The 132,561-nt window shown below is 41.2% G+C and overlaps 4 protein-coding genes across 7 annotated transcripts; 1 reads left to right on the top strand and 3 right to left on the bottom strand.

Moving 5' to 3' along the window:
- The first annotated feature begins 19,004 nt into the window (after positions 1–19,004).
- On the top strand, positions 19,005–33,326 carry LOC136111290 (granulocyte-macrophage colony-stimulating factor receptor subunit alpha-like). The gene is made up of 11 exons (XM_065855339.2): positions 19,005–19,092; positions 19,265–19,395; positions 20,400–20,520; positions 22,561–22,690; positions 22,778–22,953; positions 24,100–24,239; positions 27,026–27,064; positions 27,998–28,127; positions 28,827–28,920; positions 29,545–29,626; positions 32,433–33,326. Exons 1-11 carry the CDS (start codon positions 19,005–19,007, stop codon positions 32,499–32,501), a joined length of 1,200 nt encoding a protein of 399 aa, XP_065711411.2. The 3' UTR covers positions 32,502–33,326.
- Positions 33,327–35,182: 1,856 nt separating this feature from the next.
- Positions 35,183–39,038, bottom strand: SLC25A6 (solute carrier family 25 member 6). Its single transcript, XM_065855328.2, has 4 exons — positions 38,858–39,038; positions 37,237–37,723; positions 36,332–36,472; positions 35,183–35,824 (listed from the first exon to the last, which is right to left on the bottom strand). Exons 1-4 carry the CDS (start codon positions 38,966–38,968, stop codon positions 35,667–35,669), a joined length of 897 nt encoding a protein of 298 aa, XP_065711400.1. The 5' UTR covers positions 38,969–39,038; the 3' UTR covers positions 35,183–35,666.
- A 3,382-nt stretch (positions 39,039–42,420) lies between these two features.
- ASMTL (acetylserotonin O-methyltransferase like) lies at positions 42,421–71,461 on the bottom strand. Of its 4 annotated transcripts, none has more exons than XM_065855411.2 (13): positions 71,292–71,461; positions 69,408–69,539; positions 67,608–67,655; positions 66,941–67,005; positions 64,341–64,402; positions 62,452–62,560; positions 56,651–57,077; positions 52,604–52,766; positions 50,633–50,817; positions 48,549–48,678; positions 47,369–47,512; positions 46,700–46,822; positions 42,421–42,744 (listed from the first exon to the last, which is right to left on the bottom strand). In XM_065855411.2, exons 1-13 carry the CDS (start codon positions 71,382–71,384, stop codon positions 42,530–42,532), a joined length of 1,896 nt encoding a protein of 631 aa, XP_065711483.1. In that variant the 5' UTR covers positions 71,385–71,461; the 3' UTR covers positions 42,421–42,529. The 4 variants fall into 4 exon arrangements, with proteins under 4 accessions (XP_065711483.1, XP_071669469.1, XP_065711474.1 ...); XM_071813368.1 differs by lacking the exon at positions 42,421–42,744 and adding an exon at positions 42,763–43,853 and having other exon boundaries at positions 71,292–71,454; XM_065855402.2 differs by lacking the exon at positions 42,421–42,744 and adding an exon at positions 43,983–45,157 and having other exon boundaries at positions 71,292–71,450.
- Positions 71,462–81,106: 9,645 nt separating this feature from the next.
- Positions 81,107–118,834, bottom strand: P2RY8 (P2Y receptor family member 8). The gene is made up of 3 exons (XM_065844670.2): positions 118,786–118,834; positions 114,900–114,998; positions 81,107–85,618 (listed from the first exon to the last, which is right to left on the bottom strand). The coding sequence occupies exon 3, from the start codon at positions 85,549–85,551 to the stop codon at positions 84,478–84,480; it is 1,074 nt and encodes a 357-aa protein (XP_065700742.1). The 5' UTR covers positions 85,552–85,618; positions 114,900–114,998; positions 118,786–118,834; the 3' UTR covers positions 81,107–84,477.
- Between the last annotated feature and the right edge of the window lie 13,727 nt (positions 118,835–132,561).

Below are 132,561 nucleotides of genomic sequence, written 5' to 3'. Positions count from 1 at the left end.
TGCAATGAGTAGTCCAAGTGTGATCAAAAGAGACTTCAGGGCCTTGGGATGGTTGGTGAGGGAATCAGGAGTAAGGGTTATTTTCTCCTCTCTCCTTCCAGTTTTGAGAAGTGACATTAGAAGAAACAGATGGACTCAGTCTATTAATACAGGGCTCTGTGGCTGGTGTCACCATCACAATTTGGGTTTTTTTGGTAATGTGGTGGTCTACATGGCACCTGATTTGTCGGCATCAGATGGAGTTCACCGCTCTCAAATGGGAAAGAGGGCCTTTGCACATGAGCCTGCAGGCCTCATTGACAGAGCTTTAAACCAGGCATGATGGGGGAGGGAGATGATATCAGGCTTTCCCATGACAATCTGTGGGATAAGACACCAAGAATAGAGGGGTGGGGTGCTAGTGAGGACCCACAGCTGATGGCCCTGAGACATGTTGGCCTCACTGGAGCACACTTGAAGTCTTAGGGAGATGAGCCAGGGCTCCTGAGGTAACATAGGCCAATGGGAAAGCATCTGTGAAATACTGTGAAGGAATTAAGGGGTGTTCCTCTAAGAAGGTGACATGGCCAACAGCCCAGCTGAAGTGTCTCTACACCAATCCACACAGCACTGGCAACAAACAGGAGGAGCTGGAAGCCACTGTGCTGCTAGAAGGCTATGACCTAGTGGCTATTACTGAAACTTGATGGGACAGATCCCATGACTGGAGTGTGGCAATCAATGGCCACAGGCTGTTCAGAAGGGACTAGCAATGCAGGAAGGGTTGAGGGGTTGCCCTCTACATGAAGAGATGAAAAGAGTGTGAAGGGCTCTCTCTGAAGAATAGCCATGAGCATCTATGAAAGCTTATCAGAGACCGAGGCAACAAAGGAAATCTTATGGTTGGTGTCTGCTACAGGATGTCAAATCAGGGGAGACTATTGATGAAGCCTTCTTACTTCAGCTACAGGAGGCATCATGCCCACAAGCTCTCGTCCCGCTGGGGGACTTCAACCACTCTGACATCTGCTAGAAAAGCAGCATGGTGAGCTGTAGGCAATCCAGAAGACTCCTGGAGTGCATTGAGGATAACTTCCTCAGCTAGGCAATAATAGACAGCCCTAGCAGGGGAGATGCAACACCAGACCTCATGATAACAAATATAAGAGAGCTAATCGGTGACGTCAAGATTGGAGGTAGCCTGAGATGCAGTGATCATGGACTTTTGGAGTTTGCAGTCTTGAGGGATGTGGGACAGGCAAAAAGTAAAGTCAGGACCCTGAATTGAAGGAAAGCCAAATTCTAGCTCTTCAAGTAATCAACAGAACTCCCTGGGAAACTGCCCTCAGGGACAAGGGAGCAGAACTGAGCTGGCAGATCTTTGAGAACACTTTCCATTGAGCAAAACAGCTCTCAATCCTCAGGTGTAAGAAGTTGGGTAAGGAGGACAAGGGGCTGGCATGGCTGAGTCGAGAACTGCTAGTCAAACTAAAAGGCAAGAAGGAAATGCATAGGCAGTGGAAGCTGGAACAAGTATCCTGGGAAGAGTATAGGGACACTGCCTGGTTGTGCAGGATGGGGTTAGCAAGGTCAAGGCACAGCTGGACCTGAACTATAACAAGAAGGGCTTCTACAGGTTATGTCAACAAGAAAAGGAAGGTCGAAGAAAGTGTACCCCTCCTGAAGAAGAAGACTGGTAAACTGGTTAGAACAGATGAGGAGAAGGCTGAGGTATTCAACAGCTTCTTTGCCTCTGTCTTCACTGGCAAGCTCTCTTCCCACACTCCTCAAGTGAATGAACTGCAAGAAAGGGGATGGGGGAGCAAAATCCCTCCCACTGTAAGTGAGGATCAGGTTCCTGACCACTTAAGGACCTTGAACATACATGAGTCAATGGGACCTGATGAGATACATTCCAGAATCCTAAGGGAATTGGCTCATGGAGTTGCCAAGCCACTTTCCATGATATTTGAGAAGTCATGACAGTCTAGTGAAGTCCCTGGTGACTAGAAAAAGGGAAACATTACACCAGTAACAAGTGATGTCCCTCAAGGGTCCATACTGGAGCCAGTACTGTTTAATATCTTCATCAATGACATACATAGACAGTGGGATCAAGTGCACCCTCAAAGAGTTTGTGGATGACACCAAGCTGAGTGGTGCAGCTGACATGCCTGACAGACGGGATGGCATCCAGAGGGACCTGGACAAGCTTGAGAACCTCATGAGGTTCAACAAGCCCAAGTGCAAGGTCCTGCACCTAAGTTTGGGCAACCCCCAGTATCAGTACAGGCAGGGGGATGAAGGGATTGAGAGCAGCCCTGTGGAGAAGGACCTGGGGGCACGAGGGGGTGAAAGATTGGACATGAGTTGTCAATATGCGCTTGCAACCCAGAAGGCCAATTGTATCTTGGGCTGCATCAAAAGAAGCGTAGCCAGCAGGCTAAGGGGGGCGATTCTGCCCCAGTGGTCCATTCTGGTGAGACCCCACCTGGAGTACTGCATCCAGCTCTGGGGTCATCAGTACAATGAAGAGGTGGACCTGTTGGCGTGAGTCCACAGGAGAGCCACAAAAGTCATCAGAGGGATGGAACACCTCACCTATGAGGACAGGCTGAGAGAGTTGGGGTTGTACAGCCTGGAGAAGAGAGGCTCCAGGGACACCTTATTGCGTCCATTCAGTACTTAGAAGGAGCCTATAAGAAACATGGGGACAGGCTTTTTAGGAGCGTCTGTTGTGACAGGACAAGGAATAGTAGTTTCAAACTAAGAGAGAGAAGATTCATGCAAGAAATGAAGAAGAAATTGTTTACGATGAGAGTGGTAAAACACTGGAACACTCTGGCCAGAGAGGTGGTATATTGCCCCATCCCTGGAGACATTCCAGGCCAGGCTGGACAAGGCTTTGAGCAAGCTGATCTAGTTGAAGATGTCACAGTTCATTGCTGGGGAGTTGGACTAGATGACCTTCAAAGGTCTGTAGCAAGCAGAACCCTAAATTACTCCCCCAAGACACCAACCCAAATTGTTCTATGGTTATATGAACAGTCTGTATGGTTTTACCAAAGGTAAATGCCTGTGACAAGTGGTGTATCACAGGGGTCTGTCCTGGGACCTATCCTGTTTAATGTTTTTGTCAATGAACTGGAGGAAGTGATGGAGCACACTGTCATCACGTTTTCAGATGACACCAAATTGGGGTGACCAGCTGACTTGGTCAAGACAAGGGCTACCATCCAGGGGGATCCATACAGGCTGAAGCAACAGTCCAAAAGGAACCTTGAAATCATTCACTACTCACTTGAACTTACATTGTCCAGAAGAGGAAAACGTAAACAATATATAAAATTATTTGAAAATGTTCAAAACAGTGCTTTGAAAAATCATGCTGTGTGTTTCCTAAAACTGTGCATTACAGTAGCCCTTGTTAATCTCTTATGAAACAGGTTCATACAATATTTGGTAACTTCTTGAAGAATATGAACACAATTGTTCCATTTACTCCTTTCTTATGAAAAGCTGGTAACATTTATGAAGACGTTATTAGTCCAGCATTTTTGTTAGAGCTTCTCCTAACACTGTAAATGTTAATGTTATACAGAGACATTATTATTAACAGAATTGACAGAATATACAGATTGATTTTTCTGTCTTTCATTTATGACAAGCTCTTCATGAATTGGCTAGAAATATCTACATCAAGAGTGCGGAACACCACCTGCAAGATATCCCAGCAGACCACCCTTCACCTGTGGACCAAGATCTCTGGTGCTGAAAGGAGCTGTCTTGGGAGAACTGGAGAGAACTCTGCCCAACCCTGACTACTCTTGAGGGAGTCTCAGCTGCTCATGTTACCAATACTGAACTGGAATAAACCACAGAAAAGCACATTAAACAAACCCAAAATTATTGCTAGTTTATCAGAAACACCAGGCTGTAGACTGGAAGTTCACAAGTTGTTGATATGACTGTTCCCAGAAGAAGGTGGGTCCTGTTGAAAGGGAACACAAAAAATGTCATATGTCCTGAAAAAAGCTGATGTCCAGGAGAGTCAGAGTCCTGGGCTTGTTCAGGACCTGAGGGGAGCCACAGAGCCAGCAGGGCCATGCCTTCTCTGACCAGGGCCCATCCTACACCATCCAGCAAGGGAGCACAGGCTGCCAGACCCCAAGAAGAAGGGAAGAATGGCTATGTCAGTTGGTGCACACAGAGACCTAATGAATTAATATGGACTAGAGTTCAAAGCGGATCAGTCAAAACTAATTCAATCACTGTTTGGGCAGACTGGAGGTACTGGTCGGATGACACTCTAAGACCACCCTTAGATTACCCAGAACCTGACCAAACCTGCCACAAGAAGCAAATCCCTTCATCAACATTAACTGGGCATACTGACACACACTTTGCATAATAAGTACGTATGTCATGAGAGGATGGTGCTATAGAAAAGTTAAGCAAGGTGGTAGTTGTCACTGAAAGAGCTAGCGGTATCCAAGTAGAGCATATTTGACAAACCAGCAATTCCAGACCACAATGAGCCATGTACTAGCTGTGTTCTTTTTAGGCTACATAAAATAAGCTAATTAAATCTTTTAGTGGCTAGAAAATTTTGAACATGCCAGTCCTGCTCCCAAGGTATGGAAAGAGCTGGCAAGGACTCAGTCAATGCAAGGTATTAGGTTCCAGAGACCAAATCCTGCAGTTGGTCCACTGTCTCACATAAGCTCTGCCTTCAGTAGCACTTGCTTAACTTATCTATGTTTTTTTTTTTGCATCTGTAACCTCAGGATTTTAAAATGGAAAGTATTAATAACATGCCCTTCTGGTGAGAATCACTGGTTATGATGGGCAAGACTGAGCAGTGTGGACTGAAAAACAAAAACATTATAGATTTGTAATGCCCGTGAGGTAACTTGCTATTGGTGGATCTGAGCACAAAAACTAGGGAAAAAAAAAAAAAAAGTAAGCAGGGTTAAGAATAGTTCTTCCTCTAACAGACTAACTACAAAGGGTCCTGCCTCTCTCCTTAGAAGCCTGGGGAATTCTTCACCTTCCTGCTATTGTGCCTTTGTGGAAGGTAGGGGGTAATTAGAATGACTCTAGCTACAAACGTTTGAGAAAAGCAAGAAATAAGAATCTATTACGTGAAGATTACATATCTGCATGCCAGATAGCATGTACAACAAACTGGGAAGTGGCTAACACAGCATGACCCATCTAAAGTTGCTGCAAGTTGAAGTAAGCATTGTGGCTTAGACTGTCAAATTTATATGACTGCAAAGTCTTTTGTGAATTTGGCATTACTGAATTCAGTAAAGGCTTTGGATATTTTCTTTTAATTTGAATATTCAGACACTTTTGCACATAACCCATGATATTGTAGTCTAAGGTGAACCAAACAAAACCAACCTATAATCAGGCAGTAAATAAGTTCAGAAATTTGGATCTGATATTTTCCTTGCCACTTATTTGCCTACAAATATGCGAGACAGAATTTTACTGGCTATTTGCAAATGCATGCTAATGATTGATCTTCCTCAAAGGAGAACCTGGGCTGGTACAGGGATCTTAAAAAATGTATACAGCCATGTAGGTCCTGACAGAAACAAGTGGTCATGTTGTAAGCACTTTAAACATGGACTAGCCACACAAAAGTGCTGTTAGTTCCAGAATGTATTATTTATGAAAATGTATTTATTTCTAGGAGGGGTATTTCTATGATCATATGCATGTACAATTACTACTGAGTGTTTATGTATTTTTGCATAATGATTTTGCATATTATGACTATTAATGTTTAGTTCGTCCAACATGACAGGAAGGAAGAGTTAATTGCGTGATCATTTTGTGTTAACATCTGCAAATTAGGACATTTAAGGAAGTTTGAGAGCAGTAAGGGAAATGATAAACTGAGTCACTTCTGACTTGCAGCATTTGCTACTTAGTACCAGCATGCAGAAAAAAAAGTTAACTGGCAGACCAAAATACTCACTCATGTCTGCATGACCACAGCTACAAGTTCAAGTGCCCTTGCTGCTGTAATCCAAAATCAAACTAGATAAAGGAGGAGGGTTTTTTCAAGAAAAGGTATGTCTCTCTCTGATCTCTATTGATTTTCTTGTGCCACTGAAGATTTTGTGCAGAATACAAATGTTTGCCAAGGATTAAGTTAGGCATAGTGATACTAGCAAATGTATAAAATTTGGATTAGCTTCCTGCTTAAGAAAGTCTAGGAAAAATTTTGGTAATGCTTTAGCTTATTTGATAAATAATGTAAATTTGTGTATATATAAAATTTCCAAAGATTTCCGTGAAATTCAAGGAAGACTATAAAATGTCTCTGATGTCTGTTGCACTATTTCACATTTGTTATCCAACATCTATTTTTCAATAACTGAAGGAAATGCTACTTTCTGTATCCTTTCTATAAATTATCTAACCAGAAATATTTGGATTTCTATATATTGGGGGAAATTAAAAAAAAGTAAATCACAAAATTTTGGGGTGGTCGAGGCTGGAAGGCACTTCTGGAGGTTGTCTGTCCCACCCCTTGCTCAGACCAGGGTCAGCTACATCAGATTGCTCAGGGCTTTGTCCAGTCAGGTTTAAGTATCTCCAACATCGGAGACTCCACAATCTCCCTGGAAAACCTGTTCCAGTGGCTGGCTAAACTCACAGTAAAAAGAGCTTTTCTTATGTTTAAACTGGATTCCCATTATTTTAGTTTTTGCCCATTGCCACTTGCCCAGTCTGAATCCACCTTCCTCACTTCCCACAGTGAATATTCATACACATGGATAAGATCCCCCTGAGCCTTCATCTCTCCAGATTGAACAGCCAGATTGAACAGCCCCAGCTTTCTCTGCCTCTTCTCATATGTCAGAACATCTAAACATCTTTCTGGCTCTTTGCTGGACTCTCTCCAGTAGCTCTATATCTTTCTTGTACTGAGGATCCAAGAACTGGACCCAGCATTCCAGGTCTGGCTTCACAGATGCTGAGCAAGGGAAGGATCACCTCCCTTGATCTGCTGGCAACGCTCTGCCTAGTGCAGCCCAGGATGCCTTTGGTCTTCTTTTCTGCAAGGGTACATTGCCGGCTCATCATCAGCTTGTTGTACACTAGGAACCCCAGGACCTTCTCTGAAAATCTGCTTTCCAGCGGCTTGCTCTCAGCCCATGCTCATGCTGGGTGTTGTTCATCCCCAGGTGCAGGATTCGGCACTTCCGTTTGCTGAATTTCATGAGACTCTTGTCAGCCCATTTCTCCAGCATGTGCAGGTCCCTCTGAAGTGAACTAGTCATATATCAACCACTTTTCCTAGGTTTGTGTCATCTACAGAAATCAAAATACTGATATAAAGACTGAACTGGTTCTGGGAAAGTTGCATTTAGGCAGCAGTCTGAGAGAAATGTTTCATTGCCTGGTATGCATTGTGAGGTGTTTATTTCTATTTCTATGCCTCTTAGTTCACTTGGCAAGTGTATGGTACTCTCCATATGTCTGCAATGTATAATCATAAGTTTATCCTCACATCGCCCTATGAGTAAAATTCAAATTTTCATTTCTGGAAGTGTGTCATGGACAGGAGTAAGCTTCCCAGAGCCACTCAAGAAAATAAAGTCACTGGTAAAGCTGGGAATTAGAACCAAGGAACGTTGGTGTCAGGTGACATTTTCTAATATCATCCTGCACTCACAGTCTAAAAACAAAGACAATAGACTGTACAGACTATGAGGGTAAGAACTGAAAATGTTTAGGTCAGTATTTATTGGATGCTTGTTGTAAAATCTACTATAGGCATATCATAGCTTTTAAACGTGACTGTGATTTCCTTCTGACACGTTGATACTGAGACCATTCTAGAGCAGACTGAATTTGACCATGCCTTGCTACAAAAGACCAAACGGACTCATGTTTGTTAGCACCCAGCTTACCCAGGATATGATCACTACTTCTGAGTAAGACACATCATGCAACTTGTAATACTTGATAATAAGTTTTGCAATGTTTTCCTTGATAAGATTTTGCTAGCGGAAAAAATTAAACATACAGGCTATGCACATACCTCTAAATAAAATAAAGCTCCAAGTATCATTGACTGGGTCATATTCACATAGTTTATGTGGATAAGTTAGGTTTATAGCAAACCTGGCCCGGAGAGAGCCAGGGCATGAGCTAAGAATTGAGGAGTGTGGAAATCAGGTGCTTGAGTCCTCTCTGGAGCCCTCCTCTGTGTAGCAGGGTAGACGTTGAGAGATCTAGGTATTTGTGAGGGTGACCAGGAGAGAAAAAGGAAAGAAGCAAAGCAAAAACAGTCATGGAGTTAAAGATGGGGTTTTCATCCTAACAGATTCTGTATTATCTCTTGTATTAATGAAATATGAGGAAATACCACTTACACAAGAATATATTTGTTTCTTCTGGTTTGATCCTTCAAATAACATTTTCAACCAGTTTGACATGTGTTCCTTCTGACACCTTCAATACTTGGGTCTGTTTAGAGCAGAGGGAGTTTTGCCACACCTGTCTGCAAAAGACCACTCTGGGAGAGGGTGCAAGTTCTGGTGCAAAAAGCTCCTACAGGTGTGGTGCTGGAGACATTTCCTTGTCCACTGATCAGATGGTATGGATGGGTCAGGAAAATGGCTTAGGGCTCACCACAGCTCCTATATGTCTTATCCTGCCAGTAAGCCAGAGAAAAGCCAGAGGACCTGGCTGTGTGTTGGCACCTTCAGCTGGGAAAATAGAACATAGGCACAACACAACACTAATCCTCTCTTGTGTAATTTGTTTTAAAGTCAGGCAACCGTGGAACACAAATCCTTTGAGAAGCAAACCCCCTTAGTGCTGTGGTCAGTGAAAACAGTCATTTCTTATGACGAAAGACAACACTTATAGGCGTTGCTATTCCCACTGCAAGTCCAATGACACGTCCAGAGCATGGAGGGAATGGTGTCAAACAAGCACTCTTTGAAGCAGGTAGGGCTGCAGACTCCTTTGGCAGTGCTCCAGGCAAGCCTTTCCATGAGAAAATGTGGAGAATACTTGCAGCATGGAGCTGCTGTCATGTGCAGGAAACCTGAGGGAGACTTTGAAAGCAGAAGAGTCATGAGAGCAGACAGAGGGAGGTGACAAGAAGAATGAAGCAAAAACTATAAAGGAATGAAGTTAAAACTATGAAGGAAAAGTGAGCAGAAAGTTGCTAGAGAATAAGAAATGCCTAAAAAGGAACATAGCCTGAAGAAAGTAAGGAGAAAATATTAAGAGTGACTGTACAGATGGCACCAAAAGGAGAAAAATATGGTTGTATGAAAAGAGGCAGACTAGAAGGACAAGAGGTCTCAAGGTTCTTATAAGCATTAATGGAGAGATCACTGAGAGCATGGGAAAGTAGAAATTACTGTTTAAGACCAACATCTCACAGAACATTTCATGGTCAGTCCTCCACACTGTTTGTACTTAAGATTCTTCAGTATCACCTCCCAGCAGCTGTGGCCACATCCTTACTGTAGCATGATGATATACAAAAAAAACAGATTGATGCTGCAAGAGATAATCAAAGAAGAATCAGGCTGCAGTGAAGAGTCTGTCTCTGTTGCAACCTCAACATGGTGTCCTATCCTTGCTTGTTTCTTGAGGACCATGATGAACGGGTCATATCAAGCCAATTTCCATTAAATGTGAGGTGCTTCCTGGAAACATTCAACAGTCCAGCTTGCTTGGAGGGTCTGGCTGGGTTTTGTTTTCACAAAATGGAGTTAGTCTAGAATCAGTACTCTGAAATTACCACAAAAATTAATACAGAAGGACAGACAAGTAACAAAACATTACCATGTTTCTCTTTTTCCTAAGCTTGTAAGAATTTACCTCATAGTCTTAGAATTAACCTTAGAAATACCTTCATTCAAGAAAATTGATACTAGGAAGTTACACTACTAGGAAAAAATAAAAACTAAAAAAAAAAAATCTAAAAAAAAACCACAACAGTGTTGCTTCTTTATGTAGAAAACAAACAAAGCACAAAAACAAAGAAAAAAGGAAAAGAAGGAGGAAGAAGAGGAGAGGGAGAGGGATAGCGAGAGGGATAGCGAGAGGGATAGCGAGAGGGATAGCGAGAGGGAGAGGGAGAGGGAGAGGGAGAGGGAGAGGGAGAGGGAGAGGGAGGGGAGAGGGAGGGGAGAGGGAGGGGAGAGGGAGGGGAGAGAGAGAGGAGAGGAGAGGAGAGGAGAGGAGAGGAGAGGAGAGGAGAGGAGAGGAGAGGAGAGGAGAGGAGAGGAGAGGAGAGGAGAGGAGAGGAGAGGAGAGGAGAGGAGAGGAGAGGAGAGGAGAGGAGAGGAGAGGAGAGGAGAGGAGAGGAGAGGAGAGGAGAGGAGAAGAGAAGAGAAGAGAAGAGAAGAGAAGAGAAGAGAAGAGAAGAGAAGAGAAGAGAAGAGAAGAGAAGAGAAGAGAAGAGAAGAGAAGAGAAGAGAAGAGAAGAGAAGAGAAGAGAAGAGAAGAGAAGAGAAGAGAAGAGAAGAGAAGAGAAGAGAAGAGAAGAGAAGAGAAGAGAAGAGAAGAGAAGAGAAGAGAAAGAAGAGAAGAGAAGAGAAGAGAAGAGAAGAGAAGAGAAGAGAAGAGAAGAGAAGAGAAGAGAAGAGAAGAGAAGAGAAGAGAAGAGAAGAGAAGAGAAGAGAAGAGAAGAGAAGAGAAGAGAAGAGAAGAGAAGAGAAGAGACGAGAAGAGAAGGGAAGGGAAGGGAAGGGAAGGGAAGAGAAGAGAAGAGAAGAGAAAGAAGAGAAGAGAAGAGAAGAGAAGAGAAGAGAAGAGAAGAGAAGAGAAGAGAAGAGAAGAGAAGAGAAGAGAAGAGAAGAGAAGAGAAGAGAAGAGAAGAGAAGAGAAGAGAAGAGAAGAGAAGAGAAGAGAAGAGAAGAGAAGAGAAGAGAAGACCAAATGCTGATAATACAGAAGTCCCTTCCAAAGCGTTTTAACTTCCTCTGAGAAAAGGAAAATTGTACCTAGCATACAGATAGGCTTGACGAGCAGATGCCAGTGTTCGACTAGCTCTACTCAGACCTCCACACCACATGAATGAATAAGGAGTCACCCTTTTTAGGTTCTCACACTTCTTTAGTAATTTAAATTTCCTGCAGTGATCTGTAAGACCTGACTCCTCAGTTTCTGAAACTGCAAGAAGCAAGAATTTGAAGTAAACTGTTCTGGGGTGAGGGTTGTAAACCTCTAAGAACAGAGGGAGTTAATCCAGTTTGAAAAGTGGAGAGCTATTTGTGATAGCAAACAGGAAAAAAATACTGTGGTGGTTTGTCCTTGGCAGGCTGCCAGGTGCCGACCAAGACTCTTTCTTACTCCTCCCTTTCTCTATTCTCCACTTCCCATCAGCAGGTGATATCCAGATACTCACTGGGAAGGAGGGCCTCAGCATGCACAGCATTTGTTTCAGAAGACAAATGCCTTAATAACAAATGCCTCCATAACAAATGGCTCCTCCCACCCCGTCCTCGTTTCTCCCAGATTTTAATGCTGAGCATTATGTTATATGGTGTGTCGTTCTTGCCCATTCCAGACTACTGCTTTGTGGGGTGAGGTAGGGTGGGAGAGACAGCCTTGATGCCATGCAAGCACTGCTCAGCAACAGTTGAAACACTAGTGTGTTATCAACACCATTCTAGCTACAAATACAAGGCACAGCAGTATACAAGCAGCTCTGGGGAAAGTTAACTCCATCCCAGTTGGACTCAATGCAATCTCTCCCCCTTATTCCACACCATTTGTGTCATGTTCAGGTCCCTCATATTTTGATACATCTACATGTCTTCTGACTATCCCATTGTACCTGTTTCTCATTCCTGAAATCCCCTCTTACCAACACTTACAACTTATACTAAATACTTAAAGCATCTTTATATCCAACGTGCAGATTTATACGTTCTCATTAATATCCCCTGTCCCTTAATAAACACATATTATTTCCTCAGTCAATGGGCCTCTGTCACTCCCCAAAATGTCTGTAAGAACAGGACATGACTTTGGCCCGTCTGTCAAGGTCATCACTCAGGACAGGAGAAGCAGCATGTTTGATTGTTGGGTGTCAACACCAACTTGGTTTGGGTCATTACTGCACTCACTGGTTCTTCGTGAAGCTCATTCTTTCTCATTTCAGCTAGTTCCTGCTACATTACTTCCTACAGCATACAATTTACATCATGGAACATGTTTCTCCAAGGTTAAATCTCCCAGAATCACAGAATGGTTGGGGTTGGAAGGAACTTCTGGAGATCACCTAGTCCAGCCCACCTGCTATAGCAGGTACACCTAGAGGAGACCACAGGAATGCATCCAGACAGGTTTTGAATGCCTCCAGAGAAAGAGACTCCAAAATCTCTCTGGGAAGCCTGTTGCAGTGGTCTGGCACTCTCAGAGTGAAATTTCTTCTCATGTTTAGATGGAACCTCCTGTGCTTCACTTTGTGTCCATTGCCCCTCATCCTATTGTTGGGCACCACTGGAAAGAGTCTGGTCCCATCCTCTTGACACCCACATTTGAGGTATTTATTATAAGTATTGATGAGATCCCCTTTCAGCCTTCTCTTCTTCAGGCTGAACAGACCCAGTACTCTCAGCCTTTCCTCATAAGAAAGATACTGCAGATCCTGTTCATCTTTGTAGCCTTCTGCTGGACTCCTTCCAGTAGTTCCTTGTCCTCCTTAAAGTGGGGAGCCCAGAACTGGATGCAGTACTCCAGGTGCAGCCTTACCAGGGCAGAGTAGAAGGGAAGGATAACCTCCCTCAAACTGCTGGTCACATTTCCACTAATGCACTCCAGGCCTTCTTGGCCACAAGGGCACATTGCTGATTCATGGTAAATGTGTTGTCAGTCAGAACTCTCAGGTCCCTCTCCGCAACGCTGCTTTCCAGCAGGTCAACCCTTAACCTGGACTGGTGCCTGGGGTTATTCCTCCCAAGGTGTAGGACCCTCCACTTGCCCTTGTTGAATTTCACCAGCCTGTCCATGTCCCACTGAAGGGCAACACAGTCCTCTGGTGTGTCAACCCTTCCTCCCAGTTTGGTATCATCAGCAAGCTTGCTGAGGGTGCACTCAGTCTCTTCATCCTGCTTTCTCTCACATTTATTTTCCTTTTATTTTAGCATCCTAAAGCTTCAACTCTTGGACCAACAGGTTGAACAAGACTGGACCCAGTACTGACCCCTGGGGAACACCACTAACTACAGGCCTCCAAATCAGACTCTGCACCATTGCTCACAAGCCTCTCAGCTCTGCCATCCAGTCAGTTCTTGATCCATCTCACTGTGCACTCATTCAGTCCTCAGTTCCTGAGTTTTCCTCTGAGGGTGTTGTGAGAGACAGTATCAACAGCCTTGCTGAAGTCAAGGTAAACACTGCTCTCCCCTCATCTACCCAGCCAGTCATATCATCATAGAAGGCTGTCAGGTTGGTCAAACATGATTTCCCCTCGATGAAGCCATGCTGACTATTCCTGATAACCTTCTTTTCTTCCACATGCTTGGAGATGATGTCTGGAATAAGTTGTTCCATCACCTTTCCAGAGATGGAGGTGAGGGTGACTGGTCTGTAACTTCCTGAATCATCCTTCTTGCCTTTTTTGAAGACTGGAGTGACGTTGGCTTTCTTCCAGTTCTCAGGCACCTCTCCTGTAAGTTATTTATAAAGATGATGGAGAGCAGCTTAGCAATAGCATCTGTCAGTTCTCTCAGCACTTGTCAGTGCATCTCATTGGGGACCATGGTCTTGTGAATGTCCAGTTTGCCTAAACAATTTTTAACCTGATCCTCTCCAACCAAGGGAAAGTCTTCATTTTGCCATACTTTCTCTCTCACCTCTAGGTTCTGGGATTCCTGAGGGTTGATATTAGCAGTAGAGACAGAAGCAAAGAAGGCATTCAGTAACTCTGCTTTGTCTGTATCTTCCATCACCGAGGCACCCACCTCATTCAGCAGCAGAACTACATTTTTTCTAATCTTCCTTTTGCTGTTAATGTACTTGCAGAAGCCCTTCTTGGTGTCCTTGATATTCCTGGCCAGATTTAATTTCAAGTAGAGCTTGGCCTTCCTCACCACATTCCTGCATACGGTAACAGCCACCCTATATTCCTCCATGGTGGTCTGTCCCTTTTTCCACATTACATAAACATCCTTCTTCCATCTGAGTTTTGACTGCAGTTCCTTACTCATCTATACTGGCCTCCTATGTCCTTTACTTGATTTCTTGCTCATAGAGATGCACTGGTCTTGAGCTTGAAGGAAGTGAGGTTTGTACATTAGCCAGCGCTCTTGGACTGCCTTACCTTCTAGAGCCCTAACCCATGGGATTCTTCCAAGTAGGACCTTAAAGAGGCCAAAGTTCACCCTGCTAAAATTCATTATTTTAGTCCTACTTATTTTCCTGCTTCTTCCACACAGGATCCTAAACTCCACCATCTCCTGGTTGCTGCAGCTGAGACTGCCCCCAGCTATGACATCTCCAACCAATTCTTCTTGGTTTGTTAGGACAAGGTCCAGTGTCCTGGTTTTGCCTCTTCTCATTAGCTCCTCTACCATCCATGTTCAAAAAATTGTCACCAATGATCTGCAGGAATCTCTTGAACTGTGCATGCTTAGCTGTGTTGCCCACCCAGCAGATGTCAGGGTGACTGAAGTCTCCCATGAGAACCAGAGCATGTGATTGTGAGGCTACTTCCAGTTGTCTGTAGAACACTTCATCAACTTCCTCTTCCTGATAAGATGATCTGTAGCAAACACCCACAATAGTGTCTCCCGTGTTAGCTTTTCTCTTAATTTTTTTACCCATAAGGTTCTTCATCTCCCCTAAGGAAAAGTTTGATACATTCAAGTTGGTCTCTCACATAAAGTGCAACTCCTCCACCTCACCTTGCTGGCCTGTCTTTCCTAAAAGGTACATAGCCTTCCATTACAACATTCCAGTCATGTGAGCTGTCCCACCACATCTCTGTAATAGCAATGAGATCATGGCTCTGTGAAATCACATAGATCTCTAATTCTTCCTGTTTATTCCCCATGCTATGTGCATTGGTGTATAAACACTGCAGAGAAGGAATCAAGCACGTGGGTTTCTTATGAAGGGTGCAGAAGGATCCTCCACAGCCATATGTACCCTTGAGTTGGTTGGCCTTCTGGTTCTCACCTTGGGAGGCAGCTAAGGAACTGTCGCTACTCTGGTTGGCCTGGCTTATTCCCTGGTTGGATGTGATGGCATAAGCATTGCTAGTTTGGACCCCACCCTCTAAGCTCATCAGTTTAAAGCCTGCCTCTTCCAGTCCCTCTATCCTTGGTGTCTCACCCCACAGCGTGTCATGGGCAAGCCTGGTTCCATTCCCCTCCCCCTTCATATCTGCTTTAAAGCTCTATCCATCAGCTCTGCTAGCTCATGTGCAAAAACCCTCTTCCCCCTTTGAGAAAGGTGAACTCCCTCCAACGCCAGCAAACCTGGTGCCATGTAGGCCACCACATTATCAAAAAAGCCAAAATTGTGGTGATGACACCAAGCACAGAGCCATGTATTAATAGAGTGTTCCCATCTGTTACTTCTAATGTCACTGTCTGCAACTGGAAGGAGAGAGTAGAAAGTAACCTGTGCTACTAATTCGCTCACCAACCATCCCAAGGCCCTGAAGTTTCTTTTAATCACCCTTAGACTATGTGTTGTAACTTCATTGCCACCCACATGGAAAAACAGGAATGGGTAGTAGTACGAGGGCCGTACCAGACTAGGAAGTTTCCTGGTGATGTCCTTAACCCAGGCCCCTGGTAGGCAGCAGATCTCCCTAAGAGGAGGGTCTGTCCAGCATATTGGCCCCTCTGTACCCCCCAGAAGGGAAACACCTACAAATATAGCCCTTCTTTTCCTCCTTTTGGTGGTGGTCATAATATAGCGGATAACCCTTTCCAATCCTGTCAGCACCTGTGCTATAGACGGAGCTTTGTTTTCCTCAGCCATTGTCTGGCCTTCCACATCCAGAGCCTCGTACCTGTTGTAGAGAGGCACCTGGGATGATTAGGTGAGCAAGGAGGGGTTTCGCCTGTCACCTTGGGTATGGACTTGTTTCCATTCATCCCTTTCCTTTGATCTACTGTCTTCGGTCAGGTCAGGGGAGGATACAGGACTCCCTTGGTTTTGGTTTCTTAGTGGTGACCTTTCCTGTCTCAGGGAGGCCAGAGCTTGATCCCACCAGTCCATTTCCTTCTCCAATTCCCTGATGCTTTTCAACTTTTCTGCCTCCTCTTTCAGTTCTACCATGAGGCTGAGCATGTCATCCATTTAGTCACACCTCACGCAGCTGTTCTCTCTCCTGCCATACCATACCAGTGAGAGGCTCTGGCACTCCCTGCACCCTGAGGCCTGGACAGCTGCATGTTTCCATGGCAGTCTCCTTGAGGTACGCACTGGATCTCCCCATCCTGCCTCATTGTCCACCAAGTAAACCCAGGTCTTTGAGAAAAGACAATGTCACAAATGGGCTTATCGTTTCTTAAGGAGGAAGAACACACACTGCTTTCCCCAATAACTACCCTATCTGCACTATGGGCACTTTATCTCTTCGCACAGTATGCAAGGGGTTTGTTTGTGCAGGACCAGGATTGGTAGCAGATCCTCTGTTGTCTTCTGCTAAATTTAAATCCCAGTACTTTCCTGCCCCAGTGCCCAAAGTTTTCAGCATGGCTTTTAACAGCCTGTTATATCACACAATATTTCCAGAGGCTTGTGGGTGATAGGGGTTGTGATACACCCAATCAGTGCTGTGTTTCTTGACCAATGAGTCTATGAGATTATTTCAGAGCTGAGCCCCATCGTCTGACTCAATTCTTTTTGGGGTACCATATTGCCACAGAACTTGCCTTTCAAGGCCCAAGATGGCGTTTCAGGCAGTGGCATCATTTACAAGTATGTTTCTAGCCATCTAGTTGTTTCCACCATGGTGAGTTTGTTACACTTACCTCGGCAGGTTCGTGGCAGCTGCCCAACATGGTCCATTTGCCAGGCCTTGCCATATCAAAACCCCAGCCACTGCCCTCTGTTCCATGAAGACTTTACTCACATGGCTCACCTGATGGTGGCAAATTTTTCACATTCATGGCTGATCTGCATGATGACCATAATGGCCAGGTCCACCCCTCGATCACAAGCCCATCTGTATGTTGCAGCTTTCCCTAGACATTCCAATGTTTGATGTGCCCATCAAGCTACAAATATTAATAGCTCACCATTATGTTCCCTGTCCACTTTCCTTGTTCACCAGTCTCTAGGGCCAGTTGGATGGCTTTCACTTCTGCAAACTCATTTGACTCACCTTCTCCTTCAACAACTTGTTTTGTGAGACTCCACACAGCAGCTTTCCACTTCCAACAGTTCCTTACAAGAGTATAGGATCCATCGGTAAACAGAGCATAATGCCTTTCATCTTCTGGTAACTTATTATATGGTGGTGTTTGTTGGACACGAGTCACCTCCTCAGGCAGTGCTCCAAAATCTCTGCTTTCTGGACAGTCCATGATGTCTTCCAGGATTCCTGAGCGGTTGAGGTTCTCCATCTGAGCCCATTGCATGATCAATACTAGCCACTTACTTCATGTTACATTGATTGTGTGATGTGTAGATGGAAAGTTTCTTTTAAATATCCAGTGTAGTACAGGCAATTGTGGTGCCAAGAGGAGCTGTACTTCTGTACCAACAACTTCTGAAGCAGCTCAAACCCCTCATACGCTGCTGGTATCTCTTTTTTAGTCAGAGTGTAGTGGGTTTCCAATCCTTGACAATCCGAGCTCCAAAACCCTAGAGGTCAACCTCAAGTTTCACCTGTTTTTTTTCTGCCAGAGGCTCCAGGCAATGCCATGCTTTCCAGCTGCAGTGGACAGCACATTTTGCACAGCAGGTTCTGTACAGACTGGCCCAAAAGCTACTGCACGAGCTCTCTCCTGTTTGATCTGCTCAAAGGCTTCCTGTTGCTAAAAACCCTACTCCAAATAGCTCTTCTTCCAAGTCATTCAATACAGAGGGCTCACAAGCTGACTATAATGTACAATATGCATTCTCCAGAATCCCACAAGGCTTGAGTTTCTTTCTTCTTACCTGCTGGGGACATATCTGTTATCTTATAGATCACATCCGTAGGGATGTGGCAGCATTCATCCTGCCATTTTAATCCCAAGAAATGGATCTCCTGTGCAGGTCCTTTGACCTTGCCTCTTTTGATGGCAAAACCAGCTTTCAGAGGATCTGAATTACTCTTTTCCCTTCTCAAACAGTTATTCTGCTTTATTGTCTCACAAAGTGATATTGTCAGTGTATTACAGATGTTCCAATGCAGTTTGAAGCAGTCCATGACAACTGGTTGGACTGTGCTTCCACTCCTGGGGCAGTTGATTCCAGCTGTATTGTACACTCCTCCATGTGAAAGCAAACTGTGGCCTGTTCTTTGCTGCCAAAGGAACTGTGAAAAACACACTGGCAATATCAGTTGTAGCATTCCTCTTGGCTGCCTTTAACTCTGGTTTATATTGGAGTTCCAACATGTCTGGTATGGCAGCGCTCAGATAGATATGTGGGACAACACTAATCCTAAATCATAGTTCTGCACCAAATAGAGTGAGTGTATGTATCATAACGAGAGTCTGTGGCTTCTGTCTCAAACCGCTGTATTGTAATAGGCAATAGTGAGACTACTCGGTCCTCACAAAGAAGAGGTACCTGCCAGAAGTCGTGAAGCACACACTTCCCTTGCCTTTTCTAAAGATTACTTTCTAGGGGTGAATTAGACAGGATATTTGACTCTTCCCATGAAAAAAAAGATAAAGCTTTGCAGAAACAAAAGTATACTCAGACATAATTTTTTCTTCTTCTTCTTCAGTTTTTTTGTGGTTTGTTTTTTGTTTGTTTGTTTTGTTTTGTGGTTTTTTTTTGTTGTTGTTGTTGGTTTTTTTTTTTTTTGCTTTTTCCTGAAGGCTTCATTGTCTCTTTCCAGAGAAGAAAATATGTTAGATACTCTTGGACTCATTTGCATCATTTGGTGGTGTATGATGCTGTTTCAACCCTTGCGTGCTGACATCCAGTGTATGGGATGTAAGTATGTTTTTGCAGATGTAAACTGAGAAACAGGGTTTAATTCTTCATTTACTGGAGATATATGCAATTAACCTTGCAATTTTAATCTTAAGCCTGGCAGATAACTACTCTCTGCATTCAACAAAAACAACAGCATTTCTTTACTGAGCTGATTCTGTAACACTTTCAGCAGAAGCACAAGAATCACCTATTACAAATGTGAAAATGAACTGGAGAAAAATGGAACTGTCCTGGGAGAGCAGCAGGAATTTTTCTGACTACAAATGCACCATCGTGGACATGACAGATGTAGATTCAGAGGTAAACTTGCTATTTGTTGAGACAAACAATTGCATCTTGCTCTTTATCTGTTATTGATTTCACTTACTCTGAAAACATGAATCAGTTGCAGGTTAAATCTGATCATTGATTGTTGTCTAGAGCTTGATCTGCCAGGGGCTGTGAAAAGCCATCACCAATGTCAGGGTGCATTTGCTGCAGGAGAAGTATCCCATGCATACCACAGAACTGAAGTTCTGGCACTGAAGTGGAAAGGAGACAACAGCCTGAACTGTACCTGTGTTCAATCATGAATAGGGGTGCAGCTACTGAAAAAAGGGAGCAGCTGTGAGACTAAACGTGAGACCCTGAGAGAATTTAGAGAGAAAAAGCGCTTCAAATAAAAAGTTAATTCCCCAAACATTGCCATGGATTTTCATTTCCTCAAATTCTCCACTTGTTTCCCAGTAAATGAAATTATGCTGGTAGCACGGGTTATGTCATAAACCTATATTATCCAAACATAAAAGTAGGAAGCTTGACAGACAGAAGCTTGACTTTAGTCTAGCAAAACAGATGTTTTAAATTAGAAATACGTATTACAAAAACACATCACATACTTATTGAAAGTTATGAATATAATGCCATAGATACCTTTCTGAGCCCTGGGGAGGTCAGATGAGGACTTCTATTATATTTTATTTTATCCTTTCACTAAATTCCATCGTGGTTCCCCCATTTATTAACTATCTACTGTTATGCCACTATTTGTACTATTTGTCCTCTCTAATAGTTGCACACTAGAGTAGCATCCAATTTCTGAACTGTAAAGAATTTTGTGTAGTTATGCTTTTGATTACTCAGTTCCATTCTACATCACCCTCAAGTGGCAAGGAAGAGAGTTAGCTCTTGAACCTAAAACACATAAACATACACAGAGGATTTTGGTCCTATAAACTGAGTTTCTGGGTTGCACATAGCCAGCATCATCAAGCACTAGCAGAGAAAAAAACAGAGAAATAAAACATCAATATGTTCTTTTTCAGGGGAACAGTCCACTATGCAGTTTTCCAGTGGAACTATACATGCCTCGACACAAAGGCGTATTCTTTATAATTGAAGTGGCAAACACAAACATCTCAAAAGACTGCAGGTTTATCCCTGGAGGTAATGTCTACGGTCTGGGTAAGGTTTTCTCCATTTGCAATCTTTTAAAGGTGTTGCCTTAGAAAGCAATTACCTACACCATAGCTAACTGCTCTATTTACTATTAAAAATGATTTTTTGCAGATCTGCTATAATTATTTTCCCTGAAATGAATGTTTCCACAATTCTGCAAGAGATGCATTATTACAAATATATCAATAATTGCATTATTCTCTTTCATACTAGGGCTCCAAAGTGCTGCTAAATTACAGTGGTTTGAGAGTGGATTCAAATAACTGTTCCGGTTATTGCAAATTAAGATTTTAGCACTCATTTCTTTATTAAATGCTTTTTTGCTGGGCTGTTGATGAGTTTGCAAAGAACAGACCACAGACCTAGCTAGAGGCACAGTCTGCGGATCAGTGAAAGCAAAAAAATTGAAGGAGGAGAGGAAAGGAAATACCACAGAACCACAGAATGGTTAGGGTTGGAAGGGACCTCTAGAGATCATCTAGTCCAACCCACCTGCTAAAGCAGGTTCACCTAGAGGACATCACGCAGGAATGCATCTAGGTGGGTTCTGAATGTCTCCAGAGAAGGAGACTCCAAAATCTCTCTGGGCAGCCTGTTCCAGTGCTCTGTCACTCTCAGAGTAAAAAAGTTTCTCCTCGTATTCAGATGGAACCTCCTATGTTTCAGTTGCTGCCTGTTGCCCTTCATCCTATCGTTGGGCACCACTGAAAAGAGTCTGGTTCCATTCTCTTGACACCCACACTTGAAATATTGATAAATATTAATGAGATTCCCTCTCAGCCTTCTCTTCTCCAGGCTGAACAGACCCAGCTCCCCTCAAAAGAAAGTTGCTTTAGGCCCCTCATCATCTTCGTAGCCTGCCACTGGACTCCCTCCAGTAATTCCTTGTCCTTCTTAAAGTGGGGCCCAGAACTGGACACAGTACTCCAGATGTGGCCTCACCAGGTCAGAGTAGAGAGGATAATCTCCGGTGATAAGCAGGTAGGAGCAAATTGAATGTAGCAATCTCCTAATTTTGCCCTGGTGTGCATGTACACACACACACACACACACAAAACTGCTGTGCACACATTGAGCTGAGGCAACTGTTTACAAAGACATTTTGAGTTAGTCAAAGTGGGTTTCAGGGAAACCCTAGGTTCATAATTCCATACCTGAAGTTTTTACAGCACTTTTCCCCCTTCCTTCTGAACTTAGACCTCTCCACTAAAATTGCCCATTCACCAGTGCTCCTGCAGCTGTACGTAACTGGGGTATTTCAGGTTTGACAGAGGTGATTTGATCAGGAGCTTGCTCATAGCTGAGCAGAGAAAATACTCCCTGCTCTTCCTGGCAACTTGAGAGAGCAAATGCTCTCATGGTGACCCTCAAAATACAAGCCAGGGCACACCTAAGCCCTCTTGCTTTTGATGTTCCTCCCAGCTAGCCCCAATATTGCAGGCTGGAGGTACCAGGAGAGGGAGCTTCCACCCTTTCACTGAAGTTACCACACAAAGAAGCAGAAAATTGGCTGAAGAAGGCAGAGTGAGGCTGAACATGTCTGCATTGCCCAGCAATGAGGGAGTTTCCAAAGAAACAAGGTTCCCACTTCAGTGTGCTCCACCAAAGGAAGAGATCAAGTCACTGTTGCCCACATAAGGCTGGAAAGTTCTATCCAGGAGGCTCTTTGATCGAAGTAGAAAAAAGCCCCACCTCACTTTTAAAAGCCCCAGTTTTTTAAATGCTGTCTGTAAATACTTCAGTAGAGGATTCCTGGGCATTTTTTGCAAAAGGAGAAATACTTCCCTCTGTAGTACCAAGGATGATATTAAAAGGTAATGTGCTTCCCTTTACCTCTGTGAATGCTCTACTCATTCCTGGGTTTCACAGTTCAGAGTCAGTCAAAACAGGGTGAGAGTCCAGCTTTCTCTCAGTTGTCATTTCTAACCCTTGAAATAATCAGCTGGAGTTGCAGGTGTGTAACACACCTAAGCATGTGCCAGGATCCTCCAGTGTGGAGCAGTCACATGATTTTTCCTGTGTTTGCAGGCATGAACAGATCGGCCATTGAAAACTTCTCCTGTGTGATTTATAACGTTTCCCTCATGAACTGCACTTGGCAAGCAGGCAGGGATGCTCCAGGAGATACACAATATTTTCTGTACTGGCAGAACTCAAGGTAAGTAAGTCTACTTGAGTCTAGGGAAGTCTGAATTCTCATTAACACATCACACTGCCCAAATTTAACTAAAATAACTATACACAGAGATGACAACGAGATGGAATGTGAGCTTTACATTAAAGATGAAAATGGCAGAAACATGGGATGTCGATTCAAAAATGTGAGCATAGTGACTGAAAAATCTTACTTCCTGGTGAATGGGTCTAGCAAAGACTCTCGGATCCAGTTCTACGATGAGTATATTCAACTGTATAAAATTGGTAAGTAAGGAAACACTTTTATTATTGTTTTACAAAATAAGGAAGTGGGGAATTTTTCTCTGAAAAGAAGCATAAAACAAAGTATGCAGCCATCACAGGATGCTGCACTGCAGAACAGACTTCTGTCCTGACAGCTGACAGGATAGAGTTCTAAAAATTACCTAAAAGACTAAAGGCAGAAGCAGCTTGAAATGGCAGCTCAGAGAAGTAGTGTGAACATATCCATGTAATTCGAGAAATGCGATGCAATGGTTAGACTTTCAAGGCCACCTTTCTGATGGACTCGTTCTGCCAACCCTTAATTCCATACCTCTCCAAGAGCCACAGGAGCTACATGTCATAAAACCAGAGGAAGAGTTCAATTTGCGATTTCAGACTGCATTAGTTAAATACATGGGTACCTATGTGTGAGCTAAGAGTCTAAGATCCGTTAGAGATCTGGGACAGGATTCAGTTGCCTAAAAACATGCCACTAGTGCTGTTTGAGACACCCTCTGACACTTGAGGTGTCCACAAGGCTTGCAGATGTGGTCTGGCACCTGTGAGAGCCCAGGGTCCTCCTGGGTGTCCTGTGTGGTCTGAAATGCACCTGACCACTGCCTGCAGCCAATGCCGGCTGCAAAGCCCAGAGCTATTCAGCCGAGCAAGTCTGATCCATGGTACATTAAACAGCTTTGCAGTTTGGCACTACTAATGAGATCCCCACTGACTATAGCAGTGAGACACCTAGGTCACACCTAGTCAGCTATATTGTAGGCACTCAAATTCTGATCACTTGATCTTGCAACTGAATACTATCACACATGCAAAAACCTCCATCTTTTATCCTACAGAGACTCGCATTGTCAATGTGAAATTTAGATGTAGAATGAAATGGCACTGTGCTGACTGTCCTGCTGAATTACACAAAATTCTTCATGCTTTTTTTACATGAACTTCAGTTACTACAGATGTCCATCAACAGAAGTGTCATATTCCTGAGTTTCGCTACTGTGTTTTACTCCTGTTTAACAGAGAACATTTGTGAATGTCAGTAGCACACAGCTGTACATCAGTTGCCTCAAGTTCACATGTATTTTGCTATGAACACATGAGTTGTAGCTGATTATTGATCATGTCTACATTAACGATTTCACTTCTTTCCAGAAATACTCGCTCCACCATCAAAAGTCGCTGTCAATTGCACTAAAGATCCAGCGGGTTGCATAATTACATGGCAACCACCCTTTACAAGTCATGTGGAAAACAAAAACTGTTTTCAGTATGAAATTAACATACAAAATAAGGTAAAACCAATGTCTTTGTATTTGACATCATACCTATTAATATGCAGATCTATAATGTGCATACTTCTATTTCCTTCATTGATTAACTTCTGTGGTGTCCTCCTGCTCCAGCCTTTCTGGTCTCACATCCCCACTGCTCATGACCTTATTTCAAACTAACAAGAGATGCAAAGCAGAAAGACAGTGGAAAGCAGGGAAATGCTATGAAGGATGTGTGTCCAAAGACCAGGAGAGCACCTGACATGCTCTCCTGCACAAGCATGTCCCACAGGAGATGACTGTGGGATGGCAGCCTGTGATCTGCAGCAAGGGCACTGCCTGGGTGACAGCCTCCAGCCCAGGCCAGGGCTTCTCAGGCTCAGGGCACCTCAGCTTCAGCTGCCCTGACGGCATTTTTCAGATGCTGGAAAGTTCACAGCTGCCCCCCAGTTTCAACATGCGGGACTGTTTTGCCTTCGCTCAGCATCCACACCTCTCCTGCCATTTGTTGCCCTTTGGCAGCCTTCCCTCAGACACCATCCTTCTCCTGGGGCCTGGTTGAGCTAACCTGACCCCCACCTGTCTACACAGTGTCTCCCAAAACCTCACGTTTTGAAACCACAGCTAAAATAGAAAACACTTTTCTGAAAAATTAGATACCGGCAACTCAGGGAAAAGTTCACACAGGCCCAGGGTAGGGGTCTGCAATAGATGTGTTCGTTTTTCAGTGAGTTACCCTCTTGCTTTCTCTGCAGTCAGATGTGGTGTTAACCCTCCTTCTTCCAAGGTAGATGACATACGAATCATGCCCTTATTCCATTGGCTGTAAGAGGGGAACCCAAGATGGCTATCTCAAATGGAAACACATATGTACCAAAAGTGAGCTGGAACTTCTCCTACGCTATAGGCAGAGCACTACCAATCTACCATAGCGATCACAGGAGCATGTCATTATCATAGCTGAGGTATGTCTGGTTTCTACCAAGTATGACAGAGAGGCTGAGGTGTTAAATCCTCTTCCACAAATCTCATTGCCTAAAGGACCTGATTTTAACACACCTAAGGACAAAGGGAAGGAAAATTTATTGAGCCTGTGAATTTGATAAGGAGGCGAGAAATAACACTCTACCTCCCCATCCCTGGAACACCTGTTTCACCACTACATGATTTCCATACATGGATAATATCTGCGCTGTGACAAATTAGGGCTGCCTACCTACTCCATTTCCTAGTCACAGCTCAGAAGCTTACCATAGTGGCAATTCTTCAGGCATTTGTAACACAAAACCACTAGAGGAATGATCAGCTAAAGGTTAAACATAGATATAGAACTGCAATAAAGCAATACGTCATTAAAACTCATTAATACATTCAAAACAACGCTTGCAGCTTGCATGCTGTTCGGATTGTCTGGATTTTCTATCTTGCATACATTAATAGTATCTATCTTCGTAGCTACTTCAAGGAGTAATTGCAGTACATGTAGCTTTCCAGCTGGCTGGTAGAATTCACCAGTAAGATCTTGCGTGAAATACTTGGAATGTTTTACATAAAGATACAGGTTACCACATACGACTAAGACAATATTATCAAAATGTTTGTTTTAAAGAAAAACACATTACTACTTCTTTCCCATGCTGCACTCAGAATGGGTGAGGTTCTGTAGATTCCTACACATGGCTGTGAAATTCATCTCTCAGATGGAAACACCTTAATGTAGGTATCTGCAGAGGAGCACGGATATCCTCCAACAGTCAATGCACATCTAGGGCTCTGTGCAGCTGAGCAGTAGGTGTCTCACACCCTTTAAGGTCCCATAGGTACTGGAGGTACCGGAGCTACCTACATGAAGATGGCAGATGTAACTCACACGTTTCAGGAGGGGTCATCAGCGGCAAGGCAGGATACCCCATAGCAGCTGGAATGGGACTGTACATCCAAGTTTAGGCAACTCAGTTGCACCCTCCCTGCTCACAGAAAAGGCTGATGATTTCCGTCATGTCCTAAATTGAAAGAGCTCAGCTGACAATGAGTAATGGGGTAATACTAGTCTCCTTTGTAACTCAACATACATGGCAGGTGTATTATCTGAATCAACATTCCTCCCAATTACATCCTTCTGACATTACACAGGATAGAGGTTTCCAGGACCTCAGTTTTTCAATGTTTTCTGGGATCATTCCTAAAGCTACTGCTGTTGATTTTGTTCACTCATTTTTTAACCTAACCATTTTTCAAAATTTTCAGATTCTTTTACCTAGGTCAGTGTCTGATTCTAGTTAGTAAAATTTTAATTATATGGGATGTATAAGTAGCCCTTCACAGTACTTCAGGGAAAGCCCCCCGAGTATGGATCACTCAGATGTCTAACAGAGATTTTGACTGGAAGGAGGGTAAATTTGCTGTTCACATTAATTTTCTGCCTCATGTTATTAAACTATTGCAAAATCACGGCTTCCAAATCTGGTATGTTTGGATGATGAATTGATTGCTTGCATAATTTGAATACACTTCTGCTGGATGAGAATGCACAGTATAAATATGCCCGCAGAGGCAAATACAGCTTCTCACAGCCACTGATAAATAATTCATGTTTCCTTCCTTTTCAAAGATGAAATGGAAGAAGCCAAAACTCTGAGTAAAGTGCTACCTTCTGGGACATTACTAGAGCAGAATATCCCATTGATTTTTTAAATTTTAATTTATTTATGATCATTATAAGCAAGAAAATGAGAACGAAAGAGGGAGAAATATTTGATTATTTGACAGGAAAAGAATAAAAATGAAGAATTGGTTTTGGTTTGCAGGATAAGCCCACAGAAGGGAAAAAGGATACTCCTGTAACAGTAAGTATTCTTGTCTTATACAAATTTGTGTTTTTTCCCCCTTAAATATTTAAGTACCTCTATACAGAATATAGTTGCTTCCATAGTATAGAACTATAGTTTCTGTATCAAAATAGCAATAAGAATCCAGGAAGATATGTAGCTGTGCTATCTTTATGTAGAAATTCCTTAACATATCCATTTTAGATGATGTAGCTCATGCTAGGCAAATTTTTCCATGAATTTTACAAAACTTCATACTTTCTATTTATCACACAAACAGATTTTGATTAAGACAGATGTGACATTTTGCTTAATACAAAATGGAAATATTGTCTTTCCTGTAACTGTGAAAAATGCCTCTGTGGTTCAGGACAGCCAGACAGTGGTAGAAACCTTCAAAATCTGTCAGTCATCCCCTGACACAGAACTGGTCTTTTCAGCCCTGGAAGCTCCTTGGGTTTGGCAGATTCCAGACTTCATATAAAGTATCATGGAGCAAGATGATACATATCTGTTATTGGACTGTCCCAAAAATCTTGAGTCTGTTTAACAAAGACAGACACCATTCAGGGCATATTTGCATGATTAATCCCCGTAAAGGTTGAGAGGTGAATTTACAGGGTGCTTCCACATTCTCAGCTTTTCGTTCTTCTGTTATTTTAGGATCAATAAACAGGGATAGGGAAAAAAGTGCACTTAGAGCATAACAAATTAAAGACCAAATAAACTTCAAAATCCAACTATAAACTTCAAAAAAACAGTAAGATTCAGTGGCAGGATTAACTAACTTATCGCAACTTTAAATTTGGGGAGAAGAACATGTAACTACTACATACTTACAAAATCATATTAAATAGTTTTTTATAGAAACTGTATCAGGAAATTAAACCCAAAATTTTATTAATATTTGCCTATGAGGCGAAATGTACAGTCTGATTGCTTTGATTTTAGGTTAACAACACCACATACGAATTCCAAAATTACAATGAGAAAAATGAATACATTCTGAAAATCAGAGCACGTGGCAAAAACTGTCTTGTAAACTCAAGTTGGGGAGAATGGAGTGAACCCATTGAGTTTGGTAAGACTGTGAAATATTATTTTGATATTGTTTTGTGGGGTTTTTTTTTGTTTGTTTGGTTTTGTTTTGTTTTCAGTATTTTTTATTCAGTATGTTTGCCTCCTTTTCTCCCTCACATTCAAAGACACAAATAAAAACTCCATTCTTACCCAATTGCATGGAAGGAATTGAGTGGAAATTCTTAAAGCAGAGGAGATGCTTAAGTACCATGGCAACAGAGGCTGATACCAGCTTTTGGTTGTTCAGGACTGTGAAGGTAGCAGTATCTCAGATACCAGAGCTACAGGAACAGTCAGAGACAAACCCAAGTCTTGTCTTCAGTCCAGGGTGCTGAGGCTGCCTTTCAGTTCTTCAAGTTTTTGCCAGGAATTTCATCCTCTTCCTTCCACATCTTCCTTCTCATGATTTCCTCAACACTCCTTTTACAGTTCCACCACTTTTGCTGTATTTTTCATTCTGTGACACTTTTTCTTCATCTCCTTTTCTGGATTTTCTTCTTTAACTCTCTACAATTGAAACGTTCAAAATGGTTTAAAATGTGTCAAGCACACCTGAAATTTTTCAACAAGGTTCTGTAAGAAGTCAAGCTGAAGTCCTTCAGATTATGTAAAAAATTGAGTTAAATTTGCATTCATTATTGACAGTCATAAACCCAGCTTTTTGGAATGCTAAAATATTTCCCTCTCTTGGATGTTCCAGGTCAAGGGAAAGATTACTTCATTTCTGTGACTTTATTTCTGATAGCACTTGGAACGATCGCAGTGATATTGCTCCCATATTGTCTTTTCAAAAGGTAAGTCAACCGTATTGATGTAGAAACTATTGACATAGTATAATTTCTACGAAACACATTCCTCCTGTCTCCTGCCTTCAAACTTATATCATCTGATTATCAATGTAATGAAGTAGTATTACCAGTATTGTTGTTTATGGCACTGTGGCATGCAAAATCACGACAAGTGAAAAAGGGAGAAAGGATGTTAAAGCTAGTGACTGATTCCACCAGATCCTGCAAAAGATTTTTGTTCTTAAGCATTTAACATCCACATTGCTTTGAAGCCATTGGGTTCATACAGTACCAGATAAGAGTGAACCAGGATAAATGAGCCTGTCATTATTTTGATAAAACTTCTCAGCAGTAGAAGAAAGTTATGTCATGTGATTTACTGAAAGTCATTGTTTAATAAAGTATTTACTGTGACTCTCAACACAAAGTAAATTTTAGTTACCCCAGTGATTAGTGTAATAAGTTACCCACCAGTCAACACTCAAAATATTTTCCTTCTCACTCAGCAATAGAGCAATAGCTATTCAATCTTGAAAGTAAAAAATGTCCTTAAGGTACAACACAAAATGTTCATGTAAGCTATATTACCAGTATCCTTAATTTCTTCACAATCCTATTTTCTACCCAAAGGTATTGCAGTTTCAAAAGTTTATTTTCTCCCATTCCACAACCAAGAGACAAATTTAATGCATCAACTGATGAAGACACGCAGGTATGCTTTCTTTTCAATTCAGTTAAATTTGTTAACTGTAAACCACAATCGGCTTGAATAGAATAACAGGCATATAAGAATGAGTATTAAATTTGGTCCATTAAAAACTAATTTGTTCCCATGCGAAGTATGCTGTTTTGAAACTAGAAATGCTCTATGCCAGTGCTGAGACTAGTGATTTTCCTGTATTTGGAGCCATATTTTAAAACCAGAGTTATAATTTTTAATGAGACCAGTAACTTCTGCATGTATCAGTTGCTCTAGGTTGCTGTTCATGAGTTGAAAATAACCTGAGAAAGCATTTGATGTTAGCGTTTTCAAATATCCATGGTCATAATACAATGTGAAAATACTTTTTATAAATCTGCCTATCCACATTAAAAAAACAAAACAACTGTTGCACTGAATCATGAAAAGCATGACTGGAAAATCTTCACATCTTAACTACCCTTCCTCTGTGCTTCAGCATAGGATTAGTTATGACAACTTTGATGTTTTGTGCAAATTGTGTTCAACCAATATTCTGTAGTATCCCTATGCAGTCTGTTTAATTATCCTTACTTTTAGAAAGCTTTTTAAACAGCCTGTTTTACTGCACTTAAAATCCACTGCATCTTATACTTATTCCTTTCCTGTTTACAGCATCTTACAAACTTGCACACTGCCAACAGCAACTAACTCTTCCAATCTTTCTTCACGTGTCATGACAATCAGGGTCCAAACCATTCAGGTTTCTCTTCCAATTTGTTAGAAGAGTGGTCTGCACAACATCTGCATAGTGAGAGAATGCTTTGTATCAGCTAGATAAAACAAGGATGTTCTTAAAGTCAATGAACCATGCTAGTTGTTCATTAGCAACCATGTTTCAGAGAGCAACACCAACCACTCTTTTCAAAGTGGCTTTCTTCCAAAAGTGACACAGAAAGTTTTTTTTCAATCCTTTAGAAAAGAATCCACAAAGCCATTGCTACTTAAACTCTTCAGTTTTGGTAACTATATACCAGCACATTGTCCTAACTTACTTGGCTTTGGTCCTGCCATCTTTGGCTTTAATGGAAGAGAGGCAGTGATGTAACTTGGATGAGTTTCCTCATATGCATTAAGTCATAAATACTCAACATCTCGCTTCAAATCAGGCTGCCAGAGCTAACGCTACAGCACAGCAGTCCATAGTCTACCAAGTTATTAAATAGTAATTCATAGCAAAATAACAAGCAATACTTCAAAAATTGCAGACCCTCTGGATTGCTTGTTTTTGCTAAACTGTATATCCTGTATTTACACTATCAGAAATACTCAAAATCACTCCACACAACCCAGAAGCTTTTGTGGATGTGGTTTTGTAAACGGTGACACAGGCACTTTCACACAGGCAGCACCTTATCAGTAGTTGTCAGAGTTCAAGCGCAGCCCTCAGCTCATGTTACCTCATGTGCACCATGAAAGTAATTTGTAAGTTGTCTCCAAACAGTTTTTAGACTCTTCTTTCCCTATTTTAATCTAGTCTTAAAGCCTAATTTTATTTTATCTTTTCTCTCCATACTCAGATATCTTTTAACACTGATTGAATGCTGTAATTCTTCAGAGCAGATAATAAAGCATAGATAGGTTATGTATGGAGAGCTCTCCTCCTCCATTGCACACTAGAACTCTCTCTTCCTTGCATTTAGTGCTAATATATTTAGGAGCCATTTTGAAACCTGTAATGTCCCTTGCTAATCACACAATCTTAAAACTTGTATTTCCTCATTTTGTCTCTACTTACCCAACAATCTTTCACATTTTGTCATTATTTGTCCTGTTTCACAATACTTTTCCTTAGATCACTGAAAAAAAACCTCATTATTTACAACCCTAACCTTTCTGCACTGAGTTTGCACTTTTATCCTTAACACTCGTGTTAAAGGACTGTCAGTTTTCCTATCTGCCATGGGGAAGATCCAACCAACCAATTCACCCAGTGCAGACACCTTGCATTCCTCTAACCCTTTTTATTAATCTTCCTTCACTTTTTGGCCATTCTCACCCCAGATACTTTCCTCACCTTCACTCAGAACAATACTGTTTTCCTCTTTTCCTGAATTCCAAGGACTCGCAAGACACACTGTGTGCAGATGCATTGCTTTCCTAAATGAAAGGCCAAGTAGCATAAAACACCATGATTATGAAGCCCTGCAGCACTTGCCAGTTCCAGATTTCCTAGACAAAATTCCTCGCCAAGTCATCCTGGTTTGATGCTTTGTAACATACTCTTAACGTGACAGCCAGCTTGCTTTTTCCCTTCTTTCTCCCAACAATACTGCCTGCCCTTCCCCCCACTATCCCTCTATTTTTTAGTAAAAAATCAAATGTATCTCTCCTCAACATTTTAAGCCTCAAGCCCTGTTTCAGTGCTATGATCTTGCCCAGCAACTTCCACTCTTGTAGAACTCCTGGTTAACCAACGTAAAACCCATAAGATAGCAACTGAAACGTTTTCTCTCTTAGTGTCTATACATGGAAAACTCGGCAATACTCACCGAGTAAATTTCTTCTCTTGTCTCAGTTAAGGTCATCCAGCCTTTAAATCAACTTTTATTTTTTTTCCTTCAGCTGACAATAGGTAGCACTGATCATACACATTAAAAGTATAACAATCCTTAACTGTCCTCAAAACTGTTTTCTCCTCCTTTGCAAGCATTTCCTATGTATTAAAATACCAAGAGGAGGTGCCCCTAGTACAGGCGTACCCAACGTTTAGAAATGTTCTCTGATCAACAGTGACTCTGTGGCTTACTGCATGTTACAGAATTTTCTTTCTCTTTAGACAGAACATGTACATCAACCCAAAAAAAGCTGTACTGAGGAAATAACTATGGTTGAAGAGATGACTTAACTTTCAAAACATAAAGATCACTTGGATTCCCCAGCGTGAAAGAAAATCACGGATCCTCCTAACAAAGAACTATTTCACAGCAGACTAGAAATGAGTATCATTACCTATAAAACTATTTGTCCCACCTAAAATGGGATGGGGGAAAAAAAGGAGAAAAATTGCTAAAATTTACTCTTTTCCCTTTGTTCAAAAACACAATGCCTGACAGCTGAGCTTTTCTGCAAACACCTACTGTGAAGACTTCCTTAAAACTTGCTGAGATTTTCTTCACAGTGGTGAAGAAAAGGTCTCTCACCCACAATGCAGAAGAAGCTTCTGATTTCCAGTCTTCATTGCTATGATGCTTCTTTCCTCCAAATATGATTTCCTGTAGAATGCTAGGACTGCTTAAGAATGCCACAGTAGTTAATTCTACCAGCTTATATTTATATAACCAGAGTACTTTCGGAAGCAGAAACTCAGCTATTGAAAATGTTTAAAAATGCTCTTCAACATCACAACCAGCAATACCAAACTGTCACAGTGTATCCAATAAACTTTATGCAAAACAGAAAAGTAGGAAAAAAACTTGCACTTGTCAAAAATAACTAATACTGGGCTGCCAGTCAGCCATTTCATGGGCTCAGTACTTCCAATGCAAACGTGAATCTCTGCAATATAGATTCAACTCACATGGATAGTATTTGAGTCTTCAAAAATCCAGTGTAACATTTGTGAGAACTGAAATAAAACCTGTAACAGGACCTAACTGGATTTTAAATGTAAATACTTCCCGACACCAATGCATTTTATTATTCCCTTCAAAGGGTGCAAGCCTTATTTCCAATGCCTTTTAAAACTACAGGCTTAGATGCCACTATTTTCTTTTACAAATTCCAGATGTTTTCCTATTTAAAACATTTTTTTTTCAAAATAAATACATTAATGTTTCAATAAGGCAGAAAACAAATGCTTTCTTTAAAAGTCTCATTTATTGTTTGCCTCTTATGTTCCCACACTGCGTAATCACACACTGAAGACTGCTGCTGCATGACCAAGGGAAGCCATATACCAAAAAAAAAATAAAAGAACACCAAGTAGTACATGCTGAACGCACAGCATAGGTAAATTGCAGTTCCACTTAAAAAAAAAAAACCAAATACCCACAATTGCATTGATTTCTTTTCCTATTTCTTCTGATTAAAATCTAGTTCTGAAGGTGAAGAGGGAAGGTGGGATGAAAGATCTCCTCGCCCTTTGAAGGGTTGCTCAAGTAATTGCCATGTTTGGTTCTTCCTCACAAACCCAGGGCCACCATACACTAACACTGAGGTTATGGGGAATATCCTATCATTATCTCCACCTCCCAAGCCACTGATAGAGAAAGTTACTCCTAAGTATTCTATTTATATAGACAAAAACTCTTCCCCTGCCCCCAAAGATCAGTATAATTCCAACTGAAACAGCAGGTTGGTTGGCAAGGTCAACATGAAGGGACCTGCCTGTACCACAAGGAAGCCACCATGACCAAACAGGATAAACACTTGCAGAAGGTACAATGCAGCTGTGTTATGCACTTACATTCACATGCAGATGCTGAAAGCAGTGCTTGTGCAACAGTGAAAGGAAAAAGGTAAATTATATGTTGGAGAGGAAGGTAATAATCAGCCAAAGCCATGTAGTTAATTTAAATACTTCATCTTGAACAGCAACCTCAGAAGGCACACAAAAGAACTTAAGACAGCTCAGTCAGCCTTCATTGACTCATTATACAACGACACACACTGTTTCATCCTCATGATTTAGGGAGAGTTCTTACAAACATGACTGGAAGATGAACACCTTGTTTTCATTTACTGGTCCCCCTACCATGTCTTTGCAGATTATGAAGTACAAAAGCAAGATTATATACATATGGAGAACGGCACATTGGTATTACATTATTTTAAATAGCAGTAAGAGAAACTACTCAATCCGATTTTGGTCTTCTGACAATCCTCAGAACTCGACATTAATCCGTTAATATTGAAGGCTGACCTATCTTGATCTATATTTTACAGCTACACAGAAGCACACATATTCCCTCTCACACAGCCCATCAACTTCACCTCTTAGAATGAACCTCATTTCAGATTCAGTTCACCTTGCCCAGAGGTATTGATCACTGCTACACATCAGGCCAAACTGTATCTTGAACAGCACAATCAGCATTTCCAAATAGCAGCAATAACACAATACATGGGTTACTCAGAAGACGAAGGCATTTACTAGGTTCCTGGATTTTTGCATGAATGCCATGTTGCTTTCCATGTTGTTTTAATTTTAAGCTGTTTTACCAAGGGCAAGAGCATTACTTTTTGACTGTCCTTGGAACTTTGGGTTCTCCTAGCACTACAACAGAAAACCCTCCGTTTAAAATATGAAAAGTTGCAAATCAGTTTCTAAGAATCATGCAAAAAGCCACTTGCAGCAGCTCATAATACACTACCAGGCACAAAGAATGGGAGTGGTTTCTATTAGTATAACCCATGCTTCCCCACCCAGTCCCCCCGAAGTTCTCACATTCAATTATTTCTTTTTTTAAATCAAGCTTATTCTGTTACAGAGTGCAGTGTAAGTGTATCATAGGGACCATCATCTGAAACAAGTTTTCAAAGAAAAGAGGCTTTTCCAAAGCTTTTATGTAATAATTTCAACACAGGTAGAGTAAGTATGTTTATTGTTCTACACCAGAATGCCCCAATTTAAGAACAAAATTGCTAGATGTTCAGCTGTGCAAAATGGTACATAGTGCTTCAGTACAAGTGGAAAAAAACCATGATTTGTTAGCAAGTATTTTCAAATATAATTTTATGGTCCTAGAAGATAGGACTTGAAACTGGAGACTGATCCACAGGCAAACAATTTTTTTTCTGCCTAAATTGGACCCAGAACCAATGCCACTGATTCCTCATTGCTGGAAAAAAAAATTAAATAAAGTCGCCACACTGAACTGCCAGATTCAGTGTCTTCATGCATGTTACTGAGAAATGGATCAGTCCTCTGTGTCAGTTTCTAGCCCCATCTACAAATATCATCTGGCTCCGATAAATAAGACTCACAGGAATTTCTCGAAGGTCAATGGTCCATAATGGTAGTTATTCTACATGATCTGCTCAACTTGATTTCCAATTCTAGTTAGGCTGTTTAAATGACTTTCTTGAATTCATCGTACAGCACAAGCACAAAAGCACCCCCCATGCCTCTGAGAACATTGGACCATGCACCCTTGAAGAAGGCCTTTCCTCCCTCATCCCTTGCAATCTTCCGCCAGCAGTCAATTGTTCCAGAGTACATGATATCAGCTGTAGAAAAAAAGAAAAAAAGCAAACAGTCATTTTAAACTCCTATAATTCTACCAAACTTTTTTTTTTTTGAAACAACTGCCCTGCTTCACTTTCCTAGCTACTTTGTGATGTCTCAAACCAGTTTTAAGACAGTAACACAATACCTAGTTCAGGTAAAAGAAAAGCTTCCTGTCTGTTTGCCTAGTTATTAAAAGCCAAATCACAAAATAAAAATGTTAAGTGCTCTTTTCAGCAATTATACTATCCCCTAGCCACCTTCATTTAAGTTGTCACTGCAAACAAGCATTTCATTTCCCCATTTCATATTCTATAAAGAAAAGTCCTCAGAGTAATTCCTGACAAACACCACGAGTTATGAGTGTTACTGCATTTACTCATGTTGTTTAAATATAACTTAAATCATTTATGGAACAGGAAACTGCAAGTGCTGAGAGATGACTGTTTGGAAAAAAGAACCCTGTCTTGTTGATGCTGTTTAAAGAACTGTACAAATAAACAGCCCACCTCCTTTGCGTCCTGACTGCATCATCATCCTACGCCGCACTGTATCAAAAGGATAGGAGACCACACCAGCCACAGCAGTCACTGTCTGGGCAATCATCCAACTGATAACGATGTGAGTATTTCTGGGATCAGGGAGCATGCCTGCAATCAGAAAAAAAGTAATTAGGTTTTTTATCTTGCACATGCTCCTCCAGTTCACTCACCGCATGACAGCTACTTTACTAGAACTATTATGAAACACTGTAAGGTCATCTCTGAAGCTGCAACAAAACAGCTGATAAACTTTAAACATGCTGATACAATATAAAAATATTAAGGAAATGCAGAGGATTTTCTTCTCAGTAACCAAAACAGGTAACATTGGAACACCAGGATTCTTTTCAAAATGGCATGAGAAGAGTTTTCACTATTCCCTGCTCTTTCTGGAAATAAATGCCACCAAATCAAGTCATCGTCCTTGTGAATTACATTAAACTATAAGCTAGTATCAATGACCTTTACGCCCAAATGTCAAGACTAACAAACAAGTGCCTTGTAAAAGCACCATTCAATCCCACTCTGTTAAATACACCTTAATTGCTCTAGCAGAACTACAGTAAAGCACTGAAGAAAAAAAGGCTTGTAATTGTGTATAGTTACCAACATGCTTTGATGGCATTTGGAAGAACTCCTTTAAGAACAAGAACAAAACCAGGAATATTTGAAAGTAGTGTGCAGCCACCTACACATGCCCAACTGTGGCCTTCAACACTGCAGCATCAACGATGTTGGCAGCAATATTTCCCCTCCCTTTCTACCTCCACACTCACAGTTACTACTGACAGACAGTTTAACACCCAGAAACAGACATAAAAAGACAATACAACTCTGACAATAGGTTTGTCAGATCCCCTCTGAACTTTTACCTTTTGCGGTATCATAGATCCCAAAGTAGGCAGCTCTATAGATGATGATGCCTTGGACAGAGACATTGAACCCTTGATACAAGCCACGCAGACCATCAGACTTGGTAATTTTGACTAGACAGTCCCCTAGACCAGAGAATTCTCTGTCTGCGCCAGCTTTTCCAACATCAGCAGCCAAACGGGTTCTTGCAAAATCCAAGGGGTAGACAAAGCAGAGGGAAGTGGCTCCAGCAGCACCACCAGAAGCCAGGTTACCAGCAAAATACCTCCAGAATTGAGTGTGCTTGTCTACACCTCCCAAGAACACCTGCTTATACTTATCCTTGAAGGCAAAGTTGAGAGCTTGAGTTGGGAAGTATCTGATGACATTTGCCAAATTTCCTCGCCAGAAAGACAGCACCCCTTGTTCCTTTGGAATGCGCACTACACAATCGATGATACCCTTGTACTGCTTATCGGCGGCAATTTGTTTACTTGCATGTTGTACCTGCAAATAAAAACATGCAGTTTGATCGTATGCCCTTGCAGGCCTGACATACAACTGGGGTTAAGCCTGCTTATACCATGAAACAAAGAGCTGTTAAGCCTGAATGCCTGATGGCGGCTGCACACAGAGATTAAGCCTTTGTTAACCATGATAGCAAACTCCCAAGCAAAAGCTACTGGTCAGTCTGAGTCTTAAGACCAAGGAGAACTGTCATTTACTCATATTTTGAAGACTGAAGAACTTAATTCTCAAGAACTACAAGCCTGGGTTTTACACACACACGTGAAGCCAGAGGACGTTTGTGAAGGACGAGTCAAAAATATGGGAGATCTCACACAATGCTAAGAAGCAGAAAAAGGCATTGCTTCCCAGTTTCTCCAGAAGCGGAGAAGGGCCAGCTGCGAGGACCAAGGGCAGCCACACGACAAGTACGTGAAGGCCTGACCGAACTGGAGCTGACAGGTGGCGGCCTGCGGTAGGGAAGGGCGCCAGAGAACCGCCTGACGCCGAGGGCTCCCAGCCAGTGAGGTGGGAGGAGACGGTGGAGCAGCGACCGCCACTCCCGGCGAGGTCGAGACCGCCGCGAAGGTCACGAGAGTCACCTTGGGGCGCCGGGCGGCCCCGCCCCGCCCGCAGAGGTCACACGGGGCCCCGCGCGCCGAACCGGCCCGGCCCCGCCGCGGGGCCAATGCGGTGCCCGGCCGCGCCGTCACGTGAAGGTCACCAAGATGGCGGCGCGCTGCCGCCCTCCCCCCTTCGCCCTCTGCGCGCCCGGCGCCAGCAGCGGGACGGCAGGAAGTGACACCGGCAGCCGCCCCCTCGCCCCTCCCTCCGGCCCCCCCTCCCCCGGCCCGCCCCTGCCGCAGCGCCGCGCCCCGCATAGCGGAACCGGCTTCTCCGCCGCGAGCGCCCACCGCCCACGTGACCCCCCTCTCGTTTCTCCTCCCCACCCCCCACCAAGCAGTAGCAGCCGCCGCCGCCTCGCGCGCGGCTTCCATTCCGCGTGGGCGGCGCGCGCCCGCCCGCTCGCCCTCCTCCCTGCCCCCCCCCACCTCCCGCCCGGCCTCGGCGGGCGCCCGCGGCGGAACGCGACGGGCTGACCCCGCTCCCGCCGGGCTCGGCCGCGCCGCTGACCTGCAGCAAGAGTTTGACCCGCTCGATGGGGGCCACCGCCGTCTTGCTGATGGCAGCGGCGACGCCGCCCGCCAGAAAGTCCTTGAGGAAGGAGATGGCCTGGTCCGCCATGTTCGCGCCGCACCGAAGCCGCCGGGAAAGAAACGCCGCTGCCGCTCAGGCTGAAAGGGCGGGATTGTCTCCGCGCATGACATAAATGCCGGCCCCTGCTGGCCCCGCCCGCCGGTCCCCCATTGGGCGCACCGCCCCAGAGGCGGGGCCTCACCTCCCCGGGTGGGAGGGGCCGGGCCGGCTCAAGGAGGCGGTTACGGGGGATGGTGGGGTTCGCCGCTCCCTCCCCCCGCCCCTGCGGCGCCAGTGGCGCAGCGCCGCGTCGCCCAGGGCGCCTCGGGCCGGTGGGGCGGCCGCCACCACCTGTGAAGGGCGAGAGGCCTAGCCTCCGCCCCGGCCCGGCGTCGCCCAGGCCGCAGGGCAGTGTGTAGGTTACCGCTCCTCACACAGATTTTTCCACAACGACCGCTGTCTGGAGCGTTTCGGTGGAGCTCACAGGAACCCGCGCAACCTTAGCGGGGCACATCTCGCCGACACGCTGCGCCTCACACGACCGCCCAGGAAGCGGAGTGCGAGGCGGCAGAGCACCGGGTTTGGGGTGCGGGTCAGCGAGCCTGGCCGGTCGGTGAGCGGGACAGCCGGGCGAACCGGGAAGATGCTTTGGTGACGGCTGCTGGAAGCCAGCGCAGGACGGGGGCACTGCTCCGACACCGCATAAGCAGCCGCTGGGAGGAGAGGCGCAGATGTGGGGCACTGTCAGGGTATCAGAGGGTTTTGCTCGGTGCTCACCATCCTCAGGATAATGCCGATTCCCGTGTTTCCAGGTTCTGTTCCCACCTGCTCCTGCTCACCATTGAGGTGCCAAGCATCACATCACCAGGCTTCTCTGCCTGTCACTGAACCGATCCGGAAAAATGAAATGCCAGAGAATGTACCCACGATTTCCTAAAGGGATGATCATAGAATGGTTTGGGTTGGAAGGGACCTTTAAAGGTTATCTAGTCCAACCCCCTGCAATGAGCAGGGACATTTTCAACTAGATCAGGTTGCTCAGAGCCCCGTCCAGCCTGGCCTGGAATGTCTCCAAGGATGGGGCATCTACCACCTCTCTGGGCAAACTGGGCCAGTGTTTCACCACCCTCAGTGTAAACAATTTCTTCCTCATGTCTTGCCTGCATCTCCCCTCCCTTCATTTAAAACCATTGCCCCTTGTCCTGTCACAACAGGCCTTGCTAAAAAGTCTGTCCCCATCTCTTTTATAGGCCCCTTTTAAGTACTGAAAGGCCACAATAAGGTTTCCTCAGAGCCTTCTCCAGGCTGAACAACCCCAACTCTCTCAGCCTGTCCTCACAGCAGAGCTGTTCCAGCCCTCTGATCATTTTCATGTTGCTCCTCTGGCCCCTCTCCAACAGGTCTATGTCTTTCCTGTGCTGAGGACTCCAGAGCTGGATGCAGGGCTCCAGGTGGGGTCTCACCAGAGCAGAGCAGAGGGGCAGAATCACCTCCCTCAGTCTGCTGGCCATGCTCCTTTTGATGCAGCCCAAGATATGATTTGCCTTCTCGGCTGCAAGTGCACATTGCCAGCTCACGTCCAGTCTTTCATCCCCTCCAAGTCCTCCTCCGCAGGTCTGCTCTCAATCCCTTCATCCACCTGCCCGCATTGATACTGGGGGTTGCCCTGACCCAGGTGCAGGACATGGTACTTGGCCTGGTTGAACCTCATGAAGTTTGCATGGGCCCTCTTCTTGAGTTTGTCCAGGTCCCTCTGGATGGCATCCCCTCCCTCAGGTGTGTCAACTGAACCACTCAGCTTGGTGTCAGTGATGGGCAAGTGTGCTCCTGGCTTCTTGTTTGGGTGCTCAAAGTTATATGCTGTGAAAAGCTTTTCTGCAGGTTGCCCAAGTAGGCAATCATGGCAGGGCCCCCTACATACTCAGGCCTGGTCTCCATCAGTAATTTCTGCTAATTTTGTTGTATGCTGAGAGTGAAATTTTACAACTAATGGCCAAAATTCTGTTGGAAATGATACCTATTCTTTCTAAAGCTAAGTCTTGAAATAGTTCTAGCTGGAGGGCATTAATTCACACATACCTTTTATTATTGCTTTCACTTTTAATGGATGATTCTTGCAAAAGTAAATAAAGCCAAACATTATTTTCTTAAAATAGATGACTGGTGAACCACAAAGTTGCAATAGCTGAGGTGTCTGAAACTACTGCTTACACATGTATGTACTTTGCAGGATTTCAAAATGAGAGCGTGTCTCCCAGAGGGCATGTTGTGAGAACAGGATGTGCCAGGTGCAGCCTTTGTCTTTACTGTAGTAGGATATACCATATATTTTGTCACTACACCTTTTTTTTTTGCACATCAAAAGATACAAAGTAAATTGTGTGCTATTTTGTATGGTAAATCATGATACAGATACAGTGAAGTGACTCCTATGCCCACACAGGTTCAGGCACATAGTGTTACAGGCCTGCATTTTGGATGTAATTAATGAAAGGCTGTAGGTACATATTCTCAGGCATATGCACACAGCTTAGTGTGGTGTTTTTCTTTTCAATAAAAAGCTCATAACTGCATGTTAATATTCTCATAGCACAACAAAATGTGCGTGAGGCTGGGAATTTTTTCCCCATAACTTTTTCTACTGAGTAAAAAAGAACATACTCTGGGACTCTGAAATGTCAACTTGAAAAATTAAGGCAAAACATACATAACTTTTGTTATAGGAGACTATTCAGTCAATACTTGTCCTGTCCCATTCACCCTGGGAGCTCAGATTTGACTGGGGAAATGGTTCTCCCTTTAGCACTGTGCTTTTCCTTCTGTTTCTGCACTTTTTTTCTTTCCTGTTCTTTATCTAATCTCATATTCTGCTATCCACTTTCCCAAGAGCTCACAAATTAAGTGGGCTAAAAAGAAGGATGATGTTCTTGAACCAAATGTGGTACCCCCACATTTCATCTCCAATTATAATCACAAATGAAACTTCTGCTTTTATACAACTGCCTTTTTCCAGAAGCCCCATATAGAGCAGAGGAGTCCGTCTTGACTCTCTCAAGAACCTGTTGCTCCAGTTCTCCTGTTTCCAATCTTGACTACGCCATTGCAGTAGCAGCTTCCAGGCTTCATTAGAGAATATTTCCTTATTTACAGTAGAGAGTGTAACATAAAATGATATTAAAATAAATGGTGATGGAGTATTGAAATGATATTTGCAGTAACTTCCTGAAACAGGGGCAAAGCAATGTGTACTGGTCTAAAACCCAGACTATTCAAATTGCACCAAGTATGAAGAAACTGTGATTTCTCAGCAACGTGGATACTGGTGGAGGGCTGTGTACACCATTTGCAACTGGAGACTTGTTTCTGAGGGCACTACAGGTGTTGGGCAGCCACAGTATCACTGCTGTCAAATGATGCTGGAATGTTCTGGCACCATTTCATTCAAATTCAAAATAAATGCAAACAATCTCTTCCCCTTTTTAAAAGTAACTTCAGAAAGCTGACAGAGCATTTATTCTTTATGAAACTGATAGGAAACTGAGAATATGTTTGCATAATTACAAAACATGACTATAGACATCCAGATTTTACTAAATAATCCATTTTTTTCTAGGTCTTAACACAGAGAATGACATCTAACAAATTTCCTGTCAATCTGATTTTGACATTTGTGAATCCATGTTGTTCCAGTAAGCCTCGATATTCAGAGCCACTTCTCTCCTTTCCCTCTGTCTGCACAAGCATGTTCAAAGACTGCAGCAGAGCTGTGCTCCTGTTCTTCTTCTCATCATCCAATACCATTTCAGCCAGCAAAATCCCACAGCCTAATTTCAAAACAAACAATGCAACAACACTGATCTATTATCAGGGCAAGAGAATTTCTGCTACCATATATAAATGTGCAAAGTAAAAGACACAGGTGATTTAATTTATCATGTATGTATTTGCTCTCCTATTAAATGACTAATCCACTATTAAATGTATAACCCACTCCTCTCACAAACTCAGGAAATTCCCTTCCACACTAGAGAGGGATCAAACACTCACAAGCCAAGTCACATCCCTGCATTTAGGGGAAGAAGGGCTGACTTCGGTAGAATTGGCTTGAAGGTTATAGAAAACAGTTAAGATAGGAATAAAAGTTGCATCTCTTTGGGATACATTGTGGCTTCACATTCATGTTGAAATGGTGCCAAGCAGACAAGAGTGGATAGTGAGCATTACAGAAAGAGTGCAGAAGTCAACACTGTACATTATTTCTGTAGGAATTGAGGTCTTTGTGGTGGGACTGACCTAGAGATGCAAGCAGAACTTAAATGATCCTGTTTACACACAGTCTCTTCCTTCATCTTCAGACTCATGAGGGGAATGGGAAGCCAAGTGAGGGGTACTGACAAAACAAGCACTGTTTTACTCATCGTCTTTTGGCCTTGCATCTTATGTGGTGGTTTGTCTTGACACAGGGCAGGTAGGAGGCCACCATCCTCCAAGGACAGAGATTCCACAACCTCTCTGGGCAACCTGCTCCAATGTTTAATTATCCTGCGAGTGCAAAGCTTCAGGGCATTACCACAGACACCATGCCCACAGGACTAATGCTTAGTGTGTATATAGTGTTGTGCTTTAATCACAGAGTATGCTGAGGTTGTGTGGTAGCTAAGCACATTCTATTCAAATTTTAGTCTCATACATAGTACTTAAAGGCATAATTTTAAAGTCCATGACAGTTACAGGTGTGCCAACTGTTGTCTCCCTAAATGTCTATACAAATGAGATCAATCAAATTTCCATTCATAAAAACCTTCTGCTAAGAATTAAAGTCCCTAACGTGGCTGAAGTCTGGCATTTCCCTGATTTCGTGCAGCTGCAATGCTGTGTAGTAAACACGTTTCTCATGATGAATTGTATCACTGTGGCACTTCTGCTTTACTCCCTGTTCAAAGAGCAAAGTAACTTCTGATTAAGTAAAATAAGACACAGTTTACCAGGCAGATGCAACTCTTGACCCTGCTCATCAACTCCCCTTAATTTCCTGAGGTGAGTGATTCAGCATAGGCACATCTTCTTTTACATTGTTTTATTCGGATTATTGCTGTAGAAGCATGACAGGCAAGAAACTCACAACTGATAGATAAGAAAGTGAGTTTGAAAGTGCAAGTTTAATCTCCAGGAAGGCTTGCACTATAAAGTATACTTTAAAGAGAAAAAATAAGATCAATGAAGTATCAGGAAAAAATAAACATTAGGAAAGATGACATCAGTGATAAATTACTTGAAGATATGGGATATATATATATATATATATGTGTATACACACATGTATGACAGAAAGCATCTATGGCCATTTAACCATATTCAGAAAAACCCGAAACTGAACTGCAGCCTGTGTGGGAACATTCTGTGGCTGGAAGGCAGAGGCTGGTGAAGTTTCTCTGTGACATTATAGCTGCTGTAGGAAGATGTTGGAGGTTTGTCCTATTTTCACTTTTGCCTGTGAAAAATGTACTTTAAAAAGGGTATCCTTGAGATGTTTTTCATTAAAGCCCCATAAAAACATGAAAAAAGAGGGCTAGCATCCTCAAATTCAGACAGATGGTACTTTTTTTTTTCCTTCTTCATTTCTGATAAAAATGAGCAGTAACCATTGAATACACTGCAGAGGGACAATTCTCTTTAATTTTAAAGTTCAAGAAAACAAAGATAGTAATGTGGCTCATAAAAGCCTGTACTTTTAACTCGCCATCCTATACATCTATGTCAAGTCTGAGCTTAATATGGTCTCTAAACTAGCCAAAATAACTGGACATGTAAGTATTTAATACATAGGAGTTTCAGCCTGCCCCACTTTTTAAATGCATAGAACTGAATTCACTCCTGCTGAAGCTGCAGTCCAACTATTATTCAAGGCTTTCTGATAAAGGGTCAAAATGATCCTAAAGTGACAATATGCGGTGGTTGATGATAGGTAAATTGCACAAATGTTGTAAAAATTCAGCATCCCAGTTTGGTTCTGGGCACACTATGATGACAGATTCTTCTTGAAGCACAAAAGAGCATCTAGTAAGTTTCCTGTGATCTTAATTTCTACATTTGTGAATCCATATTTCTCCAGTAGCTGCTTATATTCTGAGCCACTTCTCTGCTTGCCTTCAGTCATACTGAGGGACTGTAGTACAGCTCTAGGAGGGTGTGTCTTCTGTTCATCGAGCACAATTTCTGCCAATAGCAAGGCATTTCCTGCATTTCCAAAACAACCAAAAGTGGTTCAGTAAAGTATTTCTAGTTTCAAGTTTCTAATGTTTTGTTCAGTTACAGTGGTCCCTCAGATTAGTGTTTTAATGGGCTTTCCTATAAGCATCTGCCATAGCTCACAGTTTTCTTTCATAATTTATAAACAGGATAATGCTTTATGGCCTAGATCTAATTTTGAGTGGTCTCCTATTAAAAAAAAACCTTCATAACTACAGTTAATTCTGTTGGATTAAGAAAACAGTTGATTTTAGCAGTCAGGCTTTTCTGTTTTTAGTCTGCTCCTTTGATCTTTAATACTGTCCAAATATGAGTCAGCAGCATGCCCCGGCAGCCAAAAGGGACAGCCATGTCCTGGGGCACATCAAGCACAGCATTGCTACCTGGTTGAGGGAGGCAACTGTCCCACACTACTCTGCACTGACACAGCCCCATCTGGAGCACTGTGTGCAGTTTTGGGTTCTTTTACATAAGGAAGACAAATTATTACAGTGTGTCAAGAGGAGGGCAACCAAGAAGGTGAAAGGTCTTGAGGGCAAGACTTACAAGGAGCAGCTGCAGTCACTTGGTTTGTTTAGCCTGGAGAAGGCTGAGGGGTGACCTTATTGCCATCTACAGCTTCCTTGAGGGGGTCAGCAGAGTGGGAGGCGCTGGTCTCCTCTCTCTGGTGACAGTGACAGGACACAAGGAAATGGCATGAAGCTGCATCAGGGCAAGTTCAGATTGGATATTACGAAAAGGTTCTTCACTGAGAGGGCAGTCAGTCACTGCAACAAGGTCCCCAAGGAAGTGGCCACAGCACCAAGCCTGTCAGTTCAAGGAGTGTCTGAGCAACAGTCTTAGTCTCACACTTTAGCTTTAGGTAGTCCTGTGAGGAGCAGGGAGTTGGATTTGATTATCCTTATGGGTCTCTGTCAACTTAAGAGATTCTATGATTCAAATGTAGGAGAAAACAGAAGAGGCAACCTATCTCTCACAAAATCTGTGCATAAAGTAGTGATGAACTCCAGTTTACCATATTCTGGGCACTATTGAGATAGCAAAACAATAGCAAAATAAACTACTGCTTCTTGATTAACTTAAAGGAACTTCAGTTTGACTACTTGAATATATAGAAATAAGCACATACACAGTTATTTTATGAGATAAAGCTTAGTAAGAAAGACTGGGCATGGCACAGATAGGAGAGATAACATGATTGTATGTAAAATCTGCAACTATAGTAAGAGCTTGTTTTATATAGCTTTATTAGCAGCTTTGTTTCCTTTTTTCTTAGTAGGTATTACCATAATGCAAGCATAGACATTCAAAAGCTACTATAACTGGCAAGAAAAATATGTGGGGTTTTTTTTGTGGTTTTGTTTTGGTTTTTGTTTGTTTTTGTTTGTGTGTGTGTGTGTGTGTGTGTGTGTGTTTGGTTGGTTGGCTGGTTTGGGGTGTTTTTTTGTTTTGTTTTTATGAACTTAAGATTGCTCGTTATGTTTATGCATTAACATGTACCTTTAAGCCCACAAGATGAAAAAAACTTACCTGGTTTGCAAACAGCTGATATCTTGCTTAACAGCACATGTATCTTTTCATCAGACCAGTCATGAAGAACACGTGAAAGGATGTAAAGATCTGCTTCTGGAAGATTATCCTTGAAAAAGTCACCTGTTCGAAAGCAGAGTTAATACATTCCTACAGAAAACACAGAGTACTTTCCTACAAAATGAAATTAATACATTGCAGACGAACTTGGAGCTTTGGCAGGGGTAAAAAAAGAAACAAGAAAGAACAGGCATAGGATGCACTGATTTGCAGACAGTTTAGTTAAACAGAAGAGCAGATCACAGGTGAGAATTCTGTAACACAAACTGGAGAGAAAGCCTAAAGCAAAGAAGGAGGCAAAGTCCTTTGAAGCTACCATGTTGATTTTACCTAAAAAAGCCTGAGAGGACACACAGCCTCTACTCTCAGCGGTACTCAGAGATTACTAATTCATACTTATTTATCCACATTCTCCAACTGTAGCCAGTTTCTTTTTATCCCCACAGATTTGAAAAATACTATGTCCCCATTCAGCATGGATGAGCCTACACTGCCTGGTATAAGGACATGTTTGGGGTTGGAGCAGCGTGGCACACTATCTTCTGCAACACAAGAGCCTGTTCTGTGCTCCAAAATAACAGAAGACAAAAATTCATGTGTTATGTTTACCTGATACAAATGTCACTGGTGCTGTGCATTGTCCTGAAGGCTGAAAGTAAGAGATGTTTGCAATGACTTCTGGAAGATCAAACACTGTGACCTTGAGATTTGGGTATATTTGTACTAATTCATGAGCCAGAGCTCCAGTGCAACCTGTTGAAAATTTAAATAAAGTCAAACCAAGTCTTTCCTCGTAGCATTTGCAGACATTTTTAAAGACAAGGCTGTATATAGCATGAAAAGAGAGACACCAAAACAGAATTAGAGACAGAAAGTCAGCTCCACAATTAACGTTAGCAATAGCACTTCTTGGTGGACAGAGCAGTCCTTTAGAGCTTGGGGAAGGCAGACATGACTCCTTACTGTCATAGAACTGCTAATATGACCTTTGATACCAGTACCTCAGTTTTTTTTTTTTTTCGGGGGTAGAAGAACATTAATGAAAGAGTGGATGAAGAACACTAGAACTATTTACCAAGCACTGATATCTGAAGTTTGACAAATACTGTCTGGCACAGTGAAGGACAAGGATGGTAAAGTCTTGGAGTCTCTGCACAAGTGGCAAAGGTCATACCCGTATTGTGTTAATTCCTCTGATGTGCTGTCAACCTCCCCAGACACTAAATAAAGTGTTCTTCCTTCAGTGGATCTTTCCCTATGTAATAACACTCCCTCTGTGCAACTCCAAGCACAGGGTGAAAAAGGACACTAACAAGAGGAGTTCTGCAGGTGTATAATTGGTCTTTGACATTCTGGTGGTCATCTTAGATATTAATTATTAAAACAACACACAAAACAAACCAATTCTAAAAGAATCAAAACCTTTTGTTCTAGCAGTGCAGTGTTTCAAGTTTGACACCCCAAAACAGAAGGGTTCAGAAATCAATCCTTCATTACTTTGGAAAATCTTGGACATACCAAAGCACAGTTGAAAGTGGAGCTGACAGTGACAAAGAGTCACTTATTTCAAACTACTCAAATACCATCTAAGTAAATCTGCATTCGGTTAACTGCCCTCAGCCCTCTTATTCTGACATTACAATACCATAAAAGTAACAGTAGATAATATTAACCAGTTCTAGTAAAAAAGAAAAAAAAAAAAGAAAATGTATGTTTTAAGTAATAAAATATGGAACTGAAATCAAGCTTTTCCCTCTAATTTGTATACAAGTTCCATTACAGTCAATACCTCCTAAATCACAAGCGGATTTAAACTGTGAAAGATCAAATGCTGTAGCCACATCTCTTGCTGTCAGGTGGGCAATGCTGTGCATGGCAGCCATAAAACGTTGTTTCACCTCCCAGCTGTGATAATAGTCCTAAAAAGCGGGGGAAAAAAAGCTCATTACCTGAAAACTGTTTTTGTTACTTAACCAAAACTACGTACAACCAAGGCAGCAGGTGCACACCATTAAGATTAGTTCAGTAAAAAGTACCATTGACTAATTGCTCATCGAAGTCCTTTGCTGTTTCACTGTAATGATAAGCAGATTTTGCATCCTCTCCAAAATTTTCATCACATAGACATCTTTTGCACTGCATCTCAAATGACATACACTTGGCGGGTTTGAACCTGTCTGGGTTCAAATTAAAATTAAATTTGACATTTCTGCCCATTGAAGCTGGGCAGCATAACAGAGAGAAGGGGTAATCTGAAAAGTTCTTTTTAAAGAAATATTGTGCCTTTGATATAGATTTACTAACACATTTGCTCCACAGTAAGATGTCTCCAGACTTTACACTGTGTGAAAGGACAGAATGAGTTGTTTTTTTTTTCTTTCAGTCTCCTAAAGTGTTCCTCCTCCTTCTTCTTGATCTACTCACAAATTGCTTTCATTTAATTCTGATGTTTATTCTCCCATGATGGGAAAATAACTAGATTATTGGACCACAACTTAAACTAGAAACATTAAAGTTCATACTGTTTTTTTTTTATTAGATGAGAAGAAAGCATTCAATACCAGAACTCAATGCCTTTACCTTTAAAATGATACATAAGCATGAACCCCTTTATGTCTCACTTTCATACAGATTTTATCAGTTATGTCTGGCTTTACAGCTACCACTAAGTGAAAGTATCTCCAGGCTGTGGCACGCATAGTGCCCCAGGCAGACCTCATATTCTACTTGGACATACTATGCTGTACACGTGTGGAGCGCAAGCCTGAACTGGTAGTGACTCCTGCCACAAGCACCACCCAAGCAAACTCAGGTTGCTAATCCAGATGTTTAATAAAGGACAAGATCAAGCTCAACTATGTTAAAACACTTAATTCCCACATAAATTTAACCATCCACTGCAGCAGCTATCCTAAAGCAAAGTATCTAAACTTCCTTTAACACAGCCTTTGAAGGATTCCTAAAGAAGGTTCTGTCCACCAGTAATCCAGGTACTAACATTAGCCTAACAGGACCTTCTTAAGTCTCCAAACCCCCTTATTTCCTTCCATCAACTATATATGAAGGATGCAGACATCTCCTTTAGGAGACAGACTTCATCAGCATCTAAAAGTACAAATTAAGAACCTCAGTATGTAGTCTGTACACTTTAAGCCAGCACTGCCGTTAGAGATGGAATCCTGACATATTCTCCTGCCCTCTCCTTAAACAGGCACAAATATTTATGCCCCTCAACCTGCTTCATCAAGTGGATAACTGATAAATTAGGCTAATTATAACCCCAAGTGATTCTCCATTCTGAACACATCCACCTGGGCCAGCATTAGAAAAGGAGTGCTACAGAGATATAAGCCAATCATCATCAAAATTTACTAGCTTGAGGCACATACAAAACTACAAACCTTCATTAAAAGAGAATGGATCCCTTCTCCACTGCATCAATACAAAGCAACTTTGAAAACAGATTTGATTACACAGTCAGCACAGACTGAACCGGATGCATATCAGTAACAAGTGATTGGCATCCAATACGGAAGGAGTGCATGTGTGATAAAGTACTACCTTGTGTTATAAAAAGGCCACAAAAATGTAAATTAAAAAGGCCCAACGGTTGTTCTGAGAGCATGTTAGCTGGATGGACAAACTTCAGCCACAGAATTTTCATTAGCACTTGAATTTCCCAGTACATTCTGTGATTGCTTCAGCACTTTAGAACCTGAAGTTGAAGGGAACAGAAATCTGAGGCTAGCAAGTTCCATTTTGTTTCTACAGTTTTTTAAACTGAGCCACTTTCTCAGACAGCTCAGTCTCCATTTGACCCTAGATCAGATCTGGACTCCTCACAGTGAGTTTTGATACTAATAAAGAGTTTACCTTAAATAAATCCTCTGCTTTCCTTCCAAAGGCCCGATGGTTCTGCCTGCTGCCTTCTTTGACAGCAGACTCCAAGTTTGTAAAGAGAGGCCAAACGTGGTCATTAGAGTGGATAATGTAGCCATGAAGTGAGTATTCACCATCTGAGGTTAGGTAGGTATTCGCTGAATCTGTATTTCTGTAACCTTATAGGAAGAAAACAATTGCAACCAGCTTTGTTTCAGTACAACTGTCATTTAAAATCTGAAAGCATGTTTTCCTGTGTAGCTGTTAAAGAGCTAGCGAGTCCTGATCTTAGGATCACATTTTTTTGTGCAAAGATTTATATGAAATAATTCTAAAGGTCTGCTCATTCTTAAAGGAGTAGGTACTTCTTCTGTAAAAATAATTTAGATGCCACAGGATATAGTTGGGAATTTTTTTTTTTTTAACCACAATACATCAGTTATACATCTGATATTCAAGGAAGAATACTGGAAGTTCTTCATTCTTGACTGCATTTTTCTTTAGATCATAGCTTTTCATTCCCTTAAATTCCAACTTTCTCCAGTTTGCTTTGCCTTCAGCATTTTCTTCTTGGTCTTGTCCTCTAACAGAGTTGAAAGCCTCCTTTATTTCCTCTTCTTGGCACTTGACCATTTCAAGTCTTACAATGTAAATTATGCGTATGGAAATTTATAACTACACAGTGCAGACTGAAAAATTTAATCATAATACTGACTCCCTCACTTACATATACCTTCAAGCACTGTTACAGTTAAGAGCACTAGGATTTAAGCTGTTGTCTGTGAAGCAGGACATGTTGCAGAGCAATCCTCATTAAAACCTTGATTCTCTGCTGAAGGCTGTGACTCTGCATTGCTGCAGCAGGGAATGGAATTTGGTTCTTATTTTAGATAGAATCATAGCATCATTCAGGTTGGAAAAGACCCTTAAGATCAAGTCCAATCAGTAATCTAGTACTGCCAAGTCCAACACTAAACCATGTGCCTGAGCACCACATCTACACATCTTTTAAACACCTCCAGGGATGATGACTCAACCACTTCCCTGGACAGCCTGTTCCAATGCCTGACAACCCTTTCCATTCAGAATTTTTTCCTAATATCCAATCTAAACCTCTCCTGGAAAAATCTGAGGCTGTTTCATCTTGTCCTACCACTTGCTTATTGGGAGAAGAGAGACCAACACCCAACTTGCTACAACCTCCTTTAAGGTAGTAGTGGAGAGTAATTAGGTCTCCCTTCAGCCTCCTTTTCTCTGGGCTAAATAGGCCCAGTTCCCTCAGCAGCTCCTCAGACTTTGGCTCCAGACCCTTTACCAGCTTCGTTGCCCTTCTCTGCACTCTCTCTAGCACCTCAGTGTCTTTCTTGTAGTGAGGGGCCCAAAACTGAACACAGGATTCGAGTTGCAGCCCTACCAGTGCTGAGTACAGAGGGACGATCACTGCCCTGGTCCTGCTGGCCACACTGTTTCGCATACAAGCAGGGATGCTGTTGGCCTTCTTGGCCACCTGGGCACACTGCTGGCTCATGTTCAGCCAGCTGTCAATCAACACCCCCAGGTCCTTTTCTGCCAGGCAGCTTTCCAGCCACTCTTCCCCAAGCCTGTAGTGCTGCATGGGGTTGTTGTGACCCAAGTGCAGATGACACATCGGAGCTATTACACTGCTACCTGGGACTGTCCACATAATACTGACCAAGTTTATAAAAAGTTATGTCCAGAGAACAAAAGCAACCTAAGGATTCTGCAAAGGAGGTCTGAATGTGTTCATTAGATTAAACCTTCCCCCAAATTAAGTAATTCTGGCTACTAATACTGAAAGCAAAGAAACAACAATCCATTCCCCTTTTCTCCAAATCCAAACTACCCACAATATCAAGTCAGACCCTGCGACCTTCAAAGCATCTCTTCCAGTCCTGCGTGTCTTTCAATACTATATGCAGTTGGGTGGGAGGAGAAATTAGTCACCTTGTGATGTTTTCTCCAATAACCCAAGAGCAGCACATGCATCAAGGAGTCTTTCTGTTCCACACACAGAGGTTCCAATCTCATTTGCAATATCCACAGCTTTCAGTGGACCTTTATCTTTCAGATGATCAAATATCTTCAGCTTACAGGCTACAAACAGTGCCTAAATGTAGGAAAAAATGGTTAGCATGCTGTGTTTAAAACAGTGAAATCAAGAAACGAAAGATCTATACCTTTTGCCTAGAATTATTCTACACAATTACTGTTCTTTAAGAAATGCAACACAATTTAACAAAACTACTACCAATTGCTATATTTCCTTCTTTCTCAGAGGGTTTCATTATCTTAGCCAAGTAACAGACTTTTGAACAGAGGTGTTTGGGAGAGAAGTGAACTCAAAATAATCTTGAATGCAGCCTACAGCTTTTGTATTAAGACCATCTTTTTATTCAGATATTGAGAATATCCTTATATATAAGCTTGTTCTATAAGGTCAAACATTCTTAAGCATCTGAACCAATGCCAAAAGATAAAACAAAACTTGATATATCCAAAAAGTAAGGAGCTGGGAAACTTCATTAATGCAGTGTAACAACTTCAGTTGCTATGTTGGTCTGTTTAATAAAAGGAAAAAAACACCACACAACTTCAGAGCACAACTGTGCTACATGCACACCTTAACAGGACATGTACATGTGGAATGAGGGAGAGAGATCAGCTGCTGCCTGACAGTGAAGAAAAACCCATGGGCAATGCAGGTGAATAAGCTGAAAAACTTAACTGAACTTGTAGAGGTGAGACAATCAAATCAGAGAGGAACATCAACAATACGTGATGATATATGCCTTTCCATTGGAAATTAATTTGCAATTCTGCTGTTTCAGTATCGTGAGACAGTTAAAACACCTAAACCCAAGGAACTTATGTAGAGCACAAGAGTAGAAGCACACACAGCAACACAGATTCCATTCCTTTGCAACTGCAAGCAGCTCAGGCAGTTGGACAATATGATCACTGTATGTCTGTCCTAGTTTTGTTAAAAAACAAGTTTCTCTTTTAGTGAATTTTGCCTGTCAGCTAAAGCCTTCGTATTAGCTGCATTTTCCTGGAGAACCAGACATGTTTTGGTTAAACCTAGCAATGGAATGCAAACTTATTGATAAGCACGGATGGACATCTCGCAAAAGGGGCAACGAGAAACTGATGACCGAGAGACTGACCAATGGTGTATAACATTCCATTCATGTGAATACTTCATATAAAAGTGGGAGATCACAAGGATCTCATCCCTTTTTCCCTTTTCCTTCCCTTCTGCTTATGGCCAACATTAGGAGAGGACCTTGCTGGTTGTCCCTGCAAACTGAGGCCTAGTGAGAGACTGAATCCAGCTCCGGTTGGCTACAGAGTCTAATCCAGGACTTTGGGTGCTGGCTCTGCAGTTGCTGAGACTTTCAAGATTGGTTTTGTATATTTTGTATTATTTTCTCTATTCTTATTAGTAGCATTAGTAAAACATCTTTAACTTTTCCAACTCTCTTCTCTCTGTCCTTCTTTCCTTCCCGATCGCCTGTCCTGAGTGGGAAGGGGGGAGAGGGAGGGGCAAAAAGGGGGAAGTGGGGGGGAGAGGAGGTTAACAATACATCTGCCAGGGTTGGTTTGTCACCCCGCAATCTTAACCCTCGACAATGTCCCTTCCAGCTGAAAGTCTATTCTATTCTAAAAATCCAAGGCAGTCAAGGAAAAACTAGTGGATTGACATTCTGTTTAATAAAACTCAAATGTAAAAAAAATTAACTTTGAGAAAGGTCTGCTACTGCGCATCTATGTATATTATAATCTTCATCCTTTTTTTCACAGTTTCCTCTGATATTCTGACAAAGATATATAGCTGGGATTTATTGTAATCCAGGGTTTCACAATATTGAGCCAACTGCACCTGGTCTACAACCACCTGACTTTCAAGATCTGTCCAGTCTTTGGACCGATACCACCTGGAAACTATAAGAACAAAAAAGAAAAAGTGAGAAGATAAGTGTCATAAACTTGGCTGATCCAAATCACTCTTTCTACCATTCTGTAATTCTCAGTTCAAGGAGGGAGGAGGGTGGGGAACCCACAAAGAAGAAAAAATAGTACCAAAGATCTGAGTATGGATCAGACTATGGAAATTCAGAACATACTTAGTTTGAGAAAGTATGATTTAATCCTGATCCTCTCCTGTTCTGCAACAGCAGCAGTTCAGAGTAAAACAAGTGGCAACATCTTCATATGGCAGAGATTTATTTCTGTTTTATGAAGACCTTGAAACAACACTCAAGGATCAAAATGAAATAGAACTTGAGAACTTTTGTGAAATTAATGTTTCTTTTGTGCTCTTATCTCTATTCTCGAAGTGGAGACATGAGGAGTTCTGTCAAATCACAGAAGTCCTCATTGCAATTGGTAATTCATTTTACAAAGATCCAAGCCTTGAAGAAAAAAATTTTCCTGCTACTTCCACATGAAACTTGGTGCTTCATACTATGACTCTACACTGGAATAGTGGGAAAGCTTCTGCTTCTCTTTACAGCCTCTACTGTCTCACTACACAAACCCCAATTTGGCATCACATCACTGTAAACAGTGTATATAACATGCAACAAAATGCTGATGATTCTGCATATCTTTTCTGCTTAAACTGAAGAAATGTGAAGCATCATGTCACTCATTCAAGTACATCAAAACTCACTCCTGTGAGTACACAAGCAAGTTCACAAACACAGCAGTCTGAAGGCTGCTTTATTCCAAAACTCTCAGTACAGTTTTGCATCCCTGCAAGCAGCACACCCACAAATCTACAGTGAACAAACTATGTTTTTCCTTCAGATCCGAGTACAACTTCCTGCTGTTTCAGCAAAAACATTCACCATCTTGCATGTTTCCCTCCACGGCCCCTCAAATTTTTTATATCGTTAGTTCCAGGTTTGTAATTTCACTGCCACTTTAACAGCTTTTTCATTTCTTCCTACAATATCAATGACTTGATGAAGACCAGTGATCTATTAGAATGATTAATGCTCATTTCTCCATCACCTTCTTCACTACTGTCTTCACCACACTGGAGCTGCGAGTAGAAATTTGGCAGAAGTTAAAATGTCCAGCTACTCATTTCTCATCACACTTGGCTGCTACACAGAGCACGTGACCTTCTGTTTGTAAGCTGTTACGTGTGCATCTCCATCAGATACTGCATGGAGATTATCAGCTAAACACACTTGGAACATGAAACAGGATATAAAAATAATCTCCTTAATAGGGAATAAAAAAGAAATCTTCCACAGAATGTAACACTAAGCATTAGAAGTTAGAAGGGAAATAGAATAGATACAATTTTTGTCGCAGTTTTAAGTCAGATAAGCTAACCATATTAAATGCTTTCTTTAGACAGTATACACAGGTAACTTCCTGTTTGATCATGCTCTTGTGATTGGGGAAAAAAAAATACATCTAACACAATATTAGTGAGAAATGTATTAAAAACATTTTGAAGTTTCCCTACAATATTCCACTTAACTTGCAGAGTTAAATGTTCTACTTCTGAAGTCATTCTGTTATTCTGAATCCTCCCAATTACACCAAAATCACTGATGTAGCTAATGAAAGATACATTATAAACTGCATTTAATTAGATGACAAAAGGCATATATGGGAGGCAAGAGTGTACTCTTTCCAAACACCCTGGAAGCACAATTACACTGTTCATACCTGAAGTCAATCATGCAAGTACAAAAAAGTTCTGAAGACTTTCTTGCCCTCTCAAGAGACTTTTTTTTTTCCTTGAATGGGTAACTGAATTGTCATAGAACAGATAAAACCAAATACCAAAAAAACAAAAACAGTGTTTGCGCTGCCCCAGAAGTTTCAGCTATCTTGAGTGGTGTTTTTACACTAATTGCTAATACATTCTTAGCCCATCTCAAGAATTTACCATTACCTGCTATATACTGAAGTCCAATGAAACAATCACAGAGTCAGCAATGCCATAAGTAGTTTTATTTCTTCCCTTACCTTTGAAGCTCTAAAACCATCCATCAGCTCTAGAATTTTAGATGGAAGTTTTGCTGCACTTTCCGACACTCCACTCTGATTTTCCAAAGGTACCATAAAACCAGTTCTGACACTAGAACTGTTTTCGTAATTGTAAATAGCTCCTGAGGAACACATCCCACTGTTGTCCAACTTACTAGCAGCTTTATGCTCTGTGAAATTTGAAGATTCACTTTCTCCATCACTTAGGTTCTCAAAAGTGTCCACGGAAGGGATAGAGTCATACTTTTTATGTTGTATATTATGTTTAGGGGGCGGATAGTACAATTCTGCTAGCTTTTTGCAGAAGTGATTCAGAGGAAATCCCACCACGTTCAAGAAGTCTCCATGGACATACTCAACTAACATTCCACCGAGTGCCTGGATTCCATATCCACCAGCCTTGTCCCTGGGAGAGAGAAAGCAAAACCAATGTATTTCTAATTAAGGCTAAGAGTAAAGATATCTATATCTATATATATATATATGTATGTATATATAAATACACCAGTACTGCAGACTATACAATAAAGACTAGTGTACTCAAGTTAGAGGTAGATTACATCTACTAATGAAGCTAAACACTTAACTTACAAATCACAAGATAAATACAAGATCATTATTGCTACCAAGGGCAAGTACCCTATACTTCAGACAATCCAAGTGCCACAGTCAAGTAAGAAGGTGGTACACCTGCTGACTGCAGTCAGATTCTGTTGCCATAGGTTACCCAGCATTCTCCAAGTCCTGGCTACCAGAAAGGTAACAGCAAATGTCACTGAGAACAACATTACCATGGGGTCACCCAGCTGCATACTGACCCTAGCTCTACTCCACAAGAAGCTGAAGGGTCTTCAGGAACACACAAAAGGAGCTCACAATGAACAGGATATCTCAGAACCCCAAGGATTGGAGTATACGTCTTGTGGATCTCAGTCACAGGAATATCTACAATGAGGATAAGGAAGAGGACTTCCTCGGGGAGGAGCAACTTATTAAAATACCAAATCCACTACTATCCCAATCAACCCCATCAAATTCTTCTGTAACCCTCTGAGACAGAGTCATGGTAATACTAGTAATTTGGCACAGGAATGTATTTTCACAAAAGTAACCTTGTATTTTCAAAAAAGTAACCTTGGAAATCTGATTTGTCTTTAGGTGTAATTATGCAAATTCCACTGCGTGGAATGGAAATACAGATAATGCAGATAAGCTGCATTAGAAACACCAGTTTCACTCTTCATATTTAAAGAACAAAGCAGTTAGAAGTATGCTTACTACCTGATAACACCAGAATCTGAAAACCTAAGTCAGCAAGCTTTGACACCAAAGGTCACTCAGTCTCAGATGTATTAACTCAGATAGTATGGAATTACACGAACTACTATACTTGTGAAAGAGGGTTACTACACAAAGATGATTGCAGATTTTTATCTTAGATTTGAGTAGAACCAGCTCTTTACACTTCTAGAACTTATTTTTGGATTCCCTTTCCAATAGCCTCCTAAGAAAAACAGAGGAATCAGCATCCCAGCAAATGGAATTTGTCAGTTGCTATTGACTGGGGAACGGGGCTTTTCCTTTAATCTTGCATTTTAAGCACCACTGTATAGCTCTAAAATTTTTTAAGTTATTCCTTCTTTTATAAAATACTTTAGACTTACACCACCTAAATCAGGAATATTCTAATGACTAAAAAGTCTTTGCATTTTGAAGTAAAGCAGCAGTCCAGTAACATGAAGTCATTCTGGTATATGCTGACAGGGAGGCAAAACACATTGTGACCATCAAAAGTACTGTTATCATACTGCCAGCAAGGACATTAAAACAATTCACCACAACATTTTTACGCAGAACTTCACATTCTGGCATTGGATCCTCAGTAGGATTCTCTATTACAGCTATAGCTTCTAGTCCAAAACCATGAGGCTATATAGTTAGTAACAGTTCCACTGATTTTTCAACAAGTGTTTTCCATGCTAAAACCCAGAATATATCAGTATTTGCACAGTTGTCACAACCAGTGCTGGCTAACCTGACTGGCTTTTGTAACTGGGTACTTTTATTAGCACGGCACTAACTTTAAGGCTTCATTTATAACACTATGCACAATATCAGTTAATTTGCATTATAATAAAAAATAGAACTGACTTTAAAGACCTTTTGACAAACAGTAAGACCACTGCTGCAACCAAAACATTTTTCAGTAACTGACTGTTTTGAGGGATACATAATTTCAGTAGGAATGTGTGAAACATCCACTGATTTAAAATCAAACAAAACCCAAACACCAGCAAAACCCACAAACAACAAACCCACACACAACACAACATGAATCTGTACAACATCCACTCTTTTTTTTTTAAACACAATCAAACCCACACACAATACAATGGAGGAACAACATTAAGAAAGAGGTAGAATAGAGGTAACTCTTGAAAATGCAACATTAAATCACATTTCCTTTAGTTCCTATAGAACTTTAACTTCTGTCATGCCCCAAAAGAGTGTATCTATGTATACAGTGTCTGAATTGTCCAACATAGAGCCAATGATCAAAGAAATCACTGTTGAAATCACTACTCCTACAGATGAAAGGAGATGCTTGGTTGGGTTTTAGGTGGGTTTCTTAAGAGAAGAACATATGTATGGCAGTTACATGTGTCTTGGCCCACAGTCACATTTGTAGAAATACAGACAATTTTTTTGGCACAGTATACAGAGGCCATCTGAGCTACTGACTGGGCTTCACTAATAGTCAGAAAGATATAGGTGCATCACTGACAAAATTAACCATTACTGAAGCAAGCATTCAAAATTTGTTAGAACTGTAAACTAATTTCTTGCATCTCTATCAACTGTAAGTTGACTAGATACCAAGCTTAGTTATCTTCACATATCTACAAATTAGACAATTCCCACCTTCACTTCCTTTAACTATGAAATTAATGGTTTTGTAGGGCAGAGACAAAAACTACTAGCATGACAGAGGTCAGGAGAAGCAGAATGTGGCCTCCTATCTCTTGGGTGAAGCAACAGCTAGATGTTCAGCCAGAGTTGCATTTCCATTTGCAAAAGAACTTGCAAAAAGAGCAGAAGTAGCAGGTACAAGAAAAAATATTCACTAGTAAGTTTTGGTGAATGTAGAATAACTCTTTCATAAAGAGGAGTCAACTGTAGCAACATGATGAAAAACGAGATTCAAAGCTAATTGTAGTATAAGAACGGCACAGCTCCCGTTACTTCCGTAATTCTACACCTGGAAGATTTTTGCTCTTATGCTATAAGGGCTGATAACCTCAAGCAATCCATGAGCTAATTTGTGCTGTGAGACTGCACTTATTTGCAAAATCCAAAAGATATTATACATTTGCTATAGCTTTGAAGGAAATAACTCTAAAGAGAAATCATACAAGGGAAGAAAATTTGACATTTACATTCTGCATTTTGTTAGTCCATAGCCAAGTCTGAAACTGTGGAGCTCCAGCCTCTGTAATCACCTTTCCCAGAGTGCAGTCGGGTCCTTGGGTTTCACTGCCATCATTCAGAGCAAAGCTACCAAAAACCACATAGCACCTTCAGACTGGAAGTCATGAGCAGAGACAGAGGAAGTTGTTCACATCGGAAAGATTACAAAACAAAAAGCTGGGTCAAAGAGGTGAGCAGAAACTCAGTCTACTCATTGCATAAACCCAAAACAGTTTGGATTGCTATGGTCCAGTCCTCTTTCTACAGAGATCCAGAAAATAAGAGAGCCCCAGCCAGCTGGCAAAAAATCATTGGTTGGAAAGTGGAACAGGAATAAAACAGGAAGAAAAAGGTCATTTTTCTGAAGCCAGAATTTTTGAGGGGTTTTATAGGCTCATCACAGTCTACCTTGAGATAATGCTTTTCTCTCCTCCTTTATTCATACTCAGCTACATATTTTCAGAATTAGTCCCTGTGTCACCAGTGACTGACTTCTAAAATATCATATGCCAATTTCGTCCTTGCTGAAAAGAAAACTCAATCTAATCCTCAACAGCACAAACAAGTCAATTTTCTTTTAATTTTTCATCTGATCATTAAGTCTAGTATGATTTCACAAGATTAATTTGCTATTAAAAAATAAACCGATGGTCACTTAAACTGCAACAGTGTTTAGAAAAACCTGTACGCACATAAATGTGCAACCAGTATGGGTGGCCATGGAGAAGGGGACAGAAAAAAAATGACCAAACAAAAAAAACCCCATGAGATACTTCTTACAGTTTTGCAAAATTTATAGGACACTGTACTTAGTGTCCTCGTTTTTTGCAAGGCCAGACCAAATGCTTCCTATCCTCTTGATTACATGAATTGAGATTGGTTGGCTTCTGCTCCAGAGAGTAATGAAATACATTCTCTGAACCTTTGTACCCTGAGAAACCCTTGCTGTCACACACCCTGCTTAGTAGAATAAACAGAATTACACAGTGCTGCTTATGAGTCATTTTGCTGCAGCACAGCACTGCTAAAGCATATTTTCTTCCAGAGGGAAAAAATTAAAAAAAAAAAAAAAAAAAAAAAAATCAAGAAAATCAGAGTATTCCAAAATATTTTTCAACCTGAAATCCTTCCTAAAAGTCCACAGCCATTTCTCCTTCAACCTGCAACTTTCTGATCAGCTGCATACTAAAGATCACCTTCCATAAAAGCTAAATAGGAATTTCTGTTACAAATTGTATTCTTGCCAAATGATTTTTCTCTGTAGAACCCAATTTAGCTTCAGTCTCTTTAATAAACTGAGGACCTTACATGTGGAGAAAGCATGCCTCATTTACACATAAGCACTTAAATAAATCCAAAGTCTACAGTGGTTCCACTTTCTCCAGTAAAACACCACTGTATTGTTTTATAGCACAAATGAGTGTAAAAAGCATCACAACTGATATTCTTACACAGTCAGAATTGAAGTCACAGAGCCCCAGATCATCAGATATGCTGTCTATAGTCCTAACTATGGCCTGATTTGCCTTCACTAAGCTTCAGCTAACACAAAGGAAAGGCAAATTCTGTAAGTCACAAACATTCCCCTGTTGTCTCCAACTAAGTACTTAAAAAAAAACAAACAAAAAAAACCCAAACCAAAAAACAAACCAAAAAAAACCCAACAATATAGTCAACTTTATCTCAGGAGTAGGCAGGCATTCTGTTCTCATCCTGTTTCTTCTGTGGAATCAATGTTGTCAGTAAGTAATTAGTATATCACAAAGGTAGAGGAAGCACATAAGCTGAGAGACAATTACTGTATAAGAACACGTATAAACTGGCCACAAGAATAAGTAAAAATTAAGTTCGTATTTCTTGCATCAGAGCAGTGTCATTTTGATAAACTAAATAAACCAAGTTCTAGTTTCTTTCAGTGAAGTTCTTCAATATCCTGCTTACCAATACTCACTCTATTCACCTGTTTTATGATGAAAACTATTTATTGTCTCAGGCATCCAAGCTCCCTTAATGTCCCTGTTAACAGAGGGGTAATGATATACTGCATGAGTGCTTGCTCTAATCCAGACTATTTCAACAGTCTTAACTTTTCAGATTTGTTAGGTTAATAAAATGTAGCTCACTTTTCCTGAAGCAATGATAGTTCGAGACAAGAAGAGAACACCCACCTTGCATCACCCATGCTATCATTTATCATATATACACAGCAAAAGTTCAGAGAACACAGGACAAAATGTTTTATGCTGGTGGCTAATAATGTACCATAAAGCCTATTCTCAAGTACTGTGTGTTAGCTTCAGGGTCTTACTTACATTGGTTCCCCGCTATGAATGTACTCCCATAAAAGCTCCTCAGACAGGTCAGAAAATTTTACTTTAGTCTCTTCATAGAAGTTAGTGACATCTGTCTCTAGCTGGTTATCTGCAGAAAGGAAGAGGTCTTATAGAAACCAAAATTGTCGTTTAGAGAGCAAAACATCTCAGTTTTATTTCAAGGGACAGTGGACTCGTAACTTCCCCATAAAATCAAAAACTTGCATTTTCAACCTCTGCAGTCCTGTCTTGGGGCTAACAAGTTGCTCTCCCTGTGTGGGACGCACTCTTTAATGACGCTTACACAGAGCTACTTGTGACTGCTAGCACACACATCCAGCATGGAGTACAATGGCTACAAACACCCTTCTAACTTTATGACTGTTATCAAAGAACACAGTTACACATACGGCTGTTATAAACGCTTAAATGTGAATGTGCAGCTGCATCCGTACTGCAGACTCAAGCATCCCGTAGTCCCATTGGTAACCATCGGTGTCATTTTCATGTCATCTCTCAAGAAATAGTAAGACCATTTGAGCATCTCCTGTTACTGCCGTTTCTGATAGCAGTGGAAATTCTCAAGGAGGAGTAAAAAAGACCCACAGTACAGACTAAGAGAAGAATACTAACCACATGCTAATCCTGTGTTGAAAAAAAAATAATTAGTGACCCAGATGAAACAAAAAAGTTGCTGCATAAGAAGACAGATTACCACATCTTCCAGTACTCATAAAAAAGCCCAACCAGCTCAAGATGAAAATTCCATCTGTGACATATATATGGTAGCTAACAACATCATTGTAATTATAAACCAAAGCTAAAGGTGTATTCGTGAAAATTCTTCCACTGATTGCATCACTTGGGGAATATGCAGATTTGTGGTATTTTTATTCATCTAAATATGATGTGACTTAAATCTGTAAGCTTGAAACAAGACATGCTGTCATACCATAAGTACTGCAGTTGTGTGCGCTTTTACTGTCTTCCTAAACAATGAAAGGCATTATTATTGTTGCTGGATTGTTCACAGGAACCCTTTGATAACATATTTTATTTCTTTTGCAGCAGCTCTCTTTCTACTGTACTAACATATTAGTAAGGGTACTGGATCACTAACGGTTCTGTTACAGGAGCTAAGAGCAATCATTCTAGTAGAGATTAAAAGTTATGAATAATTTGTCTACCAAAAGGCTACGTCCAGTGAAATTTCAGAGAAATGATCCTTGCAAAAGTTCCACTAAAAGAATATTGGCATAGTTATCAGAAGAAGTTCCACAAACCAAACACTCCTCGAATTATATTAATGGTATATTTGTCATAAAAAACACTGGCTTACTATATAAATTATGTGATAAAGAACATTGATGTATTGCTCCCTACAGTTCATTAACAGTCTGAGGCATTAAGCCATTACTTTACTCATCCCCTAAAAATGAGCTCTAAAGTGTTCCTTATTTACTGAAAAATTAAGTAACTACAGATACAGCTTGTATTCATCAGTTAGTGTAAACAGAACAAAAGAATAAAGTTAATTTGCATCAGATTCTGCTTAGTCCCACAGTTTGTAGTGCCTCACTTGAATTTCATTTAGAATATTCCCACAATTTACACTGGTCTTTTAATTAGTCCCATAGCTTTCAGAGACAGTACTTCTAAAAGTCTATTGCATTTTGTCATCCTCCTTTCTGTGTAAAAACTGAATACAGTAAGAAGGCCACCTTTGCTGGGGAGTTTTTAATTAATTTATTGATAAGGTAATTCTCATCTTGAGTAAGAAGCCAATTCAGACTGTACATGAAAATTTTCCATCCCGTTTCTTCACTTGTACAAGTCCTTATAAGAATAATTTAATGAAAATACCAAGCTTTAAAAAAAGACACATGTACCTTTACTGCTGCAATGTATAATAGCCACTCCTGTGAAAACACTGTGCTCCTTCCCACTCAACCTGTCAGAGAAAATATGTGCATTACACAACAGTTTTATGAACTCTATCATGTGCAAAAATGTTCCACATTATTATGTTACTGCAGCCTGAGAAACCGACAATTATATTCATATATCACTTAACGGCTCTGATACTTATCCTAAATATTTTTTAAAATTTCAATATAGGCGAAAACACATCTGCAAAACAAAACAAGTTATCAAAAGATTCAGTCATTTCAAGTATCCAAAACCTTTCACTTGTACTGCTGTCCACAATTGGAAAAGCAGTCTGTGGTATCAGTCTATTTACTGTACATAAGGAGAAGTGACTATTTCAAGCATGTCAGAAAAAGCCAATCAACACAAACACTACCATTACAGTCACCTTCACTGAAAGTCGGCAATGAATAGCTAGGTGATGCAACTTAGAAGTGAGAGGCAACCAGAGCTTAGGTAGTCATTTCATCCAGACTGGCCCCCAGGGACCCCATGGCAAACCAGAGTAACAGAAGTAGAGCGTACAGAGCTTGTATGCACCTAACCCAGAGAGCCATGTGCTCCCTCTTGTAGTAGCTCCAGGGCGCCACAATGTGGCTGATTAATTTTGAGGGCTTTAAGTTTAGCTATCTCACATGTAAGCAATGGAAGTGTAATAAATAGCATGAGAACTTCAATATTATCTTTGAAGAGACTAATTGAGGAATAGTCTCCTAGAGGTTATCTAGGCTATTATTTTATGTGATCAGAAGCATCTCTTCTTACTGTCCCCCACAAGATTCCACATAAGCCACACCTTGAATACTATGTTCAGTTTTGGGCCCCTCATCATAAGGAGGACACTGAGGTACTGGAGACAGTTCAGAGAAGGGCAACGAAGCTGGTGAGTGGCCTGGAGCACAAGTCTGATGAGGAGTGGCTGAGAACTGGGGCTGTTTCGCCTTGAGAAAAGGGAGCTGAGAGGAGACCTTATCGCTGCCTACAGCTACCCGAAAGGAGGTTGTAGCATGGAGGGGGTCGGTCTCTTCTCCCAAGTAGCAAGTGATAGGACACGTGGAAATGGCCTCAAGTTGTGCCAGGGGAGGTTTAGATTGGATATCAGAAAAAAATTATTCACAGAAAAGGTTGTCAGGCATTGGAACAGGCTGCCCAGGGAAGTGGTGGAATCACCATCCCTGGAGGTGTTTAAAAGGCTTTTAGATGAGGTTCTTGGGGAGACGGTTTAGTGCTAGAATTAGGTTAGGTTATGGTTGGACTTGATGATACTGAGGGTCTTTTCCAACTGAAATGATTTTATGATTCTGTGAAACAGTACATGAAAATTTTAATCTGACACCTTCAATATATGTCAATATTTATCTAGTCAGCATTTTTTCCTGTTCATATAGAATAAAATTAAGTGCACTTCACATCCATGGTTAAGAGGCTGACCTACCAAACTTAAACAAAAACAAAACAAAAAAAACCACACACAAAACCCCACAAACAAACAAATGGGCATGTGTCAGAAGTAGACTAAGCTCTGTAATAATAAAAAAAACCAAAACAGCACAACTTTTGAACAAACCAAACTTGGCATGATTTCAAACAAAAATAGTTGTGAGAAATCTCTTGCCAGACAGGCTCCTTTGGGAATCGCCTATTAATAGAACATATGCTGCTCTTTTGGTTTTTTTTCTTCTGAAGACTACTACTTTTAAATTAGTAAGATTCCACAAAGCCACAAAGGATAAAAAAATCAGACTAAGTCATCAATGAAAAAAATAAAAATCTAAAACAGACTTACAGAACAAAACTGCAAAAACTACCAAATCACTTGTGTTCTCTCTTTAGGAGGTACCTGAGTTAGACTGTAAACTTGCAGGGGCACATTTTCCGTATTCCCCCCATAAAACAGAAGCATGGCTAGTAGATTCATCACACCATCCTTCAGAAAGGAGGTGACTAAAGTTACTTAGTTGGGGTGTCTTAAAAAAAAATGAAGTGCTGGATGATAACATTAAGTTTGTAGGGAAAAGTATCCTCTAGGAAAAAAGCAGAAGGCTCAAAAAACATCAGCCCACAATCCATGGAGAACACTGATGGAAACATACTTTCCTTCCTCAACTAAACTGCAGAATTTAAAGCAATTGTCCACAAACATATACAACCATGTACTTTCTTGTACATGCAATAACCTTCCACTAAATGTCAAGCCCCAAACCACTTCTATGATGGTTCTGTCCTCTTTCCCATCTTGATTCTTCTCTGTATCTCCCCCTTCTGTACCAGCAGAAGCATACACACAGTCTTGTGGTAAGTGGTTCTGAAAATTAATTCAAGTGAAAACAAAATGGTTCATTACGTCACTGATCAGCTTCCTAAGGTGAAGGGGCAAGAGCAAGCAGCTGTGCGTAACATAAAAGCAGCTCTAACTTTTTCAGTGGCAGAATTGGCTTACCCTATTTAAAAATGATGGAAAAATTTGTGTCCACAGGATTCTTCATATATATCAAGGAATCTGTACATATTTTAAAACATCTTAATACATACATTTGGAACCTTACTTAAAACTACAGACCTTGATAGCATTCTATACGCATCTTGCTTATCAACTGGTTTCTCCAGGATCTGCTCATCCACAGTCTAAAACAGAAAGAGAGAGTGAGCTGCTTTATCTTTTCAGAAACTGAAGTCAGAAATTACATTTAAACCATGGTCTCAGCCAGGGCTTCAGACAGGAGCCATATACTGAATAGAGCAAGAAGCACAGATACTTTGTCAAGCATGAGTCCAACATTCTACCCTTCAGTGTCTGCAGCTCTCAAACAAAAGGATAATTCAACTTCTGTCCTCAACTGTTCACTGTCTCTGTGGACGTGACAGCTATAAAGTGATGTCTACTACAAGGCACAACACTGAACAGCTCATGTGATCTAGACTTCTTGGTAGTCAACAGTTGCCTAAAACCAAAATTTCCATTACATACCAAAGGATCCAAAGCACTATTTACACACTACTAGTCTATCTGCAAAATCATCCCCAAGGCTTCTACCACTCAAGATACCAAAAATTTCCTTGTTGGGAAAAAAACCCTTAAAACCCACACTCACAAAAACCAAAACACACATCATACTGCAGGTATAACTTATCAGTGAAAACAGTTTTCAACTTTAAACCTAAAGATACAAGTATTTTCTACACTTGTAATAACTTAAAATGATGCTAAATGACATAAGACTACTTACCACAATAGTGTCTGCTCCTATAACAACATCAGGTGTTCTCAGGTGTTTCTGCAAAGGCGTAAATAAAGAAGGTGTTTCTCAAAAGAGGCAGAAAGAACGAAAACTTTTAAAACTTAAGGTAAACAAATGTTTAGTTCACTGGTTTGCAGCTAAGGCCCTACACTGATCTGAAAACAAGTCACCATTTCTCTTTTTGCACTGTTTACAGAATAATAATCACTTATATCACCATAAAAGTGAGGAAAACAGGAGGCTTGAGCAGACCATTCTCAAGTCATGATTTTGCCCAAGTATGCTACTGATGAACAAATGCATTCAGTAAAGAACTAACTGCATTCTCAAAGGTCAACCTGATCTTCAAGGTGGCAGACAGAATTCTTTTGAAGGAAATGCCCTGTGTATGGAAGCCAGTGAGTACAATATTGAAGACCCCTAAGATCATTTTTCCAAGCAAAGTTCTGCTGAAAAAAAAAACCCAAATCAACACCTTTCTTTAGCTACACATTACTTATCTCTCAAAACGAAACATCTAGTCCATTTTGTGGAACTGAAAGGTAGGGTGACATAAAGATTCCTCATAGTCTTTTCTTGGCTTTTAACTATAATCTGTCCTTAGAGCTGACTTTTGATTTACTTGCATGTTATGAGATACATAGTTATTAACACAGCAAGACAGGAAACTTGTCTGTAACTATGATTGTTATATTAAAATCCTTGTAGGGAGGTGATTCTTCTATAGAAAGGCTGTTGATGTGCTTTAAATAACAGAATTAATTACAGCTATCATTAAAAAAATTCCTGTATGAAGAAGCATTTTGAAATCCACTGAAGTAGCATTTTCACCACTATGGTGTTTTGCAACAAAAGCCCAATGTAAGTCAGTTAGCGAGGCTGGGTTTAAAATCCACTCTCCTCATGTCATATGATTCTCTGAAAAGAAGTTGACTGAAGCCTGGATAACGATTTACATTGGAGTTCATGCAATATTTGCTTTGAAGAATGGTGACATCTGGCAACATTGCTGGTTTAAAGTGTTCAATATTCCTTTTCTGCCATCAGTATAGGTTTGACAAACATACGCCTCTATTTCAGAGCTATAGTATTAAGAAATTATTATGGTACATGTGGTCAAACATAATGAACACAGCCAAGGGCTACTGGTAGTCTAAGACAGACCACTGGTTTTGATAATATTCAGGATACAAAATAGATGCCTTGACTACAGAACTTGAAATCACACTCCCTTCTTCAAACGTAATTGCCGGTTTCTTTGTCCACAACGCTTTAGTACAGAATGTGTCTTCTTGTTCTGCTTCCCTCCAGCACCTCTATACTCACAAATTCTGAGCTATCGTCTTGTTCAATGAAATCTTGTTCAATGAAAGCTACAGCAATGCACTAGATTGACATCACCATGTTCTTCCATAGGGTCTGCCTTCACAGTCAATAAATACCTGGAATAAGCAGGTATGATCCTATGTGAGGATAAGGCCCAGTCAAACACCTGACCACTGGAAGGAACTACCAAGTGTATAGCCCGACCGAGTAGGTGCGCTACTGGTGAGAGACGCAGACCACTCCTGTTTGTGGAAAGCCCAAACTGCAGGCACAAGACCTTCTTTTAACAAGATGAGTTAATTTCAGGAAGTTGTCTTTCACAGATGACAGAAAACTTACATTTCCCTTTAGGGGGATAAGGCACTCAGAGACCAGCTAAGAAGTACATGTAAATTAAGTCACAATAGCACACATCACATCAGTTAAACAAAAATCTCATTGTCAAAATAGCTAGTAACTTACTACATGCATTCTGTTTGCTACTTCAAGAGCTTTCTGTTTTGCTGTTTCCATAGCATACTCATAAGGGGCTGCAAACAATGACTTTTCAAGTGTCTCCTTAAACCAGGATGGAACTACCTCAAATCGCAGGCCCTGTAACAAAGGAAAACAAAGTCAACCTAATGTTGTTATCAAAGGTTGTTCCCAAAACATATTAAACAGGCGGCAAATTTGATTTTTGTTCTTTCCACTTTAACACACCCTCTACCAGAAACACACAGGGGAAAAAACAGTGCTTCTGTTACAGTGTTTGGTGTATACATATAATTTGCAAGCAATCCAAAAGAAAAAACTCAGAACTTTTAAACTAATGTGCTATTACTAGAAATCAATCACATTAGTAATTTCACCATTCTACACAAATCTGTGTAAAATTTACGCACTTTATGAGCAGACGATTATAATACCTTTTTTTTTTATACTGAATCCAACCATAACACTTGTGCACCAGTAGCACACATTCTTGCAGGAGCTTTACCACTCACACTTTAGGTGGTATACATGTGGTCAACAAAATCAGAAGAGCCAGTTTCTGTATGGTTTTGTCAAAAAAAACCACCCTATACATCCTACTTCTTGCTTCCAAATTATACCTGTAAATTTACTACACCCAGCAGGCACATGACGTTTCTAATAATTCAGCACATGCTTGAACGTCGGTGGTTCTCCACATCTCTTTATTTTGAAAAGAACAGACCTTTTTCCCATTTAAGTTCAGCTTCTCCATGAAGAGTAAAACCACTAAACAATCTCAATCAGATGCATTATGTTACTCAAGCATCATTCAGCAGCCTCCTGAAGCCTGCCCAGTGAGGTTGGCATGTTCTTCCAAAGGAGCCAAATGGTCTGGATGCATGGTTACAGTTTCCTCTGTGCTCCACAAGTGCTTTACAGAAAGATACAGATACCTTATTCCCCTGATTCCTCTTCCCTGCTCAGAATACTAATCCCATGAAGTTTTCACTCATTTCAGAAGCCCAAGTCAAATTTTCAGAACTTTAAGTATTAAGTATCTAAAGTAAAGGCAACTGAAGTACATTTTTAACTACTCCAGTGCATTGTAAGACCCTCCAAACCTTCCTGTTATATGCTAGAAGTAATTACATTGGCATTTTTCAGTCAGAAAAAGTCTTTTATTTGATTAAAGAATCACAGAATGTTAAGGATCAGAAGGGACCTTGAAAGATCATCTAGTCCAATTCCCCCACCAGAACAGGAACACCTAGATGAGGTTGCACGAAGTGTCCAGGCGGGTTTTGAATGTCTCCAGTGGTGATTACACCACTTCCCTGTCAGCAGGATACTTCAATGCACTCTCATATTAATCTGATGAGACACAAAACTGACACAGATGTACTTGCTTACAGAGAAAACCTGACCAAGAATCGGGATTAAAAAAAAAAAAAAAACGAAAACAAAAAAACCCATCCATAAGCCGCCGTGCAGCTCAGGGGGCAAGAACCGCGACGGCAGCCGGGGCGGGCCTGGCGGTGTGGAAGCTCCAAAGGCCCCGACTCTGCATGCCGCTGCCCAGGCTGGCAGGCGGGCACCGGGAAGCCCAGCGGCTGCGGCGCCGCGATCGCCCTCAGACATCATAAAACAGGCTGCTGCAGGACGCACGGCTCGGGCTGCTGCCCGCCCTGTGCCACCAGCCCCCGGCAGCTGACGAGCGGGAGAGTCGGGAGGCGGCGAACCCTACAGGCCCAGCACCAGGCGGCCCCTGGGCAGCCGTTAAACGGCCGCTTCGCGCGCCCGGCGCCTGCGCAACCTCGCTCCCCGCCGCGGCCCCGGTGGCGGCAGAGCCCTACCCGGGCGAGGGGAGGCGAGCGGGCCGCCCGCACTCACCACGTTGGTGAGGATCTCCTGTCGGCGCGGCGAGGCGCTGGCCAGCACCACCCGCTTGCCGACCAGCTTCCCCAGCACCGGGTTCAGCAGCATGGCAGCAGGGCACCCTTCCCCTTCCGCTCCGCACGGCTCAGGCTGGGCGCCGGCGAGAAGGTTTATATGGCGCCGAGGCCGCGGGGCGGGGCCGGGTGGGACCGCCACAGCAACTCGCGGAGGCTCTAGCGGAGCGAAGGCGGGCGGGGAGTCTCCAGGTCCGGGGAGGGAAGGAGGTTCGGTCGCGGCAATCGGCGCTCGGCGCCAGTGGGCTCGGCGTGTGGGAAACGCGCCTCGGCAGCCGCCCCTCGGTGAGGGGTGAGGGTGGTTCCGTGGGGAGTTGTAGCTTTACCAGTAATTAGCTGTACAGCACCTAACGGCAGGCTTAAGTGAAGAGGGCTGGGTGGACAGGCAGACTTCCTGCCATAGGAGCCACGTTTAACAGCTCCCCCGCTTCTCCCTCTCTTCCACTCCCCCCTGCTTTAATGAAGTGAGCATCTGGCAAAAAAGTGATTTTTTTTTTTTTTTTTTTCGGTGAGAAGGAGCCATTCTCACCATCTGTTTTGATGCAAATCTTAGTGGATGGGATGTCCACTACTTGGCCTTTTAAGCAAGTAGGAAAAGTTTAACACAGAAGCTTGGATTCATTCCAAATAACCTACAAATAGTGTTATCACAGAATCACGGAACGTTAGGGTTTGGAAAAGACCTCAAAAGATCATCTAGTCCAATCCCCCTGCCAGAGCAGGAACACCTAGATGAGGTTACACAGGAAGGTGTCCAGGCGGGTTTTGAATGTCTCCAGAGGAGACTCCACGGCCCCCCTGGGCATCCTGTTCCAGTGCTCTGTTACCCTTACTGAGAAGAAGTTTCTTCTCAAATTTAAGTGGAACCTCTTGTGTTCCAGTTTGAACCCATTACCCCTTGTCCTACCGTTGGTTGTCACCAAGAAGAGCCTGGCTCCAGCCTCCTGACACTCACCCTTTATATATTTGTAAACATTAATAAGGTCACCCCTCAGTCTCCTCTTCTCCAAACTGAAGAGACCCAGCTCCCTCAGCCTTTCCTCATAAGGGAGATGCTCCACTCCCTTAATCATCTTTGTGGCTCTGCGCTGGACTCTCTCCAGCAGTTCCCTGTCCTTCTTGAACTGAGAGGCCCAGAGCTGGACACAATATTCCAGGTGTGGTCTCACCAGGGCAGAGTAGAGGGGAAGGAGAACCTCTCTCGACCTACTAACCACACCCTTTCTAATGCTGTATATTTTCTCAGCTAGTTAGTAAGGAAGTGAAATATGTACTCTAGCATTAAAAAGATACATCCAGTCATTACAATAGCAGTTTGCATTGAATAATCCACTCTCTTGACATCTGTTTAATGGACCATATCTGTCATAGGTTGTGTTAGGGGTTGTCAAATCCAGTAGCCCAATGGAGGTGAGACTGTGAGCTCTGTGCCCACAGTGTCCCGTTGCTGAGCGTGGGTTGCCTGCCGGCACACAGGCACACACTGTGCAACACGTATACATGGATGCATGGCAAACCACACAGAGCAACAGCACTGACATGGACACAGCACCAAAGGTCCTTTCCTGTCCCCTTTGCTGGCTGCTCAGAATGAAGGTCTGTTAGCAGGAAATACATCTATAAACACATACACATAAATATGTACCTATGTGCAATATGAACCCCTTCAGTAGCAGACCTTAGACAGGGCTCCTGTTCCTCCCATCCTTGGTGTCCTACTCCTGTCATGGTGCATAGGGATCAGCCTTTTGTCACCATAACCTAACAGGTTGTACTTTATCCTAATATCAGAATTTAAATTTCTAAGTTAGATATTTTTTCAATGGGTGCAAGTGACCTGAGAGAATTGAGAATTTATCTTTTAAGACATTTTTTCTCAACTAATTAAAAAATACTAAGAACCTAGGGAATTATATGAAATTGAAAATCAGTCTAAAATGCTTAGATTAAATGCAACTGTGAATGTAGATGGTTGTCCTCAGAAAATCCATAATACTGAAAATAGTTCTGGGATAGGTCGCGAGACAACTAGAAGGAAAGGTCTTGTGTGAAACAGAGAGGAATAGGCCGTGATTGTCATAGAGCTTGTCAGAACAAATTCCTTGCTCCTTTTCAGGGCTGTGAACTATGACACTGCTTTTTGCAAACAAGGAGGTTTGAAAGATACTACAGAAATGGAAACCAGAGTGTATTTCTTATGATACTGATATAATTTTTGACTGAATAAAAGGACAAGGATCTCATCAACTAACAGAAACATGTTTCCTGGCACACATAGGATAAAGATGTGGAGTTATTCCACTTGGAAAAATATTACATCCCTACCCCTAATGTCTGCAAGCTCAACATAACTGTGAATACTAATATGTGTACATCTTCAACATGACTGCAATACTGATCAAAGAAAAGGAAACTACAATTGTATGGATGCTCCTAGAATTTGGGACACACTTCTTATCCAGAGTCATCTTTCTATACTATGCCCTGCTTTGTGTGGTATATAAGCAAGCTTAATAAATTTAGACACTCCAGAGGAGTAAGACAATAATGCAAAATTTTCCATCTCAAACCAAAGAGCCTGATTTTCTTCTTTTTCTCATTTTATTCAGTCTTCCAGTATAGTTTCACTGGCACAGAAACAAGGCAATAAAGTTGTGACTCTAGCCCAACATATAAAGGCGACTTGCTAGGAGAAAACACATTCTGTTCCTGACAGCTTGTTTTGATAGACAATAATGGAAGACAGATCTGTCTGTAGTCATCTGTAGAGATGCATGCAGCATAGCTCATCTTTCTTATGTGTGGCATTGTATTAACAGTGTGACAAGCATGACATCTGCCTTGGCTGAATTCAGCTTGTATGCTGCTTCTCTGATTTGCACAACAGACTTTCTGAAGGTAAAATAAGTAAATAAATAAGTGGAACTTTTATAGATTATTTCCAGTCAAAGTTCAGACAATGTTCAAAAATGGAGATCACAAAAAAATTTTTGTGTGAAGAAAATGAGGTGCATTTTTTTATTATTATTTTTAGGGAGTCATAATTAGTAAATTTGCTATTCAGATAAAATTACATGACGAAGAGTGATGTAGTTTATTTAAAAGACAAAACCATAGAAATGCGTGTTTTCATTTACCTTTATTTTATTTATACTGATCTAAATGTAAGTCCAAAGAACCCTATGAGAAAAGCTAAACCACATGACATAAGCTACTATGGTTGGGAGAGGTTTGACAAGTAATCGTCATTAACTGCTCCACTGCAGCCTAGCAAGCATCAGGCAGAACAAGTGTGAGGCTGCAGTGAGCTGACTGAGGTGAAAATCAATGACACCAGTAGTTATCACAAAAGTTTCTGTCTTGGCTGACTATGCTAGTCAAAGATTAGCCTGTCCAAAGTTGGTTATGAAACTGTTGACTTTTTCAAATACCCAGGGTATTTTGAACAAAAGCAAAATAGGAGTTGGAGCTTTGAACTGCAGAGACCTTTCCTCGATATTTTTGCTCTGGACTTCTCTGCTTTTCTACCTACTTATTTATGCTACAGCCGTCACAGTAATACCTTTAAGAATGTAAAGAACACTATGATAATCAAATAGTTGTGCCTACTTTTATGTGTATCACAGTGAGTGTATCTGTTTCCACCTGAATGTATTATTTGGTTGAGTCACTTGTGCAAGCACAAGGTCAGCTTGTTTGGAGAACAATGCACTTCCATTGTGAAGAAGTTAGAGAATCCTAGGGACATCACTATGAATGGAATGAACATTTCGCTTTCCACAAGGCAGCTTGGCTTTTCTAAAATAACCTCATTAATTCAGCGAGCTCAGACTTAAGTGTTTCAAAGAGCCTCTTTCTGACGTTGAAATCCATGCCATAGTCCAATGTGTCTGCACAGTTAATGATGTAATTAACATATCTTGATTCTGTTACTATAGATGAAAGAACATTAGGGGTTTAAGGATAGCTTCTATTTCACCATCAGGGACTTTCCTCTTTAAAAATGTCTTTGGATCATTAAATATTACCTGTGTTATGTTTTGTTTTTGTTTGGTTTTTACCTTTTTGTGTACAACTGATACTTAGCTAGCATGGCCCCAGTCTCACTCCTGTTAACACAGAATCTCTAGAGAAAAACAGGTAGTGTACCAGGTTATAAGGACCACTGTTTCTGAATTGTCAATGTTTGAAAAGCACATAAACAAGCTCATAAAATATTTTCAGAAAATAAGTGTGTGTACATAATGTATATATTATATATACGACATGCACATGCTAAATATGTGTCATGTATTTATATAAAACACATGAATACATATATAAAATACAAAATGTATTGCCTATGTATGAAGAACAAGTCTTCATTCTAGTTGTACAGTATAATAGTTACTTCAAAGACAACAGTATAAAGTTAGGGAAAATGAAGGTAAGATGCAGAGGAGAGAGGGTTTGACGGCTTCAGCTGGAACCACAGCTCTTCCAGAAAATGACTTCTGAGGCTCCAAGGTGAGTATATGTGGAGCTCTTATCAAGTTCGTTATTTAAATTTCCACAAGAGGGCAGTGCATCACATAATTTTTCTGGGTATTTGCTGACAGACTTTCAAATAGCTGTAGAAAGCTGTAACTTGTAAGTATTTAAGACCATGAACCACAAACATTTGATCTCCTGGTTTTAAGTATTATGATCTTTTAATATAACTGGGTATGCATGCATGTATATACATATAGGAACAATCAGAGCTAATGGGACATCATAAACACATTAATAGATGCTAAGATATGTTTGTAACAGAGCTTAAAGCTTCTCCAGCAAATTTGCATGGTTGTAAGAACAGGAATAATTCCACCCTGTGACCCAAATAACTTTATTGAGTATTAAACTGAAAACGTACACTAAATATTGTCAGAGTAAAGACTTTATATTTGTCTTTTATCATCTCAATCTGATAATATTTATCAATTGAAGAAAAGTTATTTGCTGTATTTTATTTTTGTACTCCTTTGAAGTTTTAGTTTTAGCAGCAATACGTAGGAACACTTGCCTTGTTAAAAAAGCTCAAATGTATTCATATTTTAGGTAAAAATGTACAGAGTGATTTGCATTATTCATCAGAATGGGGTGAGATACTGATGTGTTCTGCCTATACTGTGGAAAACAAAGTGAAACAGGGAAAGAGAAAATATCTGGCTGTGGACAATAATGAGGAACTGAGGAAACAGAACCATTAGTGTTATAGTGCTGAAACTTTTTGAAGGAGAAAAAGCCATTGATTTCTAATTGAGAAGGTGGTACCTTCTCTTTGTAGAGGTAAAACATGGGAAGAGGCTTCCAGTAATTTAACTTTTGTATTTGTCTTCATTTTCTGAAGCCATATGGGTTTGGGGAGGTGAGAAAGACCTGCAGCCTATGTAAGTGTTTGCTGAGGTTCCCAGAAATATTATTTCCCAGGTCATGAGCCAACATTGCTTTCCATCAGGTGGACAGGCTGCTGTTACAAGCATGAAGATGACAAAAACCAAACACAACTGTCAAGAAGAAGGTGGTAAGAGTCTTGGGATACCAACATTGATTTGTGGTGTGAGTCTAATGTAATGTGGAAGTCTACCAACATCTGGATCTCTGAGTGCAACTAAGAGCCAAAGCAGGAGTTGTGTAGGTTTTGGAAACAGAGAAGGCAGTCAACATGAATGTTGCCAAGCAGTAAGATGCTTAGCACAATACATGATATATCAACTTTTGATCAGATAAGTTGCATCTTTTGTGCCTGGCAAGCCCACATTTCCGAGATCTGAGCTCCTGTGTGAGATGTTTGCTCGGTATCTAGGTAGTGGTTTGTTTGTCTGTTAATCACATTCCTTTCCTTACAGCAGAGATGTGGAGATTTGGTGCTGCTTCCAACTTTCACCCTGAAAGGGCTCCATGTTTCTAAAACGAAACTGTGTGTTTATGAAGAAAACTATTTACAGACATTCTCTAACTGTAGTTACCCTCTTGCAGAGACTAGCTTTCTGGATCTTTTTCCAAACTCTCAGTCTATTTCTCCTTTCCACTGCCACAGAGGTTACTCCTTCAACCTGTCTCCCATCTCTATTTTGAAACTGTTTATACCTCCCTTAAGTCTGTTGTCCTTTCTCCTTTGACAAGGCTGCTCAGGTATACAGCAGAAGAGCCAAACTTTTGAGTTTCCTCAGATTTAAGGCACTCAACAAAACACTTCCCTGTTATTTTGGTACCTCTCTGTATCCAACAACAGCAATTAAGAGTGTGGAAGATATTGGGGAAAGCTTCAAAGGACAGCTAGCCTTGGCAGCTCCCAGCAGGACAAGATGCACACTTGACTTTCTGCATAGGAGTGATCGTGGCATGCCAGAGTCAGGTCACATGGGCAGTGGTGAAGAAACTGAGGAAAGAGGACCATCAGTGGCCCAGTGCTAAAAATTTCTGCAGAAGAAAAAGAAAAATACTGACTGCAGGACATCATCATGAGCCAAAACAACCAAGCAGTGTGTTGAGTTGTTTATTTACGCTAAAAGCTAGAAAGGTATTCTGGCTGGCAGCTGGAGGCCTGAGAGTCTCCTTGTCTGATAACAAATGCCAGCTGTTTAGACTTTAAGGAAAAATACCAGAAGTCATAATACTTGCAACCAAGTCTTGAAAGAGAAGATGTTCAGGAGGAGTCCATACAGGCAGAGGTGTTTATGTTTCTGTTTGGTTTTGTTGTTGTTTGATTTGGCTTGTTTTTTTATCAAATAAAAAAAGAAAGCTTAAAAAAATATTTCAAATAAAGAATATGCCCTACTCTATTGTACTCTCCATACTTGCACTTCATATTTTTGATAAAAGAACACTTACTTGCAAATAATTAATCCAGAACAAATGTAGTCCAAATATATCAAGTCGAATAATATGTTTGAAATTTTGCTCTCAATAATTCCTTTTAAGACTATGAACTGCACCATAAATAAAGAAATACAGTACAGATTTATTCCAATAAATCTTTTTTTTTTTTTTTTTCCAAGGTGGAATTAATTACTAAGTACAAAAACCAAGGCTTGTGTCCTAATCATTCTTGTGAGAGTCATTTTCATTTTGGGCACTTACCTGCAGCTTTAGCTAAATCTGAAATATTTGCCAATAAAACTGATTCCCCTAATGCAGTTTACTAGGACAAGATACTGTCAGAGTATCTTAAATCACCTTCTCTGGAGGAACTTGTCAGGTCATTGAAAAAGAAACCAGTGTTACATGCTTTTTCAGCAAAGAAACACTAGAGGTCTTGCTAACATTTTTGTGACAGCTGAGGCCAGGAAATCATGCTCTTGGCTAATGCAACAGTGACAGTTTTAATTTAAGAGTATACTAGGCTGCTGCCTGAGAAGCTGAAAGCAAGACAGCAACTGGGGATGACCCTGCCACACGAGGGCAATCATGTCTCCTCCTAATCACCTCCAACAGCAGCAACCTTCAAGAGAGTCGCGTGATGGAAAAACGAGAGCAAAGGTGAGAAAATACATTAGAAATGGAATTCATAATTATATGCTTTGAAGAAAAATGGGTTAACTGTTAGCAGCAGCCAGAGGGGTTTGTTGAAGGGTGATACACAAGTTTATCTTTACCTCAATGTGAGGCACTACTTGATCAGGGAGGCTGGATGAGGTGACCTCCAGAGGTCTCTTCCAAGCCCAGCCATAGAATCATAGAATCGTTTCAGTTGGAAGAGACCCTCAAGATCATTGAGTCCAACCATAACCTAACTCTAGCACTAAACTATGACCCTAAGAACCTCGTCGATGCACTTTTTAAACACCTCCAGGGATGGTGACTCAACCACTTCCCTGGGCAGCCTGTTCCAATGCCTGAGAACCCTTTCTGTGAAGAAATTTTTCCTAATATGCAATCTAAACCTCCCCTGGTGCAACTCACCATCCTGTGAAGCTGTGACTTGTCAAGATGGCGAAGTGCAAGACAACCAAGCTTTTGCCCCCCTGGGGCACTCCCAGCTTCCTGCCTGACTCTGAGATAGCCTCTTCCAAGACTGTCACAGGCAAAGTTCCCTGCTGAATCCCCACTGGCAGCACCCCAGCAGGCAGGGTGGAGGAGGCCTGGCACCAAGTCAGTTCTAGCAGGCCTTACATGGGAGCCCGAGAATAGAGCTGTCTAGCTTGCGGTGCCCTGCCTCAAGCACTGGCATTTCAGGAAAAGGAAGAACAGGGCAATCACATAATGTTACTTCCTCTTAATATTCCTCCAACCTCTGACCATTTTAAAGTTAGGTATTTTCCTGAGTCTCTTGTTGTTTGCCTATTTAGTAAGTGACAATTAATTTATTTTTTTCATATGCTTTTCCATTTTCTCTGTGGACCCATATACTATGTGCACCCACAACACCCTTGGAAGGTGTTCCCCAATTGTAGTATGTGTTATGAGAAGAGATACTAACTTTTCCTGGCTTTGAGCCTGGATCTCATTAGCTTAATATGTTATCCCTCAGTTCTCAATTGGTCAAAGGCAGTGAAACTCATCCCTATCAGTTTCTATGCTCCACTGAGGATTTTGTAGTCCTCTTTCCTACCTACCTTACACTGGCTCTTTTCTGATGAGTCCTAAACTATTTAACTCATAAGGTTTTAAATTCATACCTTAGATCATCCCACATACCCTTCTTTTGACCTGTTCCAGTTCTATCTGTGATGAAGAGACCAGAAGTGCACAAAGTAAACATGGTGTGGGTGAGACATGGATTTCTGCAATGCTGAGCTGATGCATGGAATTATCTATTATGATTCATAGTGGTCACTGCCAAGCGACATCATTTTGTACACAAAGCTATGACACGATTTCCCCCATGTGCGTTACTTCACGCTTACCGATATTGAATTTCACCTTTAAACATTTGTGCTATCATGCACACCTTTGAGTAGGGAGCATATACCATAAACACCTCCTTAGAGAAACACCATCCTGGTGGGTATCAATGTAGACCTCTTGTTATTTTAAAACACTATGAACTGGAAAAAATGACAAAAAAAATGATTAAGGGACTTCAGGATGATTTCTGTCCCTCTCATGTATCAGCATAAATGTAGCCAACCACTGAACATAAAATAGAGCATAGCCAGTCTAGGGAGTGTTTATCAAGACACCACCAGCCCTGACTTTCCCTGCCCAAGCGCCTGGGGCTCCCCCTACTCTGCCCATGGCCCACGACCCCATGTCAGCCCCCTAGGGCCACCAACCCCTGCCCCAGTGATGCTGCAACAGGGACAGTCTCTAGCTCCCTACATCCTTGTCCTGCCCAGTCATGGGCTCTGCCCAACCAGGCCCACCCATGGGACCACATCCTGGCCTGGCCTCAGCCCATCCCCATCTCCAAGGAGGTGCCCAATGCTCAGGGTCTGGGGCTGTTCCAGTGCCTCTCAGTACCCTGCTCCTGGCTGGGCCTGAGACAGGTCCTGGCTGCCAAGGCCATTCAGAAATGCAATGAAATTTAAAAATATATGTATTTGGTGCACCTGTTGGGCAAGGGGGAGGATTCCAAGTTAGCCAACATCTCGTTGAAATATTACTGCTTTAAAAATTTGTGTGAAAAGAGTATGCCACTGACAGCTTCTAAGATATATATAAATGAAGGAAAAAGTGAATAGGCATTCAAAGTAAAAAAAAAAAAAAACTAAAAAAAAAACAGTCTCCAAAATGCTTAGGGAAAATGAGAGACTTAAAATTATACAGAAATCTAAAAAAAAGCACAATAGCAATAGGAAATGGATTAATTTTATTTCATAATCTGGTTTCCCTGCCCTCTTCTAAGCTTGGAAGTTTCTCACACATGGCAGGTGCAAAGAAAGGAAAGAATGTTAAATCATGTTGTGTTTACTTTTTACATTTTTGTTTGGTTTTTAATTATTATTATATATACAAAAATACCAATGACATTCATAGATTAAATTGCTAAACAATAACTAAAAAAAGGCACAGAAAATCAAAACTCAAAACCTAACAGAAGCCTATACATTCATGTCTTCTCAATAAAATCACATTAACCACAGAAGCAATCAAGTAAGCACGTTTCCTAGGATCTGTATTCCCCAAACCAAAGGCAATATAGACATGAAATTCTCAATAACCTCTCAAATGACAATCTATATTTATGTGTATATATTTATATATATGTCAACTCATACCCACTGACTAAGGAGGGTAGAAGACTTGCTACATCATCGTGCCCCAGAAGGACGTTTTCATTGTTGAAGAAGAGTATATTGGGTCACTTAAATAATTTCTTCTGCTCTTCTCTATAAAACACTCCAAAACTTCACAGTATACACTGTCAGATCCAAAATATTTCAGTCATTGGATTCATTTCTGTATTCCTTTCTCAAGGATCAATCCCACTGACCCAAATGGGAATTTTGCCTAATTTGAGCTAGCTAGAGTCTAGTTAGGAAAATGGCATGAAGAGCTACCTGAAAGAGGCATCCTTTCTTTTTAGACAAAATCAGAAGAGGGATGAAGTGCTATGAAGAGCTGTGTGAGGCTGGAGAGAAGAGCATTTTTGGTCAGTTATGAGCATCTTTTCTCTCTTGCAAAAGGAGTAATTCAATATTTTTCAAAACACAGCAGTTGATGTTCAAAGTGCAAAGTTGCTGCCCTTTTGGTTCTATTTGGTGTCAGTTACAGTTCAAGCACATTGCATCACATTTTAGGAGGCACTAAGCACTTGAGGATCGTGTTCAAGATCAAACAAAGTGAAAATCTGCATTAGAGCTAGAAGTAACGGTTTTCATTGTAAAAATACTTGTGTGTTTAAAAAAAAAATAGGAGAGAGATTTCAGCATAACCTCCAAAAAAGTTTCAGCCACAGCAAAATGCTGAAAACAGTTTTGGTAGTGAGAAAGCTAGAATTCTGTGATAGTGGATGGTGAAGGGACTTCAACAGCAAGGTGAAATCACAAACTTTAACACAGGTTTGCAAAACATAAATGAACTAACTGCTTTTCTGCCTGGTGGATGTGGGACGGCTTAGGAAGAGCCATTGTTCATTCTTTGGAGGACCTGGCGCAATCAGGTGTTTTGGAGCACGTGCTAGAGCTGACACAGGAGCTCAGAGCCTTGGACTCACATAGGAACATATTCGATGGGCTCCTCTCCTTCAGCACTTGTGAGGTGATTTAAAGTAGCAAGCCCATCTCATCACACATATGTACCCAGCACACTGGTAGTGCAAGGTAGCTTCCAGGCAACTTGCTAAGAAGGCTTGGACAGATTATTTATCACTAAGGTTGGCTCTGTCAGCAGAAAATGTGCAGATCAATTAAAACCAATACTGTGAGATGCCACAAAACACTTCAGATGGCTTTTCAAAGATAGTACTCTTCTATGTCCACTGACATTTATTCTGCCCAAATAACTGGCAATACTTTAGCAGAAGATGGGACTTACAAATATCTTGGAGTTGATTCCACCTGTATCCTGAAGAAATTTGTGGTGATTAGTGGTGGAAACTTGTATTTTGGTCATGTCATACACAAATAAAAAAGACAGATTTTAAGGGCCTTGGGTGTTGTCTTTTACTTCGGCACAGTAGCTCAGAAATCAGTATAGCTTAGCTTGTGGTGTCTGAATCAGCTATACAAGATGTTGAAGACAGCCTCCTACTCAGCATTGGATGGTGCAGCAGTGTAGAAAAAGTTTATGGTATAGTTTTGCCTTGCTTGTGAGGGGGAACTTGTCTGGCTATCTCGGGTGTTTTTGGTCTCTTCACTGTCAGTGAGGGCCAAAGGTGGGTAATAAAGCTGAAAATACTACAGGAAAAATTTTGTCCCCAGTACATGTCCTGTAGCAGCTGTAATTCCAAGCACACAGGCTGTTGGTGAGATGTGAGAAGAATTAAAACATGGCACAGTAAATGCAGATGACCTGGAGAAGGAAATTTCAGAGAGGAGTCTCAGACACAGGACTGCACAATCAACCTGCCATTGCATATTACCAGGTATTTGGTACATCTTCCATTCTTAAGCATTGCTTTCATTTTTTATTCTTTTTTTCTGTTTGCCTGCTTGACAGAAGAACATTTCTGATGTCTGGCCATATGGACAGGTTTTCAGATGGTTTCTGCTGTCACAGAATCACTCCAATCTGTGGTAGAATTCTCATGTATCGAGCTGAAAATCTGGTTAACAATCCACACCACCACCGTAAGGAAGATAAACTAATTGTCCATGTACTATATAAAGCTAAATTCTCTGCTGAGGCTGATGGTGCTTCTGTGTATAGGCTATACTGAATTGGTGAAAATGACTTGTTCATACCAACCACATACAAGCAGCAGCATTATTACTGTAGCAGGTCAATGTGAGAAAATCTGTTTTCAACTGCTCCTCACTGTCCTGAGAAATTAACTTCAAGAAATGAAAATATCAGCAGCTGAAGTAGTCTTAAATATTTTTAATTCTAGCTTTCCTTTTATTGCATGAGATATTTCACTGTATAAAATTGAAATAAATAACATGAGTCAACCTAACCTTTTCAAAGGTTAGTGTGGTTTGGTTGTGATAAACAGTTGGGTGAGTGTTGTGGTGAATTCACAGTGGCTATGCATTATGCGCGAATGGTAAAATGACAAGCTATTTTTGTACATTCTTTAATAGAAACATAAAAAGCGAAAAAGCAATACATAAAACCAAAAACCAAATGAGCAACAACAACAAAAAAAACCACATAAAAACCCCAGCATGTTGCTTAGAAAAATAACTCCTCTACTCCAAATCCAGCTTCAGTGTATCCTCTAATTCATATGCAGTAATATTTCACATTCTCTGAGAATCACAAGCCTTTGATTAGACACTGAGATCATACAACATCATATCCCTTGCTTTCATGCAGTTGAACTAATTCCAGGCCAGCCCCTATTTATCAATGTTGGGTTTGCTTCAGTGGTTTTTTGAATAAACTCAGTTCCTTTAACACTTCCATTTCTCAGCAGAAAATACTGAAGTAGGTTGAGCAGTATGAGCATGGCTTGAGTTTTGCCACTGGACCAAGGTATTTTGAGGGTAGCCATTCAAAAAGAAACATTTCCTGTGTCTGCTCATGGATCTCACAGGTTCTTCTGGGCATGTCTAAGGCTAAAAAACACTTTCCTGCCTTTGCAAATAGACCTTTACTCCCTCTAACCCATCCATAGGTCCACTTGACATTGATCTGGCTGACATGGTCCTGCCAGAGAATAAGCTCTCCCTTCTGGTTTCCAAACTGTCACTGAGCAGTACCTTAGGGCGAAACACTTGCATGAACTTCTGGTAAAATTCTTTGGATGCAAAATAATAAATGAAGGGGTCGATGCAGTTGTTGAGACAACTGAGGCACAAGGTGAGCTTGTAGGCAGGGTACAAACTCCTGCCATAAAACAGGCGGATGATCATATGCACAAGTAGGATAAAGTTGTTGGGGGCGAAGCAAGTGACGAATACCAGAAGGACTATCATTGCCAGGTATATGGATCTAGTCTTCTGCCTGTTACCATATCTGTTCGATGTCTGAATAAGCTTTCGAATGATGCCAATATAGCAGCCAACTGTTACAACAAAAGGGATCAGGAAGAGCACAACAAATAGCGTGAGGAGAAAGGCTACCCAGGCTGGGAAGTTGGGCAGCATATCCCATTTGAGGACATCAAAACAGGTTATAATCCCAAGTTCTTTCACTTCATAGGTCAGATCTGTGCTTTCTAGTGGGTAGAAGGCTAGTAGCAAGAGAATCCACATACCTAGGCAGGCAGCCAGGGCATATCTTTTTCTTCTCCACTTGATCAGCTTCATGGGATAAACCACACCCATGTATCGCTCGATGCTGATGCAGGTCATGGTCAGTATGGAAGAATACATGTTGGAGTAGAACATCACAGTCACGAGGCTGCAAAGGGTCTTGCCAAAGCTCCAGTGATTTCTTTGGATGTGATAAGAAATCTGGAAGGGAAAGCAGCTGGCCAGCATGAGATCCGTGATGCTTAGGTTGATCATGAAGATAACAGAAGGTGTTTTGGGTTTGATGTGCCAGCAGAGCACCCAAAGGGAGAACAAGTTGCCAGGGATGCTGACAACAGCCACAAGTGTATACACAACTGGGAGAGTGATGGAGATAGCTTTATTCTGGAGCATTGCCAGTGTTTCGGCGTCCAGGTGGGATATGTTTTTAAACATTATTCACAATGGGTTCTTGATCCTTACAAGCCAGCTGGATCCTATCATGAACACTTGGCTTAAAAACCTAGAGGACAAATGTCAAGAAAAGCAATGTGTCACAACAGAAATTAAGAACATACTTCTTCAATTAATCAATCCAAGAAAAAGCTCTACGTAGTTTGATGGGTTACCTCTGAATGAGCTGAATCCATTAAAATGATCTCATTAAAACTCTCTTCTCCCTCCAAATCGTGGTAATGTTTTACTAGTTTCATTTCTTCCCAGCTTTGAACAGCAACTTTTTCCTTGCTGAATGGCTTTCTGATAGTTTTTGCAGTCTATACATTATCACACCTCAAGTTCTTGTAGCATAAAGAAAATCACATATTACAAATTGAAACTAAATTGATGTCTGCATAAGAACACTATGCCATAGGATCTCCATGAGCTAAATCCTTCCTACCTACACTGGATGTCATGACCTTGCTTCTTGTAATACACAATATGTTCTGACTTTTTTTGCCAACTAAACAGTGATCCATTTCAAATAAGTGACAGGTTTTGGTTTTTTGTGTTTGTTTTGTTTTTGTTTTTGTTTTTGTTTTGGTTTTGGTTTTGGTTTTGGTTTTGGTTTGTTTGTTTGTTTTGTTTTGTTTTTATTTTATTTTTTCAACTGGGAAAAGAAAAATATGCAATCAATTATTCTTGGTATATTCATAATATAAACAGACTGAAAGGAAAATAGCGTGTATAATCTAGAACCAGGGACAGACTGCATTGCTTGGACTGGTTTACAGGCTGAAAGGGCCAGGCTAAAGAAGTAACAAGCACTCTTCTAACAAAAACAATAGCTATTGAGTTTCAGTTTCTGCAAGATGTAAGTTATTAACAAATATTCTGCTTGCAGCTCTCTTACTGGCATCACCTGTAATTCTGCAAAATTAGTTTCAATTTTGCAGTCTGCAGAGCAAAACCGTGCTTTCACTGTCTGACCTATGTAGATCTTTCTTGGCATTTAGCAGCTGCAAACAAGAACTCGTACCTCAATGTCCTACGTGCATGCATGCTTGCTTTCATTTAGCTGCAACTGCAGGGATGCAATCTCGTGAAAGTACAGGGTTGAAAAGTGAAGAAATGGCAATGAATGATGAGAAAAGCAGAGGACAGAGCAACAGCAAGTTCTGTGAATAGTGGCAATATCAGCCTGAAAAGGGTGTCAGGCCAAACAGCCAAAAACTCTGGGCACATCCATACTCTTTAATAAAAGAAGGGCAGAGAGTGGCCTCAGACACACAATCCTACTTGTGGAGTCTGATCACCTGCACTGTTTAATCCAAACCTCTTTTTCCAGGACACACCTGCCCTTGGGGGTTAGATTAAAAAAACATGGGTGCCAGTGAGTTGGTGTCACTTAATCACAGAATCACAGAATGTTAGAGATTGGAATGGACCTCAAAAGATCATCTAGCCCAGTCCCCCTGCCGGAGCAGGAACACTTAGATGAGGCTACACAGGAAGGTGTCCAGGCAGGTTTTGAATGTCTCCAGAGAAGGAGACTCCACAACCCACCTGGGCATCCTGTTCCAGTGTTCTGTTACCCTTACTGAGAAGAAGTTTCTTCTCATATTTAAGTGGAACCTCTTGTGTTCCAGTTTGAACCAACTACCCCTTGTCCTACCGTTGGTTGTCACCAAGAAGAGTCTGGCTCCACCTTTGTGACACTCACCCTTTATATATTTATAAACATTAATAAGGTCACCCCTCAGTTTCCTCTTCTCCAAACTAAAGAGACCCAGCTCCCTCAGCCTTTCCTCATAAGGGAGATGCTCCACTCCCTTAATCATCTTTGTGGCTCTGCGCTGGACTCTCTCCAGCAGTTCCCTGTACTTCTTGAACTGAGGGCCCCAGAACTGGACACAATATTCCAGGTGTGGTCTCACCAGGGCAGAGTAGAGGGGAAGGAGAACCTCTCTCGACCTACTAACCACTCCCCTTCTAATACACCCCAGGATGCCTTTGACCTTCTTGACCACAAGGGCACAAGTGCTGGCTCATGGTCATCCTGCTGTCCACCAGGACCCCCAGGTTTCTTTCCCCTACACTGCTCTCTAATAGGTCATTCCCCAACCTATACTGGAAACTGGGCTTTTTCATACCCAGATGCAAGACTCTACACTTTCCCTTGTTTTATACATATATATTCTTTTTAAAGGAAAACAAGACCACCTAATTTAATTGTGCAGTCATAGCCAGTGAGCAGTGTAACAGATCAGTCCCTCGGAGTCATGGTCGGCCCTCAGTGCTGGTTAACTGTATCTGGAAATAATCATTCTCACAAAAACTGCGATTTCTGACAGAGGCTCTTACTGAACAGCTTGCTAGCCCTGGCACAAATTAGCTGTTGATGAGATCTGGCAAAGATGAAGTCTCCCCTGAAGGCTGTATGTAGTGCAGTAGAGAGATACTCAGCTCTAGAAACAAAGTGAGTGCAGAGCCAGAAAAAACACAGCTATACAGCATCAAGAAGCTCAGTGGTGGCTTATTTCTGTTGTTGCTTGATCTGATCAATTTGACATACTACTTAGAATGTCAGTTAAAAATATCCAGAAGTAGCGAAAGTCAGTGTATAACAAGTGATGTCAACTAACACTGGTCTTTCAGGAGCTTCCAGTTGAACTGTTGGCAGACAAGAAAATGGCACAAGAAAATAGGAATCACAAAGAAGCCAAAGACATGTTCTTGGTATATCATACACATGACCCAGAGCAAACACGTTCCAAGTAATAAGCACTTCACATGATCACAACTGCAAAAAAACCTTTTGAGCCAAATCCATCGCAGATGAAACTCTGATCTTCTCAGTGGAGCTGTATCAAGAATGAAACTAACTCTTTAGTTTTCAGGGGAACTTGAAAAAGCACTTGCTGACAGAAAGGTCTTGAAAAAATCTTAATGCTATCTATTTCAACTCTTCTGTGTATGACCTACCTATCCATGAACTCTTTATTGGCTCAAAAGTCCTTGTCAAGTGACACCCCTTTGTGCCTGACAACCCTAAACTTCCCAAAACAAACAGAAAAGTTTTCTTCTATATCAAAGTGTCTATGGAGCTCTAATAACAAGCCTTTGCAAGTAAAAGATATTTGCTCTCACAGGCTAAGGATTCTCACTCCCTGATACTATATCCATAGAACTTGTATGTACTTGGGAGGTAGGAGTATAGGTGAAAATATCTGTCAGATCTGTCACACTGGTCATAAAGCTATCAAATACCTTTTAACATTCAGTTTTGTGTTAGGGCTAATCACAAGCATATTTTCTTCTAAACTTGCTTTTTCCAAGAACACATCCTTGATAAGAAGGAGATTTAAAAACACGTGCACAGATGCTGCAGCACACAAACCAGTGTCAGGATCTGTGCCCCGGCTAAAGGCAGATGTTATGCACTTGTGGAACACATCTGTTGGTAAAACACGCATGCCTCCCAAATTTAGGCATCTCTTGAATAGGGGTTGAAAGGCACCAGACTTTGTGGTTAAATGCCTAAAAGAGCTCTCCAAAAAGGGTGGGTCCCCCTGGCATGGTTTTCAGTAAGGAAGATGTCCACCACAAGGAGAAAAAGAACAATGAGGTAGTTCCTTAGTGTCTTCTGCAGGGGAGGAGGAAGCACGCAAAACACACAAGACTGTTGTTGCAAGTCATTCTTGAGAGTTAATAGCCTCTTGGGGAGATGTGGAATACAGAAAATCTTCCTTCCAACTTTGCCTTTCCTTTTGGCAAATCCTCTGGGGCTCTAACCTTGAATTCCTTGCTCAGGAAAGCCTGGGCTAGCAGAAACTCCTGCTCTGAGTCACCCTTGTAATGTTTTGCTTTTTAAATGCCCAGGTTAAGCTTCTGAAGCTACAATGTAGCCTTTCAATGTACTTTACTTCTCCAATTATTGCATCTATTTGGGTTTAGTAACATTGTATTTACACTTTCATCTCGTTCAGGGTAACTTTATGTCCTTCCCCTGCTGCAACCACAGTGCCTGTCTGTCTCTTGCGGTTTAACTTGAAAATGTCATAAATTGAGTGAGAAAGTAACCTTTATGAAGATTAGAATTAGATTCCCCTTACATTTTATGAGTTGATTTATTTCAATTTTGTGTTTCCAACAGGATTCAAATCAGTAGAGCTTGCATAGATTCTCTGCAAGAGTAACTTTGCTGCAGGATCATTTTAAAATATCAGCTTTCAGCTTTCACATGCCTAATCTGGAAAAAAATTTAGCTCTGTTACATAAATATCCCTGTTAAAAAGACACGATTTTGCCTTTATTTTGGGAAGAGCTATATTTAAACTATGGCAGACAAATGGACACACAGGTAGACTGAAAGAAAAACTCAGTAATGATTCTTCAAGTGAGAAGGTCCAGTCTTATTGCCATTTACATCAGTCCTCAAGCTTCTGACATAGAAATGTCAAGCTTTTCTGCTTGCCTCATTTATGAAAACTTCAGTGAGTGGATGTATTTTAGTTTTGCACTAGGTGCTAAGAGCCCCTACATCCTCTGCGGTAACCCTTGCTAAATCCAGGTAGGATTTTTTTTTGTTCCTCTTTGTACTCACTGCCTTATGGCACCCTGGACCAAAAGCTCACTTGGAAACCCAGTAACACTAGGTTTTCATCCAAGATGTAATCATAAGCAAAGGTGGTTGCTGCTTAGTGCCTTTTTGACAGGAGTCCCCTCAGTTGACAAAAGATGATGAATAAAATATTAAAGGGTATACTGAAAATCAAAAGGAAAAAATCGGAAGAGGACTGTGTTATTTCCTTGCCTTGGAAGAGTAATTATAGAGATGTGTCAACTTTCTTTCAAGGCGACTCCTAAATAAAACTCTTAAATATATTCTCTATCTATTGTTGATGTTGAGTGCACCTGTGAAAAACACCAAAAAGCCTGTGCCAAATGAAAACCAGAATTGCTATTTTATAAAAAGTTCTGTGATTTTTTCTTTTTCTTTTTTTTTTTTTTTGTGATTTGAGATGAAAAAATACATCTCAAAACATCTCATGCATTACAAAGCCTTTCAAAACCTATTATGTTTCACCATTTTTGGTTTACTACCTCTCAAAGCACTATTGTGTAGAATAAAAATGCCTTATTTCATAAATTCTTTGATATTGTTACACTTTTGGAAAGATATCCTTCCAACTGAAGAATGTAGTACGGCATATTTCAGAGTACAGGAAAACCAAATTGAAATGCAATTTCAACTCAGTTGCAGACAGATTCAGAATGAAGAAAAAATTAAAACACAGATTTTGCTGTCAGCACTTAGAGAAATAACATGAACATTTTTTAATCAATGTAAATGACATTGAAGGATGTATTTTTTTTTCTCAAAACACTGCAGTTTTTGAAAAATAATTTTATTTTTTTTACTTGCTCAATTTAATACTATTACAAAGCAGTAGCAAGAGTTGAAGGGTTATGATAGCTTATGTCTGCCTAAATGTAGCTAAAACTGTTGAAAACTGGGATCATCAGTGTGCAGCGTTCCTGCTAGGGATTCAGCCCCTCCTGGACTGCCTGAATTGCTAGTGAGATGAACGAATATTAGACAAGCACAGAAAACAGACACTTAATTGCTATTATGGGCTGTGTATGAGGAGAAGGAGGAGCCAGAAAGTTAAGGAGTCAGGAGCTCGTCATCTTGAGTTGTGGGAAAAGAAGGGAACACTTTGGTATTTAGATAGACTAAGGGGTTTTACTATGAAGAACAAGAAGAAAAAGTACCCTTTTGTAATGCAACTCAGTTATTGTTCCTAAAGCATCATTGATACAATTCAGAGAAACGCTTCTGCAAATGTTCGAGTTCACCAAACTGAGGAATGTAAATGAGTGTATCTCTGTTTGTGTGTTCCTTAAACTGAACATAAGCTTTACCGAAAGAGGCTGCAGGTTTCGTCTGGATGGTTCTTTCTCACTCTTGCAATAAACCTTCATGCAAATTTTATATTGTAGTGTTACATCTCTACATCTCTGAAAACCAAGGCTTTGGTTCACTCAGTCAACATCTGAAACCTTCTAAGGAAACTCTTTGTATTGGGCCTTCCCTGATCTTTCAACTTTTTTTTTTTTCTTCTTTTTTGTTGTTTTGTTCTGAGTATAATTATTGCAAAGATCAGAAACTGTTGCTGAGCATGTAGTTATGTTATCACAAAGATCTTGTTTCAAACTAGGCTTCAGCTTATCTTCTTTTAAGAATAAATACATTTGGGAAATGGGGCTTCTACCCTCTATGCACTTGTGTGTACAAGTATTTCTGAGAAAACAAAACAAATCTGAAAACATCTAACTAGCTGCAATATTCCCGACCTTCTATGTCAATTTACTTTAGGAAAAAAAAAAAAAAAATCTTATTTTTCACCAAAGGGTATTTAGATAAATGACATAAGAAAATCATACGTATGCCTTCACTGCGAAAGATGGGATACTTTTACAACGAAAAACTTACATTATAATTGCTAAAATAATGAAAGATTCTTGCAGAGACAGACTCCAGTCCTTATCTTAGTACATCTAGTCAAAGTTAACCCAATGGTGGTTATAGCTCTGACCTCAAATAGCTAGGGCAAGGTAAAACAAGAGTGTCTTCTGTCCACAAGGATTTCACACTGAGAAGTGAAAAAACCTCTATTTTTTCAGTAAGAAAACATACAAGCTTTACCAGCTTCAGTGTAGCAGAGGGGTACAAGCCTGTTGAGGTTGTTAAGTATATATATCTAGATGAAAGCATCATTATTCAAAAGCAAAGAAAGTTAATCCTATAATTCCTACCTGTTAGAGAGCACTTCTCCAGCCTGAGAGGGTGTAAGCAGGCAGTTTTCAAGATTTAGCCAAGGTAGTCTTACTAAGCGTAAAATCTAAATATACAGCTAACGAGGGAAAAATAAATAAATAAATAAAAAAATCACAAGGAAATACTGTACTGATTCTCCAGAACTAGCCAAGCAGTAAAATCAACTGTACACAGCTACCTTTACATTTCCTATGCCTGTCCTGGACTATGAAGTTTTGCTGGCAGTTCAATTTTAGTTCACTTGAACTTCCACCTTTGCTAACCATAAATTAGTAAAGTCAGGATTCTGTGCTTTTGTTAGCAACGTTCATCCTAATTTAGATAAGGTTTACACAAACTCAACCACTATCATCCGTGTCAATAATCCTGTTCAGAGTGAAACTAGTCAATGTGGTTGTTAAAAGTTAATTTTGGCAGCAGTCAGGTTTATGGAAATAGTAAGCCTGTGGGCCAGTATTAACAAAAAATCTCCCAGCATCTGAAGCATTTCAAGTACTAGTTACACTATAAAATGAAGCAGTTTGCAGTTTTCTTTATTGGTATGCAGTATATCCAGCTTTTAAAAATTCTGTAAGCAAAATCTTAGGTCTACTGAAACCCAACTTGTGCAACTCTACTGACATTTTCTAGGCTGATTTAAATCTCAGTCAGAGTGAGCATCCTAGACTGGGTTTAAAAAGGTTCAAGTTCATGGGCTAATAGCTAGAATATTATATATATGTTGGTCTTTCCTACATATACAGACTTTTAAAGCTTTTTCAATCCTGGTATTTTTAAAAGGATTAGCAATACCAAGGCAACCCTTTTATAGAATTCAACATAACAGCCCAGGAATTAATTCTACAGGATTTACACTCCTCTGGGGTCACTGCCCATGTGTATGTTCTTGCTTCCCAACAGCACAAGGTAACTTACCTAACTTGCTTAACTTGCAGGTATCATGGAGGAAGAGTGTGCATGCAAGCGGTTACTGAAATATTGCTGACGTCTGACGGGGAACCTTGACTTCACTTGACTACAGTTTTTGTCAGATGGTGCACGGCCATGGACAATCAGCTCACAAAGCTCCTTTTAACAACTCTGGGGGATGTCCTGGGTAGTGTGGAGTTATCCTGTGCCAGAGGGCCCTCCTGCAGGTAGCTTGCCCCTAAACTATCATCACACAATATTGAGTTATATCAAGATGACAAACATTTATGTTTTTATAGAAGTTAGGTGACAGAAAGTACCCGATCAAAGCTAAATTTAAATAACACATGAACTGATTTCTTTTATAACTTTAAATTTTTCAAATATTGTCTATGTCCAGGATTGACAGACAATGGCTTCCAGTCTGCAATTACTTCCTACTACAAGTACTTGCCTCACATAGCTGTTGTGAAAGTCAAAGGAAAAAGCATAGCTGATAATTTCCCTTCTGACCTCAAATGCCAGGAAAATAAGTAACAGTGTGGTGGCACAAGCTGCTCATGGTAAACAAAATAACACACTCCTGAAACAGAATCTCTCAAATTTCAGAAGACTGTATGGTCTTATTTTGAATCTGTATGGTTTGATTGGCATTTTATAGCAAACATATATATATATATATATATATGTATATATGTACACACATATATATGTGTGCATATATATGTTCAATTTGAAATCTGTACTTTCTTTCTTTTCATCTCTCTTTTCTGTGAAACTCTCTTTGAAAGTTTCCTCTCCTGTGCAGTCCACAAAGGAATTGAGGTAGAGCTGCATGCATGTTTTTGAAGATTATCTTTAGAGACTAAAAAAAAAAAAAAAAAAAAAAAAAAAAAAAAAGAAAAGAAAAAAAGCTCACACGTTGCTTTTTCTTGCATTTGCACTAGGGATATGGCAGACTGTAGCTGTTGATTGATTTAACATATGATGGAGTCCCTGAACAGGACAGTCAACCAAGTTTTGCAGGTGTAGCTAAAAGTATAAATTCTCATGATATTTGGGAAATGTTTCGAGAAATGAATGTAGGGTAATTCTAACATTCATGTAATATACTGAGGCCAGAAATTTGAAAAAGTTTTGTTAGGAGTGAATCAAAGAACGTGACTGAGCATGTAGGCCATCTCCAGATAGGCCTTCTTCCACTACTTCCACTAGTTGGTCTCAGTATGTACAAAATCTCTTACTACCTCCTAGATTAATAGACATGTCCCAGAAATCCCATGCTGGATCCATAACAGCTGATGGTATGTAAATACAGGCTAAATTGTTGTTCTTCTTATTAAGATCTACATGAATATACAACCCTTTTTCCAGAGCAGTAGCATTAAGTAGCAGGATTTGGGTATAGTTAGCACCTTTTTCTGCCATGGATTTAGCATCTGTACAAATCTAAGTGCCTATTTTAGGGTGAGTTGGAAAGTGTGGATGCCACTGACTGTAGTGGGCGGACCTCCAGCAGCTGTACCAGGCTCATACGTAGTCACTTCCACTGTAAATGCACGTGTTTGAAGCTGAATCCAGCCCATTTAAAACATCCCATTGATTCAGATCCTTGTTTTCTGGAGACCTGTAATTGCCTGGTTTCTGTCAAAATCTGTAGTAGTCCACTAAAATGCAGTTGTCCCCTTTCACAATTGGACCACTCAGCTGCCACTTTAAAATGACTAGGTCAGCTTCTGTGTGAAAATGAATTGGCACAGAATAAGATCAAATGCATGATTTTACCTGTACCCACCTTCTTCCACCAGTAAGTCAAAAGCCACGGTCTGTTTTACATGATTGTAAAAATGTTTGTGTAGCGAAGATGCCACAGCTGGGAACCAGAATAAAAATTAGTTTGCCTTCTGTTGGTCCTGCTACTGTGCTTGCTCAGCACACATCACTTAGCCTTTATTGACAGCCCACCTGCAGGACCAGCTGCTCTGTTCTCTCCCCAGGTGCCTTCTGCAATGTACTGGCCATGAACTCCTGGCAGACTGGATGTTCTTCAGGCTCGCACAGCAGTTAGAAGTGATTCTCACATCAGCACTAGTGAAAACAGTCTGGGCTGAAAAATACATGAGACCAGGAGCTCTGTAAGAGCTAAATTGACATGCAAATGGCAGCTTTATTGCATGCCTGATTCTCTGCTCCAGAAAGGGCAAAAAGAACTAGATGTACAGAAAGAATGAACCTTGCTTTGTGTCAAACTGTGCCTGTCACTGGAAGGCTTTGATACAAAAAAAATGGGCTGCTAGAATTCGTATTGTGTTCACTCATTCCCCTGGACACCCTGTCTGAACCCACTGAAAACAGGTGACCACATGTATTTCGACAGGAGGGGTGTGCCCAGGGTAACAATGGGCCAGTAGGTAGCAATGTGTGCAATCCAAGGCAGTGGGAAATGTGTGAGCTCTGTGGTTGTCTTCTCATTCTCTAGCATTGTGGACAATCCTTCCCAGCCTTGTCTGAATGGAGGAGTGGTTGGGGCTCACTTTGGGTGATCTCCATGAGAAATCCTGCACTGTCACAACACTTCCCTTTGCATAATTTCTCTTGCTGTTGATCATCACAGCTCAGAATGTGAACCCTGTATTGTAGCCATATTACTGAGCTATATATCACCGTATTTTTCCTGAGTGATGTTCAGTTGCTCATGCATATGGTCTTAGAGTGGTTGTGATTCCCTGTTAGAGAGTTTCTTTGTTTTTTTCAATGTTACCATCATCAGTTAATAGTATTCAAACCATGATCTTGGGGTGCTCTGGCAGATTCTGCCTTCTAGTTATGGTCAGATTATGATCAGGGCATGTGTTACTAGTACAGCCACGTCACCTGCATCTCTCTTGAGAGAAGCAATATAGGGCACAGGCTGTACTGCCCTGGAGCCCAGATGGATTCATTTATCTTGGGACCAGTCCTGCAGGTCTTATATTCATGCAATTCCCACCAAAGTCTGAGGCAGCTCTCTCTATTGTGTGTACAGCACCTCAGAGCTCTTGGTAGGTAGAAGCCAGGTCACCCTGGCCGAGCTCATGCAAACTCATGTCATTCATGTGACGAAGGGACCAAAAGCTGTCTTCTCTGCAAAAGCTCAGGGCTACTGTTGAGTATCAATAGCTGCAGCTGTGCTGCTTGTGGCTTCCACAAGGTATGGTATAAATTCACACATGCCTGAACAGTGTTGAGCAGATGTACCCAAGGGCACAATGTACATTTAACAGGAACCTCACAAACAGCTAACTACACAAGCAGCTAAACTGTATGACCTAGATTTAAAAGGAGTGTTACATGCAAAGGAAAAAGAAAGAGCCAGTATAATTTTTTATCATTATTTTTTTTTTTTTCCCCTGAGTGAAGACTTTTTTCCTGACTTCTCTTCTGTTTGGCAACTTGTTACCACTTAGGATTATGACTGGTAGCATACAAGAAGTGGAGATTATAAAACGGGGAAAAAACAAGGAAAAGATTTCTAACAAAAGCTTCACGCTTGTTCAGTTTCTTTGTGACTACTTAAGCTATCATGGTAATACAAACAGATACAACAGGAATAGCACCCTGAAACCACATCTGCTATTGTTTGATTCTTCTGAAAGTCCTTGAGTGCAGGTGAGAGAGCACATTGAATTTCAGCTCTTCAGCTGAACCAAACTGCAGGTGCCCTCATATTCAGGGTTTGGTCTTCCTGTCAAGTCCTCACTACACTTAGATAACTTAAATGCATGGCAAAAATGGGATTCTATCCCTGTCTGACATACTTTTGTCTGCATTGAAAAGTACATAGATGCTCTATGTATAGTCAAGATATACACTGATATATTATTATATGAATGATACCTGTAAAATAAGTCACAGAGAGAAGTCAAATGTATTCTGCAGCTGGTTTTGTTGCGGGAGCTAGTCTCTGCTTTTACCAACAGAAAATACATGGGGACAGCTTGTTGTTGGCTTTACTTGAGTCCCTCTTCATTGACAGCAAAATGCCCTAAGATATCTGGATGCTCTGCAAATCCTTACTTGAATCTTGCCATCTTGAGAAAAAATAATGAAAGTGAAGACGCTGTGTTTTGAAGGGTGTTATTTATCGACCTATGCACTCAAAATTAGTCTCTTAACTATAACTTTTACGACTTTGGCATTTAGCTGTGTCTTAATAGAGCTAATACTGAGTATTACATGTGTGAACAGTCTGTATCTCACAGTCTCTTCTACAACGTAAATCTGTGATCTGCTATTTTTAAGGCAAGCAAACACATTCTTACGAAGCGAAGGTATGAATTCATATCTCACCAGCCACTCTATGTATTTGGTCTTACTCATACAGACAAAGTTGCTTACCCCTCTGGGACAAAGTTTTGCAAAATAGCTCCAGATTACCATATGAGAAAGAATATTAATTACTATTTCTTAGGATATGCTATACTACATCCAATATACTACCATCTTATGTCCTACTTTGTCTCTGCCATGAGTTGTCTGCTTGTCTTGTCTGCTTGTCCATATGTTTAAGGTAAATAAACACAGATGAGATATTTCAAATGGTGGTCACAATCAAGCAGCACAGGCTGGTATGAGATAAGAGCAGCCTTAGCATGATTCTGACCTAGGCACTGCCTCAGGACAGGGTACACCAGCCAAGTAAAGGAGAGGTGGGAAGCCATCACCAGGACAGATAAGAATTCTTATTTATCCAACTTACACACTGAACATTGTGTATGAGATATTATTACGATAATATACTGATATAATATTATATATGTGAAATTTCAGCTATTTACATATGAAGTGTTTGTAGGATAAACCTTTACATGAAAGGAAAACAATCCTACAGTAGAGGAGCTCCAAGTCCTAATATAAAAAACTGCTCAGACTGAATTTAAAATTTGAATTTCACTTTTCAGTGTTTCATTGAAACACTATAGAGAAAAATGCAGGCTCCAGAGCTCAGCTAGTCTTAAAGAGAATTTCCTTTTAAGGTGATGCCTACAATTTCAGCACCTGGAAAGGTATGCTAAGTCTTTGAAATGCAGTGACAAGGACGAATACACAAAACTGCATTAGTTTTTAAAAATCTGTTTAGCGTAATCCCTAGACAGGAAAACAAAGCCACATATTTTAAATGTGAGCTAAGGTGATTCCAAACATGGCTATATATATAAGGTCTGGTGTGACCCAGTCCTTAGTGAGGTACCACTCACTGTTGCAGCTAATTAATTGCCCTTAATTAATCATCTGCTGGCTGTGGATCAAACTATTGAGGTTTAGTTGAGGTCTAGCAGAGGCTAGGATCTAAATTCAAACAAAGTGTATGGTTTTATCAGAACAAGAAGGGGGCCCCTGGGTGGCATGAGATCTTAAAATGAATCTACAGGGGCCGTAGTGAGAATTCAGGTGGGGGAAGAGAAAACACAATATTCTTACCCTCTAGCACTTGAAAATGACAAAACAACCACTCTTCCCTGCACCTGAACCATTTAAAAGGAAAACTAAATGAAACTCCTCCTGTTTTCTGCTAATACCTTTTAATACAGTAAAATGAATGCAATAATCAGGAAAAAAAAAAAAAAAAAAAAGAAATACCATGAAGAAACTTGCAAGCACACCATAGAGAACCAGTCCCAACACAGATGAGCAGCCCCTGCCTTTCTGAGGAGAACAGGCATTTACTGGCAGAGGAACGGCAAGCTAGAGAAAAAGCTCCTACAGATGGAAGTTCCTTCAGTGGCACAGAGTAAAATATCAACTGATAAAAAGACATACATTTTAGCCCTTGGGGAGCTGATCATGTGCTTTATAGATACTTCAGTTTGTGTGAAGACAGCCCATTGGAGATGAAGACTGTGAAACTCATGGGATATGTAAAGACAAACTCTAAGGTAGTTTTCAAAACTGGTACAATTATGCTCTGGTAAAATACTAATAGGAGTAGAGCAGTAAGAGACAGTTCTCTAGAGGCAAAAATTGAGGTATTAGGGGCCCTAGAAACATCTAAGTGACATGCTCTGAAATATTACTGCACTCCTGCAGCTTCAGTGTGTAACTTGAAAATAGATGCATAGGAAAATTTTATAAATGTACTAAGAATGGATGAAATATTTTGTCCAGATGGTGCCTATTCAGGAAAATATGTTTTACCCGAAACCAAAACAGGGCAAGGCTTCTGTTAATAGACATTAAGGTTATAGTTTTTAAACAAAAGACTAGAGAAAGCCAACTGGCACAGAAAAGCATATAGTTCAAGATGACACATACTTAGGGGTGGGAATGTTATTAAATCCACTGTATTATTAGGAAAAAGGACAGGAAAAGTTATTAATAAAGTCCAGGAAGGAACAAGACAAACAGTTTCTATGTGTGAAGTGTATGAAGCAGATCATGCAAAACAGACAGACAGAAAAAAAACCCAAGAGATATTTGTGCCTCTGCAGATATGTAAAAATTGTAAAACTGCTGAGGCAGCTTGCGCTGGTTTTCAGCTGTGAATCTGACCTAATTTGGCATCTAAGAAGTCTGATGAAAGAAAGTAACTGTTGGGGATGATATGTCCAAGGCACACACTGGTATAGCCCTGTCGAAATAGGCCATGTCTCTGAAGGATCGGTACTATTGTATCACAGAAAACTTTGTGTCATATCCAGTAAACAATTCAGCTGCATCAACAAATGAGACAGTATTTCCATGGGCTGAAGGCTGTAACTGCAGGACTCTCTCATCAGTCAGAAAATGAACGTGGTAAATGTGGCAGCGATGTGCTTGGGTTAGAAAAACAGCTGTGAGAGCAAAAAGTAGGGAAATAAGAGAACCCTTCAAGTACCTCAAGAAATCTGGGAAAATGCACCGAGGTGTGATGTGTGTGTTCAGGCACCCACAAGTGCAACTCTTCATGGAAACCATCCATTCAAGATCCAGAGGGAGCTCTTTGCAAGATGAGGAGAAGCAGCTCTCGACTCAGACCTCTGTCATCCTGAGCTTCGGCAGCAGCAGATACAACAACCTGGGGTCTGCTGCTCCTCCATCAGGACACCCAAGAGCTTTGGCCTGTAGCCTCTTGCAAATTCATCTCTACAAGTCCAGCTGCTTAATTAAAAAAAATAATATTCTATGTCTCTGTGTGAAGTTTGACCCTACCAGTGTTTAGTGGATATGTCTAAGGAGACAGAGGTTCTACTTTGCTTTTATTTCTGGATTCTTAAAGTGCTTGGCTGGAAAATACACAACAGGTTGTCCCAGCTGTCGCTTTGGGCCATTGGCACAATCAGAGCTGGATTATTGCAAAGCCCAGCAGAGAAAAGAGCCTACTGGTGAGCCTGGACCTGAGCTACACCTGTACAAAATTAGGTCCTGGAGAAACACCAAAGGAAATTCTAATATCATTAAAGAATCCCTTTTCTTAAATACGCCTCCTCCTGTCCCCAGAGGAGCAGCTGCTCTGGCTGAAGATAGAGAGAGCCCTTAGTTTGTATTCTGGGTGTTACTCAGTGCTAATATACCACGTGCACTTGGGACCATTCTCTACTGTGGAGGTTGGCTGGCCAGGGACAGCCTCTGCCCACACTGTCAGGGTTCTTCAGGAGGCGATGGCATGCAGCCTGCCTGCTTGCGATGGTCCTGGCTGCTGAACCCTGCTTGGGAGCCAGTGGGGAGAAATTGGTTAACACAGACCAAATCTGCGTCAAGGAGCCTTCTTGTGAGCTAACGGTGCAGAGAAGCACATTCCAGTGCCCAAAACCTTTCCTTGGAGCTGATTAATCTACTGGCATTGATATAATGTAAAAATACAACTTCTTATCCCCAAATAAATGCATAATACATGGAAATATCTGATGAGAAATGAGACTTGGTAGAAAACGGCCGGCTTGAAAACTGAGCTCTCGTGAGGGCTTCCCTATTGAAAAGTTTTGGTTCCCTTTTTCAGTCTCTTGTAGTGCCATAGATCTGGCAGAAGAATTGCCTCTGGGAACACCTTCCATGACAGGCACCTGATGCTTTGGCAGTGGCTGAAATGCGATTGCAGCCCCCACAGCAGCCACCTTCTCTTCTGAAACACCAAGGATGCACCCAGCTTCCTGGGAGTAGAGATGGGACGGTGCATTTGAAAACACAACCCGTCCCCCTTGCCCACTGTGAAGGAAGATTGGAACCAACTACTTTCTCACTTCTCTTTCTGAGAATAGTGGAGGTCATTTAATTATTGTCAGTACTTAGTTCCCAGCTCTGTTTTGGGACCTATGGCTCATGCTTGCTCATGGGAAGCTCAGAGGCTCGTGGCCATCTCAGGGTTTTCCCACAGACCTGCCAAGCCTATGCTCTTCCCAGCCCTGCCGAAATCACTTAGGGCCAGGGCACAGCTTCTCCACTTGCTCGTGGTGGCCAGACTGCTCCTCCATGTGGCATCAGCCAGGAGATGGAGAGGGTGGCAGGGTGTGCGAGATGGAGTCACCGGTGCCTGTGACAGTCACTGAGCATTACAGCCCGCGGGGGGTTTGATGTGGTTTGGCAAGCGAGTGATGGAAAAAACAGTGTTTTGAAGCTCCTTCAGAGGACTGAAGGAAACAGGTCCAATTCCGTTCTATTTTAACATCTCAGCAAGGCTTTTATAGAAACATAAAGGCAATGAGAGAAGCTTTAGTATCCTTTATTTTTCTGTGTGTTTGTCTCTTGCTCTGCTGCGTAGCCATGCACATGTGCAAAGAGGAAGAGTGGGAGTAAAGGAAAGCAGAGCTTTGAGCTTTAAAGTAAATCAATTTTCTTGAGGATTGGGTTTTAGTAAAAGTTGTGTATCACGTTTTCACAAAAGAGCCCTCATAACCCCTTCTAGAACCATCCATCCAGTCATGTAGGTGATGAAAACCATAGTGTTCTAGCATCTCAGATGCTAAAGATAAGAGTGCAATGATAAAAGACATTTCATCAGATGATGTGGGGAAAGTTTTGTACAAGTTAGGACTAGCTGCTCAGTGCAGGTTCCTCTTTCAATTCTCTGAAACTCTTAAAAAAATTACATGCACACACATACAAAAAAAAAAAACCAACAAAAAACCAAACAAATTTCAAAAGTGGTTTCCTCAGTTCAGACCTCCCACTACTCCTACACCATTTCTCTAGATATTACCTCTAAGACATGCTATAAACTGCACATAAAAGTTACTTGTGTTAGCACTGTATAGTCTGATAGGTTTTAGACCATTGTGTTACATCATGTTATAAACTACTCTACCTGAAAAACTGAAGCTTGTTATTTAGATTTGTTTGCCTGCTTCTGTAAAGTAAAATAAATCTATCCTGCTTTTACCAAGACTAGTAAAAAGATAAGACCCCTAGCAATTAATCAGCTAAAACCTATCCTTTTTTTTTTAAGGCTATATGATCACAACAGGAAATATTTTGAAATAGTCACACTAATCACAAGACAGACTACTTTTTAGGCTGAACATGTGTTTATACCAGTCTCCTATTTTTAGGTCCCATCACATGCCAACTCCTTGTTGTTGCCATTTGTATTTTAATTATAGCTGAAATAATATCTTTTGCTGTCTTCAAGGATAATAGGATCATATTTCATTCTTGCTTTGTTCTTAGTTTTTATACTCAAACTCAGAATCTGGTAGAAGCAAAGACTGAGAACTAGCTAGTTTACATGTAATTGTCTGGCTTTTGTTCATGTCATAGTTATTGCCTTTTTTTTCTTGTTTTCTTTAAGCACCTGCAGCAAAACAATGTTTGGAAAAGATGCTAATTTTGGCCTAAGTCCTGAAAAGGAATTAAGCATCCAGATATTTTTAAGGAATCAGTCCTTAGCAGTAGCATTCCTGACTGGTTTCCATGAATCTTTCTGCAAAACCAAAAGCAAAATCAAGCTCTTCTCTTGCTGCCAAAACTATCCATGAAAAAGTAGCAACGATACTTTGACTGGGAGATCAGTATGTCAGTGACTTCTCTGAAATGGCACAATAAGCAAAACGCTATGACTTTCTAGATCAGAGTAAGGATCCACCTTATTGAGCATGCCCATGGAAAAGGATGGCTCTGGCACTCCAGGAGCACTTCCAAAGTGCTGGGTTCTGCACTCCTGCAGAAAGCCATGTCAATAAGGAAATGAAAACGTTATCAACTTCTCTGTATCTTTTTGTGAAAAAGCCTCCTTGCAATAACAAGAGGTAGATGATTAAGAAGCAGAACTATTCTGAGAGTTGATAAGACTGTAGTTGTCTCCTTGAGGATGATAATCAGATTGTCTTCAGTTCTAGTGCTCTCTCTTTCACTTGCTCGATACCTTTTAAAAAGTCACTTTCCTACTCTGATTTAATTTTCCTTTTTTTTTGTGTGTGTGTGTGCTAATATATTTGCACTACTCAGTTACTTCATTGATGATGGTTTCAGGAATATTAGAGTCTTTCTTTGTAAGTATTCCAAGCATTATAAGGAGAACAAGCGGCTTTTGAAATTGGTGGTACAGTAGCTGCTTTTAACTAAAGAAGCAATATGTAAAGACTACACTTGCCTGCTTATTCTAAGATGAAAACTCTTGCTGCAATAGACTGTGCTTTTACTTAGAAGATTTTCCATTCTTTTCTAGAATACCTTAAGAAGTTAGATGTGTTCTGTATCCCGGTTTACAGAAAATATTAATCCAATTAATTAACATTAGTTTACTGGAGTCAGTAGACTTGTTCTCATGGTCTGTAACTATGCTTTTCCTAGACAAGGCATCAAGATCTCTCATGCTATAACCTCTACAAACCTTTCAGTGGCTTCTTAAAACAATGCAGTAAACTTGATGAAATTATCTAAAATTATGACAGAAAACTCTTGAATGAGTTTTTGTGTCATCTTTTTGAATGTCTACTTCAAGCCATATTCAAGGGATTGTATGTATCAAAAATGTGTTCAGATATTTTTCTTTTTAAATTGAGCACTTTCTTGTGCTTAAATTGTGATATCCAAATAATGAGACTTCCCAAATCAATTATAAAACCAGAAAATTATTTATTTGCAGGTAGTGGGGTAGATTTGTTTGTTTGTTTGTTTTCCTAAAATTATAATAATGCAACGTATCCTAAGTGGAAAAAATCTCCACAAACTGCAGGCTACAACAGGTTCCTAAATAACTGAATACCTCAAATCACAAAAAACAGGGTATGACTTTGTACATGGGTTTTCTGATGTCTTGTTCTTGTCAGTAGTCAAGCTCAAGAAAGCCACAGTTTAGCTGAAAACCAGTTAAAAGAGTTTCTTTAGAAACTGGGTGTAGAAAGCGATTGTGGTTAATTTTGCTTAATCACAAAAAAGACAGAGACACAGGAAAGCAAAAAGTACCTAGAAGCAGTTAATATAGAATGAAAATCCTTAGACACAGCCTAGAGCATCTACCATCCACACTTCCTCTACCCCAGGCTGTAGAAATTCAAGTAGACAGAGGCACCTGCCTGCCCAGGAGTCTTCATGGCCCCAGTTGAGTTGTCTCATACCTCATCAGCTCACAATTGGGCACTTTAGAATGAGATCCAGAAAACCAGGACATTGAGCAGCAAGAAAACTAGACAACAGGAAACACCTTGGTTCCTGAGAAAGTAGCAGCTTTTGGCACTTTGCTGAGGGTTTCCAGGAGACCTCTAGCTACAACCATACAATATGACCAAATTTTCTCCTGAAGCAAGATGCTTGCATCAGTCATCTCACAATAATATAGAAGGATCCAAACCAGCAACAACAGTAATGCTCACATTTCCCAAGAACCACTCAATATGAATGGGGGAGATATTAATTAATTTCTCTCTTCAGAGTGATGAGATTTGAATCTACAACTCCCACCAAGATTTTCTATCAGTCATTTCATATAACATATAAACTACATTGAAATAGGAACTGAAATTTTGGTGTCTTCTCCTCTCAGGTACTGAACAAAACACTACAGTCATTTTTTCACCCATGGTCTTTGTATCCCAGTTGCACCATGCAAACTGGAACAGATTTGGGTGCAGTGGTAAAGATAAATTGTAGATAAATAACTCTGACATGGTGGTTAATGCATTTATGCAATAATGGTTGGCTCTAATTAGATTAGATAAACATCCTCAGTCTGCAGAGAGTGATTTAAGCATCCAGAGGATTAAACAGTTTATGGCATTTCCACCTTTTTTCTGGCTGTATCCCATGCAGGGTCTACTTCAGTAAGCCTCCAATAAGTACTTTGACTATTTATGGAATACTCGGTCCTCAAAACGATACAGCACAAGAAGCAGTCTTTACCCACTCCACAACCGTGGATCATTTCAGGCTTTTGGTGTGAGTGGGGTATTAAGATATACGTGCTTCTGACCAGTTAGTGACAGGGCTCCATAGTTTTGATATTGGGCACCCTTAGTAAAAACGGAGCAGTTAAAGATCTCAGACTTGAGTTTTAGCACTTACAGTGACAAGAGAGTATTTAGGCTCCTAAAGCCTTTTTTTCAATGCTAGCATTAAGGTCATATGTTGGAAATTCCACTTGTGAAGAAATATTTTATCCTTTAGTGTGAGGCTGGGGTGAATGACCAATATGTCAGGCATATCAACATGCAGAGGCCTGATGCTGAGCATCTGATGTGAGCCACAAATGCACATTCACCTTGTTCTGCCTTCTGGGATTGTGACCCTTTCGCAGAAAAACCTCCTTGGCTTGTGCAACTAAATCATCCTGTGGTGAGCATGGCCTCACCCTGTTAGATTGTCTGTGCTGCCTGCTGTAAACCTCAGCAGCAAAGTAAAAGTACTTGCCTTTCCTGCTTTTGTGGCAGTCCCAATAGTTCTTCTCTAGGTCAAAAGCCCTGGCAGGTATCCCATACTGTACCATCGCTCAATCAGCTAACCAGTCATCCCAGATCATGGTGTGTCCACAGACATTTTAATTTTTCCCTTGCCAAACACCTTCAGGACAGATATCCTGTCCATATATCATGTCTCAGTAGACTAGGACAGACATTCATCAGACAAAAGCTACCTGGCTCAGCTCTGAACTTTTGTAACATTCTCCCAGATAGAGCTGTTTGGATATAAGGGACTTGTGAGGGTGCAAGATGATGAGTCTGGCAGGTCATTATGGTGCCTTCACTGCAAACCACCAGGCTGAGTACTCGTGTTTCTTTCCCTCCTGACAGGCAGGAGTGAAGTAGGGCTCTTTCTTGTTGCATGAACATGCCTAGTTTCCTGGGCTGTTCACAGAAGGATGATGAGCCTCAGCTCACAGGGGTATAGGGCTCCACTTGTTCCACCTCTTTTGATGAGGTCCTTTATGTATCCCGCCCCCCTGCCAGGCTGGGATGGGAGAAGGACAATATAAAGATCCTACAGCTACACTGACTGTACTTATCTACTACAATTACCACACTTACTATGGATAAGAGGAGCAATTACACAGGGAGATACCTAGGAACCTGCTTTCCCCTGTTTAAGGCCGGAGAAAATGACTTTGATAAAAATGAAAGCTGAACTCACAAAGTTACAGCGTGGGGCAGGTTGGCCTCAGAGTGGAGACTAACCTAATGCTTCTTAACAGATCTAGGCTCAAGGGACACACATGGAGTAGTTTACACACACCTCCTCACCCCAGCACGAGACCTCAGCTATCTCTTGTGACATCCTGTCATTGCTGGTATGACTAATTCGTATAAGTGGGCATGCGGAGGCATCACTGCGAAGGACAGAGTTTGAGGGAAGTAGCAGGTGATCAGGTCATTTTTAGTGTTGTGTGATGGCAGGTAGCAAGCAATCCTGATACATCCAATGCAATGTGTGATGCAAGCTCATCAAAATAAAACACTATTTCAAGGATGAATGAGAAGACGGTAAGATTCTCAGTGGTATAAGCCTGACAAAATCCCACTCCTGACAAACTGTTGTCACTTCTTCAACCCTGTCTGGTTTTTCTGATGAGAAGCTACCTGAAAATTTGCATGGTTTCCATACTCCCAGTTGGCTGGGAAGATGCATATATCAACTTATTCATAGACTGTAACTGAAGGAGGAAAGTAAGAATATCTAAGAGATTGTATATTAAAGAGTTAAGAGGAAGGGAGGAGAAATAAGGAAGTAGTGGTTGAAACAATCTGCTTTGAAGCATACAAAAAGTTAAAAAAGACTTGATAACATTTTAAAGAGTGTATAAACAACACAGAAGAGCCCCAGACTAGGTGTTGGGGTTTTTTTGAGGGGGGGATGGTAGGGGACTGGCCTTCAGAACTAGTTGAAACTATAACTGGAACCTCAGACATGGAAACTTTGCATTTTTAGCTAAAGAACAAATACAGGTTTCTCACCCACCCAGATTGAAACAGGAAATGAGTGGACTATTTCTAATATCAAGAAGAAAGTCTGGTTTCCAAACCCTTTCAGTGTAGGGTAGCACCCTTACCCAGTTGTTTCATTTGAGATATTTTAGATCAAAAATATATCAAACAGAACAAAGTTAAGTACTTTACCTTGAGGTTTGCCACTAAGGACAGCTAGACTGTCAGTGTCGAAAAGAAAAATACTGATTTGCAAAGAACATTTACATACTCTATAATTCTGATCTAAGAACGTTATGCTGTCTTTAAAAAAATATATATTTGGCTGTCTCTCCACTGGGAAAACACTCTTGTCATTTTTCATCATTCAAAGTAGTCATACAGCAGCAGTACAATCTTTGTAGCCCTAATACAGAGAAAAAAGTTCTAACACTCAAGTCGCTGTGTCTTACAGATGCGTGTTCAAAAATTTGTAACTGTTATTTGTAACTGTCTGTACATAGGACATCATTGCCAAAATCTACGGCACCATGTTTCACCAGTGTGAGTCGTTGCAGAAAAGGACTTAGTTTATGGATAGTTTTGGATTAATTTATTTCACAAGTGAAAAGAATATGAATAAAATTAACAGAAAATAAATAAATAGATAAAATTGAAAATATTTCATCTTGACCTTCAGAGCTATTTAATAGCTTAATTGCTGCAAGCTTAACTTTCTTCTTCTATGTAATCCCATTTAACACTTGTGCATGAAGCAATAAGACAGCACGTAGAAGTCTGTAAGATTTTTATTTACCAGTGTCACTGTGAGTTGTCCATCTTCATTGTCTTTGATGGCTACACATGAAGAAAACTAACCTTTGGCTCAGACCTTGAAAAAGGAAACAAGCACCCACGGGGCAGTCTCTACAGTGCATTTCTCCTTCTCTCTAGGAGAACATTTCAGTATTAATGTTGACACAGAAAGTGCAGATGAATCTATTTCAGGGAAGGATTTTATGTTTGTCTTCTTCTCAGAAGAAAGTAAAACAACACAATGGCGCTGGGCTACTGAAATGGAAGATGAAGACCAGGTCTCTGTAGACCACTGTGGGGATGACATACACTAAGATGCTGGGGCAGGCAATAGTTTGAACCAGTCAATCAATGCTGTTCACAGAAACAGCATAGGCTGCTTGGACCTAAAAGTCAAAGACTCCGATTTTTCAGTCCACCTTCTTATCTGACAAATGAAGTTTTGTGGATGGGCATGTGGATTCATCTGTAGGGCAAGGATGTGATGTGGGAGAATCCAGAAGGGGATGTGGGAGTCCTGGGTGACTGTCAGCCAGAGGAGGCATCAAACTCTTCTACTTCATCACTTTATCATTAATTTAGAAGCAAGAATATAAACAAAACCCAAACAACTACTGAGCTTAGCTGCCTTTCAGCTTTGTTTGAAAAGAATCTTTGGTCTATGTTCACATTTCCCCCCTCCCCTCCCCTTCACTGAACATGAATGGGTCAGTTAATTCTAGTCAAATTTGATAAAGGGTGTAAGTCCCAAGATTAACTAAATTTCTGTGTGTTGCATAAAAATATTTGGCCAATTGGATGAAAGCCTGGGATTCAGACATTTATAATTCCACCTACTGTTTTTCAGTTCCTTTCCCTGATTTCTGCAGCTGCATAACATCTTCTGTGTGTCATGGCCATAATAACTCAGGAGGAGGTTGTGGACATGTGCAACGATAATAACGACAGTCTTCACTACATAGTAATCCACTGGAAGTCACAGAATTGTAGTAAGAAAATAGGATAGTGTTTGCTACTGCCCACAGAACCACCAGAGAGCTTGTTGGTGTTGTCTCCCCTTTTGGGAGAGTATGATTGTAAGTCTCATGGTAACTGCTCAAAATGCCCCTCACCCATCCTGGGATCAAAGCAATAAAAGCATAGATCAGAATAAATGGCAGAATATTTAATGTGATTATAAAAAACAGTCTGTAAATCCTACACCAAATTCTGCCTGACTCAACATGATAGACTGAAATATTAACGGGCCGAGACCAAATGAATGTATGTATCTTCCATTGCAGTGAACAGGAGAAGAGTACATTCTCCTCTCCTGGGCCCACAGCCGGACACAAAAATATCTTTTGATATAGAAGCATAACTTTGTTTCTAATGCCTGACACACTTTTAATTTCTCACCAGTGCTTTGTGAACAAACCTCTACTATTTTTTTTTTTTTTCAAATTTACTAGAAAAATTTAAGCCGATGATATAAGGTGAGAATATTTTTCTTTGCTGAGACAGGTGAGGACAAAGCAGCATTTATAGCTCTTGTAACATGCTAGTCTGAACTGTGAAATTGTTGACAATAGCAAGCTGCAAAACTATGGTTTTTATTTCAAACATGAGGAAGTCAATCCCCAGATACCCCCACGCTCTTTAGAAGTAGGCAAGGATGTTTCTGAACACCTATTTTTTCTTCTACACTTGTGACTACACTAGTGCCAGAGACAAGTTAGAGCCGCCAGAAGAGTAAGCACCACCAAAGGAGCCGATATTTCTGTAGTACAACTTGTGTCTCTCTGCTCTTCTACTGCTAACTGGCATAGGAATAATTTTTGCACTTGCTCATGTTCTCCATAAAACAAAGTGATCCCCAAGCACTGCTGTGAGACTTCGAAGTTCACTTTTGCAGCACTGCAGTTGCAAAAACTGGCAAGTGCTTAGAATCCACTCTACTCAGTGTAAACAGTTTCAAGCTGAGGATAGACCAACCATCTATGTTATTGATTTCCAGACTGGTTATGATCTCTGCCTCTATCATATGGGGGTTCATGTACCCATTTAAGAGAGCACATAAATATTAGCAGGAATAGAAGTGAGTTGAGCAAACCTATCAGCCTACTATAACTTGTAAAACTGTGCCATGTCCTGTTGGTTTCTCTGAGAAGTGTTGTTGATAGAAAACTTTTCACTTAAAAATCTGAAAAAAAGCTTTTACGAGTATATATTATTTAAAATCTGGAACATTTAACATACACTGAACTTGAAACATCTCAGTCATAAGTTTGAGGCTATTTCATCCACCAAGAACAGGTTTTAAGGTTACATATCAACACAGAAGAAAATTGCTGAGATCGCTAAAGCCAGACATCTAGCAGGAAATGTCATTCTTCATCTTCTTAGAGGTGCTAACGCTATCTTTATGTCCCACAGGAGAAATGAATGACTGAGAAGGCATGTCTTCATGTGAAAGACGGGTTCCAGATATTTTCTTTAACAAGCACGTACAGATTTAGGTCGTGAATTTGGCTCATAAGGAGATGTCATATGCATTGTGTAAAGCAATGTTTAGTTCATTTTAAGGACTTGATCCTGGTCCTGCTTAACTCAGTTTCACATTCTTGTACTTGCAGTCAACTCCTGTTAGTTGCAATCATGGATAAGATGCAAACTTTTTGACTGACTTTATTTCTAATGACCACAACAGCTCTGATCATTGCGCTGATTATTTAAGCACTGAATAACTGAGATCATCAACTTTACAGGGACCTGTGATTGAGGGGAGGGGGGATGTCCATTATGAAAATATCTTGTCTTTTCCTTCCTTGTCAAAATACTCACAATACTTACATACCTCAGGAAGGTTACTGCTCTAGCAGCCTGGACAAATAAACAGCTGAAGACCCTGGAAGCCAGAATTTCTTCAGCAGGTTCCCTTGGTTGCTTTGCTGTTTAATGATCTCACTAGTGAAAAACTGGAAGTCAACCAGCTGAAGACAGCAAATCAACCCCAAGAAACTTTACGAGTCACCTGGCTGAAAAATTGACAAGTTCAAGCCCAATGCCCTCCCAGCAATTTTCCAAAGGCAAAATACTCCATCAGAAACATTTAGAATCTTATCTTAATTGTTCAATGAGTGACACTATGTCCTTCGTAGAGTGCACTGTTCGAACTCTTGTCCTCAATAACAAATAGATAATTTTGTGGCGTCCAGCGTTGTAGCATCAAAGTGCTTCAAGAAGAACCACAAACCTTTTATTTGCAGCCTTCCTCTAATATTAAGATTATTTAACCTCATATTAGAAACAGGAAGGTGAGGAATGGGGGCCCTGAGTTTCCTAGGACTTCATTCCAAGAGCAGTACATAAAATGTTATTGTTTCAAAGTCACATTTCTGTTGACTATATCTGTATCTGTGAGTACTCAATACTTCTGCAAGTTAGACCCAGGTGTCTTTTAAAAAGCATTTGAAAATGAGGAACTCAGAGTTGATGTCTTTTTCTGAAAGTTTAACCCCTTTAAGCCAGATCTGAAACAGGATTTCAGGCTCTGTAAGATGGGCATCACATGGGTGAAAGGATTAAGGCACTAATGAATTGTTAGGTGTCTCAGAATGAGATCTGAAATAGTCAGCAAAATTATGAGGTACAGTGTGAAGTCAGCACTCTTCACATGCTACACACATGTCATCTGGAGGAGATTATGGATGAGTCTTAGAAACATGAGAGTTTGGAAAAAAATCTTTGTGAATCTCTGTGAATCTCACAGAACATCCTTTCTTTTGCTGGAAAACCACTGGGAGACCTGAGCCTTGAACCTCCTAATGAAGTTTCCTTTTATGAAGATTCCCTGTTGCCTTTTCTTTCTGGGGACTGAATATGATTTGCTTCAGTCTTTTAAGATGATTGATAGAAGAGAAACCCTTTCCTTCCCTGACTAAATGATAGAGTAGCGGTTAAGGTCAGGAAATAAATGCCTCAAGTTGCCTCCCAAGTCTTACCATGGGACTTATTATCTGAGCAGGAGATTGTTTTAACCACAAAACTGTTCGGTACTGCCAATATTTCACATCAAAGATATACAACAAAAAATTATAGATATGACAACTGAGGAAAAAATGAAAACACTGTGCAGGAGGGTGAGATATTCTCTAGCCTAGTGAGAGGGTGAGTAATCTGTAAGGTAGTAGACAGGGCCTGGTCTCTACTCTTTAGATTGGCCTTTGGGGTCATTCAGTGACTACTCAGCGTGAAATAGTGTCGTTGAAGGTGGGACTAGAGATCAGGTATTTTTCCTTCTGCCTGAACAATATTTCAGGCATCTGCTCCTTTTTTGTCCAATGGCCACTGCTTGTTTTTCCCGCTTCAGCTGGCCAGGTGAAAGTCAGCCCAGACTGTGGTAGCCAGCATACTAGCCAGCTAGCAAGAAAGGAGCTGGATAAGGCTTTAGGTATTTTCCAAAGAGAATGTTGAATGTGTATGTTCTTTCTCCTAGGAGTGTGCCCCGGAGGAGGAGTTACACTATTTCCTCATCCTTGACTGTGTTTGAAAAGAAAGCATTTATATTTCTAAAGGAAAAAGTCTGTTGATCTGATGTGCTTTAAGCATGCTCCTTACTGGCCCTAGCCCAGCTCTCTCAGTCCTGTCAAAATCTAATTGCTCTGTAATTGCAACTGGATATCTGCTCTATACTTGTCCTTAAGTATCTTAAGTACTGCTATCTTAAGTACTGCAATCTTGTGTTATGAGACACAACTACCGGGGTATAATTTCCTAGTAGTCAAAGTCTGTATGAGAATCATCCCCACTTGGAGGCAAAGCTCTGAAATTCCACCCTACCTCCATTTCAGACATTTCTCATGTATCCATTTCTTATGGAGATGCCCTTTTCTCAGCATCACACAAGGCATAACCTGATTTCACAGGACATCACTCAGCCACTAAAATCATGAGGCTACTTGTAATTTCCTGCAGTCCAACTGCTTAGTTAGCTTGTGTCTTCCAGCTGCAAGTAGATCGTGGCTGACCAGGCAGTCAGGCAACGGTTTCCCTCTGAATGGACTGTTGATTGATTTTTTTTTTTGTGTGTGTGTGTGTGCTGATTTATTCTTCTGTAATGTAATTATTCTTCTGTTATCTTAGATGACTGAGGGCTATACCATAGTCCACACGCACAAGGGAGCTGTTACTAGATAAAGAGTATGTCAATATTAGTAAATTAAATGCTGTCAGAACCTAGGCTTAGGCTATGAAATTCACTTTCTTGGGCTGTTACAGTTCTGACACAGTTCTGATTCCCTCTCTCAAGCAACTCTGGGCCACACTCAACCATCTTGTGTGGTTTAGGAGTTATCATAGACCAAAGACCATTCCCAAAAAAGAATTTGGATGCAGCCATCATATTACAGAGGCTGAGAAGAGTTGCTGTTACAGATGTGTCAAATAAGCTGAAGACCAGACTATGATGGGAACTAGCAACCGCATGTAATGCAAAATTAGTTGGGTAAAAATGTGTTTTCTGTCTGGACCACCAGAGGGTGCAGACAAACCTACTTTGACCTGAAGAATATTTTTCGGTTACTGAGACCTGGATATTTCACGTTTTTCTCCAGACTCTTTGAGGAAAATTACTGAAGGATTGCATCATACTGTCCTCCACAACTCACTTATATAAAATCACAGAGTCATAGAATAGCTTGGGTTGGAAGGGACGTTCAAAGGCCATGCAGTCCAACCACCTGCAATGAGCAGGGACATCTTCAACTAGATCAGGTTGCTCAGAGCCCCATTCAGCCTGGCCTGGAATGTCTCCAGGGATGGGGCATCTACCACCTCTCTGGGAAACCTGGGCCCGTGTTTCACCATCACCCTCATTGTGTAAAATTTCTTCCTCATGTCTAGCCTGAATCTCCCTCTTTTAGTTTGCTACATCATCTGTAGCATGTAACCCAAAGTCCATCTTTCTGCCCTTAAACACTGTTCAGACATGGTCCTCTGTCCTTGTCTACCTCAATTTCATATTATAAGTTTTCCTCTTCTCTTTTTTTTTTTTTTTGCCTCACCATTTCTGTTTCTGCTTATCTACTGTTTCCTACCCTACCTCTTGCCACCACCCTGTGCTCCAGGAAGATTTTCCTTCGCTCCCTGCACTGCCTGACTGTAACAAGGTGAAGTAATAAAAGCACAAAGCCTTCATCTGCTGAACTATTGTAGCCCACAAACAGGGTCTACTCAGTGTACCCGGGATCCTGGAAGAACAGTATTTCAACTGGGCATGATTGAGAGAGTCCCAAAGATTGATCATATTTTTGAGAAGTTGTGGGGGAAAAACAGAAAGAAAAAAAGAAAAAGAAAGATTCTTTGCAAGATTATTCCTTTCTTTGTGCTTACTCACTTACTCAAAGAAGAGGCTTGTGTTCCTGCATATTCCCTTATTGCTTCAGCAATTGCCTCATACAGCTAAACTCTGCGTGTAACATCCTGTCAAAGAAAATGCAAAACTTTTCATCTGAAACGTTGATCAGACTTACAGGCAGATCCCTAAGGAATTTGTCTCGCCATGGTCATCGCTGATGTTTCCGTGCTGTAGCAGATCAGATTTCCTCTATGAGTAAGAGCTTCAGAAATGACTAAAAAAAAAAAAATCTTTTAAGAATCAGTTGTTACAAACAATTTTTTTTTTTTTAAAAAGGAACACATCTAAAGATAATGCTGAACAGTAACAAGCACTGATAACACTGCCTTTCATAGCTTTAAAACAAAGTTCACTAGCTGTAAAATGTACCTGTGCAGGATTAATAAAGATGTATAAAATCCACATCTGAAGATGAAGAGAAGATAAAGGAACACATACTTTTTGGTGACTTGATATTTTCTCTTCTTATTTTGCAGATCTAAGTCAGGTGCAGTGTATCTGGTAGTAAGTAACTCTAGCTACTTCATCATGACTGTACTGGTGTGTAATTTCTGCTGTTATTTGAAGGCTTAATCAGCAATTGGGAGAGTGAGGATATGAGGGTAAAATTCTTTTCAATTCATGAGCTTTTGAGCCTGAATTCCTCATGCAGCAGGGTGAAAATGTGACAAAAATGTGCAGCTCTTGATGACCAAGCTTATAGATGCCTCACCCCAACCTGAACAACTCTCGGACCCTCATCAGTCTGTGCGCAAAAAGGCAGAATCTCTCTGTTACAGTATCAACGAGAGCAAAAATCCAGCATTTTAAAAAGAATGAGCTGTTGAATGAGGTGAATATAGATGTCTCTCTCTCTGTCTGAGTATTTAGCTTTAGTTGGAAAATGAATTGAAAAATAAGACTACCAATGGAAAATTTCGGTAAGGACAGAAGGTTGCCAATCAAAAATATCTGAAAAGAGACCAGCTCAAACTGACATTACCAGATTCAAAGGATGTAGATAATGAACACTGTGGGATATTTCCTATTGATTAGCTCCTAAATTTAGACAAAAATTGGATTATATTATCCATTTCAAACCTAATTTAAAATAGCAACACTGACTCTCAGGCTGAGTCTCTCTCAGGTTTCCTGTGTAGAAATAATAAGCCCAGGAGGAACACCAGCTTGACCTTCTTATTTAAGAGCTGGCAGTAAGAGTAAACAAGCCCAAAAAATAGTCCCAAATACATTTACTTCTAAAATTGGCTCATTTCACCCATGAAGTTTTGAGGCAGTAGTCAAGGGCCAAACACTCTAATTTATATAAAGTCATTTTTTCAGAGGAGAGGTCGATTTTCAGGCTCATTTTGCATGCTGTGAAAATTGTGAGAACAGTGTCAATAAATCGGTCTGATAAGAAAAATCTCTTTCTGTCCATTTGGAGGCTTTGCAAACTTTGGTTGTCAGTGGTGAAGCTCTCTGGACTTCTGCTTCAAAACAATTTTTTATCTGGAAACTATGCAAATATGAAGTGAAGTTGTTAGGTGGCAGTTTGTGTGCAGAACACCACCACATTTTTAAATGCATTGAGAAACAATCCTAGTGTTTCTTCATTGTTGAGCAGTGCAGAGCGACTCCACCACAGATAAATCTTGAGGCTGGGTTGTGGGCTGCCGGGTTTGTCGCCTCTAGCCACTCGGACAGAACACAGCAGTTACTGGAGGAGACCACATTTATCATACAAGGAATGTTTTTTCTAGGGCTTGTTTCTTTTCCATCCTATTATGCCACGACATAAAATGTACACCTCCCTCCAACAGAGAGCGGAGGAGTACACTCGTTTTGCACACCAAAGAATGATACTCATGCTGAAAGAAAGCACTGAGGGCAAACATTTAAAATCACCTAAGCTGGTCTTTTCTGCACTTGCAGTCATCAGTGAGATCAAAATTGTCTGCACAGGCAGATGCATCTGAGTTGAACCCAAACCCATCCTGAAAGACAGAAGGTGAATCATAGAATCATTTTGGTTGGAAGAGACACTCAAGATCATTGAGTCCAACCATAATCTAACTCTAACACTAAACCATGTCCCTAAGAACCTCACCTATACTTCTTTTAAACTTCTTTTATACTTCTTTTAAACATATTCAGGGATGGCGACTCCACCACTTCCCTGGGCAGCCTGTTCCACTGCTTCACAACCCTTTCCATGAATAAAAGTTTCCTAATATCCAATCTGAACCTTTCCTGGTGCAACCAGAGGCCATTTGCAATAAATGTACTTGAAGGGATGTTAAAAAGCGAAGACAGAATCAATGGGTAAGCTGCTCGTTGGTGAGAGGGAAGGCCTGGGTTCAGTTTGCTCTTCCCACACAAAGCTGCTGAGTTCTATCGCTTGAGCTGTGTCTATGCAGTATCTGGGAAACGTGACTGCAGGATGGGTAGGCACACCTCATCCAGCTTTCATCTAGCAAGCTGTAGCATAGGCTGCACATATTTAGCAGCTAAGAGCACACAGATCTGTAAGGAACAGCAAACTGCTTAGCATCAATACTCAAACTGAGAAGACTGAGGCTGGTACAAGTGTTCCTACCCATGCCATAGCATCTTCCCTAGCAGAGTGGTGACACCTGTCTGGCCATGTCTAAACTGAAGTACAGGTGTTTGCAAGGGAAGACCTGGGATTCTTGATCAGATTGCCTGAGCTGGGGAACTGTGAAAACCAGGACATAAGTCTGGCTTCAACTGGGATTCACCCGAGTTCCTCAACTGTAGATGGCAGTGACAAAACTTCTGTGGCTCAGAGTCTTTTAAGGGGGAAATTCAATACAGAGGTCCAGGTGCTACTGTAGTAGCAATCTCACAAGTAAGATGAAGGAGATTTGGGAATCAAATCCAAACACTGATGGGATTTAACGAATGCTTTTGAAAACCCCGGTTAGATTTTCCCAGCCACTACATATAAAATCCAGAAAGCGTTTATACTGAACACTGAGCGCAGTCAAGGAGCCAACGTCCAAACATTAAAACTGATTACAAGCAAAAACTTAGAAAAAAAGAGAAAAGATAAAAAGCAAATGCCAAAAATGTGAATCTCCAGTGTAAAGCTTCACTTAGGGATCCTCACAGCATGTATAATTTCACTTTTTGTAGAGCAACTTGACGACAGCACTTCATTACAATAACTTCCCTACAGATGGCTATTTTATACTTGTTTCTGAACTATTAAAAAAATCTTCACACAAATAGTCTCTCTCCCTGCCTATTAAGAGACAACAAATGCAGTATGCAAGAGTGTACTGTGTTACGAGACTTCCTTCTGGTGCCCATCTGTCTAAGCTCAGTTTTTATGCATCAAAAGACCCCAATGAAATTAAATTGTTCTATGATATGGTTCCACAGTCACTTCTGTGTATGTGTTTGGTTGCTACAAACCTCAGGAACAGTCTCAGGATGACTACAATACGTGACTCTGCAATAGCTAAAGATAGATATCAGGTCCAAATTTACAAATAGAACTGGCCCAAAATTATCTGGTTGCTGGTTTTGTTTTTTTTTTTTCCCCAATATGTAGAAGGTCATTCTTCCTCCTTTTAAAAATATCTTTGAAGGCACACTATGATTTTTACTACTCTCCTTACTAAAGCAAATTGTACACCTGAGAAACCCTTATTTTGACAGCGATTTGTGCAGAGCGAACTCTTTACAACTGGCGGTAAGGGTTTTCTTTCTCTTTTGCTTCAGTATTTGATGTAATAATTCTGACTTCTGAATATGTGTAATATAACTTCTTCATTATTATTGCTCTATTATTAACCCATACAGTTATTTCATCATTTCTACAGCTCATAGTCATCTGGCACAAAGACACATGCACTTCTTGAATTGCAATGAACTTTGTTCTCCCTTCAGATGTAAATAATAGGAGGGAGAACAAATCAGTCTGAATCAGGTCTGACTCCACTGAAAAACAATTTTGAATTAACAATCAAGAAGTGAAAAGCTGTACTCCTTACCTGCTCTGGGATGTACAGTGCACCTTGAAAGCCTCTTAAATGACAGAGAAGAATTAGAAATAGTTGAAAGTTTGTTCTCATCCAACCACAGGGCTCAGGAAATGACCGTGTATTTTGCAACTATTAACTCCTTCCTCACTTTTAACGTCTTTAAGTACGGTAAAAAAATCCATCTTACCCTTTCACTGCAGTTTTGGCAACTAATGCCATGCCTTATACATGATTTCTGTTTCACACTGAGAATATGCAGGTGGCCGGAGGAGATTACTCTGATCACCTCCATGGAAGAGAGAATTTACAGTGCCTTCTGCATAACTGTGACCAAGTACATTTTACTGTTGAGTGAAGCTTATGTGATGAAGTGCAGAAATGACTAAGTAATGGTTTGAGCACCTGAGTCTCATTTTTAGAAGAAACTTATAGCAATATTCTCAACATTACTGCAGTGTTGGAGTGCCCAGCAGAGCAAGGGGAAAAAAAAAAAAAGTTATTTTAAAGGAGCAGCATCCATTGCAGTCTGGACAGGTATGTGATGTACAGATGGTGTATGATACTTTTATGGACAGAGGTTCTCTAGGTGAAAGTCAGACATTCTGGAATATCAGGAGTTACGTTCTCTGCACATAAAAACCTTCTGCCCCTAAAAGCCTGTGTCCTTTGGCTAAATGTACCTGTTGGATTGAAAATCATTTCTGAGCCTGAGCGCTATATATAGTCATTAGCCTGAAAGCTAGAAAAGGCCAGTTCTACACAAGAGCACAGACAGGAGCACAGGCTGCCTTTGGGGAACTGGTACCTCCACACTGAAGCCAAGGTGGCACCTGGACTTTCTGTGTGCAGGTGGAGGGGGGATCAGCACCCAAAGTGGATTCCCCCCACCAAAACAGCAAGCTGAGAAAGAAAACACTTCCAACAATGCAGATTGTAACACTGAAGCCAAACCTGTGTTTTGTGCCTTTCTCGTTTTTCTTTGATTTAGGAAACAAGTCCTGGACATACGTGTACATGCGTCCTTTCCACAACCTTGAAGTCTCTTTGCTTAGGCATGTGTGTGTTTTATTTTAAAAACCTTAAAGGGGAGGGAAGTGTCACTCCTTGCATGTGGGATATTAGTAGGGGAAGAGAAAATAGAAATGTCACCAACATGCAGTTTTATTCGTAGCTCAAGCATACAGCTGTGATGGTTTGGATTGAGTCTTCTCTTTGAAAGTGTTCTACTGCCTGGGTCAGTATTCTGGATCACTGTACCAAGAGTGGCTAGGACCACCTTCCCCGGCACTGCTTGCAGCCACCCTGCCTTGGACAGTGTTCAGGTTCCTCTGGGCAGGCAGACACCACAGGTTGCTTCCTTCCTTCCCCAGACAACAGCAGGTCTGGTTCCTCAGCTGGTGGAGCTTCTGAGACTGTGGAGGAACCTCCTATTTGGGTTATCTGAGACAAGGCTGGGGTTGTCTCACCTAGCTCTGGGCATTTGCACTGCAGATGTTTACACCAGAGATATTCAAAGCACTCTTGAATATAGGCAATGCAGAGAAACAGACTTTTGCAAGGTTCTTTATCTGGGAGTTTTAACAGGCAAGTTGCAGTTCTTTCTGCTATATATACATACACTTGTAAAATTTTTTATGCAATCAAGGTTTTATAAAAACCATGAATAAAATCCTTATTCTCTTGAAGGTCTTCCATTGTCTTCCTAGAAATTATTTCCAGTAATAATGACTCCTGAGACATGCTCCTGTGAGACAGAGGACTGTGATCTGCACTTGATGTTCATCCTTTCACAGTCCACTACAAAAATTACATGGATACTCAGAATCCTTGGTGTAAGCAGGTGCTTAGTTCCTTTTTTTTTTTGAATGGAGGCCAAAACATTCAGGTGATTCCTCAAGGTAGGGCTATTTATTATATGGCTTCATATGCAGAAGGAAGAGGGTGTTTGACATTAAACACGGTTGCAGGACAGAGACTCAAGTTCTTCTTGCCTTAACTCCTCTCACTTTCACATACAAGAACTGAATCAACTGTCAGTCTTTGTCAGCTGCAAGACTCGCTTCTCACCGTGAGCCTACAGGTAAACAGGAAGGAGTTTCAGTCTCACAACCTCAAACATGCAAAAAATATTGAATCAGACCTCCTAAAAACTAATGAGATTTGGTTTTCTTCCTAGGTTGGTATTTTTTTAACAACAATCTTCTTTCAGTTCAGATATAACAGGTTAGAAATAGAGCTTTTTTCCCGCTTTTTGATCCTTAAGCCTGTAAGTATTTAAAATTTTACAACTTTTATTCACTATCATTTTTAAAGAACCTTTCATGTCTAAAAGCAAGGGAAGGAAAATTCAGAGCAAAACAAAACAAAAAAAAGCCAGCATTTACTTTGGTAAAAAAATATGAAATTTTAAAGCCCTGGAGTATCATATGGTTTCATGATTATAAGCAGTAATTAATACTGCTGTGCAATATACTCGGGTATATTGTGACATAATATAATTAAAATTAAGTTTAATAATAATAGATGTAATTATTATTATTACTACTACAAGGCGGTCAATTTGATGAGACTCATTTGGCCATGTTAAAATTTCTTCAGAAAGCAATTAGGTACTAAGAAAGCATCACTCTGAAGACTAATCATGTATTTCAGAACTATTATGAGCCACGCTGTGAGTTTTTATAGGTCAGTTTCCTCTGGGTGAAGTTCTACCCCTCTGTAAGTCCATAGTCAGCTTCTTACTGAGCTCAGTAGGGTCAAGAGTTCATCTTGTGAGTCCTCCCTGGGGCTATTTCAAGCAGTTTATGAGTATTTGGGTTCCTGCCTTTGTTGGTAAGACTCTGCACTTTGATTACATGCTCCTGGGAGACAGGAATATGGCTTTTGTGTAAGATATTTTAGACTACTCTGTTAGTATTTTAGATTTTTTTTTTTTTAAGTGATGTTAGAAAGTTCCTCAGTATATCTCCTCTAGGGTGAATCTGCATCAACCTTGAGGATGACCTGAATGTGGTTCCAGCTGCTGGTGCCTGGAGGAAGCAAACGCAGATGGGATCTAATTTGCACAAGTCCCTGAGGGGTCCCCAGCCTCAGGACATACCAACCCCTCGCTTAAAAACAAAGACAAAACTAGTGGCCTTGAGGAGCTGCACTAAGGTTAAATGTGTTTATGCGTAAACAGCAGTGTTATTCACAGAGAAGCAAACTGTAGCTTCTCTTCTACAGCTGAGGAGGGTCTGGGGTAATGCACTACTGCAGTTTAAATACAGGACCTGCTTTGGGTCCTTCTGATGGACGCAGCCTGGCAGTCAATGCACAGAGGAGGGTTTAACCACTGACGGGCACGTCAGCTGTGACAAGAAAACAAGCAGGAGAGGCAAGCTGTCATTGTGCTCCTCTTACATGACTCTTCACCTTAGCTTGAGGTGCATTGGGAGATAAAGAGAAATTGCACAGGTGGTGCTGGAGGGGTCTGTAAGCACAGCGCTATGGGACTGTGAACTGGGTGGTGGAGGGTGGGAAACCTTGAGACAGAAATCCTATGCTTTGGAAATAAGATGGAAGCATATATCTGTATGGAAAGAAGGAGGAGCTGTGAGGGCTGAAGAAGGGAGGGAAGGTAGTTAGGAGCCAGGAAGGCTGAGAGAATGAGTCCCAGAACTGTGGAAGGAGGGTAAGCAGAATAGAGGGGAGAAATGAGGGTCTGGTGACATCCATCCTGTATCATAGCAGAGGGGAAGGAAAGGAGAAGAGTATTTTGGAGATTTCTGCTTCTCTGTCATCCAACACAATGAGGTCTTGGGCAGGTCTCCAGAGCTCAGACATTTGGTCCGTTCTAGGCACGCAAGATCATCATGTTGTGACAAGGTGAGCTTTGAAGAGGGATTGGGGAAGGCAGATAATCAGTGAAAAGAAAGAGGACACCCTCACCTCACAGTCATCCTGATATCTCCAAGCTCCCTAACACCTCTAGAGCTCAGAACTGAGTTGTGATGCCAAGAGTGACAAGGACAAACAGAATACATTACTTTGGTGCTCATCATCCAGGTGGCAAAATTCATTTTTGCTCATGCCATTGAGCTGGCTGTGTTATGATGCCATTACACAACTGATGAAACTCCAGACCTCAGTTATGACTGATTGTCCATTTCAGTACTAACATGCAGCCACCTGTGGAGCTCTCCAGAAAGAAGACATTCCTCTTAGCTCTCCAAGGAATAAATGATCAATCTTGGGCAATTACTTCTGAAGTTAATGCAGTACCCCAATGTTCTAGGCCAAGGGTGTCAAACTCATTTTCACCGTGGGCCACATCAGCCTGGTGGTTGCCTTCAAAGGGCCAAATGTAATTTTACAATTGTGTAAATTAGGAGGAGTTACATTTATACAGTCCTAAAATTACATTCGGCTTTTTGGAGGCAACCACCAGGCTGATGTGGCCCACGGTGAAAATGAGTTTGACACCCTTGTTCTAGGCTCATAAAAGGATGGTATGGTGCGAAAGAAAACCTACCTAACTGTTTTTCCTTGCACAATGAGGTGTGACCTGCTTCCTTGTTCAATGGCACAGCCTTCACAAGCTCAAAACATTTCAGCTGAGAGTTATTCATCCCCAAAACTGCAGGTTCATGTAGTTTTGCCTAAGAGAAAATGAAGGGAAAAACTGAAACCCAAAAAGATTCATTTCAGCGTTTTCAAACTGACATATTCTCATGTCAGCATAGGAAATTTCTGTAATAGGAAATGAGAGCCGCCTAATTTGGTAGCAACAGTAGTAGTGCATAATATGGGTCATTCATTTTAGTCACTGGACTGCAGCGTAGTTTGTGGTAAGGATCTCTCCAATAGCCTGGAACAAAGAGAGGGATAGTGATGACAGATGACAGAGGGGAGTGAATATGATGTGTGAAGGGGAGGGAGAAGCAGGGGAGCAGGGAAAGAGCCCTTAGATATAGAATCATAGAATAGTTTGGGTTGGAAGGGACATTCAAAGGTCATCTAGTCCAACCCCCTGCAATGAGCAGGGACATCTTCAACTAGATCAGGTTGCTCAGAGCCCCGTCCAGCCTGGCCTGGAATGTCTCCAGGGATGGGGCATCCACCACCTCTCTGGGCAACCTGGGCCAGTGTTTCACCACCCTCACTGTAAAATATTTCTTCCTCATGTCTAGCCTGAAGTAGAGTAGGAGTAGGCAAGGGGCACAGCCTGCAAATCAGGAATAACCAGGCTCTTCAGATGCACTGTGGCATGTGACAAAGTACAAGTCTAGATGCAGAATTTGTCTTTCCTGTTCTGTGTTGTATAAATATTAACCTAATCTCTGTGCAGAACAGATCTGCAGTCTGGTGACAGGTGACTGTTCCTGGAAGAGAGGTGATGCTTGGATCAAGAACCAAGAGGTGCTTCAGTTTTCTGCAGCTGAAACTAAAGCCCATTTTGTAACGCACCAGAGCTCTGCTTCCAGGTCTGTGGCTTCCAGCTCACAGCACCCCTGTGAATGCAGCACTGACATTTTTACCAAAAAATTCCCAAACAAAAATATGCATTTGGGCTGGAAATAAAGTTTTCATCAGCTCAAAACAAAAGATACCTTTCTCGATTCACTGAAAATTCTTGAAATTTTTATGCCTGATCCTCATTATGCCAGGAATTTTAAGGTTTTGACTACCTTGGCTTCACTGCAGACTGCAGGACACAAGCAAACTCTGAATAAAACCACCTGCACAGCACACAGTGGCTAGAGCCTTAGCTTGAATTGACTCAGCTTCAAGAAAACTGGTGACTGCTTTTGAAATTGTTTAGAAAACTGTGTGTTTGCTGACTGATTGCTGGTCTGACTAACCCCTACCAGGCTGATTTCAGTTTGATAATCCTGATACTCAGTCAGACTTTAAAAGTGACTTCCTCTTGCTATTATTTCTGTTTCAGGGTATGATCCCCACTTAAGTGGGTCTCCCTTAATTTTCCCAGGCAGTGTAAATGGTAGAAAACAAAGAAATAAAGCAGGGATCAGAATGTCTTCATTTGTATTTGATTACTGGGGGCATTTTTCCACCAGTCATATAAAGTCCAATTCTGTTTGTCATTTATCTTTGTTAAAGATATATTTAAATTATATTTAAATTTCAGCCTAAGAATTGGTCTCAGGACTGACCACCTCAAGTGTTATTTCTGTGGAAGAAGGGTTAGGAGGAGGTAGGATCCCTACCTCAGTCCATCAGGTTACTGCATTTTGCAGAGAAAACTTTCTCCCAGACAGAAACAAAGTGATGAGAAGCTCAGGTGACTTTGTTTGGAAGAAAATGCTGCCATTCTCTGAGGATCTGCTTGAGCTGGGACCCCAGGACTAGACAAACATGATGCTCTCTGCTGACATGGCCACACACCTATTTCTCTGAAGCCCTCCTAAAGAGTAGATCGTCTTGAGAGACAAATCTCAAAGTTCCTGGAGAAGGTTGAAGCAACTGAGTGATGCCCTGGAACTGAACTCTGTGTTGGTCCTCTGCCCCATAGTTCCTGAGATATGTTAGTAAGACCACTTCAATCAAAGTTTTCCCAAAGTGGACACATTGTTTGGTCTCAGTTGCTGGGAACATGCCTTGAGACACCTGGGCATTGACCAACTGAAGTCAGTAGGGGCAAGACTTGGGTCAAAAACTACGTTACTATGGACAGAACCTTTGCTGGTGTTCATCAAGGTTGTTCGGTTACCTTAACCATAAGCAAGGTTTGTTTTCTGCCAGACTTCAGCCAACCCAGACACTTCAGAGACTGGTGTGCAGACTGGCAGGAAACCAGTGCTTCCTGTCTGCCTGTTCTCCAATTAACCAATCACATGGATATATCACAGAATGGTTTGCACTGGAAGGGACCTTTAAAGATCATCCAGTCCAATCCCAAATGAAGGATGCGCAAGTAGGAAAGCCTTTCTTCAGGCTGCCCAGCTTCCTAACTCCTTGCAACCGTGCTCTTTGACTCTTGGACAAAACATGCAGGAAAGTGGTCAGCTCCTGCAAAAAGTCAGTACACTCATCTTCTGGAAGCAAAGTATTTTTCTGTGGTTAAAAAGAATAGCTTTTTAATGCTTTATGGATTTTGGTTTTAATTTTTGCTTGTTTGTTTGCTTTTTTAACAACTAAAGTGTTTCAGTTTTGTTTTTCACCTATTTGGAAAGTAGCTTTTTTAGGTTTTCTTGCCCAGGTGTGCAGGTGTGGTATGTGACAAACTGGAATATGTGAAGTAGATGTCTTGGAGCAGCCATCAGCTCTATAGCAGCAGGTGCTGAAAAATGAGGCTGTGGCTGTCTCATACAGGATGGTGGGATCCCTGCAGGTTTTTTTTTTGTTGTTTGTGGGTTTGTTGTTGTTTTTTTTTTGTGTGTGTGTGTTTTTTGTTTGTTTTGGTTTTTGTTTTTTGTTTGGTTTTTTTTTTTCATCCTTCTGTCCCCTTCTTGCATGACACAGCTGCTGGGAAAATATATTCACCCATGTTTGGGTAAGCAGATGCTGTCAAGCCTTCACTGCCACCAAAAATCCCTTGAAGGCATGCTTACCTCTACTCCCAACACTAAGCGTGCAAGAAACAAGCCTGCCTATTGAACAAGAAGGGAAAACAAAAGGTGAAAGAGGTACCAGCTGGCCAGCACCAGTGATTCCACCTGCTGAGGCAGGGAGACCCTCATCCAGGCCTCTGAAGGGACCCAGGATTAGGCCCACCTGGGAGGTGGGAGAGCCTCTTTCTTTTTTTTTTTTTTTTTTTTAACTGTAAAAAAGTTGTTTTTCAGATGTTATGTGAGACATCCTATTTGTCTCTCACTTCTCACTGATTTCAAACGGATTACAGGAAGGAAGCACTCCACCCAGTTTCTTAATTTATCATGCACCATTGCTTGAAGGTGTCATAAGCGTCTCAACAGAAATCTGTTTTTTCCCCTTCTTTTTAAGAAAGGGGAGGAAAAAAAAAATGAAAAGCTGATGAACTTGCTGCTCGTTTATTATTAATTGTATGGCAGTTATACCCAGAAAAGCTTTTGATTTTTCCAGCGGCTCATTTGCTAAGAAATTCTTTCAGTAAGATACAAAAAAGATTTAGTGTTATTTCTTGCAGAAAGGAAATGGCATGAGAGAGAGGGAGAAGTTAGGTGATTCGTATTTCCAAAGGGCTCTGTATTGCAGCTGAAATCAGAAATCCGGATCCTACTCCTACGATACATGCATCAGTCAGTACTGTCAATATTGTAATTATTCCTGTGGGTCATCAAATTGAAAAAGTCAGGATCAAACTTGTGTTGCCATTTCTGCTGAGGTGGGAATAAAACCATTGTAGTTCTTGACATGATTCCACGCTTACTGCCATCCTTATGGGGCTACAGCTTTCACAGAATCATAGAATCACAGAATAGTTTGGGTTGGAAGGGACGTTCAAAGGTCATCTAGTCCAACCCCCTGCAATGAGCAGGGACAGCTTCAACTAGATCAGGTTGCTCAGAGCCCCATTCAGCCTGGCCTGGAATATCTCCAGTATGAGGCAGCTACCACCTCTCTGGGCAACCTGGGCCAGTGTTTCCCCACCCTCATTGTAAAACATTTATTTCTCATGTCTAGGATGAATCTCTGCTCTTTTAATTTAAAACTGTTACTTCTTGTCCTATTGTAACAGGCCCTGTTAAAAAGCTTTGCTCCTTATGTCCTTGTTGCTTTTGCTTACAAAGCTGTGCATGCAAAACGCTCCCACTCTGGGCAGGGAAGGTACTTTGAGGTGGCGCAGGGAAGAACCCAGCTCACACGTGGCTCTTGGGCTGCTAAGAAGTCAGGGAGCCAATTAAGAGGGAGTGCAAGGGGTGCAGCAACTTGGGATGCACAGCAAGCAACAGGGGCAGTGGGGAGGGAAGAGAAGCAAGGAGGGAAGCAGGAACGGCTTAGGACACCTTTATGGGGGTGCCTGGGCAGCTGGGGGGGAGCGTGTGTTGGGTGCTCGCTGTGGCAGGTGTTTGCTCAGCTGCAGCTTTCCAGAGGAGCAGCTTCTTGCATGCTAACCTGCCGGCTCAGCCACTGGCAGCACCGCATCTGCGACATGACTCAGGCTACCCCAGGGCACAGCCCAGGCCCACAGAGCTGCCCGTGGGACTGGTGCTCCTGGGCAGCAGACGCGCTCCCAGTGACAAACCTGGGGCAGCAGGTGAGGATGTGAGGCCCGTGTCTGGAGGCAGTAGGGATGTAACTCATCAGGTTTATTTTCCGCTGTGTTGTGCTTTGCCGTATACTTCAGATACTAGGGACTTACATAATATGATGGTCCATGTTCATAAACAGCTGATAAAGTCACAGAATCATAGAATCATTTCGGCTGGAAGAGACCCTCAGGATCATCAAGTCGAACCATAACCTAACTCTGACACTAAACCATGTCCCTAAGAACCTCATTTAAATGACTTTTAAACACTTCCAGGGATGGTGATTCTGCCACTTCCCTGGGTAGCCTGTTCCAATGCCTGGCAGCCCTTTCCATTAAGAATTTTTTCCTAATATCCAATATAAATCTCCCCTGGCACAACTTGAGGCCATTTCCTCTTGTCCTATCACTTGCTACTTGGGAGAAGAGACCAACCCCCTCCATGCTACAACCTCCTTTCAGGTGGTTGCAGAGAGCGATAAGATCTCCCCTCAGCCTCCTTTTCTCCAGGCTGAACAGCCCCAGTTCCCTCAGCCGCTCCTCATCAGGCTTGTGCTCCAGTACCATCACCATTAGAAAATATTCATACAATGTGTTAACACTGAATGTATCAACAATGCAAATACTGATTGTGAAGAGGAAACCAAATATACGTAGGCAGATTAAAGTTGGTCTTTTTATCATTCAGTTTTTAACTGCAGGCTTTGCCAACTCATCTGTACTTACCCTTGACCAAGGCAAAAATGAATTTTGGTCTTTGCTGCATGACTGAATGTTTATTGTATTGTCTTTAGTCATTTCCTTCAACAATGCGAATGGGAAAGAAGCTTTAGAAGGATTTTTTTAAGCCCAAGAAATGTAGTCCAACAGGGTGCAGGGCCCCTGCACTTCTGTATACCTTGCACTCCAAACTCAGAGACATTCATATACTGGAGTATTCTGATGCCAAGGAAGATCAATTTCTTTCTTGCTGTTCCCCCTGAGCTGTATTTAGTGCCATCAGTTTTCTCCGAAAGAAGTTGCTATTGTGTTCTGGCAGAAAGCAGCATACACTCTTTTGTGATTTTTGCAATCTGAGATCTAAAATAGCAGTCTTTTCAGGTCCCAAATAAGACTGTGATGTGTATTTATTCCAGATTAAATATATTTTCAGTTCTGCAATTCTTCTCTCAGGAAGTTCTTGGCATATCTTCATTTCCATTGCATGTCTCAGGAATGCATCTGCAGACCTTTATTGATGCCTTTTGTTGAAATTCTTTGCAGCACAATAATAAACAACAGGATCAAAGCAGAGACTGTTTAATGCCAGTGAAAGCTTATATAATCTCAAACAAACTCTTCAATTTGGCATTATAGGCTAACCGGAATATTGTCATCATTGTATCAAGCATATAGCACATTATAAAAATTTTACATGAAATAGACTTGAAAGCACTAGTGTGCTTTTTGGTTTTCCCAAATTGTGTACAATGGGAAGTATGAAGTTTTCAGTAAGAAGTTTTTGAATAATTGTGATGCCATTGCTAGCAAGGGAAGAGAAAGCAAGAAAAGACCTGTGAGCCAAAACAGTGTCTTTAAAGTAAGCAGTGTTTCTTAAGGAAAACATAGGTCGGGGTTACAAACAAATCAAAGCAAGCTGCTGTCAGTCATTCCTGTCATGAAAAGCGCATGTATCTTCCTAAGTAGAAGTAAAGAGCTGAAGACGACACACACCACAGGAGCAGTCCTGAACATCTCAAACCTTTGAAATGTCAAGTGGATGAGCTCCTGGGCAACATTCAAGACCGCTGCATGTGGTCTGAACTGGAACATCACCTCCTTCTGCAGAAGACAACAGTGGCAGTGTGACAGAGAGCAGAGACAAAGAGCCGGCTCTTCCCTGTGGGAAGCACAGTTTCTCATGCTACACAGTGAAGAGCTGCTGGACAGGCTAAGGGACAATTTTACAAAGGGAGCTGAGGCCATACAGCAGCTCCAGGGGACCTTCCAGGAGCCCGGGTGACAGGGAAGTGAGCAAGCAGAGGGCTGGCGGGGCAGCCTGCAGCATTAGACCTTGGACACATCCCCTGTTTTGCTAGCTAATGATGCCACAGGGGTAGGGTGGATTTGGTGATCTTTTCTGAAATTAGTCTTCCAGAATACTTTTTTTTTTTTCAATAAAAGAAGGCCAAATGGATAAAGACCCATTTTATTTATTTTTTAAATTTATACATTATATATTTAAGCAGCAAGTTCCCTCACATGTCTGAAATTATTTAACTTCTTTATTTTCATCTAAGTACATACTACGAATTTTCATCCATACAGAATTTTTTTAAAATTTATTTTCTACAGTGTTTAGTATGTCTCCCAGTTGTAACAGCAATTTAGGCATTTGTACATAACACATCAAGAAAGGGTGTTCTCTTAGGTGCTCTGAATAGCTGTTCAACCAAATAAATGTTTCCATTAATGTGTATTTTTATCCCCACTCAATTATTATTCTTCTCCATTCTTCCAGTCCCATCTTCTCTTATCACTCAGATTCAGTGCAGTTCTTGCTAAAAGGATTCTGGTTAGAAGGTGCTCTAAATGTTTATATTTCTTAAATTTAGTTGGACTTAAACCTGTGCTTTTTTTTTGGAGAAGGCATATTGTTCCAAATGGGGGTGGAACCCTGACAGTTTACACAGGAACTGGATGCACTCCAACAGCCCTGGTTTGCATCATGGGGCACCAGTGCCACAGGCAGCCCTGCAAGATGCCTTTTCCCCTCTTTCCCACCTGTGATCAGAGCATGGGTGGCTTTGCAGCTTGCAAAATGGAAACAGAGAGAGTCGGGGGGAACAAGCAGCCCCAGCACCAGCCTATTCTGGGGTCTTGACAGTTAATGTGCTGGTGGGGGACCACTTGCTAACAGCTGTTGGAATACCTTTACATCACGTACGTCACTTTATGCTACAGGCGGGCAATCAGCCTAGAGACAGCCTCTGCTTTTAGCCCACCCAGCTGCTTGTTTTCAGCAAGTGCCTCAGCCTTGCTGATTCACCCCTTGAAGGTGTGTGGGGTCACTGCTTGTTGCTCACCACCCCATAGCCTGCCACAACAGCAAACAGATGAGAGGGACGGGAGGAATTTGGAGACTGAAACACACCTTCCCTACATGAATGCAGTGAAGCTACCTGTGGGGGACTACGGTGGGTCCGTGGATTCCCTGACGGAGGGCATGGGAACAGAAATTAGCCTTGAAGATATGAAGGCCTACCCATGAGAAAGATGGGAGTAAAGGATTATCAGAGATGTTAAGGATGTACCCGTGAGAGAGAAGGGAGAAGAAGAGTAACATTGATGATAGCAAAATTAGCCAATGAGATGTTACTGCTGTAACTTGTAACCAATAGTGAAGAGACACATGAATTGGTAAAACTGTATAAAAATGCACTTGTGGCAATAAATGGCATCTACTACTTTCATCCTGGAAGAACCTGGTCTCTGTCGTTTGTCCGTCTCAACCACAGCAGCTTCCTCCCTCCCTCTTTGGGTTTCTCACCTGTGCCTTACGTGAGGTTTCCCTTTTCTGTCCCTCCTCCCAAGAGGACCTACTCATCACCTCAGCAGATCTAATTTTGCACCTGCCATGGTTCTTGCTGTTGCAGTTAGTGAGATGTGGAGAGAGCCTAGGGCCAGCAGGAGAGGAGATACATAACAGTGCCTCCTGGTGACTTCTGCCATGGTGTCAAGCTCCTGAAGCAATGAACACCAGTATCCTCAACTAATTGACAGGCAGAGGAATCCTCCCACAGGCTGTACGCTGTCATATGTAAATATTACAGGCCTGATGGCAGCAGCCAAATGACACCTTGAAACCCCTTCCTCCTTCAGTGAAGGCAAGGGAGCAGGTCACTAAGCAGGGCTCACAGCTCCTTGACTGGTGGCAAGTGCAAGAGCATTTGCTATAGCTGCAGTAAAATACACCCATAGTGAGCAAAGGCATATGAAGACATTTGGAGGAAGACCCCAGTATATTTCTGTAGCTCTAGTGGAGACTCTGAAAGCAGCAGTAGTTATTCCACTTGAGGTGGCCAGCCTGCTGGACTGCTATGAGCTGCTTCTTCTCCTACATAGAATCATAGAATCATTTTGGTTGGAAGAGGCACTCAAGATTATTGAGTCCAACCATTAACCTAACACTGGCACTAAACCTTGTCCCTAAGAACCTCATCTACATGGCTTTTAGACACCTCCAGGGATGGTGACTCCACCACTTCCCTGGGCAGCCTGTTCCAATGCCTGACAAGCCTTCCATGTAGAAATTTTTCCTAATATCCAACTTGAACCTCCCCTGGTGCAACTTGAGGCCATTTCCTCTTGTCCTACCACTTGATATGACCTGGACTCTTCTGGGGAAGCTGGATCCAGTGGCAGAGAAACAAGCCTGTTTGACTGACTGAGAGTAAAAAAATCAGTCCAAAAGCATCTGCAGCAGCATTTTCCTTGGTCCTCACTGACCAATTCACCATTGAACAAATTCCTAAGAAGGAGCTCAGAGCCAAGTAATAAACGGGAAAATTTAAAAAAAAAAAAAAAAATTAATTTCCAGGAATTCTTTGTTTCCTATGTAGTCTGGTACTACA

Source organism: Patagioenas fasciata, chromosome 1, assembly GCF_037038585.1.
Source record: "Patagioenas fasciata isolate bPatFas1 chromosome 1, bPatFas1.hap1, whole genome shotgun sequence".
Taxonomy (NCBI): Eukaryota; Metazoa; Chordata; class Aves; order Columbiformes; family Columbidae; genus Patagioenas; species Patagioenas fasciata.
The sequence above is the reverse complement of the archived record's forward strand: the minus strand, read 5'-3'. Positions and strand labels throughout refer to the sequence as shown.

Coding starts and splice junctions, on each gene's coding strand:
- P2RY8 (XM_065844670.2), bottom strand. CDS start 85,551: ATGTTTAAAAACATATCCCACCTGGACGCCGAAACACTGGCAATGCTC.
- LOC136111290 (XM_065855339.2), top strand. CDS start 19,005: ATGTTAGATACTCTTGGACTCATTTGCATCATTTGGTGGTGTATGATG. Junction 19,093..19,264: donor TGACATCCAGTGTATGGGAT/GTAAGTATGTTT, acceptor TAACACTTTCAG/CAGAAGCACAAGAATCACCT. Junction 28,921..29,544: donor CCATATTGTCTTTTCAAAAG/GTAAGTCAACCG, acceptor TTCTACCCAAAG/GTATTGCAGTTTCAAAAGTT.
- ASMTL (XM_065855402.2), bottom strand. CDS start 71,384: ATGCTGCTGAACCCGGTGCTGGGGAAGCTGGTCGGCAAGCGGGTGGTG. Junction 62,561..64,340: donor TATACATTGCAGCAGTAAAG/GTACATGTGTCT, acceptor TCCTTTCTGCAG/ATAACCAGCTAGAGACAGAT. Junction 48,679..50,632: donor AAGCAGAGGATTTATTTAAG/GTAAACTCTTTA, acceptor CCCGCTTTTTAG/GACTATTATCACAGCTGGGA.
- SLC25A6 (XM_065855328.2), bottom strand. CDS start 38,968: ATGGCGGACCAGGCCATCTCCTTCCTCAAGGACTTTCTGGCGGGCGGC. Junction 37,724..38,857: donor GGGTCAAACTCTTGCTGCAG/GTCAGCGGCGCG, acceptor TTTTATTTGCAG/GTACAACATGCAAGTAAACA. Junction 35,825..36,331: donor GCAGTCAGGACGCAAAGGAG/GTGGGCTGTTTA, acceptor TTTTTTCTACAG/CTGATATCATGTACTCTGGA.